The sequence below is a fragment of the Rana temporaria genome, chromosome 3 (genome assembly GCF_905171775.1).
Source record: "Rana temporaria chromosome 3, aRanTem1.1, whole genome shotgun sequence".
NCBI classification, from domain to species: Eukaryota; Metazoa; Chordata; class Amphibia; order Anura; family Ranidae; genus Rana; species Rana temporaria.
The window spans coordinates 378422187-378564173 of NC_053491.1; the positions used below are offsets into that span (position 1 = coordinate 378422187).

The 141987-nt window shown below is 44.8% G+C and overlaps 3 protein-coding genes across 4 annotated transcripts in view; 1 reads left to right on the forward strand and 2 right to left on the reverse strand.

The window, feature by feature from the left end:
* The window catches only part of LOC120932849, a 4215-nt gene extending 2822 nt beyond the window's left edge, over positions 1-1393 (forward strand). Inside the window, exons 6-7 of the mRNA XM_040345635.1 lie at positions 43-176; positions 826-1393. Coding sequence (XP_040201569.1) covers positions 43-176; positions 826-1034 — 343 coding nt within the window. The 3' untranslated portion in view covers positions 1035-1393. The remainder of the gene's footprint in view (positions 1-42; positions 177-825) is intronic.
* Positions 1394-8863: 7470 nt separating this feature from the next.
* On the reverse strand, positions 8864-11331 carry LOC120930508 (putative nuclease HARBI1). The gene is made up of 2 exons (XM_040341685.1): positions 10072-11331; positions 8864-9063 (listed from the first exon to the last, which is right to left on the reverse strand). The coding sequence occupies exons 1-2, from the start codon at positions 10772-10774 to the stop codon at positions 8864-8866; spliced, it is 903 nt and encodes a 300-aa protein (XP_040197619.1). The 5' UTR covers positions 10775-11331.
* A 9066-nt stretch (positions 11332-20397) lies between these two features.
* Positions 20398-87831, reverse strand: LOC120932850 (aldo-keto reductase family 1 member C1-like). Of its 2 annotated transcripts, XM_040345637.1 has the most exons (9): positions 87743-87831; positions 83091-83173; positions 80625-80692; positions 34836-35003; positions 28097-28213; positions 23307-23384; positions 22646-22768; positions 21929-22038; positions 20398-20599 (listed from the first exon to the last, which is right to left on the reverse strand). In XM_040345637.1, the coding sequence occupies exons 2-9, from the start codon at positions 83104-83106 to the stop codon at positions 20413-20415; spliced, it is 867 nt and encodes a 288-aa protein (XP_040201571.1). In that variant the 5' UTR covers positions 83107-83173; positions 87743-87831; the 3' UTR covers positions 20398-20412. The 2 variants fall into 2 exon arrangements, with proteins under 2 accessions (XP_040201571.1, XP_040201570.1); XM_040345636.1 differs by lacking the exons at positions 80625-80692; positions 83091-83173; positions 87743-87831 and adding an exon at positions 48019-48225.
* Between the last annotated feature and the right edge of the window lie 54156 nt (positions 87832-141987).

Consider the following 141987-nt stretch of genomic DNA (forward strand, 5'->3'; position numbering starts at 1 on the left):
TAATGATCTTTGTTGTAACATCTATTTATCTTATAATTCAAGAAAAGCAACAGGGGGTGGCCCTGAGAAGAAAACAGTTTACCACCAGTATGAAGAGTTACTGCGTCCATACATAGATCTAGATTCCATTGTTGGCATCAAGGCTGGTTTTGATACCTCGAGGCACCATGAAAACGGTGAGAAATCCAAACATTTAACATGTTCTCATATACTTCCATCTTGTATCTTCAAGATAACCAACTGGTGCACAATTGTGTGTGTTTAAATGTTTTTAAAATGGTTTAAATCTTTCTCAAAGTAATATTTTTAATAAAAAATGTTGATCGCCAGTAGCTATCCGGTTAACCATTTTGTTTTAAATTTATTTGGAAGAGGGTGCTGACAAAAGGCAGTTAGTGTCAGAAGCAGAAATTGAAAGTGACCACTCTTTGAATGCACAGCCGTCTGTCTACTTCCAGGTGGAGGATGATCCACCAAGCAACCCTGAGGAATCAATCACCCTTTTCCTAGAAGAATCTAGTCATGAAAATGCTAGTAATGTAAATGCTTCTGAAGTAATGCCAAACCCAACTGTGACCAACCATATAACTTTAGATACACCCATCCTGGGTACTCCTGATGTGGTTGCTACTGAACCCCCAGAGTTAAGCAGACCTAGAGACAGGAGAACAATTTGTAGGACACGAAACATGGATAGGGAACAGTACCATTTTGATAGAGAACAGAGTGATAGATTTCATAGTGAACAACAAAATTTTAGAGAACAGCTCATGCAGAGATTGGATAACCTAAATAGTAACATATGCAAATCTAATATTCTCCTAGAGCAACATAATGCAGCTCAACACACCTATCGCCAGCAGAAGCTCTCCTTTATGGCCAAACTAACTGAACTCTTAGAAGCACATCTGCCATCTCCTGGTGAGCAATCTCATAATGCTCGGAATCTAACCAGCAGCAACCACAGCAGTTTTGTATGTGAAAGTATTATCGAAAATGATGCTAATGATAATTTTACTATTCAGGATATGTAAATGTTATAAGAAGTACAATTTTTTTTTTTTAATACATTTCACATAATTCACAACTGAGTTTGAATTTAAAGAGCTTGCAAACATTTGTTCTTTAAATTTTTACTCAGCACGCAACATTGTGAAGTCATATATTGCCCAAAGTTGACTGCTATATTGATGCTTTCTCCAGTTAAATATCTCATTTGACCATGTCGTTGCAGATCTGTACCAAATATGTGTAATCAACATGACGTTTGTATTTGAGTTTTAGATGTTTCAATGGCCATCATTGATCAAGCTGGTTGGATGACCAATGAAACGTCTTTAGACAGTTATGTAGCTTTGATTTTATTTTCAATAGATATACAATTAATGTTATATGGGAATTTTTCTATGACATTATTGCCAAGGTTGAGAATTATGTGAAATCTATTTTTATCTTTCAAGCATGTTCTAGTATTCATTACTGTTACCATTACGGTTTTCCGAATTGTTGGTATATACACGTTGAAATGCAAGTGCAACAATATTGTCAAATATTTGTTTTAACATGTATATTTTTTGTTCGAAAGCAGAACCATTTTTTTGTTGTAAGGCAAAAAAGTGGTAGGATTGTTGAAAAGTAGAAGTGAACTATCAATAATACTAGAGTTGAAGTTACAGAGTAGAGATATAATTCATCAGCACTACATAAAAGCATCAATCATATTCGTTCAATAGGAGAATACATCACATTAACATCACGTCTACGCATTTGAAACAGACAGAGTTGTCCCTTTGTCACAGCAGAAAATCTGGAAAATGTGACAGGTTTTTCATGCTTTTCTTCCGTCAGGAAGGCACACTATTGGTTCTAAAAAAATTTTTTTATATATTTTATCCACGTGGATGTAAATTATTGATATTTTCACTCAAGTGCTTGGATTTGTATCTGTACTCTGTGACTAAACTGCGCCGTCCATTGTTGTTGTCACAGCAAGGACCATGTTTCTCTGTGTGGTTTTCAAAAGTAATGTGTATTTTCTCCTATGAAGAATAAAGCAAAGTAGCTGATAATTGCAATCTTGATATCACCTGTGTTTCTGTAAAGTTTACCACAAAATATACATATTTTAGTTGCTGACGTCGTCTTCTTCGCCAGTAGTTTAATTCATATTAAAAAAACAAACATCCAAATGGTTCCATACTCCATCTTGCCCAACCATATATTTTTGATGTTGTGTTGGCTGTAATTTGATTTTCTGTTACTTTTGAAACCACATGTTATTGGTATGGAATGTAGGTATCATTTCCTGACTAATGAGGTTAAAAATGTTTCTGCAAGTTGTAGACGACCGCTTTTCCATCTTTCAAATGCCCTGCCTGGAGTAGTTAACATTTTAACTAACGTGCATTGTTTCTCAGTAATGAAATGAGTGATGGTAACTGCGGTGTGGGGTGGAGAGGAGAAATTAAAATATATATAACATTTGGGGTAATGGTAGATGACTATAGGCAACCAAAGGTAGAGTTAAGTGATCAGTGATGAAGGTGATGATATACAAAACAATAAATCACACCAAAAATATAATATTATGATTCAATTATTGTGTTATTTATTGGTTTGCATATCAACGGCTTCTTTACAGGTCACTTACTCTCCTTACCTTAGGTTGGCTATAGCCATCTGCCATTACGCCAATTGGTGGTATTTATTTTAGTTTTATTTCATTTCTCCCCTCTCCCACACAGCGCAGTTAACAGCACTCATTTCATTCACCATCTTTCTGGCAAGGACAGGTTTCAGGCAACTGCAGCATTTCAACTGTCTTTGGCACACAGTTCGGTCTTCTATTTTATTGCTTCTCACTAATGTCAAAAAAATGTTGGTACTTATTAGCAGATGAACAGAATTTTTGCGTGTATAACCCACACTTACACTTGTTGCAATAAAGAATTCAAACACACTTTTGTTTTGTAGAAGACTTTTAAGTGAAACTTTTATTTTATATGTTTGAAACTGTTAATGTTGAATGTTTTACAAGATAAAAAATAAATGCAAAAGAAGTAAAACAAAGTAAAAATACAAAAACAAAATAAAGATTAATTTTTTGGCAATTTTTGTACTCCTGTCTTAATTTTATGTTATTTCTCCAAAGTTTTTATAGTTGGGTTAACCTGAAATGAGAAAAAAAACATCATTGGTTAAGATTTGACATTGATAAACAAGATCAGCCCAAATAATTCATTTTACAGCATGTCTGTCTCTTCAACTTAATAATGCAAGTTTGTGATCATTTCTGATGATGTTTGGAAAATTAAAAACATGTTACGGTGGTTTATTACCTGAGAAATAGTTTGTAATCAGTTTACTTCTTGCTGCGTTTCCCCTGTGATCATTTTCCACTGGAATTGTGGGCATGTCATCCTCCACTGTGGTGTCTAGTTCCTCTTGTAGTCCTCCATGCCTTGCAATGTTATGGAGAATGCTGCATGCTAGGAACATATCAGCTACAGTAGGTGTTTGTGATATTGTGCTTTTAGCACGACAGCGTCGCGCTGATACTCGGCGACAGGGTGCCGAGATCTCGCCGACATCTCACACTCACTGGAATAGTGACAGCACATCCCAGCAAGCCCGTCATAGAAGCGACGGGAGATCCGACTTGGATTCCCGCCAATTCTACACGTGTGCGGCGTTTGTTATGAATCCTGAGGGGGAAGTCCCCGCCGGATTTTAAATAAAAATCCGGCATGGGTCCCCCCCTCAGGAGCATACCGGGCCCTTAGGTCTGTTATGGGTTGTAAGGAGAGCCCCCCTACGCCGAAAAAAACGGCGTAGGGGGTCCCCCTACAATCCATACCAGACCCGTATCCAAAGAACGCTACCCGGCCAGCCAGGAAGGGAGTGGGGACGAGCGAGCGCCCCCCCCCCTCCTGAGCCGTACCAGGCTGCATGCCCTCAACATGGGGGGGTTGGGTGCTCTGGGGCAGGGGGGCGCACTGTGGCCCCCCCACCTCAGAGCACCCTGTCCCCATGTTGATGAGGACAGGGCCCCTTCCCGACAACCCTGGCCGTTGGTTGTCGGGGTATGCGGGCGGGAGGCTTATCGGAATCTGGGAGCCCCCTTTAATAAGGGGGCCCCCAGATACCGGCCCCCCACCCTAAGTGAATGAGTATGGGGTACATCGTACCCCTACCCATTCACCTGCAAGAAAAGTGGTAAAAACACAAATAAACCACACAGTGTATTAAAATATTTTATTAGTCTGCTCCGGAGGCCGCCCCCTGTCTTCTTTATTAGCTCTTTTACCAGGGGGGGCTTCTTCTTTGACGTCTTCGGGTGGGTGGGGGCCGCCGTCTGGTTCTCTTCCACCGCCGGGGGGGGTGGCTTTTAAAAAAGCCCCCACCCCCCCGGCGGGTTTCCTCCGGCGTCTTCGGCGGGGCTCTTCTTCTTCCGCTATCCCGACGGGTCTTCTCAACTCTCCGGGGTTCTCCTTCTGTCTTCGCCGCTCTCCGTTGTTGACTCGGCGCACCCCGGTTCTTCGTATCGCTGTCCGGTCCCTTCTTCCGTGTTGTACGTCTTCTTCCGTGCTGTGAGTTCTTCTTCCGCGCTGTGACGTCATGTTCTTCACTTCTCTTCTTCTCCCGATGTTGACTCGCCGGTCCTCCTCGCTGAAATGACGGATGCGCGCCTTGCATCGGACCTATATAGGCCTCACAGTCCCATCATGCTCTGTACCTACCCATGTGATACCTACCACATGGGTATCACATGGGTAGGTACAGAGCATGATGGGACTGTGAGGCCTATATAGGTCCGATGCAAGGCGCGCATCCGTCATTTCAGCGAGGAGGACCGGCGAGTCAACATCGGGAGAAGAAGAGAAGTGAAGAACATGACGTCACAGCGCGGAAGAAGACGTACAGCACGGAAGAAGGGACCGGACTGCGAGACGAAGAACCGGGGTGCGACGAGTCAACAGCGGAGAGCGGCGAGACCCCCCGGATAGCGGAGAAGACCCGTCGGGATAGCGGAAGAAGAAGAGCCCCGCCGAAGACGCCGGAGGAAACCCGCCGGGGGGGTGGGGGCTTTTTTAAAAGCCACCCCCCCCCGGCGGTGGAAGAGAACCAGACGGCGGCCCCCACCCACCCGAAGACGTCAAAGAAGAAGCCCCCCCTGGTAAAAGAGCTAATAAAGAAGACAGGGGGCGGCCTCCGGAGCAGACTAATAAAATATTTTAATACCCTGTGTGGTTTATTTGTGTTTTTACCACTTTTCTTGCAGGTGAATGGGTAGGGGTACGATGTACCCCATACTCATTCACTTAGGGTGGGGGGCCGGTATCTGGGGGCCCCCTTATTAAAGGGGGCTCCCAGATTCCGATAAGCCTCCCGCCCGCATACCCCGACAACCAACGGCCAGGGTTGTCGGGAAGGGGCCCTGTCCTCATCAACATGGGGACAGGGTGCTCTGAGGTGGGGGGGCCGCAGTGCGCCCCCCTGCCCCAGAGCACCCAACCCCCCCATGTTGAGGGCATGCAGCCTGGTACGGCTCAGGAGGGGGGGGGGGCGCTCGCTCGTCCCCACTCCCTTCCTGGCTGGTGTCAGGGAAGGTTCCCCCTGCTGGTGTTACTGCTATGTTATCCTTGGGCTGCAGTACTGGCGTCCACCAGCGGGGCGTTCTTAGCAGTGTGGAGCACACAGCCCTTCCTGCGTTCAGGTGTGACCTGAATGCAATCAGCACGCCTCTATAAATACCCGGCGTGTGTAATCACTCCTCGCCCTGGTATCGTCATACCTCCTGGACCTGAGCTTGTATTTGACCCTGATTTCTGGACCTGATCCCTGGACCTGATCCTTGATCCCTGCCTGGACTTGTCCTCCCTGTGTCCTGATTCCTGTCCCCATCCTTACCCATCTACTGACCTCCCATGTGTATGACCTTGGCTTGGCTCGTTTATGAATACGGTATTCCCCTTTATTTGTACATACTGTTTTGTCGTTTTATTGTGCACTGGTGGTTCACACATTTGTAAATAAACACCTTTATTTCACTACTCACCTTGTTTGGTTCCTCTGTGCGGTCACATAGTCTGATCTACCAGCATTCCTGACAGTATACCAGGGCCTTCCCTTGATCAGACGTGATTGCTTTGAGGAATCATACTGGTGTAGTGTGTGGCTCTAAAGATGGATTTCAATGAAATCATTTACTATTCTCTGCTGGCAGAGGAGGATGAGGAGTATTGTCGCCAGGTTTTTGAGGGATGGACAAGTGACCAGCTGATGGAAGCCATCCGATCAGCCCATTCCATGGTGGATCAGGGTTATATGTCTTATGATGATGTTCAGGCATTAATCCGTTTGTGTGTAAAGCCAGCCCTGTCATTTATTCCTGATGGCAGTGACGATTTCTCTCCCCCCTTCAGTCATGACCAAGTTGAATCCTTGATATGGTTATTAGAGGATGATCCAGTTTCTTTTGATGAACATTATTCCTCTTGTTCCCAGCAGAAGTTGTCTGAGTGCATTAGTTCAGTGCAGTCTCTGATTAGACAAGGTGTGTGTGAATCTGCTTTTGTTCAGCCTGTGCTGCAGGCCTGGTCAGATCTCCTGATTCCAGCAAATCCACCTGTTTCCAGCCCTGCCATTAACCACTCACCTTCCCAAAGATCCATCTGTCCATCACCAATGGCAACCCCAGTTGAAGCTCAGTATACACTGCTTCCCACCAGATACCAATATCCAGTCTCTGCTCCCTGTACCTATCCTGCATACAACCCACCTGTCTCTTCTCAGCCGCCTACTAACCCACAAAAACTTCCTCCAGCTACTGTTCCCTCTACTCTGCCATATCCCAATCCTCCTTTCCAGTCCGCTGCACCCCTTACCTACAGAGCTTCTGTGGCTAAGCCCAAGAAAAAACGAAAGTTTTTCCCAACCAAGATGATCCTGCCAGTAACCCAACCTGTCTCCACACCAACCAACCTGCTCCAGTCTGCTTGCATGCCAGCTGAACCTGATTCTGCCAAACCTCTACCTGCTATGCGGCCAGTTTGCCAGCCTGATCCTGTATGCCAGCCTGAAGTTCCTGTGCCAGTTTGCCAACCTGAAGTTGCTGTGCCAGTTTGCCAGCCTGAAGTTGCTGTGCCAGTTTGCCAGCCTAAAGTTGCTGTGCCAGTTTGCCAGCCTGAAGTTGCTGTGCCAGTTTGCCAGCCTGAAGTTGCTGTGCCAGTTTGCCAGCCTGAAGTTGCTGTGCCAGTTTGCCAGCCTGAAGTTGCTGTGCCAGTTTGCCAGCCTGAAGTTGCTGTGCCAGTTTGCCAGCCTGAAGTTGCTGTTTCAGTGCCATCTGCCCTGCCTGTTTCAGTGCCATCTGCCCTGCCTGTTTCAGTGCCATCCGCTGCCCAGTCTGAGGTGTCCCTGCCCGCTGCCCAGCTCGACGTCCCGGAGCCTGCTGCCCAGCTCGACGTCCCGGAGCCTGCTGCCCAGCTCGACGTCCCGGAGCCTGCTGCCCAGCTCGACGTCCCGGAGCCTGCTGCCCAGCTCGACGACCCGGAGCCTGCTGCCCAGCTCGACGACCCGGAGCTTGCTGCCCAGCTTGACGACCCGGATTTTGCTGTCCAGCTCGACGTCCCGGAGCCTGCTGCCCAGCTCGACGTCCCGGAGCCTGCTGCCCAGCTCGACGTCCCGGAGCCTGCTGCCCAGCTCGACGACCCGGAGCCTGCTGCCCAGCTCGACGACCCGGAGTCTGCTGCCCAGCTTGATTTGCCCCTATCTGCATCCCAGCTTGATGTACTTTTTGCCCAACTTAAGATTTCTGTACCCGCTGCCCAGCTTGAGCTGCACTTTGCCCTGTTAAAAGTCATGGACTTTCATCCGGCCCAACCTGATGTGACTTTATCTGCTGCCCAGCTTGACACCACGGACTTTCCCCAGCAACATCTAATTGGAGCGTCCGGAGGCCGCTCCTTTGGGGGGGGGTACTGTCAGGGAAGGTTCCCCCTGCTGGTGTTACTGCTATGTTATCCTTGGGCTGCAGTACTGGCGTCCACCAGCGGGGCGTTCTTAGCAGTGTGGAGCACACAGCCCTTCCTGCGTTCAGGTGTGACCTGAATGCAATCAGCACGCCTCTATAAATACCCGGCGTGTGTAATCACTCCTCGCCCTGGTATCGTCATACCTCCTGGACCTGAGCTTGTATTTGACCCTGATTTCTGGACCTGATCCCTGGACCTGATCCTTGATCCCTGCCTGGACTTGTCCTCCCTGTGTCCTGATTCCTGTCCCCATCCTTACCCATCTACTGACCTCCCATGTGTATGACCTTGGCTTGGCTCATTTATGAATACGGTATTCCCCTTTATTTGTACATACTGTTTTGTCGTTTTATTGTGCACTGGTGGTTCACACATTTGTAAATAAACACCTTTATTTCACTACTCACCTTGTTTGGTTCCTCTGTGCGGTCACACAGTCTGATCTACCAGCATTCTTGACAGCTGGCCGGGTAGCGTGCTTTGGATACGGGTCTGGTATGGATCGTAGGGGGACCCCCTACGCCGTTTTTTTCGGCGTAGGGGGGCTCTCCTTACAACCCATAACAGGCCTAAGGGCCCGGTATGCTCCTGAGGGGGGGACCCATGCCGGATTTTTATTTAAAATCCGGCGGGGACTTCCCCCTCAGGATTCATAACAAACGCCGCACACGTGTAGAATTGGCGGGAATCCAAGTCGGATCTCCCGTCGCTTCTATGACGGCTCTGTCTCCATCGCGGCAAGCCAGCTCGGCGCTGGCTCCCGCGATGGGGCTCGTAGGTGCTCAATCTCGCCGAGAAAGAGAGCGAGATTGACACAAAATCGGGTTCACCTACTGTACCTTACTGGGGGAATACTGAAGGAATCCACCAGACAAGGACATGCAACGGAAACGGCTCTTTAGGACACCAAAGCATCTTTCGATAACCACTCGTGTTTTGGTATGAGCAACATTGTAAGCTGCTTCTGCAGGAGAGGATGGCCTGTTGATAGGTGTTAAGAGCCATGGTAGACAGGGGTAACCAGCATCTCCTATAAATTTTAAAACAATATAAGTTTATTTGTAAGTATAGAAGAAATCATGCTAAATCACATGATGTAGTGGCCAATTGTGTGGTCATTTTAGAAAATTTTCCAATGTTAGTCACATATGGATAACATACGTCTAATAAAGCACATTTTAAAATTATTTGGCGGGCAAGGTTCTGGACTTGTACTTTTGATTGAGCATTAATGGTACTTAACTCACAACACAACAGCATACCACAGTTGTGGGCCATGCTTACTGTAGTGCATGTGAATGTTATTAAAACAAAGCATGCTGGAGGAAAAGTCTGCCTGTCATAGATATTTCAATACTATAGTGCAGACCTCATATGGGACTATAACGGAGGACCAGAGGGACATGTCTCTTTCATGTACAATACATATGCACAATGGGGGGGGGGGGGTATTGTTGTGCTTGGTAGTGCTGCTTGATGTTATGCATATTGGGGGATTAACGTATGGGATAGTGTTGAACTCCCAGATTTAAATATTAACTATACATTCAAGTAAATCAACTACTGACACAATTGTTGCATCTTATGCTGCAATCATTTACATATAGGTACTGTACTTAATTCTGGTGGGTGGCTTCTTTGGCACACCTTGGTCATGTGTGTTTTGATAAGTAGTTCCTAGCTCTCTCATGTGATGTCTTAATATGATAGTGTAATACATCACTTAAGCAAGCTTGAAGTAGTGACTACTTTTCAGTGCACACGGAACATGTGGAACAACAATACACCTCACATGAGAAAGGAAAGATTTGTGGACCTTGAACCAGGTGATAGCTAACTAAAAAGTACTTGAAAGTATTTTGGACATTTAAATTCTGAGTTTATTATTACATGTTTTTGAAATACTGATTAATGTAAAGCTGTTGAGCTGTCATGTTACTGATATAGCACTAATGTCAGTCTAGTATGGAATAAAAAAATAAAAAACGCATTTATAACTGGAAAACACACCATAAAATAAACAGTGGAGCACACTTACCCAGCAGCCATCCATTATTTTCTAAGTCCTTGTCCAGAGTATCATATATTCCCGATTGGCGCAATATATGGGCATCATGACAGGATCCTGGAAAGCCGGTGACAACATCACGGATTATGAGGTTTGAATCACAGATCACCTGGATGTTGAGTGAATGGTAAGCCTTACGGTTTCGGTAGATGTGCTCCTGTTCTGATGGGGGACATAATGGCACATGGGTGCAGTCTATTGCCCCAATGACATTGGGCATTCCTGCTAGGTCAAAAAAACCACGTTTAATTTGATCCCGCTCTTCACGTGACTTGCCCATGTGTATGTATTTTGGAGCAAGTTGTCGCAGTGCTTGCAGGACCTCCACCAAGCAGCGGGAAAAACTGGGTTGTGAGATGCCAACAATCTCACCACTGACATGTTGGTATGAGGCCTTTCCTAAAAAATGAAGTACTGCCAAAAAACGCACAAGACCTGGTACTGCATTACTTCTCCGCGTGCGTGTTTCTAGGGCCAAGTGTATTTCATCATACAGGGAATGTATCATGGGAGAGGATAATCTGAATTTGGCTATCACCTGGGTTTCAGTAAATTGATCCAAAAAGGTACGTGAACGGAATACACGTTTCTCTATCTGAACAACATTCTGACGTGTCCTTCTTCGCCTCTGGATCAGTTTCAGTTCAAATAGAGCACATCCAAATGGTTCCATCTTGCACAAAACTCCTAACAAAATTTACTACAAGCCTGAACCGCCAAAAAATTCCTCTCAACAAATGAAATATCGCCTGGGAAATGTCATAACGCCACCCTCAGGGAGGTGCTTATTTAACAATTGCTTAGCGATCGTTAACTGTCTAAAAAACCTTTGTGAATTGCACTTCTGTACATATTTAACGATTTGAGTCGTTAAAACAACGATCAATACGTTCAATAACGACTCAAAACTAAAAATATCGGTTCCGTGTAGTGAAACGTTATTTGATGATTTTTACAAGCGTTAAGTCGTTTAGTGAATTGGACTTGCTTCAATAACGTGTGAAATCGTTTACATAACGACCGGTATCGGCAAAAAAAGCTTTGTGAATTGACCCCATTGTGTCATCATTGTCTCGCACTGGAAAGACAGATGCATCCAACCAACGTCAGAAGAGGGCTCCAGGCATTGTGGTGTCAGGATGGAAAACTCAATGCTTTGTTACTCATCATCATCATAGGGGCAGTTAGGAGATTCCTTCCAGCTAAATGATAAGAGATACATTAATCAATGATGTGCTCGTCTGCAAAATATTATCAAATCTCTCAAAAAAATAAAAGGGTGAACTGCTTTGCATTATTATTCAGGTATACAGCAAGGCAGCAACACCAGAAACTGATATTTTATTTTGGTGGAAGAATCGCCCATCAACTTCTTATAACACTAAAAATTTTAAATGAACTCCGGGGGGAAGTTGGTTTACATGTAATCAATACCAGAACAAAGTCACTCAGGGCCCAGAGCAAAATTGGCAAATTTTGCCATTCACACACTTCACCCAGTTTATTATGATTGCCATGCTCTGTATGCAGTGTTATATGTCACATGCCCCTTACTTCTCTATGTTAAATAGTAATGGTAGCTCTGAGCACTGTATAATCAGGCATGCCTTATTGTCTTTAGCAGCTAGGCTCCCAATCCCAATTGCCACCACGCTTGCCTAAGAATTACTGCACAAATCTGGATCTGCCAATTGGTTTTCATGTGGAACCAGAACTGTACAGTGATGTTGTAGAAAAGGGGAATTGGTATGATTGTGAAAGACTTTACACCCCTGGGCACTCCAAAGGGAACAATAATGTAGCATGCATAGGACCACACTACACTAACCTTCCATATGTTATTTATACACAAACTATAGACAGAAAGCTAAAGTTTCTTCTGAGCCTAAATTAAAGCAGTACTTCAATAACATTGTTTGGGACTACAGGCCCTTTGGTTAACACTTTGGTTATACCTATGCAATCACAATATAGCCTAGAGGATGCAGGGGTCAAGAGTGTATAATGTACAGAATGCAATGGTCAGGCATATGTAATATGCAGCCCAGTGTATGGGGTGCTGGTCTCAGGAATATGTATTGTACACTCCACTCTAAAGCCTCGTACACACGGGCCAGAATCTCGTCAGGAAAAAAAAGTTGTTTTTCCTGACGAGATTCTTGGCAAGAATCTCTTGTCACCTGAGTGTACAGACACTCCTTTCAAAAGAACTGCGGTTCTTTTGGAAGGCAAGAATGCGGTGACGTCATTGCGTATGACGAGCAAGTGCTCGTCAAATTCGACGACGTTGCCGCCATCTTGCTGCATTCTACCTATGCCTAGGAAGCTACTGCGCATGTGTCAAAGTCATTTTGAGCATGCGCGGGTTTCCACAGCGACAGGTAAGTATACACACTCTCGGGTTTCTTGACAGGAAAACACTGCCGAGAATCACGACGAGAAAATACAGAGCAGGTTATCTATTTTTCTCGTCGAGATTTTAGGCAGTTTTCTTGATGAGAAACCTGAAAGCCTTGTACACACGCATGGTATACTCAACAAGAAAGCTCTGCCAGCAGTTTTCTTGCTGGCTTTAAACATTGCTCAGAGCAGCCATTACTATTTAAAATAGAGCAGTAAGGGGCATGTGACTAATAACACAGCACACAGAGCATGACAATCAGGAGTATTTAATGTGTACAGTACTATATAAAAAAAAAGTCCTTTGTGTGATCCAAATATGAATAAACAAAAAAGTAATACTCAAAAATTCAAAACTAGCTGCAAAACCTAAAAGTTTTCACAATACACATAAAAGCAAAAATGTAATAAGTAAGTGATTTTGCGCAGTAATATATTATCACAGCCAACGGTATATGTGACAAAAATAATGTAAATAAAATATATTCCCAAATAATTTCTAATCCATGTGGTTCTCGATCTTAAAGAAAGACGCAAATATCCTAACAAAGATCGTAGGGCGGAATCTTATGAGTGCTGAAGGATCTTATATAATTTGATGCTGGCTATTTACGTTTTTAAGGTGAGAGTTCTGTGAGCACATACTAAGCCATGTGCTCAAGACCACATGGATTAGAAATTATTTGGGACTATATTTTATTTACATTATTTTTGTCACATATACTGTTGGCTGTGATAATATATTACTGTGCAAAATCATATACTTATTCAATTAATGCGTACAGTACACTACAACATCCTAACTGCTGCATTATATACTCTTACCCACTGATCTCTGTATGCGGTGCTGTCCCTCCCTACAAATTATAAATCTTCCCCAGTAAAAATGATTTCCCCTTAAGAAAGCAACACCCATCATTCACCTCTGCACCACCTGTCCATAGCTTACCTCTTCAACCCTCACCTCTGAACCTCCCATCTGCAGCCCACCTTTGCACCTCCCATCCACAGATCACCTCTGCATCCAACTGTCCATAACTAACCTATGCATCCCCTGTCCAAACCCAACCTCTGCACCCCTTCCTAAAACTCAAATCTGAACCTGTTAAAAAGCTCATCTGTGCACCCCACCATCCAAAGCTCACCTCTGCAACCCACCTCCCACAACTCACCTCTGCATAACCTTCCAAGCTCACATTTGCACCCTCATCCAAAGCTCAGCTCTACACCCCTGTCCAAAGCTCAGCTCTTCACCCCTGTCCAAATCTTAGCTCTTCACCCCTGTCCAAATCTTAGCTCTGCACCCCTGTCCAAAGCTCAGCTCTGCACCCCTGTCCAAAGCTCAGCTCTGCATCCCTGTCCAAAGCTCAGCTCTGCATCCCTGTCCAAAGCTCAGCTCTGCATCCCTGTCCAAAGCTCAGCTCTGCACCCCTGTCCAAAGCTCAGCTCTGCACCCCTGTCCAAAGCTCAGCTCTGCACCCCTGTCCAAAGCTCAGCTCTGCACCCCTGTCCAAAGCTCAGCTCTGCACCCATAGCCAAAGCTTAGCTCTGCACCCATATCCAAAGCTCAGCTCTGCACCCATATCCAAAGCTCAGCTCTAAACCCATATACAAAGCTTGCCTCTAAACCCATATATAAAGCTCACCTCTGCACACCACTTTCCACAGCTCACATTTGCATCCCCATCCACAACTCACCTCTACACCTCTTGTCCACAACTCACCAGTGCACCTCATCTCTGCATCCCTGGCCATAGCTAACCCCTATTCACAGATGACATCTACACCCCTGGGCCACAGCTTACCATGATCCACAGCTCACCTCTGCACCCCTCTTCCACAGATTATCTCTGCAACCCCCAACCCCCACTTCATCAACAGCTAAGCTCTGCAGCCTTCACAGTTCCTTACATCTGTACTTCTCATGCACATCTCACTTTTACACCCTCAGTTCTGGCCTCTGCATCTCCCCAAGTCTTCACCACTGCACACACCCTAGTATCTCCCTCAGCTGTGGCCTCTTTTTTCCCCATACAGTATACTGAATGCACAGTCATTTGTGGCTCTGCTCTCCAACTTGGCCAGCAGTGACACTGTCGGAATCAAGACACCAGGCAAGAGATGAGGATCGGGATAGATGCAGTTTGCCATAAAGAGCCAACCTCCCGCCTATTAAAAGACTGTGCCTGGTATACTCAGTACTCAGCCGGATCCTGGGAGCCAGCATCCCACTCAATCTATCCCTACTTTCAAATCTTGCATAAAGAAATTTGTATTAAAAACACACTGGAACGGTGTGAACTGTAAGCAAAAACTGATTTGGAACGTATGCAGAGTGCATTTTTGTGGTGTGAACTGGCCCTAAAAATGCATGCACAGTGTTTTACATGTATTCCAATGACTCTAGTTCTCGCCAGTGCAGTCAGTTCCAGTCAGTTGCTGGCCAGTTTTCAGTGCAGAAACTGACTGGAACTGCATTGGTGTGAACTAGAGCCATTGGAATACATGGAAAACACTGTAAATGCAGAAAAAAAGCACAAGGAATGCATCTGGTGTGAACTGGCCCTCTGACTTATTCTGCTCAGCGCACATGTGAAACACCACCACCAGAAGGCGGTCCCTGTGTGATCTCCGAGGATGGCGCATTCCCATCCCACTCACTCAAACTTAATTACAGTATTAGAAGAAAGCAAGGAGGAAGGCTGCATCTCAGGGATGTTCCTGCATTTCTCCTGAGAGCTGGCAGCACCTGAAACTGCTGAGAGAGGAGGTGGGGGGGGGGGGGGGGGAGATTAGTCTCACTAATGTGCATATCATCAAAGACAGTTAGCAACTATGGGTGATTAGGGTGATCAGGCATACCTAACTGATGTGGAGAAAACAGACGTTCTCTCAAATCTTAATAAATTAAGATCTTTAACCACTTGATCACTGGGCACGTAAACCCACTTAATAACCAGACCAATTTTCAGCTTTCGGTGCTCTCATTATTTGAATGACAATTACTCAGTCATACAACATTGTACCCAAATTAAATTTTCGTCCTTTTTTCACACAAATAGAGCTTTCTTTTGGTGGTATTTAATCACCGTTGGGTTTTTTATTTTTTGCGCTATACGAGAAAAAAGACTGAAAATTCTGTAAAAAAAATGAATTTTTCTTTGTTTCTGTTATAAAATTTAGCAAATTTAGTATGTTTTCTTCATTCTTTTGCATAAATGTGAAAGATGAAGTTACGCCGAGTAAATAGATACCCAACATGTTACCCTTCAAAATTGCACACGCTTGTGGAATGGCGACAAACTTCGCTACATAAAAATCCCCATAGGCGACGTTGCAGAGTATTGTGGGGTATTGCAGAGTATTGTGGGGTATTGCAGAGTATTGTGGGGTATTTCAGAGTATGGGGGTATTTCAGAGTATGGGGGTATTTCAGAGTATGGGGGTATTGCAGAGTATTGCACAGGGAGGGATGGATGGCTGGATCTGTGACTGCATTTGTCACAGATCCAGCCCGCAGCAGCTGCTGCTGCTTCCGCTCTCCCCCCTCTCCTCTCTCACACTGTACTGTTCGGTACAGAGAGGGGAGGGAGGAACCGGCGTCATCACATGACGCCGGTTTGTTTACTAGTGATCGCTCCGTCATTGGACAGAGTGATCACGTGGTAAACCGCCGCTATCAGCGGCGATTTACCGTGCTCCATGATCCGCCGGGTCTGGAGGACCCGGCGATCACGGACATTCCCATGTGCGCGCCCCAGAGGGCGCGCGATTCTGGGAGGACGTCCATGGATGTCCTCCCAGAGTTAAGCAACCGCCTTGTAGACGTATTTCGTCTATAGGGTGGTTGTTAACTGGTTAAAGAGAAGTATGGACGTTTTATTTAATTTTAGTGTAGCGAGATATCACCTTTTTTATGTGATATAAAAAACTACCATCTGCTGATCAAGAAGGATCTCAGCTCCCTCCTGTGGCCGAATTGTGTTATAACCACCTGCTGCTTCCTTTTTGTCCTGATACCGCAGGGAATGTTGGGAAATTGAGAACAGGAAGAAAGGGGACTCCATTTGCCCTGGCTTGTTATAGACTACATTAACCAAAGAGCAACTGTACAATCCCAGAATGCTTTGGTCCCTGCACAGCCTGCTGGGAGAGGTAATTTAAGGGAGAGGACGTGTTTGGCGAGCTCTCTCTGGACCGCCTCTTTAAATCAGGATGACACCTGTGCGAGGTGTCTTCCCGGAAGCCTAGGCTGGAATTGCGGCCTATCTACGCCCGGGCGGAGCGCCATTGAGAAGGAGAGACAGAACCTCTGACGGAGTGATCGGACGGGACTCCAGTACCCCTGCGACTTGTCTGAGAACCGGAGGCTGTCATCTTGAAGGACTGCGATCGGAAATCGTAGACAAAGTGATTCTGTAGGACAAGGCCTGAACTGGTTGGGTGAGACGGGCACCTGCCCAAGCGTACTGACTGCCTTGCAGGAGGGTGGATTGTTTGTATTCATCACTGTGATTTGACTGTTCAGGAAATTTCCACCAGTTTACTATTCCCCTTTTGGATTACAAATAGTTTTTTTTTTCTTTGCGCGCCAACGCATGCCAACGCATACGTGCACGAACTGTTAAAATGATTTATATTGAGGTTTGGCCTGGCCCGCCAAACCACGTTAGTTAGCTATATCATTCAAAGACTACCTACTTAGTTGTTGCAGACTGTTGATATTCATTTTCATACTCGTTGATCGAGTAATTGGTTCTATTACACTGTGTAGTATTGTTAATAGTGAGAGCTGGGTGAGGCTTGGCAAGGAGGTGCTTCAATGTGGAAGCCTTATTGAGGGAATCCCCTTGCTGCGTGCTTACACAGGTCTGCATAGCCATTATAAATTAACATGTATTTATTTGTCATTCCTGTTTCTGACTCTTGCAGGGCTCTGCAAGCTGTCTTTTACCATTTTACCTTTGTTTCTTTTGCTTTATCCTTTCAAGTAAAGAGTTACATTGGTTAAGCTGAAAATTGTGTACAGTCTCTCTATCATCCTGTGGGATCCATTCAACTCAAGGTTACCCTTAATTTACATAATTTACTGTGGTGTGACAGGATATTGTGCCCTCTTACAATCTATTGGGGTCCACAATTCCCACTATACCAGTTGTGCCAAGGGAGGGTTCTGAGCAGATTTCAGGGGTTGATGACCAGAGCGTAGACCCAAAACAAACCAGCAGCTCCATCGGGGGTAGTGCTACATTAGAATCATACATCGGTCCGATGCTGCATCTGTCTCTCGGCGCCTCTAAGACTGAGAACCAAGTAATCTATCACCACCAATCGCTTGGTTCTCACCGTTCCCTGAGCAGAGAGCTGGTGACTGACAGTCAATGGCTCTCTGCTCTGCCCCTCCTTGCTCACTGGAGTGCTGGGCTGTGGAGAGGGTGGGAGCGGCTGGCTCAGGCTCTCAGCGGTTCGCTGAGAGGCTGAGTCGGGTGCTGGTCCAGGCATGTAAGCGGATCCAGACTTTGACGCAATCTTGCCTGAGCCTGGATCGGTTCTGTGACATCAGTTGCTAGCGGACTTCAGCCCTCTGTCAGCTGAAAATGTTTCACAGGAATGCAGAATGAACTGCACTCCTTTGATCCACAGGAGAAGTACAGCCAAACAAGCTTCGGCTGTAATTCTTCTTTAATACAACATATATTCTGGTCTGGGTGGGGGACAGGACTAGGCTTTTTTGGCAATTTGGTTTGCAAATATTTTTTTTTTTTTCTATGGAATCTATAGGTAAAAATCTTTTTTTTTTGTTTCACCGCTGTTGCAGACTATGTGCAAGCATCATGTTATACAAGGGCAGCTTTGATGGTCACTGCAAAAGATTCACCATATAATCTATGTTGACAGTCTTTAAGATGCATCTCTTAAGGCCCGAACACACGATCAGATTTTCCGATGGGAATTGTGTGATGGCAGGCTGTTGTCGGGGAATCCGACTGTTTATATGCTTCATCGGACAATTGTTGTTGGATTTTCCGCCAACAAATGTTGGATAGAATGCTTTAAAATTTTCCGCCAACAAATGTGTGTTGTCGGATTATCCGATCGTGTGTACACAAGTCCTTCGGACAAAACCCCAAAGTACAAACACGCATGCTCAGAAGCAATGCTAACCATAACATAACATTAGCAGGAATTGCCCAAAGGGTGGCGCTAAAGATCTGAAAAAACACGTTGTTTCGTATTTGTTGCCCGACAATTATTTGCTGTTTTTATGCAAGACAAGTTCATGGCCAACGCATTGCTTCTCAGCATGCGTGTTTGTACTTTGGAGTTTTGTCCGAAGGACTTGTGTACACAGGATCGGATAATCTGACAACACACATTTGTTGTCAGAAAATTTAAAAGCATGCTATTCAACATTAGCTGGAGGAAAATCCAACAACAATTGTCTGATCATACAGCATACAAACGGTCAGATTTTCCGACAACAGCCTGCCATCACACAATTTCTGTCGGATAATCCGATCGTGTGTACAGGCCTTTACACTTCCTCACTCTGCTAAACATGTGATTTTGTTGCTCTGCTTCCCTGTTGCAGAGAGTACCCAACTGGGTGTTTGTTGGAGAAAAATTACCAAAAGACTTACAAAAGAGAAGATTTACTAAAACTGGTGCACACAGAATCTGGTGCAGCTGTGCATAGTAGCCAATCTTCAGCTTGTTCAATGAGGCTGGGTTCACACTTGTCCGACAACGGTCCGACATTGGGAGCTCATGTAGCATGACGTGTGAAAATCAAGGCTGGGTTCACACTACTACACTACTTTCATCCTACTTTGCTCTGCTACATTGGTCCTACATTTATCCTACATTGGTCCTACATCCATCCTACTTTCATGAACAGGATACTACTTTGGTCCGACTTCAATGATATTCAATGGGCCTGAAGTAGGATCAATGTAGGACCAAAAGTAGTACAGGGAGCATTTTCAAAGTCGGACCGACTTGTGTAGGACGCTACAAGACGCTCTCATAGGGAAACATTGAACACAGAGCAAAGTAGGATGAAAGTAGTGTAGTAGTGTGAACCCAGCCTAAGGCTGGGTTCACACTACTACACTACTTTCATCCTACTTTGCTCTGCTACATTGGTCCTACATTTATCCTACATTGGTCCTACATCCATCCTACTTTCATGAACAGGATACTACTTTGGTCCGACTTCAATGATATTCAATGGGCCTGAAGTAGGATCAATGTAGGACCAAAAGTAGTACAGGGAGCATTTTCAAAGTCGGACCGACTTGTGTAGGACCAGTTAAGACGGCTCTCATAGGGAAACATTGATTTTCACACGTCATGCTACATGAGGCTCCCAATGTAGGACCGTTTGTAGGACAAGTGTGAACCCAGCCTCAGGCTGGGTTCACACTACTATACTACTTTCATCCTACTTTGCTCTGCTACATTGGTCCTACATTTATCCTACATTGGTCCTACATCCATCCTACTTTCATGAACAGGATACTACTTTGGTCCGACTTCAATGATATTCAATGGGCTGAAGTAGGATCAATGTAGGACCAAAAGTAGTACAGGGAGCATTTTCAAAGTTGGACCGACTTGTGTAGGACGCTACAAGACGCTCTCATAGGGAAACATTGAACACAGAGCAAAGTAGGATGAAAGTAGTGTAGTAGTGTGAACCCAGCCTCAAACCTAGAAGGGGATTGGTTACAATGCACAGCTGCACCAGATTCTGTGTGCACCAGTTTTAGTAAATCTCCCCTATAGAGTATTACAAACATGAGAGAGCTTCCAAACTTTCCATGCTTTATCTAAAACAAAATACAACCTTTTTTCCGGAGCTGATCTTTAACCAGGAATTTCTTATAGACTGTCACATTTTAAGATGGTTCATATCTGTGTTTGAATCACCTGGATGTTTTGTTTGATTCTCTCTGCAGTGAAGCTCTTTGCGAGGACAACAATCCCTCTCTGCAGTAGATAACGCATCGCCACCTGCGCTGCAGACCATCCAACCTTCTTCGCCACTTCATTGAGAACAGGATCTTCCAGCACTTGGGGTGAGTTTTGATCTATCCTTTTAGACAAAAGATAAGAAGCTGATTTTTTTTCTATTGTTAAAGTAGATTGCAAACTCTAAAGCTGGCCATACACAGCTTTTTATTTTTTCATTTATCCATACAAGGTGGATGAAGGGAATTCCACTCTTAGGGTTAAACCAAAATGTAAATTCAGAAAAATGATATTTGTGACAGAAAAACTAGGGCTGTGGAAATTAACTATTAATTCCTCGATTAATCTTAAATTATTTTTATCGATCCAAATTTTTTGGATCAATCAAAATCCTTTTGATTGGAACTCACCTCTCCGCCGGCTTCCGGGCCTTTAGGGAGTTCTGTCGGAGATCCGTGATGTCACGAACACCAGCAGGGCTTGCCGTGTCCATCTAAAGGGCTCCTTTGCTGTGCCTTCATATCTGCAAGCCGGTGGGACCTCACTATCTGTCACACGCAAGGGCTATTACACTTCCCTCTATCACTTCCCTCTATCAACCTGGGATACAGCCATCCACTGGGAGTTGGGATGGTTCCCTACACGGGACATCTACATGCCGACGGACTGATGTTAACCTCTCCTCATCTGGATTCAGCAGTGGTATCGGTGTACACATTTTTATACCAGTATCATACCGCTTGGTATTATGCGCACCATTTTTACAGTTTATGTAGCTACATCAATTTTATCTCCAGTGCAATATTTATTTTGTTACCTACTTGAAGACTATAAAAGTTGTAATGCTATTCCCATCGAGGGATGCCTTTGTGTGTTTTTTGTATCCTACTATCCATTTTTCCCGTGGTTGGTAGCTGCACTGGGAATCAGCCTGCAAGGAGATCAGCTAAAAGTAGTTGGATCTGTATGTGCGTTATAATTAATCAAAATCAGTCGATTAATCGATTAAAAAAAAAAAAACGATTAATCGAACACATAATTTGTAATCAGTAACAGCCCTAAGAAAAACATTTCCCATACCTCCAACAGTTAAGTAAAATTAGTGAAGGAAGGAGTTATTGAGGGCTAATTATGTAAAGTGTTAATAAAGTTTTAATCAGGAAACACATATTTAAAAAAAATAAAAAAAAACATTTTCTTTTTAGCATTTAGTTTTTATGTGAAAGTGAAAGATCCATATGTGTTTACATTTTAGCAAATACTCTTGGAAAAGCTGTTTTTGCTGAATAAAGCTGAATTGGTTGCTTAGAGCAGCTATGACTCGCAGAACAGCGCCTTTGTTGTCAAACAGCAAGTACCAGCAGCTGCATGAGTGGACGTGGACAGAGGATAAAAGGATTTGGGGGTGTATGAGATGTGCCCTAGGTACCTAACTAGTTACATTTGCACTTACCAGCCCTCAGCTCTACTTGAGCCCAGGACGCTGTACCCAACCAGCACAATGTCTTTGGATTTACAGAATTCCAGCAGTTTGCTCCGATTAAAGAATATGTGGCACTCCACCTGCAGAGAGAAACATTGTACTGGTTAGGGAGAATGCCACATTAAAAACATATTTTAGTAAACAAGAAAAAAAATTGACTGTCAGTCACTGGCTCCCTGCTCTGCCCCCTTGCGCTCACTGGAGCGCTGAGCTGTGAAGGGGTGGGAGCGGCTGGATCAGGCTCTCAGTGGCTCACTGAGAGTCTGAGACGGGTGCCGGTTCAGGCATGTGGGTGGATCCTGACCATATGGTCGTGATCTTTCCCGAGCTTCGACCAGCTGTGTGACAGGTGCTTAAGCCCAGTGTCTGGGGAAAATGGGTCACATGAGTGCAGAATGAACTGCACTCCTGTGATCTATAGGAGAAGTACAGCTAAAGGAGCTTTTTTATGAAAGGGTTGCTTTAGAACTGAGCAAGCCACCTAGATGGGGAAACATCTTCAACATTATAGAACAGGTCCAGTTAAATTGAGCCACTATTTGCTATACCCTGACCTAGATAAATGAGAACCTTAACCGACATTAGTAAGAATAAATTCTAGAGCTGATATAAAAACAATGTTTCCCTTATTTTCTATACAATAGATTTGTTCCCTAAAGTCTCTCCCCATTTAATCACTGTAGTTACCTGGTTACAGACAGGTTTATACTTCAGTCCCGGTGCACTGAGGATCAGCTCCAGTTGTTTGCGAGTAAAGTTAGACACTCCGATTGATCTGACCAGTCCGGCATCTTTACAAGCCTCCAAAGCCTGGAAATCACCAGTTACATAGTTAAAAAAAAAAATATTCATGTATATAAGTGTGATTTAATTTTTTGAACAAGAAAAAAATCCTTCCTGCCATCTTAAAGCAATCAAATACTTGCATAATCACATAATACAAAATCATTCCTTATAAATATTAGAAATCATTTAGTTTGTGTGTATTTAGAAACAGATACAACCCTCTTTTTGAACAGTCTACTGTGTCAGCACAGCCAGTATCTGTGGAGCAGTATTCCATTTTTTTACAGGTCTTAAAGTGCAATAAGAGATCCCTTTCTGCCCGTTGAAGTTAAAGCCAAATCCAGCTAAATGTATCCATTGTGTGACAAGAAGACAATATAGATCACAATTGGGAAACGGGCAGAGTAGTGTCACCCCACACAGGAAGTGCCCAATTAGAGACCTTCATTGCAGGACCTCCAGGTATTATTTTAATGAATACTGAAGATTTAAAAATATTGACAGCAAAGCTTATATGAGAATTCACTGAGCCCAGAATCAATGACCAAATTTCCCAGCTTACCTTCCAGGTATCCCGGATATCAGTGTTGTGAAAAATAAATTTTCCATTTTCGTCCTTGGGATATGGATCATCTCCAGGCTGGGAAGAAAGAGGGAGAAGAATTCTGGTTTATGGAGAATCAGTCCTCAGAGATACACCAACTGTCTAAGTGGGCATTTAAAAAAAGCATTGTTAATGACCGAACCATCTGCAACCTAAGCCAATTTTATCTTAGTGTAATCATAATATCGAATGAAAAATATGATTATAAGAAAAAGCTGTCTTTTTGAGACAAGAAATACAAAAATAAAATTACAAAATAAAGTTCAAATTTAGTGAGCTTAGAACACTCAGGCCCTGTACACACGTCCGAGAAACTCGACGGGCAAAACACATAGTTTTGCTCGTCGAGTTCCTTGTGAAGCTGCCGAGGATCTCGGCGAGCCAACTTTTCCCATTGACGAACGAGGAAATAGAGAACATGTTCTCTTTTTGGCCCGACGAGATCCTCATCGGTTTCCTTGACGAAAAGTGTACACACGACCGGTTTTCTCGGCAGAATACGTCTCCCATCGAGTTTCTGGCTGAATTCTGCAGAGAAAACCGGTCGTGTGTACTAAGGCTCGGTTCACACATATGTGAATTGGTTGCGGCTCATAACATTTTAAAATACATTTATTTTAATGAGGCTGGTTCACATATGTGCGATGCATTCGCACTGCGCATTGCCCATAAAATGTGTACGTTTTCTAGGCATTGTGGTGCGAATTGTTTGCACATTATCTTCTAAGATTTGCAGATGTGTTCCGTTCTGAACAGGAAGTCTCTCCCTGCTCATTCCACTCCCCCCCCCCCCTCCCCTAGGTCAGCTAATCCGCAGCTACAACGCAGACGAACCGCTGAACAAGTCTTTGCAGAGAAAACAGAGCTGGAATTCGCACCGCACAAGTGTGAACTGTGCAATGCATGGATGGTCTTTGCATTACTGAATAAACCTGTCTGTTTGATGTTAGCTGTAAGCAAGAAACACATACAGGAAAGATAAAAACACTTAACTTCAAGAGAGAACATTTTCCAAGGATGAGGGCTGCTCTCCAGGACTTAGAATGGGGGGGAATATAGGCATCGATAAACACAGAACAGAAATGGGAATTCTTCAAAAAGACTGTTTGTGAACTCACTGCAAAGTATATTCCCATGGGCAATAAGTTTAAAAGGCTAAAAAAATGTGGCTCACAGTCAAAGTTAAAAAAGCTATACAAAATAAGAAAAGAGCGTTTTAAAAATATAAAAATGAAGGAACACTAGTGTCATTTAAATGTTACAAAGAATATAACAGAATATGTAAAAAGGTAATCAAGGATGCAAAAATTCAAAACGAATGAAAGATTGCAAAAGATAGGACCACTCTTCAAATATATTATTAGTAAAAAGGTCAGGTCTGAGCATGTAGGCCCTTTAAACCCCTTTCACACTGAGGGCGTATTGCAGGCGCTATAGCGTTAAAAATAGTGCCTGCAATCCGTCCTCAAACAGCTGCTCCATTGTCTCCAGTGTGAAAGCCAGAGGGCTTTCACACTGGAGCGTTGCGTTAGCAGGACGGTAAAAAAAGTCCTGCTAGCTGCATCTTTGGAGCGGTGAAGGAGCAGTGTGTTTACCGCTCCTGCCCATTGAAATCAATGGGACAACGTGGCTATACCGCCCGCAATGCGCTGCTGCAGCAGCGCATTGCTGGTGGGTTTAACCCTTTCTCGGGGGTTAAAACCGCCCCGCTAGTGGCCGAAATGCGCCACAAATCCACCCATAGCGTCTGTGGACAAAATAATCTAGAGTGGGTGACTGGGGACAAAGAGAAGGCTAACTTATTAAATACTTTCTTTAGCTCTGTGTATACAAATGAGCATGGGGGAGTTTGTGTCCATAATGGGGGTGGTATTGACACTGCCCCAAATGATCCACAATGGCTCAAAAGTGATATGGTCCAGAAATATTTAGACAGAATAAAGGTGGATAAAGCACCAGGACCAGATGGCATCCACCCACAGATCCTAAAAGAATCGAGATCTGTAATTTCAAAGCCATTGGGCCAGATTCAGATAGAGATACGACGGCGTATCTCCTGGTACGCGTCGTATCTCTGAGTTCCGTCGGTCGGATCTATGCGCCTGATTCATAGAATCAGGTTCCACATAGATCTCCCTAAGATCCGACAGGTGTAAGTGACTTACAACGTCGGATCTTAGGCTGCAATCTCACGCTGGCCGCTAGGTGGCGCTTCCGTTTGTATACGCGAGGAATATGCAAATGAGGAGTTAGGCCGATTCAGAAACGAACGACCGCCCGGCGCTTTTTTTTTACGTCATTTGCGTTCGGCTTTTTCCGGCGTATAGTTACCCCTGCTATATGCGGCGTATCCTATGTTAAGTATGGCCGTCGTTCCCGGGTCGAATTTTGAATTTTTTACGTCGTTTGCGTAAGTTGTTCGCAAATACAGATGGACGTAATTTACGTTCACGTCGAAACCAATGACGTCCTAGCGACGTCATTTGGAGCAATGTACGCTGGAAAATTTAGCGGACGGCGCATGCGCCGTTTGTTCGGCACGGGGACGCGCCTGATTTAAATTTTACACGCCCCCTAGCCGCGGAATTTGAATTCCGCCGGGGAATTTACGATACGCCGCCGCAACTTTACAGGCAAGTGCTTTCTGAATTAAGCACTTGCCTCAAAAACTTGCGGCGGCGTAACGTAAATCAGATAGGTTACGCGGATCTAAAGATCCGCTGACCTATCTGAATATGGCCCACTGTATCAAATTTTTAGGGACTCATTCATGACGAGAATAGTACCACTGGATTGGCGCAGGGCAAACGTGGTGCCTATATTTAAAAAGGGAACAGAGTCTTTACCAAGTAACTATAGACCTATTAGTTTAACTTCTATAGTTGGGAAGATACTGGAGAGATTAATAAAAGATCACATAGTTTGTGCTGGAAAAAAAACATTTTAAGCAACAGACAGCATGGATTCATGAAAGACAGAAGTTGTCAGATAAACCTGATTTCTTTTTATGAAGAGGTAAGTAAAACCTTGGACAGAGGCGTGGCTGTGGACGTGGTATACTTGGATTTTGCAAAAGCATTCGATACAGTTCCGCACACACGGCTCATGTGTAAGGTAAGGTCTACAGGATTGGAAATATCAGTTTGTAAATGGATAGAAAACTGGCTAAAAGACAGAATTCAGAGAGTCGTGGTTAATGATTCTTACTTTGAATGGTCCAAGGTTATCAGTGGTGTACCCCAAGGTTCAGTGCTGGGACCCTTACGTTTTAATATCTTTATGAATGATATTGGGCCTGGGATCAAAAGTAACATTTCTGTCTTTGCAGATGACACCAAGCTATGCATTGGAATAACTTCCTTACAGGATGTCTCCAATTTACAAGCCGAATCAAATGCTCTGTCTAATTGGGCGACTAAGTGGCAAATGAGGTTTAGTGTTGATAAATGTAAAGTTATGCACTTGGGGGCTAAGAATATGCATGCATCATACATACTAGGGGGAGTACAACTGGGGGGATCCGTAGTGGAGAAGGATCTGGGGGTTTTGGTAGATCATAAGCTCAATAATGGCATGCAATGCCAAGCTGCGGTTTCCAAAGCGAGCAAAGTCCTTTCTTGTATTAAGAGAGGTATGGACTCCAGAGACAGAGATATAATTTTGCCCCTGTACAAATCATTAGTAAGACCTCATCTGGAATATGTAGTTCAGTTTTGGGCTCCAGTTCTCAAAAAGGATATCGGAGAACTGGAGAAAGTGCAGAGAAGGGCAACCAAACTGAAAAGAGGCATGGAGGAGCTCAGCTATGAGGAAAGATTAGAGGAACTGAATTTATTCTCTCTTAAGAAAAGGAGATTAAGGGGGGATATGATCAACATGTATAAATATATAAGGGGTTCATATAGTGAACTTGGTGTTGTTATTCACTTTACGGTCAACTCAGAGGACACAAGGGCACTCTTTACATCTAGAGAAAAAGAGATTTCATCTACGAATACGGAAAGGTTTCTTCACAGTGAGAGCTGTGAAAATGTGGAACAGACTCCCTCCAGAGGTGGTTCTGGCCAGCTCAGTAGATTGCTTTAAAAAAGGCCTGGATACTTTCCTAAATGTACATAATATAACTGGGTACTAACATTTGTAGGTAAAGATGATCCAGGGAAAATTTGATTACCTCTCGGGGGATCAGGAAGGATTTTTTTCCCCTGCTGTAACAAATTGGATCATGCTTTGCTGTTTTTTTTTGCCTTCCTCTGGATCAACTGTGGGTATAGGATTGGGTATAGGGGATTGTACGATATTTTTTTTTTTTTTTTTTTTTATGGCTGAACTAGATGGACTTGTGTCTTTTTTCAACCTAACTAACTATGTTTCAATCATTAAAAAAACTCTAGATGAGTGACAAAGTACTTTGAACCATTAAGCTGTGTGTGTAATAAAGTTTGTAAACAATAGTCAATTTGATTAGCCTAGTGAACAAACAGTATGAAAATAAGGGTAACGTCCCAGCAGCTGGCTGGTTTTTGTAAATATGAAATAATCATGTTCAATATTTCATAATTATCTAAACAACATGGAAAATTATTATTTGTCGTTTTTTTATTTAGTCTTCAGTCTCATTAAGAAATATATTTTGAATATAAGAGAAAATCAAGTCAGAACAAAGAAAATGAATTTGTAATTGGTCACCTTGTTTTAAATGTAATCACTGTCATACAAGCCTGTATAGGGATGATGTGTGAACCTACCTTAAATTCCACAGGTGTGTGGATTATGAAAAGATCCATGTAATCTAGTCCGAGATCCTTTAGAGATTTCTCCAGAGCCGGACGGACCCTTTCTGGGGCATGATTATTATTCCACAGCTTGAAATTAAAAGTGAACAAAAATAATTTGGTCAACAAAAGTGATATGAGGTAGTATAAAAGACCCGTAACAAATACTATCCCCTGCAGAAGCAGCAGTCTCTCTGCAGAGGCAATACACATACCTGCTAAGTCCCGGCTAGAGCTCTCCAACCAAGGGGAGCATGAGCTTTGTTAATTGCAGAGTGACAGTGTAGATCAGGCTCAGCAGGATGTGGGTGCTTTCTAAAGAGAACCAACAGTAAGACTGCACATCTTCTATTTTGATACACCTATGAAGCACCTTAAGGCCCATATACACGATCAGGCTTTACGACAACAACGGTCCGACGGACAAATGTGTTACGTTGGATCATCCGATCGTGTGTACACAAGTCCATCGGACTAAGATCCAGAGTACAAACACGCATGCTCAGAACCAATGCTAAACATCAGAAAATAGCAGAAGTTTCCCAAAGGGTGGTGGTAAAAAGCAGAAAAACCACGTGATTTGGTGAATGTTGGCTGAAAATGTTCTGCCATGTGATATATATGTTCACGGCCAACGCCCCTTCGGACAAAAATCTACGGAAAAGTCAGATGGAAGTCCGATTGTGTGTATGTAAGAAGCCTTTAGCTAATTTAAATTTGATTTAAGCTATAAAAATCTAATTGTGGGTTCCTATGGAAAGATGGTGCTCCATACAATCACACAGTCAAACACATATACAGCTAAGGCCAGCTGTAGTTCTGCAGTCCCTGTTTCCTTTATTATGCATTCTCTATCCAGTCTGCATCCACTGGTTGTATCTACTTAGTTTTAGGCAGAGCTTTTTTTCTCAGAAAATAGGTGCAGGAACTCAACCACGACCCGTTCAGATTTCACAAACAGTAGAAGGGTCTTAAAGGGGCATTAAATACCAGAATTGCATTACATACAGAGTGCAGAGTTTGGGTTGTTACAAAGCTGTCACTTGTAAACACAGAAACCAGACTTCTGTGTTTACAAGTGATTGTGGTGAGCAGGCACCAAAGGGTCTGAGCCAGAGGTGGTGGAACTGAGTTCCCCCTGAAAAAAAGCCCTGGTTTTAGGTCTTTGATGCTTTTACATGTGCCCTTAGCATGATTTTCCAAATTTCAGTTTGAAGATGGAGGACCCTGCAGTTGTTTTCAAAAGGTTTCCTAGATTGTTCCCACCCCAGTAATGATAAGTAGAGATGAGCGAACAAGTCTGGTTTGCTGGGTGTTTGAAGAACCAGGCAGAAAGTTTGTGAACCTCAAACATAGCGCCTAACACTATATGGGAAGTCTAAAGGAGCTGAATCTTGTTATTTGTTCTTATTTTGGCATTTTACAAGGCAAATGTAGTGCTAACCCTAAGGAGCATCTGTTCTTTTTAACTGGTTCTTCCCCAAACAGTGTAGAGGCTACCAATCACACGGGTAACTGTCCATTCACTCTGCCTCTATTAAACAGTCTAGGGGATGTATTTTAAAGATATATTGATTGCAGAACTTTAACAGGTCAGAGGTAAGGGGCACGGGATACTCCAAAATGCTTAATTCACATGCCATTCACATCTGTGCGTTTCCTTGCATTTCAGAAATTAGCTGCACCAAAAATCCCAGTAAAAATGCACCAAGCTCCACACTAAAAATATGTTCTAAAACTTCTTTGGGGCGATTGCTGTGTGTGGGGAAACCCATTCAGGTGGATGGGCTGCTCTATGTGTGATGAGTGAAAATTCTCAAAAACGCCTTCCCCCCTCGCTAAAAAACAAAAAAGGCATGTGGGAATGAGAGTTCCTGCTATGCAAAGATATGAACGTGGCTTAACAGCTGAGTGTTTCTGTTCCCCTCCTATGTACTTGCATAAAGATGACCATACACTATCTAATTGTTTATTGTGTATTTAGTGAGAAGAGTAATCACTGATTGCATTTCTTTTAAAAAAACATACAGCTGGGAATGGGTGAGTAGGTAGGAGGGTAAATGATGCAGAGTGTGTGCTAATGAGGCCAGCCTTCCTGTGTCATGACCGAAAGCCTGACCAGGAAGTAAGGCAGAAGTAATGGATACATTTGGAAACATGGATGAGGACAAGTGAATTAAATGACTGTAGATTTAATGGAAAGCTTTGTTTTTTTACGAAAAAAAGTACATTAATGCTATATTGTTACATATGGGAGAAAAAGGTAAACAAAGGTGAACTTATCGTTTAAAGCAGGGGTGTCCAAACTTTTTTAAAGAGGGCCAGATTTGATGAAGTGAACATGCGTGAGGGCCTGTAATTCTTAGGAATAACTCACTTAAATCTGACCAAACAAGAGTCTAGTAGACATCTCGGGTATGATAAAGTTTAAAAAACAAAATCATAAATTATAATATAATAAATAACTATAAATAATTATAATAAATAATAATATAATAATAATAAAAATTATTCAATAATGTAATCAATTTAAAAACACTAAAATTTGCTCAGTTGCAGAATTGTCGCTGTCATTACTTTCAGTGTTTGATGACGAATTTCCCCACAAATTGCTATTGCTCAATTCTGCAAGTGATTCTAATTTAATATTGCTTTTTTTTAGCTGGTCTAAAAGCACTTTTGACATAAAGGGACACCTTTTGGTTGCTATGGACAATCTCCAGTTTCCAGGCAGAAAGAACAGTTTTTAATTTGATAAAACTGCATGCAGGACACTGGACAAACCACTAGGGACAAAGGGGGTGTGTAATTATTTTATACAGTACTGTAATCTGTAAGATTACAGTATACTGTATTTTAAAGCGGAGCTCCACCCTAAAGTGGAACTCACACTGATCGGAACCCGCCCCCCCTCCAGTGTCACATTTGACACCTTTCAGGGGGAGGGGGGTGCAGATACCTGTCAAAAGACAGGTATTTGCACTCACTTCCGGCCACACGTCTCGGGCAAACGACGGGTTGTTCCAGACTTCCTGTCTGTCCCCCGTTGTGTGCTGGGAACACTCGGCTCCCAGCACACAGCATGTGAGCCAATCGGCGGGCGCAGCGCGACTCGCGCAAGCGCCGTAGGGAACTGGGTAGTGAAGCCGGAGTGCTTCACTTCCTGGTTCCCTCACTGAGGATGGCGGGGAGAGCAGCAGAGAGACGAGCGATCGCTCGTCCTCTGCTGCGGACGGCGCTGGACTCCAGGACAGGTAAGTGTCCTAATATTAAAAGTCAGCAGCTGCAGTATTTGTAGCTGCTGGCTTTTAATATTTTTTTTTACTGGCACATCCGCTTTAACTTTTTTGAATTTGGCACCGATCTCCGCCCCCGTGCGTCGTAACATCGCAGGGAACGGAGCTCGGCGGCACTCGGCACTGTGAATCGAGCGAGGAGGACACCGCTCGATCACACAACGGGGAGACCTCGCAGGATCCAGGGACAAGGTAAGTAATTCCCTGCCTGTATCCTGCAATGCAATCCCGAGTCTGGCTCGGGGGTTACCGCTATTGGTGCTGAAATTCCACCCCGAACCAGACTCGGGATTACCGCTCAGCAGGTTAACACGCACAGGCATATATCACGCACCTTCACTTTGAGAGGGAAGTTTCATTTTAAATAGAGAACTGTTAAGCAAAATAACGGTCGGTGCCCATCAATGCGACCTAATCAGTGCCTATCTGCAGCCTCAACATTGCCATGAATGCATCCTTACCATTGCAATCAATGCAGCCTCACATGTGCCATGAATGCAGCCTTGCCATCAGTGCAGCCTGATCGATGCCCATCTGCAGCCTCGGAGGGGACAGGGAGGGGGGGGGGAGACAAGCGCCAACAGATTACATACAGGAGAATCTCCTGTTTACTTGGTGGCCTCTTTAATACAAAGTCCCGCCTCCAATGATAGAACAGTCATCCAATGGCAGCACAGGATGCTTCCTATTACAGACACCACCAAGTAAACAGGAGATTCTCCTCTAAGTAATTTGACAGCGCTTGTCCTGCCCCCTCTGAGGCAGTGCCGATAAATACGATATATATCTTTTGTGGCCCTGGGGACCACAAAAGATTTATATATCCAAATCACCAGGGGGACCGTATTAAAATACTTTGGACATGCCTGCTTTAAAGTCTCATAGCTGGGAACTATAAGGTATTATTCAGAACACAGCCCACTGTCTCACTGCTGAGAACCATGAGATTTCATCTCTCCAGCAGCCATACAGGCAGCAATACATCCCAAATGAGATGCTAACCCCTCCATACTTCAACATAAAAAATAAATAAAATAAAAATAAAAAATAAAAGTTAAATTCAAAGACAAAAAAGTTTGCCTTTACCTATTCTTTAAATAATAAACTATTTGATGTTAATGACTGACTGAGCAATTTTAAAGATACAGAATCCACAGTAACATGAGCCCAAGAACGTGTCTGGGCAGAAGGCATTCAGTTAACATCTTAACTTCACTGACAACAAGCGCCCCACTATGGTGGGGCCACAATTGTGGCAAAACCGCACCGCGATTTCAACTCACTATTCTCAACACACAGGTTCCTGTAGAATCTGTAGGCTGGAACCGTATCTAGTCAAAGCAAGAGAATGTTACCAGCACACCAAGGATCTCTGCCACAATCCCAAAATGCCCAGGTGTGAATGGGGCCTAAGTTGGGAGCTTTTATTTAAAAAGGGCAGAGTAGCTAAGCACTTCCATACCTGACACATACCTGACACATACCTGATACAGGGAGAACAGAATCTTTTAATTTGGCTTAAAGGGCAACATTCAAAAATACACAAATCCATTAAACAGAGTACTTGGGGTTGGGGGAGATCTTAAAGCTGCATGTGAAGTTATGAAGCAATAAAATGTAACCCCTACGTGACTGGTTTGTTTACCGAAAGCAGGTGGTTATCTGTCCTTTACTGCAGCTAACTGGAGATCCATGCTTTCTTCTGCTTGTAACCAAACCAGCAAGAGATCTGTCATTTAGTGGTGGTAGTACTACTAAGGTTAAATGATACATCCCTGGCCAGGGATCCCAGGTGACGTCATTGACCAAGTATGGCCGGGCTGGAATCTGTTATTTGTGACATGAGTAGCATTTGTGATGTAACATCATCGGGTGGCAGGTCATCCTGATTGATGAAGATCTACATTGCTTGATGACGTGATTGACGTTTGATTTATTGTCAGGAAACATTCTTTTTTTTCCTTTTGTTCTTTTTTGTTTTGTTTTATTGATACACGGTACATTAGCAAATTTTAGCAAATGCAATCTAGTTAAGGCTGAGATCTTGATTAGCCCTCGTTCACACTAAACACGGCTTTGAAATCAGATGAACTCGCACGATTTCAAAGCTGCATTTCAGTTTGACTTCAGGGGCGACTTGAAAGACATCTGTGCGGGTTCATGCACAGATGTCTATTGAAATCGCCCCCGAATTTGCCAAAAGTACTGTAGGAACTACTTTTGGAAATCAGTGCGGTGCCGCAATGTTGGCATCGCACCAATTGGGATGCTCCTATTGCTGGCAATAGGCTCAAATTTGACATACGATTTGACCTATCAAGTCACATGTCAAATCATGCCGATGTGAATGGGGGCTAAAGCTGCTAGCTAATCATGTATTCCCTGGGATTAACTGCAACATTTTAAATAAAGCACACAGGCCCAGCTACACAGAATTTATTTAATCAGCATCATCAATAATCAGGAACAATAGCCATATTGTATTGTAACTGAGTGTGATTAATTGCCAAATATACTAGAATAAAGCATTAGGGTTTACATGCACTTAAAAAGCACAGTCTACAACATGAAGTCACATGAACACCAGGAGAGAAGAACTGCATTCTGGGACATTTTATTGATTAATTGATTAATTGACTTTAATGTATTTATATATTTTTGTTAAGCAAGTCGAGCATGCAAAGACTAATTACAAAGAAAAAAAAAGAGAAAATAATGCAGGTCACATAAATCACAGATGATAAAAACCACAAGGAGGTTTTAATTATGTATCTTTTTAAATTAAATTACATTTTTGGCTTTGTTTTTGTGCCACAAAGATAGACATGCAGGATTATTGTATTTCTGTAATTGTATTTCTTTACAGTCAGGCCCCGTACAGACGACCGAACATGTCTGCTGAAACTGGTCCGCGGACCAGTTTCAGCAGACATGTTCGGTCGTGTGTAGGCCCGAGCGGGCAGGATTCCAGCAAACATTTGCCCGCCGGGCCTTTTCCCAGCGGGCAAATATTTCCGGACTTGTTTTAAAACAGCCCGCTGGAATCCTGTCCCCTCAGACATGTTCGGTCGTCTGTACGGACCTACCGTACATGTCCGAGCGCCCGCCATCCCTCGCATGCCTCGAATGACTTCGACGCATGCGTGGAAGCATTTAACTGGCAGGGCCGCCCACGTCGCCGTGTCATCGTCGCGGCGACGGCGCGGACACGCCCCGCGTATTGTTTACGCGCGGATTTCTGTATGATGGTGAGTACAGCCACCATACAGAAATCCCCGGGCATACATGTACGGTGAAAACGGTTTCATCGTACATGTATGCTCGTCTGTACGCGGCCTTAATTGGAGAATATGGGTTTAACAGTCAGTTCAAATTGGTGGCTAAAATGAAATCATACACTTTTATAGAACCTTTACCTTTCCGGTGTAGAAAATGTCCTCTCTCTTCACCGTTCCATCAGCAATCTTTGCATTGATAGCCAGCCCAACTTCCACCTCGTTGCCATAGATGAAAGCACAGTCAATATGACGATAGCCAACATTGATGGCCACCTTTGTAGCCTCCCCTGCCTGTTCTTTAGTGTACTGCAAAAAAAAGGCAACAAAATAAAAAAACAATGATAAATTATGAAGAAATTGTGTTTCAAAAGCTGAAGATGCCATAATGCCTCTAGAGACCCTCATACAATAATTAACTAAAGTATTTGCAGGCTTCAGCTTCTGTCCTCCACCTGTAGAGAACTTCTCAGATGTGTTTCGGCCTTTTCAAGGCTTAATCTTAGAGTCTTAATTAAGCCCCCAACGCCAAACACATCTGAGGAGTGCTCTACAGGTAGAGAACAGGAGCTGAAGCCATCTTTTACCTATCTCATTCATATTTATGCAACAGGGAGTCGGTGTCTGTGTGCAGACGGCCACCATTTTGTTGAAGTCTACTGGAGCCTGGTGAGCCAATTCTGTCTGTCTTGCACCAATTTTGGGGAGACATTCGAGCAGTACTATTTTCATTGTTTTGAGCTACAATTTTAAAGCATGTTAGTTTAGGTAGTGCGTTGTTACACTCGCCATGCTTTGTGGTATGTTGCATAAAAAAATCAGGGGTCCACGATTGAGGGCTATAGCTTCCTGGGTTACCCTTCCGGCCTATAATCGCTGGACTAAAATAGATAAAATTTGGCTAGCCCCCATCCACCCAAACAACTTACTGTGGAACACTAATGCTGATGTCCCCTCCACCGCCCTACTACATACTAGACATACTGAAATATTTAGTTTCGGAATTTTGTTTTCGTCTGAAAAATACATTTATTTAGTTACTCCCGAAAATCATTTTTATTTATTTTGTTTTTCGTTGGAAATTGCTTTTGTCCGAAAATCCAAACAAATTAAGGTTGAATCTGTCATTGAAGGCTTATGGTGTCTGTCAAATGTTCAAAGAAGATTAGACGGAGCAGCGAAACTGTCCGACGCTGCAATCATACATCGAATGTTCCGCCTACAAGCTATAGTAGAATTCTAATGTTGTATGACTAGTAAAAATTATATTTATTTATTATTACTATTCAACCAACATTAGAATTTTTCTATAGCCTATGGGCCGAGCATTTGACCGGAAATGTATGATAGCAGCGTCGTACAGTTGAGCTGCTCCATCGAATCTTCTTAGAACTATCAACAGACACCATAAGCCTTCAATGACAGATTCGACGTTTGTATGTTTTTCAATGCTTTGTCGAATCTTCGTCGTTCATGTTGAATTGTCACGTTAGTTCTAGCTATTTTACTGCTCCTCCTCTTTGGTTACAATCAGCCAATAACATTCATCATCATCATTATTTCGAATCTTTTTTCTCTATGTAGAATAATCTTGGACTAATAGATTTAAGGTTAGGCACATTCTACCAACGAATACGAAAATAAAGCATTTGTTTATGTCGGATCTTTCGGTTTTCGTATTCTGTGTGTTTCATTTTCGTTTGTTAAAACGAAAATACCTGAAATTCTAACAAAAATGCATTTGGGCGAAAACAAATGCACACGTCTACTACATACTATGAACCTTTTTACGCACTATTTGGAGACAACTAAATCGCAACACCCCCCTACAATCTGAGGCCTCTTTGGTAACAGCTTTTCTTTACAGCCCTAAACTACCTGACAGCTTAACCTCCCAGATGATTTCCCCCTGGCTGCAGAGAAATCTCTTTCATTATGGACATCTGGTGAACCCAGTTTCTAGGATTTTGTTGCCCTTCGACAAACTCAGGAATAAACACGAACTCCCCCGCATCACCCTTTTTGGTTACCTCCAAATCAGACACTACGCTCTTACCATCACCCCTACCCTCCAATTCTCAAAGCCATCCCTATTTGAATGCTTAATCTTATTAGGACCTACACAGAAAGGGCTTACTTCGGACATATTTAAGCTTTTAATTTCCTATGATATTGTCGCCCGGGGGAAACATAGCTATATGTGTAAATGGAAGGAACACCTTGGAGAGGAGCTAACCCTTGAACAATGGGCCACCATATGGTCTTGGGCAGCCAAGAGTTCTATGTGTACTCTTTACAAAGAGAACACATACAAGGTACTCTTCCACTGGTACCTGACTCTGGCACGCCTGCATGCTATTTTTCCATCGGCCTCGGATCGCTGCTGGAGATGTCTCCAGGACCGGGGCACGCTACTTCATGTTTACTGGAGCTGCCCATTCCTCCAGTCCCATTGGCATTCGGTCCAGGGGCTGCTTCACCGGCTGTTCGAGGTAGATATCCCTCTCTCCCCTACGTTCTTTTTACTGGGCCTCCCCCCTTCTAAACTTTCCACACTAGCTAAAAAGTTGGCCACACAAATTTTAACAGCAGCCAGATGTCTAGTAGCCCTTTACTGGAAACAACAAAATCCTCCGTCTCTATCTGATCTTTATTCCAGAATTAAGGATGTGGAAGTCATGCAGTCCATGAAGGCTAGGCTGGCAGACCGGGTGGACCGACATACAGCAACGTGGGAACCATGGCATCAACGAATAGACCCCCCATGATCTCATGAGACACCCCCCCCCCCCTGTTCTATACAACACGGTTGCTTGAAGCCCACAAGGGACGTGCCCTTCTGTTTGGGACTTTCTTATACCCTTTCCTTGCTCTTCCTCTCTCCTCTTTCTCCCCCTCACTTGTCCTCTCTTTCTCCTTCTTTTTATTACTTTTCTTTTGCTCTTCTCTTTTTTTGTTTTATTTGAATTATTTTTTTATTTTTTCTGGAATAGCAGGCCACACAAATGTAAATCACAGACCCTATTGATGGTCTGTTTTGTGAGAGAAGCCTGCGCTGTAATTACTTCAGCGCTACATCTGTATGATACGAAGTGCTGTTCCTAGTTGATCTATGTCTGTGGTTTGTGTGTTAATTTTGTAATACGTAGGCCTCCATGCCCATTTCAGAGCTGCTGGTGACTACTAATTCCCTTTTATTTCTTTATTCTCTTTTGTTTATGTTTCAAACCACTGTATGATGTAGTTGCAATCTAATAAACATTGTCAATTATAAAAAAAGAAAAAAAAAAAACAATCAGGGGTCACATACATCTTTTTAATCATTGAGGTGTGTTGGCGCCACATTTTAAATGAATGGTATGGCTTGGTGCCCAACTGAGCATTCAGTTTAAGTCAACTAAATACATTCTTGGTGCACTAAAACAAAAGATCTGCAAAGTCTTTCAGTATTTTTTTTTTTTTTAGAAGGCAGCTCTAGCCTGAATAGAAAAGCATGTCCCCTGCAAGCATGCAGCAGAGTAGAGCCCTTCCTACTCTGATGAGTCTGACCTATAGCTCTGCATTGAGCCGAGAGTGTAAAACAAAATGTGTTTACAGTTGCAATGTGTCCCCGCTGTGTGTGCGAGCTCCTCCGCTGTGTCTCCTCGCTCGATTCACAGTGCCGCCGAGCTCCGTTCCCTGCGACGTTACGACGCATGGGGACGGAGTTTGGCGCCAAATTCAAAAAGTCAAATACCACAATACACATACAGTATACTGTAATCTTACAGATTACAGTACTGTATGAAATAAATACACACCCCCTTTGTCCCTAGTGGTCTGCCCAGTGTTCTGCATGTAGTTGTATATAATAAAAACTGTTCTTTCTGCCTGGAAACTGGAGATTGTCCATAGCAACCAAAAAGTGTCCCTTTATGTCAAAAGTGGCTTTAGACCAGCTAGAAAACAGCAAAAATAAATTAGAATCACTTGCAGAATTGACTGATATCGATTTGTGGGGAAATTCATCATCAAACAATAAAAATAATGACAGCGACAATTCTGCAACTGAGCAAGTGAGTTATTCCTAAGAATTGTAAGTCTACAATATATATATATGCCAAATTTCCATGCAAAAAATTGTACCGCTTTTGGTACAAAATTCCAGACATAATCATACTGCCAGGGAGGTTAATAACTGGTTCAACCTCCTTTGGCAGCAATAACTTCAACCAAACGTTTCCTGTAGTTGCAGATCAGACGTGCACAATGGTCAGGTGTAATTCTTGACCATTCCTCTTTACAGAACTGTTTAATTTCAGCAATATTCTTGGGATGCCTGGTGTGAATCGCTTTCTTGAGGTCATGCCACAGCATCTCAATCAGGTTGAGGTCAGGACTCTGACTGGGCCACTCCAGAAGGCGTATTTTCTTCTGTTTAAGCCATTCTGTTGTGGATTTTCTTCTATGCTTTGGGTCGTTGTCCTGTTGCAACACCCATCTTCTGTTGAGTTTCAGCTGGTGGACAGATGGCCTTAAGTTCTCCTGCAAAATGTCTTGATAAACTTGGGAATTAATTTTCCTTCGATGATAGCAATCCGTCCAGGCCCTGGCGCAGCAAAGCAGCCCCAAACCATGATGCCCCCACCACCATACTTCACAGTTGGGATGAGGTTTTTAATGTTGGTGTGCTGTGCCTTTTTTTCTCCACACATAGTGTTATGTGTTTCTTCCAAACAACTAAACTTTGGTTTCATCTGTCCACAGAATATTGTGCCAGTACTGCTGTGGAACATCCAGGTGCTCTTGTGCAAACTGTAAACATGCAGCAATGTTTTTTTTTTGGACAGCAGTGGCTTCCACTGTGGTATCCTCCCATGAAATCCATTCTTGTTTAGTGTTTTACGTATCGTAGATTCGCTAACAGGGATGTTGGCATATGCCAGAGACTTTTGTAAGTCTTTAGCTGACACTCTAGGATTCTTCTTCACCTCATTGAGCAGTCTGCTCCTAGGGAGAGTAACATCAGTGCTGAACTTTTTCCATTTATAGACAATTTGTCTTACCGTGGACTGATGAACAGCAAGGCTTTTGGAGATACTTTTATAACCCTTTCCAACTTTATGCAAGTCAACAATTCTTAATCGTAGGTCTTCTGAGAGCTCTTTTGTGCGAGGCATCATTCACATCAGGCAATGCTTCTTGTGAAAAGCAAACCCAGAACTGGTGTGTGTTTTTTATAGGGCAGGGCAGCTGTAACCAACACCTCCAATCTCATCTTATTGATTGGACTCCAGTTGGCTGACACCTCACTCCAATTAGCTCTTGGAGATGTCATTAGTCTAGGGATTGACATACTTTTTCCACCTGCACTGTGAATGTGTGTTCAATAAAAACATGGTAACATTTAATTCTGTGTGTGTTATTAGTTTAAGCAGACTGTTATTGTCTATTGTTGTGACTTAAAAGAAGATCAGGTCACATTGTATGACCAATTTGTGCAGAAATCCATATCATTCCAAAAGGGTTCACATACTTTTTATTGCAACTGTATGTATATAAGAGTGTTTTCACACTTGCAGCGCCCAGGCATCGGCAGTAATACGCCGCTATTTTTAGCGACGCTTTACCGTAATTTTTGCATCACTTTTTGGGCGCTAGCGGGGGGCTTTTAACCCCCGCTAACGACCGAAAAAAGGATTAAAAGCGCATGCAAAGATTGATTTCAATGGGCAGGGGCGCTTTAGGAGCGGTGTATTCACCGCTCCTAAAGCGCTGCAAAGAATCTGATTGCAGGACTTTTTTTGACGTCCTGCAAGCGCAGCGCCCTAGTGTGAAAACCCTTGGGCTTTCACACTAGAATTGTAGGGGAGGCTTTTTTTCAGGCACTTTACAGGTGCTATTTTTATTGATAAATCGCCTGAAAAAACGCCTCCAATGTGAAAGGGGTCTAAGATTTACCCACAATCCCATGTTTTTCTCACACAGTTAAGAGGGAGAAACTGATTCTGTTGAAAAGGTAAATCATATATTGATATGCTATATGTTATAACATAAAAAAAATAATGTTTTATCTATTTAACTGTGAAATTACTGGTTGAGTACAGATTTTGAAAATATAGTACATTACCTTAAAAACAACATATACCGTATTTATCTTCCTATACCGCGCCCCGGCGTATAGCGCGCACCCCCAACCTAGAAGAAAAATTCCTGGAAAAAATAAATACTTACAGTTTGGATGCCCCTCGTCGGTGTCTTGCCCGGCGTCCATCGCGTCCATCGGCTGCCTTATCCGGTCCGGCGTTCTTCTGCGGCAATCGTGGTGTCCTCCCCGCTGTGTTCTTCAGCCGATCCCCGCTTCCTGCGCTGTGTTTGAAACACTCCGCCGACATATACCGAGCGCAGTACACTCAGGTATACTCGGGCAGGCTCGGCTCCTCTCGCGTAAAGGACGTACAGGATGCACAGGACGTGACCACGAGAGGAGCCGAGCCTGCCCGTGTATTCCCGAGTGTACTGCGCTCGGTATATGTTGGCGCAGTGGTTCAAACACGGCGCGGGAAGCGGGTATCGGCGTATATCACGCACCCACGATTTTAATGGCAAAAAAGTGCGCGTATACGCCGATAAATACGGTAATAATTATTTGTATATTACTTACTTATGGTAATTAACCCCTTGCCATCCAGGCCAATTCCGATACGTCTCTCCTACGTGTAAAAATAGGATTTGTCATTATACTTACCTGTAAAATCTTTTATTTTTCATACATCATGGGACACAGAGTCAGGCTAATAGTTATTACCTGCTGGGACATCCCAGAGCAATAGCCTTGAGGGGAGGGAGACAACCTGCCAAACAATAGCCATCAGAACTTATACAGCAGCCGGCAGTACACTGCGCCCTAAAGCGAATCCTAGGCTGCTCGAACATCCACTTGATAACATTTTGTGAACATATGCACTGAAGACCAGGTAGTAGCCTTACAAATCTGAGCCACAGATACCGCATGGCGAAAAGCCCAGGAGGTTCCTACACCCCTGGTAGAATGAGCGCTCAGCCTAAAGGGAGGAGCTTTATGCTTCAGACCGTAGGCATGAATGACCAATTGACAGACCCAATTGTCAAAGGAAGCCTTGGAAGCTGCCTGCCCCTTCTTGGGTCCCTTTGGTAAAACAAAAGGAGTCTGATCCTCGATCCAAACTGTAAGTACAGTGATGAAAATAAGTATTTGAACACCCTGCTATTTTGCAAGTTCTCCCACTTGGAAATCATGGAGGGGCCTGAAATTGTTATCGTAGGTGCATGTCCACTGTGAGAGACATAATAAAAAAAAAAAAATCCAGAAATCACAATGTATGATTTTTTTAACTATTTATTTGTATGATACAACTGCAAATAAGTATTTGAACACCTGAGGAAATCAATGTTAATATTTGGTACAGTAGCCTTTGTTTGCAATTACAGAGGTCAAACGTTTCTTGTAGTTTTTCACCAGGTTTGCACACACTGGAGGAGGGATTTTGGCCCACTCCTCCACACAGATCTTCTCTAGATCAGTCCAAGTGGGAGAACTTGCAAAATAGCAGGGTGTTCAAATACTTATTTTCCTCACTGTATTTATTTTTTCCAGGAATTTTTCTTCTAGGTTGGGATCTAGACAAATAAATCTTGACTGCCTAGACAACGTGCAAAGAATGCAGTCGTCTCTCTTCGCCGAATGAGACTGAGAGAAAAAAGGTGGAAAAATAATGTCCTGATTTAATTGAAAGTCCGACACCGCTTTTGGCAAAAATTATGGAACAGGTCGTAACACAACTGTCGTGGTGAAGGATCGAGTATGGTTCCCTGCATGAAAGGGCCGCCAACTCCGACACCCTTCTAGCCGAGGTGATAGCCTTTAGGAAGGCTAGCTTGTGTGACAGCAAGTCTAATGAAATTTCCCTAATAGGTTCAAATGGTTGCTTCTGTAACACAGACAGCACCAAATTCAAGTCCCAATGACATATAGGTGCACTATCGGGGGGAAGCAAGTGAGCTGCCCCCTGAATAAAGGCTCAGATCAGTGAATGGGAGGCTAAAGGCCTTGGCAAGAATACTGATATCGCCAAAACTTGACCTCTGATTGTACTCAAAGCCAATTTGATTTCCACAGCTAACTGTAGAAAAGAGAATTCTCCCAATCACATATTTCCGAGGATGCCATTTTCTGGCTTCACACCAAGCAATATAAGTCTTCCAAACCTTATGATAAATATTCCTAGTGACAGCTTTTCTAGCATTCACTAGGGTAGACACCACTGGTCCTGAGATGCCACGGTCCTTTACCACAATGGCTATCCCCAATGTTGGCAAGTTTCCTGGAACACCTCTGGGTGTAGGGACCACGTACTGCCAGTAATTCGAGGACGTTGATGGGCAGGATCTGTTCTGTCCCTGACCATTTCCTCAGAGCTGTGAGCCCTTCTAGGGTTGCTCCCTAGCCTGAGAGACTGGCATCTGTAGTCAGTACTCTCCAAGTTACCGGGAGAAGGGATTTTCATTTTCGCAGGTTCTGATCCTGCAACCACCAGTTTAGGCTCAAGCGTGCCTGAGGAGATAAGTACATTGGATAAACCAGGGCTTTTCCTCTTCTGTTCCAAGTCAACAAGATGTCTTGTTGTAAAGGCCTGGAATGGAACTGGGCATAGGGCACTGCCTCGAAGGCAGATACCATCCTCCCTAGAAGACTCACACAGAGCCTAATGGAGGGTTGTCTGGTGCCCCTTATCTGACACACCTGAACCTTCAGGGCACAGATCCTTACAGATGGCAAGAATACTCTTGCTTGGACCGTTTCTAGGATCAGACCTAGATACTTTAGACCTTGAGCTGGTTTCAATGCTGACTTTTCGGTATTTATGATTCAGCTTTTCAAATACTGCAGTGTGTATATCATGCTCTGTTCTAGAGCCTGTTCCAGAGTGATCTCTGAGCAGGAGGTCGTCCAGATATCCGAGCACCTCGCTTGGGCCCTTTAACAACCCAGTACTGATGCTAGGACCTTTGTGAACACCCGGGGAGCTGTAGAAAGCCCGAAGGGTAGAGCCACAAACTGAAAATTACATTCCTCTACTCTTCCTCTACTAAGCCATGAATAAGCACTGATTTTGTGCGAAACGTCGGCTGTCCCCTGTTTCTGTTGCTGTAATCTGGTAATGCTTTTGCTGTTCATAAAAAGACAACCTGTACAGTTTTTGGAGTGCGGCCATCCATCCTTCATTCAACCTTTATACATTCCTCTACTGTTTTTTTAAAACGTAGGATCCTCTGATGAGGCTGAAAGATAGGTACGTGTAAATACGTGTCTTTTATATCGATGGAGGCTAGAAAGTCTCCCGGACAGACTCCATCTCTCCACTCTTAGGTCAAAAATTGGCCTTGTGCCCCCATTTGGTTTCTGAACCGTAAACAGGTTTGAGTAAAACCCTGTGCCCCTTTCGTATGCAGGAACCTCTACAATCACTCCTTGATGCACTAGATGATGTAGTGACTGAAGCAATAAGTTTATTTTTGGAGGATCCGAGGGAATGCTGCATCTTAAAAACCTCTCAGGGGGAACCCCTGCAACTCCAGCTTGTAATCGTGAGATATAATTGAGGTTACCCACTCGTCCTGAATTATTGTTCTCCAAATGTCCACAAAGTGCAGCAGCCTTCCCCCCACCGATGAAGTGGGGGCATCCCCTCGAAAGGAGGGCTTGGTGCTGGGTTTAGGAGAATTTTGGAGCCAGAGCTTTTTCTAGCCCTGGCCTTGCTAAGGACGTCTGGTGCTTTTCTTCACAGGAAGTAGAGAACTCTTCCCTCCGAAAATCTTTTGGATATATTTGTCCAAGTGATCACCAAATAAACATTCCCCCTGAAAAGGGAAACCTGACAATAACTTTTCACAAGGAAGCTCAGCTGACCAGTTCTTAAGCCATAAAAGTCTGTGCATATGTACAGACAAGCAAGCCAAATGAGAAACCTGCTGTATTGAATCCTTTTTAAGGTGTCAACAGCAAAAGGCAACGCTCGAGAAATATTTGTCTTACTTTCAGACAGATCATCCTCCTGGTTAGGCATATCAGGCCATTTGACCTAATCCTTTACAGACTGGCAAATACCAATTGCTGCAACAGCTGGCTGAATAGCTGAACTGGCCAAAAAAAGGAAGCCCTTATTAATAACTCCAATTTCTTGTCAACAGGGTCTTTCAAGCCCTGTGCGTTATCAACCGGATAAGTTAACCATTTCAGCCCTGGACCATTTAGCTTCAAAATGACCAGGCCACTTTATGCGATTCAGCACTGTGTCGCTTTACTGACAATTTCGCGGTCGTGCGACGTGGCTCCCAAACAAAATTGATGTCCTTTTTTCCCACAAATAGAGCTTTCTTTTAGTTCAGGGGATACAACACTAGGAATGTGGCTAGGTTCATCAGGAACTACTGATGACATAGGTGTGCCCTACCCTGTAGTGTTAGTCCCACTCATCTTTTTTGAAGACATTTAATAGCCACAAAAAGAGGGTACTTGGGTGTAGTATTAAAACACCTCAGAAGGGAGACCCTTTAATAGGGCTCACCAACCCCCTATGCAACAATCCTGCTGAGCACCTTTAGCCTGCCAAGCAACACTTGGTGACTCACGTGACCCGGGAAAGGAGAAATTAACCACTGCAAGTGCCTGTTCAGCGTCTGCTCTGTGTCCCACAGCTGCCTTCTGGAAGCACTGCATGCTTGGCATATACAGCTTAAATAAGCTGTCTGTGCAACGGAACGTTCTGTGCATGTGTGCGCATGTACGTACGTGATCCCAAAACGGGCGTGGCTGTATTCACGTATGACACAAATCGTCGTACGCCCAGATAAAGGCTACATTGCATGTGCGGCGAAGCCGCGTGCGGCTTGGCCACCAAACGAGCAAACTGGTAAGTCCAGTGCCGCTTTTGGCGAATGCACATGCATCATGCCCGCCAAACAAACAACTGCTGTGCACACACGTGCACTATGTTAAACCAAGGTGAAATGACACACCGTCGTGCGTCATCATACAGGTAAAAAATAGCCAGACACAAGCAAAAAAGGTACACTTTGCAAACACCCACAGTTAGCCCAAAACTTCTCCGTATTGGTCACCGCACACAGGTGTCCAGCCTTTAGCCAGCTTGACTGATTGTTACAATCACTGGGACACCCCACAATAATAAAAGGGTTTCACTTACCCCTCCAGGCGCAGGGTCACTTAGAAACTAAGGGCCCAATCTTCACCCCGGGTTCCCGTCTCTTGAGGACCTTCAAAGAATGGGTACCCTTTTCATGTTTAGGGTCCACTCCCTTGGACCTGTACAGCACCCTGCAGGAATGCCTTAGCGCTGTAGTGTTCAGGATTCCACTTTGCAGGGTCCAGCGCACGGAGGCCATATTATAGGCAAAACCTTGCAGGATCTTGAGTCTGCTTTGCGAGGCTCGGGTATCATTTATCTAAGCATATAGAGCCTGTGTCAAATGGATCCGATCAGTCAACCCCTTGATTCATTTTGAAACCGTTTGTGGGACTAGAGACCTGGAGCTCAGAGAACTCAAACAAACCATGCCATTCACCTTGCAGACATTGGTAAAAAGTGCTTCCTGTATGGGAGGGGTTATATAGGGGATCACTTCTTGTCGAAAGATCTTTAGTCTACCACTGTCCATTCACCTGGAGATGGAGTATAACCCAGCGGGTAATGAATGACTCTGTCCCATAATGAATGAAAAAAAAATGTATTGCTAGAAAATTACTCAGAACCCCAAACAGTTTCATGAATAATAATAAAAAAACACTAACGTTAGCCCGATTTTTTTGTATAATGTGAAAGATGATGTTACGCCGAGTAAATAGATACATAACATGTCACGCTTTAAAATTACGCACACTTGTGGAATGGCGCAAAATTTCAGTACTTATAAATCTCCATAGAGTCACGCGGCACGTCCTCACTGGTTCTTGCTGTCTCCTGGGACCAGTGTGTTTCCCAGAAGACAGTGGGGGGGGGCGTGACTCCCATGGCAGTCTGTGCCCGTAAGTGGGTGCAAATACCTGTATTATACAGGTATCTGCACCCCCCTCCCCCCTGAAAGGTGCCAAGTAACGTCATGTCACAACTGACTTTAAAAGAGAAGAGAGGCACCTATGGTTACATTTAATGAAGGTACAACATTTAGCAACATATTGCTACACTTAAAGGCACCTCTCATCTTTTTTATACTCTGTGTAGTTCCTGCTCGATTTTGCTTCTAATCCCCTTGTGGAGGCTTACATTTGTGGATGGACATTGTATGGTTATGGTTACACAACCTGTCACATTGCTATAATCTTTTTATATGGAGCATAAACTGAAGGACCTAGGAATAAATGGTTGTGGAACGAATCATTTGAGTTTCCATTATTTCTTATGGGGAAATTTGCTTTGATATACAAGTGCTTTGGATTACAAGCATGTTTCTGGAACGAATTATGCTTCCAATCCAAGGTTTTACTGTATTCTTTCATAGAAACATTGCACTAAAGACAATTTCCGTGTTTTACACACTATTGCCAGAGGGGGCTGAGACTGTTATTAGGGTTGAGAGGCAGAGTAACAGACTGAACTAACTAAAGCAGCTCCTTCAGGGGTATCACTACACATGCAACTGGTAAAACTCTAGTTCAACCCCCTGTTTTTACAACCCTCCTGGCCACTGTGTAAACGCAGCCAAAGGCCTCGTACACACGGCCGAGGAACTCGACGTGCCAAACACATCGAGTTCCTCGGCCAGTTCAGCACTGAAGCCGCCAAGGAGCTCGGCGGGACGAGAGCTCCCATAGAACAACGAGGAAATAGAGAACATGTTCTCTATTTCCTCGTCGAGCTCCTCGTCGGCTTCCTCGGCCGAAAGTGTACACACGGCCAGTTTCCTCGGCAGAATTCAGCCAGAAACTCGGTCGGAAGCTGAATTCTGCCGAGGAAACTGGTCGTGTGTACGGGGCCTTAGGCCTCATGCACACTGGACGTTTTTACAGCAGTTGTTTTTGGCTGTAGACGTCGCTCACCAGCGTTTTTTAACGTTTTTGATCCATTGAAAAAAAATAATAATAATAAAAAAAAATGTCTTCTTATAAAAAAACGCTAAAAAACGATATTGCAAAAACGTTGAAAAAAGTTGAAAAACTCACTTAAAAGCTACTGGCGGTTTTATAACGTTATTTTAACGTCCAGTGTGCATGAAGTCTTACTGTTATGTTTTATTTTTAATACATTTGGTTTCATAAGAAAAAAAATTATTTAAGTCTGCATCCTACCTGTTCGGGGGCAGCGGTACCGAACCCGATCACTGGCATCTTGTGCCCATCGTTCAGAACCACATAGGAGTCTGCTTTTAGGGCCATTGTCTGCGTCTGCTTCCTATCTTGCACACTGACTTCTTTGCTACTTATGTATGTGACTGTATTCCATCTCTAACCCCTCCTCCTGGTCGGCCTGTAATCTGCACATGCTATGGAGAGTTTAACCACTTGTTGGCAATCACCTCATTTGCAGCACATCAGTTTCAACTTGTTGAAAATAAGTGGAATGCCAGCACGGGGTTAAACATTTAAAATTTTCTTTGTAGTTTAGCCCTTATAGTGCAGATTGATAGATCTCGCCAGAAGTCAATTCCAAACAATGTAGCATCACACCTGTCACATCCAGAGGGGACAAAGTGTTTTGCAGTGTCACAATGACTTTACCTGTTTTGGTGATTCTTCCAGTAACACACTTCCTGTTCTATGGAGGAAAATGCTCACTCACTACACTGTATCTACAGTATTTTGAAAAAGTATTCACACCCCTTGAAATTTTCCACAGGAATTGCCTGGTTGTGATGCACTGTGAAACTCTTCCATTGAGGTAACAACGCCATCTTGTGGTATACACGTTTATTACAGCATAAAACCATTACCCAGCTTACAGGGCACTGACAGTATCTTATTAAATCTAGTTGTCTGGACACCATAACATTTCACTATACAAATGGACCATAATACCTCGGTTTTGTGAAGATTAAAGGAACAGGACTGTCAATGTCAATATGAATTTCTGACAACTTTATAGTGTTTTTTTTTTTCTCTTATATGTTTTTTTTTTTTTTTTAATATTTTGTGCTATTATTTCTTTCTAAACTGGATTATTTATTCATATGCCCTGACCACCTGACTGCACTAGGAAACTGTCCGCTGATATCAAAGTCAGGCTACCGACTGGATACAGTTCTCAGTGGCTGTCATATACACCGTCGGATTATACTATGATTATCCCTGTAATGGGAATTCACTGAGGTATTCTTACACACCGTCCGAAGTCTGTCGACGAAAGAAGCAGATTTGACTCTCTATACATTAATAGGATATCTGAATGGTATGAAACTTATGGCATTCCCATAAAGATGGTCTTTTCCTTTACTTATGTACTCTAAGCTGGGTTTAGGCTGTTCGCAAGATTAACTTCTGCTGACTGATAATTGTGGTAAGAGAGTTCTACCTAAGGGAGCTGGTATAGGAGTACACTGCAGATTTCGCAATACATTGATATTTGAATACTGTTGTCAGATATTTATTTTAACACTTCATATATATGAAGGGGAAACAAAGTAAAAAAAACAAAAATAGAATCATCAAAGAGTCTCTTTATGATATAGACTCCCCTCCTTCTACAAGCCCTCAGACATCTGTTGGAGATACTGAGTTCGACGGACAAGTCTCGTCACTTCTACTTCCCACCTCATCACCTCCTTCTCTGGGTTCAGCAAAGCTTCTAAATTTATATCCTTCTACAATTGGGGGAGCTCTCACAACTACAATGACTGACCACATGATTCCTATTGAGTCCGTCTCTCAGGATCCTAAACAGGTAACTGCAAATACTGAACATGTTCCGGAAGCTTCTTTCAATGTTGCTGAACTGTATAACAAAATATCTGAAATGATGGAAAGGGGTTTAGCTCTTACTGCCGAGAAAATCACTAACGATATCAGGGCTGACTTTCATTGTCTTGGCAACAGGATTGATTCTATAGAACATAAGTTAGATGCTAAAGTTTCGAAAACTGAACAACATGATAGCCATATGCATTTCTTGCAAGATCAACTGGAGGCTGCTCAGGATAAGATTGATGATTTAGAAAACAGGTCAAGAAGGGAGAATTTTAGGGTCAGGGGTCTTCCTGAATCCATTGTGGATGTCCACTCAGCAATACAGGACATTATACAAATCCTTCTACCATCTATACCTACTCCAAAAATGGAATTAGACAGGGCTCATAGATCATTGGGTCCACTAAGAAGAGATGGTTTACCCAGAGATGTGGTGGTCAAGCCTCATTATTTCTCCACCAAGGAGGACGTTATGAAAAGATCTAGACAACAGGAGAATCTCCAATACCATGGTGCTACAATACAAATATTTTCTGACATTTCTCCATACACCATCCAGAGAAGAAGAGCGATGAAACCGTTATTGTCGGCCCTCATGGACAATGACATCAAATACAAATGGGCCTTTCCCTTCGCCTTAAAGTTCAATCACAATGGCAGACACCATGTGATACATAATCTCCGCGGGGTGAAAAACTTCTAATTGATCTAAAAATTATCTCTCTTAAACCAGCTATGGACACTACTTCACCTCAACTACCATCAGGCAAGAGGACCACACCTACTAGTCCAAATCTGAATCCTTGCAACAAGGTCAAATACAGAAAAGTTGGAAAAGACTCCATCACCTGAATATTGAATAGTCTTACCCAGGAAGTATCTCTCAGGATTTCTTTTATGTCACACAGTGTCCGAGATGATTTTTTTTTATTTTTTTAGGAGAGAGGGAAAAGGGAGAAGGGAAATATTTTTTTTTTTTTCCCCTCTTATTTTTACTATTTAATACGGAGGAGGTTACTTCTTCATTTCTGAAATATATAATATAATACATATATAGTATGGTTTTCCCCCTTTCTTTTTTTACCCCTCTCTCCTTATTTATTTTTTATTTTTTATGGTCCCTATTAATTGAATGCCATTGTTCTTGAAAAAGTTTTTATGATGTAAAGTTTAATCTGTCGACGACTGACGACGGTGAGGTATTGGACCTCAACTTACCTCTTGGAGCGACACTTTGTCGACCCAATGGGTAAGAATATAGTCCATTTAAGGGACTATGCTAATGTTTTTAGTTTGAATGAGGGAAGGAGACTCTTTCTCTTCCCCCATTCTGGGTCACGATTTGACCTTGCACGATTTAGTGACTTGTTGTGCAGTATGTTTTTTTATTCTTGTCTTTTTGCCTCTTCTTTCTGTTTCCCTTTTTTCCTTCTCGCCCTCTTCTTCTCTTTAGCCTGCCTGCCATTGCTCGTAATAACGGTGTTACAGATGATATCCTTGCGGTCCTGCCTAACCATAGTAGTAGATAAGACTTATGGCTGGATCAAATGATGTATCTAAACCCCTTAGTGTTGTCACTCACAACACTCAGGGGTTGAATTCTCCTATTAAGAGACGCAAAGCTCTTCAAGTTTACAAATCTCTTCATGTAGATGTGGTTTTCCTTCAAGAAACCCACTTCCCTAAACGATACAACCCCACTTTTATGCATGCTCACTATCCATTATTTTTTCTAGCTAAAGCGGAAAACAAAACTAAAGGTGTGGCCGTTTTGTTCTCTAGATACTGTAATTTTAACTTGATCAAGGAATATGGAGACCCGGAAGGTAGGTTTATCTTGATAAAAGGTACTCTTGACGAAAAAATGTACACATTTTGTTTCTTATTATGCTCCGAACAGAGGTCAAAAGCGGTTTTTCACTCAGATGCTTGATACCCTCCGTCCATTTATGGAGGGAATTATTGTTATGGGAGGAGACTCTAACCTGGCTTTCGACATTGGATTGGACAAATCCAAATCTAAAGCCGATAAGGTCATCAGACCGACTAAAATTAGTTTACAAGTAGCACGTATTTTACATCAAAACAGACTGACTGATATCTGGAGGGAATTAAACCCAAGAACTAAAGACTATACTCACTATTCTAACCCCCACCAGTCTTGCTCTCGTATAGATCATATATTGATATCAAACCATCACGTCCCGGCAGCCATTAAATCTAATATAGTTGATGTTTCCTGGTCGGATCACTCAATGGTTCTTTTGTCACTAAGGAGAGAGGATACTTCTCCTAAAGTATCTCATTGGACACTTAATAGATCTATTTTGAAAAATCCTGTCCTAATAAAGGATATTGAGCAATCCCTTCTAGAATATTTTGAACACAATGATACAGATGATATATCCCCTGAAACTTTGTGGGCTGCTCACAAGGCTTCTATCAGGGGCAAAATAATACAATTGGCCGCTAACCTCAAAAAACAGAAGAACCTAGAAATAAAAAGACTGGAAATCAACTATTTAGACCTGTGTAGAAAACATAAAACTGATCCTCATAACTTTCCTACTCAGGCACTTGATGCGGCCAGATCTGCTCTGAACCTGGTACTTACGACTAAGGCGGGGGAAGATATAAAATGGACTGGAGCTAATTTCTATAAATTTAAAGATAAAATAGGTCCAATGCTAGCACATAAATTGTCACCTAGATTTCAATCAAGAACTCTCCCTAAAATAAAGATGATTGACGGTTCATTCTCCCTAAACCCTAGGAGAATAATGGAGGCCTTCCATGACTTTTATTCTAAGCTTTATACCTCTACTGAGGATTCTTCTTCAGAGAGGATAGATGATTTTCTTAGCAATCTGAATCTTCCTAAATTGTCTGAAATACATACAGAGGTGATGGAGGCTCCCATTTCAATTGAGGAAGTATCGACAGTGATTAAACACCTAAAATTAGATAAAGCCCCGGGACCTGATGGATTTTCGAGTTCATATTACAAAACATTTTCAAGCATTTTAACACCCTATTTGGTGAGATTTTTCAACCACATGACCGAGGGAGATCCTATAGAAAGACAACTCAATTTGGCTTATATATCGGTGATCCCTAAGCCGGAAAAGGATCATAGCCTGGTGGAGAACTATAGACCGATATCTCTTATCAATAACGATCTTAAGATACTTACTAAAATAATGGCCAATAGGTTATCTTCTTTCATTGGTCATTATGTTAGTAAAGATCAAGTTGGCTTCATTACTGGGAGGCAAGGTCCGGATCAGGTTAGGAGAGCTATTGATCTGATTTCTATACTGAACTCAGGATGGTCTGGTGATACTGGTCAGAAGGGTATGCTTCTTTCCATAGATCTTCAGAAAGCATTTGACTCAGTGTCTTGGCCTTTTATGTTCAAGGTGATGAACCATTGGGGGTTTGGCGCTAAATTTCTGGGTATCCTGTCTGCACTTTACTATTCCCCTGAAGCTAAAGTACCCTTTCAAGGTATTTTTTCAGAATCTATCGAGATCCGTAGAGGTACAAGGCAGGGATGCCCTTTATCTCCCCTGATATTTGCAATTGTGATTGAATCCCTGGCTATAGCTATTCGTGAAAATGCAAATATCAGGGGTGTTCGATGTGCCAAAATGGAACATAAGTGCGCCTTATTTGCAGACAACCTTTTACTTTTTTTGACTGCACCAGAAACATCCCTGCCCGAAGTATACTCTCTTTTGGACGAATTTTCTCTGGTTTCAGGTCTTGCTGTAAACATAGCCAAATCCAGGGCCCTCAATGTTTCACTTACTGAGTCCACTGTTTCTCTACTGAAAGAACGTTATAGATTCAAATGGGACGCCTCTTATATTAAATACCTAGGCATTAATTTGACCCCCAATATTCAGAATTTATATCTAGCCAACTATCCCCCTATGTATAGAAAACTTGAGAAGGATCTGAAAGACTGGGGTACTCAGAATATAGGTTGGATTGGTAGAATTAATTCGGTCAAGATGACTCTTCTCCCTAGGCTTTTGTATCTCTTTCGATCATTACCTATACCGATAATCAAAAGTCAACTAAAATCCTTTCAAGGCAAAATTACCAAGTTTATATGGAACAACAAGGGTCCACGCCTTCCATCTCGCACTCTCTATAACTTATCTGAACAAGGCGGTCTAGGTGTGCCTAATTTGATATGGTACTACCAATCAGCGAGATTAGCGCAATTATCAGAAATTTTTCTTAAAAATGAACGTCCTGATTGGATATACATCGAAGAACAGGCGATTCCGAATCTAACGATAGAGGATTTAATGTGGAGTCATACCAAGAAAAGGCCTTCTATATTATCTCCGGATCTATCTCAAACTTTAGTTTTATGGGATTCACTTAAAAACAATCCCTCTCTAATCTCTAAAGGTAGGCCTTTATCGAATATTTTCATAGACCCATTCTTTACTTCCAAAATTGATAAAGATTCCTTTAAATGGTGGCATGATAAGGGGTTGTATCGTATAGGACGCTTCTTTTCTCGTTCAGGTCCCCTCCCCGAGCAACATTTTATTGACAAGCTAGACCTTCCTGTTTCAGAAAAACTAAGATTTTCTCAACTACATGACTACGCTCAAAGCCTATGGGATAACGACTCGATATCTGGACTTTTGACACCCTATGAAAGTAAATGTGATCAGGGTTTGTCCAGGAAGGGGAATATTTCAATTATATATAATTCACTTGCTACTAATGACACCAAATTGCCGCATATGCTGGCATGGGAAAAGGAACTTAATAACGAATGGGATTTGTCGGACTGGTATAAGAATTATACCAGATCCATTAAAGGTTATGTGAATGTCTCTCTTATAGAAGCGAACATAAAAATTTATACTAGATGGTATTTAGTTCCCGTCAAACTGACCTCTATGTATCCGACAACTTCTCCCCTATGTTTCAGAGGCTGCCATGGATTGGGGTCTATGATACATATTTGGTGGGAATGTCCCAAAATTCGGGGGTTACTGGAATAAGGTGTTCAATATAATCAGACGAGTCACAGGCTGTAACCTGCATCAATCTCCTACTATTGCTTTACTTAAAGCGGATGTGCCACGGGAAAAATATATTAAAAGCCAGCAGCTACAAATACTGCAGCTGCTGACTTTTAATATAAGGACACTTACCTGTCCTGGAGTCCAGCGGTGATCGCAGCAGATGACGAGCCGATCGCTCGTCACCCTGCTGCTCCCCCCTCCATCCTCGGTGAGGGAACCAGGAAGTGAAGCGCTCCGGCTTCACTGCCCGGTTCCCTACGGCGCATGCGCGAGTCGCGCTGCGCCCGCCGATTGGCTCCCGCTGTGTGCTGGGAGCCGAGTGTTCCCAGCATACAACGGGGGGACGGACGGGAAGGAAGGAAAAAACCCGTCCTTTGCCCGTATCGTAGGGCCGGAAGTGGGTTCAGACACCTGTCTGTAGACAGGTATCTGCACCCCCCTCCCCCCTGAAAGGTGTCAAATGTGACACCGGAGGGGGGGAGGGTTCCGATCAGCGGGACTCCACTTTAGAGTGGAGATCCGCTTTAACGGAATGTTACCTCTAACTTCTAAGGTTACCAGAAAACTCATCTTATATATTATGACGGGTGCCAGGATTACACTCGCAGCTGCATGGAAAAAGACTAATGTTTCCATCCTATATATGAAAAGAAAGGTCACATGGATTATGGAACAAGAGAAAAGGGTCTGCTCCATGTTGGATAAGTCTACTCTTTTCTATGAAATCTGGGAACCTTGGTTGGAATACATGGGGATAACTTATACTCCGTGAAGGTTTTGATGACATCAGTGTCTTTTGGACGATGCTGGTAGATGGCAGGCAGGCTAATTTTCTATCTCTCCTGATTTTCTTCTGGCTTTCTTTTTTCACTTCCTCTCTTGTCTTTTGTCATTCTTTCTTTTTTTCTTCTGATTCTTCTTAGGTTTTATCTCATTATTTTATCTCTGGGGATAGAATCCTTAAGATTTTTGGTCCTCAGTTTGTTTTATTTTGAAAAGATAAGTTTATGTTTAAGTAATTGAAGGATTCTACCAAACCTTTGAAATAATTAGATTTGATGGGGATTCCGAAAATTTGTTTTCGGTTATCGGAGAGTTCCAGTAATAGTTATTGGAGGGAGGGAGGGAGGATTGGAGGTTTTGCTCAACCTCTTGGACACAGAAAGTTCCCGTTAGGGGTGTCGGAGAGGTTGATGCACTCCGGATATCTTATCCTTTAATTATTCTAAGTAATTTAATCTGGTACACTCAATTAGTTTTATCCCTTATATAACTTATTGTGTGATACCGCTAGACCTAAGAATTCCTTGATATATGAAAATATTCTGTTTCTCTTTCAAGTTTAAAGTATTACTTTGAAATAGTCTTTTAATTTAGCTTATGTGAACTGCCTTACTTTCACCACATGGTGTAGAGCAGCCGTCACTAAATGGCGGCCCGCGGTCTGAGTCCGGCCCGGGTGGTGCTTCTGCCCGGACCGCCATTATCATTTTAAATTTCAGCGTTGGTTTGATGGGGCCGCGGGTTTCCCCAGCAACCAGTGACGCTGAGAGCGGAGAAGACAAGCAGTCACGGGCCGCGAGGTAGGGGCGTGACGTCACGTGCGTGCCCCGCCCCCTGCTGCATGCGGGTCCACTCCTGGCTCTCCTTGCGAGATTGGGGCGTGACGTCACGTGCGCGCCCCGCCCCCCTGCTGCTCGCATTTCCCGGGCTCTCCTTATCGCGCAGCATGCAAGGTATGTGACAAGTTAATTAGTTGTCACGAATGGGCAGATTTGTTTGTAATTGTGCTGTCATTAATGGTCACTCTGATGGGCACCTTTTTTTTATGTTAAGGGGCACTCTGATGGACGAATTTTATTTTAAGGGGCATGCTGATGGGTATATTTTTAATGTGCACACTGATGAGCATATTTTGTTAAGGGGCACACTGATGGACACATTTTGTTGTGCCCATCAGAGTGCCCCTTAACATAAAATATACCCATCAGCGTACCCCTTAAAATAAAATGTGCCCATCAGAGTGCCCATTAACAAAACATGTTCCCATCAGCATTTCCCTTAACATAAAATAAGGGTCACGCTGATGGGCACCTTTTATGTTAATGGGCACTCTGATGGGCACATTTTATTTTAAGGGGTATGCTGATGGGTATATTTTATGTTAAGGGGCACTCTGATGGGCACAACAAAATGTGTCCATCAGTGTGCCCCTTAACAAAATATGCTCATCAGTGTGCACATTAAAAATATACCCATCAGCATGCCCCTTAAAATAAAATGTGCCCCTCAGAGTACCCCTTAACATAAAAGGTGCCCATCAGCGTGACCCTTATTTTATGTTAAGGGGCATGCTGATGGGAACATTTATTGTTAAGGAGCACTCTGATGGGCATATTTTATTTTAAGAGCAACACTGATGGGCCCTTTTTGTATTAAGGAGCACTCTGATGGGCAGATTTTATGTTAAGGGGCACATTTTCTTGTGCCCATCAGAGTGCCCCTTCATATAAAATGTGCCCATCAGGATGTCCCTTAACATAAAACTTGTCCATTAGAGTGTCCCTTAACATAAAATGTGCCCATCAGTATGACCCTTATTTTATGTTAAGGGGCACGCTGATGGGCACATTTTATGTTAAGGGGGACTCTGATGGGGACAGCTGATGTAAGGAGGCACTCTGATGGGAATGCCTGATGTAAATGAGCGCTGTGATGGGGACCCCTAATGTAAAGGGGTGCTGTGATGGGGACCTCTGATTTAAAGGAGTGCTGTGATATGGACACCTGATGTAAAGGAGCTCTGTGATGGGGACCCCTGATGTAAAGGGGCACTGTGATGGGGACCCCTGATTTAAAGGAGTGCTGTGATAGGAACACCTAATGTAAAGGGGCACTGTGATGGGGACACCTGATGTAAAGGGGCACTGTGATGGGGACACCTGATGTAAAGGGGTGCTGTGATGGGGACACCTGATGTAAAGAGGTGCTGTGATGGGGACACCTGATGTAAAGGGGTGCTGTGATGGGGACACCCGATGTAAAGGGATGCTGTGATGGGGACACCTGGTGTAAAGGGGCACTGTGATGGAGACACCTGATGTAAAGGGGCACTGTGATGGGAACACCTGGTGTAAAGAGGTGCTGTGATGGGGACCCCTGATGTAAAGGGGCACTGTGATGGGGTCCCCTGATTTAAAGGAGTGCTGTGATAGGGACACCTGATGTAAAGAGGTGCTGTGATGGGGACACCTGATGTAAAGGGGCACTGTGATATGGACACCTGATGTAAAGGAGCTCTGTGATGGGGACCCCTGATGTAAAGGGGCACTGTGATGGGGACACCTAATGTAAAGGGGCACTGTGATGGGGACACCTAATGTAAAGGGGCACTGTGATGGGGACACCTGATGTAAAGGGGTGCTGTGATGGGGACACCTGATGTAAAGGGGTGCTGTGATGGGGACACCTGGTGTAAAGGGGCACTGTGATGGGGACACCTGGTGTAAAGGGGCACTGTGATGGGGACCCCTGATGTAAAGGGGCACTGTGATGGGGTCCCCTGATTTAAAGGGATGCTGTGATGGGGACACCTGATGTAAAGAGGTGCTGTGATGGGGACCCCTGATTTAAAGGAGTGCTGTGATGGGGACCCCTGATTTAAAGGAGTGCTGTGATAGGGACACCTGATGTAAAGAGGTGCTGTGATGGGGACCCCTGATGTAAAGGGGCACTGTGATGGGGTCCCCTGATTTAAAGGGATGCTGTGATGGGGACCCCTGATTTAAAGGAGTGCTGTGATGGGGACACCTGATGTAAAGGGGTGCTGTGATGGGGACACCTGATGTAAAGGGGTGCTGTGATGGGGACACCTGATGTAAAGGGGCGCTGTGATGGGGGCACCTGATATAAAGGGGCGCTGTGATGGGGAAAAATGGGGACTTGAGATTCGGACCTCGGCCCAAAGAAAATTTTAGTGACCGGACCTCCTTGAATTTTAATTCAAGACCCCTGGTGTAGAGCATATAGGATGGATAGATATAAGTGGCAGTTAATAAGACAGGAATGATTATTATGAATTGAAATGTATTTAAATTATTATATTTCTGCGTGCTATTGACTTATTTCTTGCTAATTTAATACAAATGTATGTATTTATTTTATTGAAAATAAACTTAAATTTGAATGAAAAAAAAAGAAATTTTCCACAGTTTGTCATGTTACAACCAAAAAGTAAATGTAGTTTATTAGGATTGTATGTGATAGACCAATACAAAGTGGCACATAATTGTGAAGTGGAAGGAAAATGATAAATGGTTTTCAAAATGTTTTACAAATGAAAATGTGAAAAGTGTGGCGTGCATTTGTATTCAGCCCCCCTGAGTCAATACTTTGTAGAACCACCTTTTACTGCAATTACAGATGCAAGTCTTTTTGGGTATGTCTCTAAGAGATTTGCACATCTAGAGAGTGACATTTTTGCCCATTCTTCTTTGCTAAATAGCTCAAGCTCTGTCAGATTAGATGGAGAGTGTCTGTGATCAGCAATTTCCAAGACTTGCCACTGATTCTCAATTGGATTTAGATCTGGACTGGGCCATTCTAACACATGAATATGCTTTGATCTAAACCATTCCATTGTAGCTTTGGCTGTATGTTTAGAGTTGTTGTCCTGCTGGAAGGTGAACCTATTTGTCTCCATCCATCTTCCCATCAACTCTGATCAGCTTCCCTGTCTCTGCTGAAAAAAAGCTTTCCCACAACATGATGCTGCCACCACCATGTTTCACAGTGGGGATGGTGTGTTTAGGGTGATGGGAAGTGTAGTTTTCCGCCACACATGGTGTTTTGCTGTGTGTGTAACAGCGCACACCAAAACATCCGTTACACGGTTGAAATGTTTTCTAATGCAGTTGAAATGTTTGTTAATGAGGTTGAAATGTTTATTAATGCAGTTGAAATTTCTCTAATGTGGTTGAAATGTTTATTAACCACTTCCCGCCTGCCAGCCGTCATATGACATTATTGAATTTGTGCAGGTATATCTGAATAATGCCTGCAGCAACAGGCATCATTCAGATATCGTCTTTTTCAGCAGGCAAATTCCCTACACCATAAGAATGATCATAGTGGTTCTACCGCTTGATCATTCTTACGGGCAGTGAGAGGGAATGTCCCACCCCCCTCCGGTGCTTCTACCGACTCACTGCTGCCATTGATGAGTCGGAGACAGGAACCTGCTGGCCTCGGAAGTTTATCATAGAAATTTCCGGCAGACCAGATGGTCGCCGGATTCCCTATGATCGTTCAGAGGCCAGGTACAATGTTATGACGCCTCTGCATTTAAACAAATGGTGCTGCCTCGGCTGGGAAGCCAAGATAATTTTTATTTTTGATTTCAGGCTTCCCAGCCTAAAGGTGAGATGTGGGGGTCTTATTGGCTCCATATCTCACTGTAAAGAGGACCGATCATGCCATATTCCTATTATAAGGGATGTTTTTTAAAGTGTCAAACTAAAATAGGAAAAGTAAAATTAACAATAAAAAACAAAAACAAATTTAAAGCGCTCCTGTCCCTGTGTGCTCACACGCAGAAGCAAACGCATAAGTAAATCCCGCCCACATATGAAATTGGTGTTCAAACCACACATGTGGGGTATCACCGAGAACGTTAGAGCAACAGCAATAATTCTAGCCTTAGACCTCTTCTATAACTCAAATCACGTAACCAGTAAAAAAAAATCAAGCGTGGACTATGGGGATTTTTAAGTGCCGAAGTTTGGCGCTTTTCGATGAGCGTGTGCAATTTTGATGCATGGCATGTTAGGTATCTACTTACTCGTTGTAACATCATCTTTCACATTATGCAAAAAAATTGGGCTAACTTTACTGTTTTTTTTAGAGCATAAAAATGTTTATTAATGCAGTTGAAGTGTTTTCTAGTGCGGTTGAAATGTTTATTAATGCAGTTAAAGTGGTTGTAAACCCACTTTTTTGACTTTTGCCTACAGGTAAGCCTATAATAAGGCTTACCTGTAGGTATAAAGAATATCTCCTAAACCTGTACGGTTTATTAGATATTCCCCTCGCAATGCGCCGCTGATTGCAGCAGCGCATGCGCAGGGGGGATCCTCGGCTGAAGGGCCGGCCCCGCCGACCCATGCCGGAAAGGAAATCTCCCGCACGCATTGCCGCACCAGCCAATCACAGCGCTGTGGTGGTATCGCCACCTACAGGCAACAGTGGGAAAATCCTTTCAGGCACAGCCACAGCCAGAACAGAGGCTGATTTAGCAATAATCATTAAAGTCTGAGCCAACTATCGGCCCAGACACCCACTAAATTTAGCATAGCGCCTGATCAATGGGAGCAGGACGGTACATACTCCCCCTGCTGCAAAAAGACACTGTTGTTAAAATAAGTTCTACTTTAAGCTAACTAGGTAGTAACGACAATAAAAACTAAAACACGTGCTTACTTTGTACCAGCTTTCCTCTATATACAAACTGCTGAATGCCCCTACGAAAGACTTTGTACCTCCATATATTCACAAATGGGAATCAGATCTACAGGTGTTATTCACGAAAGCCCAGATTAACATATTCATTTGATTAGCCCAGAAATCTTCAATTGCAAACCACTTCCAAGGAATTTGTTACAAGTTAATGTCAATGTGGTGCAAGTTTTGTTGGAGATATCACAAAAAAGCCAGGCACGCTCCTGCATATTTTCTGGCAGTGCCCACTGCTGCACCAGTTCTGGTAGGAGTTAAGAATGTATTTCTCCGGGGGCGGAGCCAACGGCCGACATGTAAGCAGCGCTGGTCCGGAGCTCCGTGCAAGGCAGAGTGATCCTGCATACATCCTGGGCGTCAGAGCCGTCGCTTCTCATCGACACCGGTAGCCGCAGACTCCTGGACCTGTGCTGATCACCCGGCGATGGTTAAATACGGCCGGACGCCGGTGGAGTCCCCCGGGAAACGTATCTCCCAGCTTGCCTGGGGATCCCAAGATGGCGGCGGCCACGAGGCGGAGGAACAAGGCCCCAGCTTTGCACAGCCTGATGGCGATGACTGGCCTCCTCTGTCGGATAGCCAGGTAAGCCAGCTGCCCCCCAGAACTAAGGGGCAGAAGAAGGGCTCACACCGAGCCGTATTGCAGCCGCAGGCGGAGGGGGATGAGGTTCCTGACACAGGCGGGGGGGAGCCCTCCCTGAAGCAGATCATGGAGGCCATCTGTAACTGCCAGGCCACGCTGACCGAACATATAGATGGCATTAAGACAGAAATGTCATTCCTTAAACAGGACATGCAGACTATCAGGGAACGGGCGGGTGACGCTGAACAGAGGATAAGTGACCTGGAAGATGTGGTCCGTCCCTTAGAAAACAAACTCCATGATGTCCACTCTGAAGTGGGGGCTCATACTGACAAGCTATGGGACATGGAAGACCGCCAAAGGAGGAATAACATACGCCTGGTGGGCTTCCCTGAAAAGGTGGAGGGCAAGCAGCCTGAAGACTTCCTTGAACTGTGGCTTAAAGATTCCTTCCCAGATACTACATTTTCCCGTTTGTTTGCTATAGAGAGGGCACACCGTATACCATCAAACCCCCCCCCCCCGGGATCTCATCCACGCCCGATGATTGCACGTATCCTACATTTCAGGGACCGTGAAAATATCCTCCGTGCAGCTCGCACGCTGGGTGATCTACAATTTAATGGGAACAGAATCTCCATCTATCCTGATTTTTCTGCAGCTACGCAGAAACAGAGAGCATGCTTCCTGCATGTTAAGAAGAGGCTGAGGGATGCACATATGGCTTACAGTATGATGTATCCAGCAAAGCTTAGAGTGGTCGATGAGGGTAAAGTCTTCTTCTTCACTTCTCCTACAGAGGCTTCCAGATGGCTGGATACTAAGGGGCGCCCTAGCCAAAGAAATGGCCACTGAAAGACTGTCGTTTGCCTGACCCTTATTATGGGCCCTTACTAGTTACCTCTTAGCCCTGCAGCACTTGAACTTCTGCGGATCTGTTCCGCTCTGCAATCTGCTCTGACGCTAAATTTTTCCTGGGCTATGCCTTGCCCGGTCCTGCCGGTCCTGCCGGTAATTTGACTGAATCGGTTCCTGTTCTTTTTTTTGCCCCTTTTTCTTTTTTTTCTTTCCCCTTTGTTGGAATAACGACTCTGTGCCTTTGGCACTGACATTGTGAACTACGTGCTCCTTAGGGGGTGTTGGTGGAAAGAGGGTGGAGGCCTTATAACCCCCTGGAGTAATTTTGTTTTTGTGGTTATGGGATACAGGCACGTGGCATGTTGGGGCTGTGTGCGGGGTGGGGGGTGGGGAACTGTGCATTTTCTGTTGGTTAGTGCCGTGTGCTGCTGTCTCTCTCTTTCTCGATCCCCACAGGTTGCAAGTACTGGTTCTCCTTTGATGGACCAGGGAGTTCCTCAACACATATCACTGATATGTCTGCTCATTGAATGGCGGGTAAGATAATTATACTGTCCTGGAATGTACGGGGTTTGAACTCGAAGATAAAGCGCTCCCTTGTATTTGACTTTTTAAAAAGGTATAAACCCCATATTATGATGCTACAGGAGACGCATCTCCAAGGCTCTAAGGTTCTAGCGTTGAAAAAGGCTAATATTATGAGGGTTATACACGCTGAGTACTCCACCTATTCTAGGGGGGTGGCCATTTTAATCACTAAGAAGGCAGCTGCGCATGTGTTGCAAGTTAAAACTGATCCGAAGGGAAGATATGCTATCCTAGTATGTCAAATATTTGGGGTGTGTGTGACATTGGTATGTGTGTATATCCCCCCTCCTTTCTCTTTCCAGGTCCTGGAAGAGGTCCTTAGTGCTGCAGTGCAGGTGGCACAGGGTCCGCTGCTCCTGCTAGGTGATTTTAATGTGGTGTCGGATGCGTCACTCGACAGGCATGGGGGTGCGGCTGGCCCGCGCCCTACTCTTTCCTCCTGGTTGGACAGCTATGCCCTCAGGGATGTATGGCGCTGTCGTAACCCTGGGGTCAGGGCATATTCAGGGCATATTCATGCCACTCGGACACTCTCCAGGATAGACATGTTACTGTCCTCGGTTGATGCTCTCCCCATCGTTTCTGAGGTTAGATACCTCCCCAGAGCTCTTTCTGATCACTCCCCCATGGAGGTCACATTGACTTTAGATGTGCCCAGCGGGAGAAGGATGTGGCGTATGAAGACGCAATGGTTAGAGGAGGAGTACGTGACGATAAAATGCAAACTAGCCATGGAGCAATATTGGACTGAGAATGCTTTGGGCACCTCGGTGTCCACTCAATGGGATGCTTTTAAAGCCACTTTGAGGGGAGTGTTTACCAGGGAGACACGGGAATTTGCAAAGGCACTAAACTCAGATGTTCAGCTAGCCGAGCAAGCTGCCGTGGCTGCTGAGCATCTTTACATACAGACCCCATCCCAGACTGCCTACAGCTCATGGCAGGACCTGACGAGAAAATATAAACTGCTGCTGACTGACCAGACTATGAAACTACAGTTACGACAGGCCAGGTCTATTTTTGAGTTTGGTGACAAAAGCGGCAGACTTTTAGCCTTCCTGGCAAAACCCCTGTATACACCTACTTCGGTTCTGCAGATTAAGAGCCCTGATGGTGATTTAGTGAGTGACTCCCAAAGCGTTCTTGACACATTCCTGCACTTTTACGATACTCTGTATCAATCCCAGTCCTGCTGTTCGGATCAGGAACTTGCTTCCTATCTGGAGGGTATGACTCTACCATCCCTGATGGAGGGGGACAGGACTACTCTTGACCAGCCCATCACGTCTGAGGAAATAACTGCTGCAATTGCTTCTTTTAAACAGGGAAAATCGCCCGGTTTGGACGGCTTCCCGGCGGAGTGGTACAGGCTGCATAAAGAGAGCTTGACTCCCCGTCTTCAGAAGGTGTTTATCACTGCAGAAAAGGAAGGTATACTACCGGAATCCATGCGAGAGGCTTTGATTGTAGTGATTCCAAAGCCCGGTAAGGATCCTCTGGAATGCGAGTCATACAGACCGATCTCGTTGATCAACACTGATGTCAAGATATTGGCCAAAATTCTGGCAGGTAGGTTGCAATCGGTGATACTTAAGCTAATTCATTCGGATCAAACCGGGTTCATACCGGGGAGATGCACTCAGATGAACTTGAGGAGGCTACATGTCAATCTGCAAATGTCTCATGCTAATTGTGGTAGGAGGGTGGTGGCCTCACTCGACACAAAAAAAGCATTCGACTCTGTCGAATGGAACTACCTCTTTGCCTTACTTTTGAAGCTGGGCCTTGGGCCTCGTTTCGTGGGCTGGGTTAGGTTGCTTTATAGGGAGCCGAAAGCAAGTGTTAGGGTCAATGGACTTATCTCGCAATCGTTTAACATTGGCAGGGGAACGAGACAGGGTTGCCCCCTGTCACCACTTTTGTTTGCCTTGGCCATAGAACCCCTGGCGGTTAAGCTTAGAAATCAGGCTGACATCAAAGGACTGTTGGTTGGGGACTTGGAGGAACGCGTATCATTATATGCTGATGACATGCTCCTGTACCCGGGGGACCCGGATGGGTCTCTGACGGCTGCCTTCTCCTTGATACAGGAATTCGGGGACTTCTCCGGATTCCGGATCAATTGGTCCAAATCGACGCTTTTCCCTCTAGATCCACAGCCGACCCTGACCACCCCCCTTCAGTACCCGCTTAGGGTGACAACCCGTTTTAAATATCTAGGAATAAATATAGAGCTACCTGTGGATAGATTCTCCGAGACAAATTTATGGCCGGTAATTAGAGACTTCAGGGACAGGATACAGAAGTGGAAGGACCTTCCGCTCACGCTGTTGGGGAGGGCCAACCTGTTTAAAATGATATACCTCCCAAAGTTTTTGTACATACTCTCTAATGCCCCCCTGTACATCCCCAGGAAGACCTTTAGATACATTGACTCCCTGCTGTCTTCCTTTTTATGGGGAAATGGAGCTGTTCGGGTGGCGCTGGCTGTGTTGCAGCTACCAGTAGGGAGGGGAGGTCTGGCCATCCCCGACCTCCGCCTGTACTACTTGGCGTCGCAGCTAGTTCAGGCACACTGGCGTATGTTTCCTCAGCTGAACAACGCCGCGGTTGCGGTGGAGGCAGCTGCGGTGACCTCCTATGAGACACTGTTAAATTTTTTCTATAGGGGGGAAGCTCCGACGGAGGGTGGAATGGCGGTCCTCCGACCAGCCAGGAGGGTGCTTGAGATCTGTATGAAGCATGTCCAGGATAGTCCCCTACACTTGTCTCCTAATGCCCCTCTGTGGTTCAACCCCAGATTGGCGAACCTTCGCCTGCTGGAGGATGGGCATAGATGGGCCAAATTTGGCCTAGTATATCTCCATCAAATCTTCGATCGGGGGGAATTTAAGACATTCACACATATAAGGGGAGAGCTGGGTGTGCCTGCAACTTGGCTGTTTCATTACACCAGACTGAGGCACGCTGTTCGCGCTCAGTTTGGCATGGGAACCGTCGTCTTGGGAAACACTAGGCTGGAGTCCTTGCTACTGAAACCTGAACACACTAAACTGATCTCTACTTATTATGCGGTGCTAATGGGAAGGACACAGCCAAGGGAGGAAAAAGCGAAACTTAGGTGGACGGCTATAATTCCTGAACTGACTGATTCCCACTGGGAGGAGGTACTATTATCCTATCTCCCTACGGTGATTTCCGCTAGGGACAAACTAATACAACTGAGGTACCTGCACCAAATGTACTATACACCACACAGATTATATAGAATGGGCAGAAGAGAGGACCCTGTTTGTCATAAGTGTCTGGTGGCAGAAGGCACCTTTATTCATATGGTGTGGGAGTGCGACAAGATCCGCCCGTTATGGTCGCAGGTTACACAGTTTATTGCAGATACTTTCGATCTCCCAAATATATGTAGTCCACTTTTGTGCCTTTTAGGCATTATAGAAGATGAAGTTATGAGTAATAATATGCGAATATTTTTGAGGTTGCTCTTTTACTATGTCAGAAAACTGATAGTCCTAAACTGGGTGAAGAGGGAAGGTCTCACTCTATCTGCGTGGAAGGGGCTGGTAAACACAAATGTCACGATGTATAAAATGACTTATGAAGCAAGAGGGAGTAAGAAAAAATTCTGTGGTGTATGGGGGAGATGGGTGGACTCCAAGGATACCAATCCTGATGAGACGTAAAGGCCGGCTGGCTTTGACTGAACCGTATAACAATCATTGAATACTTGTTGTTGAGAGAACTGTGGGGATTGGAGGGACGGCAGCGCACGGCACATAAATGGGGTTTTATATTTTTTCTATGCTGGGATATTTTGGTATTTTTTTTTTTTCTTCCCTCTCTGCATTTTAGTTTCTTTACTCTGTGTTCTATTTTATGATGGCTACGCCACACTATGTCACTTCTCCATGATATGGACTAATGTACTACTTGACGGGTATTAGACAGAAATGTGAAGCTTAGTTGTAGTTACAAGTTTGGAAAATATAAAAACTGCTATATGCACTTTAGGAAGACCCATGTTGGGATCTTCTTCTGTTATTTGGGTACGAAGAGACGTGCACTTGTGATATTCCTTATCCTCCGCGTTCCAAGAATGCGTGCTATTATTCTTATACTTTGAATACCTTGTGAATTTCCTGTCCTCCTCACTAAGAAAATGTACCATTGTTTTTGTACCTTGAATGCACTGTCGTTTCCTGAGAATGTGTTTTATGGCTAATAAAAACCTTTTAAAAAAAAAAAAGAATGTATTTCTCCAACTGATGTCTGTGGACCTCGGTTCGGACCCCTTGGGATACCTGCTACACATTTATGCAGTGCCTTTACACCAAAGCACTCACTGACCATACATATGTTGAATACAGCTCAGATGTCCCTGCCAATGTTAAAAACTGGTTTGCTAGATTAAAGAAATCAGGAACCTGGGAAGTTTAATAGCTACATTGTATAATACAGAGGATACATTTAAGGACACATGCATGCCATGGTTAGTCTATACCTGCTCTTTCCAATACATTGACTCAGACTCCAGAACATAGGCCCATGTTCTGGAACGTTCGGGACTTACTCTTGAATATTACCACTCAATTTCGTGATGATCTCATGTGGGGTGGAGTAAGAGAGCAGAGGACTTCCTCTCCCTCTCAACACCAACCTTTTCTCCCTGGCCTCCCTTTTCTGTTGCACGCCCCCTCACTTTTTTTCCCTCCAACTTTTCACCCTTTCCCATGTTATAACAGCCTTTCTGATCCCAACTGGTGTTGTACTCTCCAAGTTCCCCTTCCCTCCCATTTTCATTGTCTATACCAAGGGACTGTACTTAACTATATGTTAAAAATGTATACCCTGGCCTAAGCAGCATACTTACCCATTGTAGCTCCAAGATCGAACGAGAAATGATCCACAAATGTTACACCCCTTCTGCTTTATTTTCTTGGAAACCTGAAGTGAGTCAAGAGTTCGATTCGATACCCCCCTGATCAGACTTTACCATAATGAATAAACTTCTTTTGTCTTTTCAGACAATATCTATATTTGTATGAACTGGTATGCTCTTGTACTACTGCAAAGTCATGATGTAACCTTTACTCCAGTCCCTGAATATATTGTAAGTGTGCAAGGTAATAAATAAAGAAAGAAATTAAAAATTATTCTTAAAAAAAAAAAAAGAAAAGAAAAATCCACAACGATACACAAAAAACTCCCAGTAATGGTGGATCCATTGTATGTACCATACCTTAAAAAGTGATGTGTCACCATTATGTTATCTTACACAAATACTAATCCAGTGTGTAGGGCTTTTAACATGAATAGGAAAGGGTGTGGAATATATAACATATCATTGATTTACAGACCCAACAAGCATGCTCAAAGGTCAAACCTTACACACTTTATTGATTACTCTGAGATGTTAACCCCTTCCCAGTACCGTGACAGTGTATAGTATTATCACTAACCACTGTATTGGCATCACTAGTGATGTCAGTGTCAGATTGTCCACCACACCAGTTCCACCATGAGTCTCTAATCACAGCCATTACAGTAAATTCCAGTACATATACAACATGGTTTGTAGACACTCTAGCTTTCACACAAATCCATAAATATACACTTATTGGGATTTTTTTTTTTTTACAAAAGACATGTAGCAGAATAAGTTTTGGCCTAAATTTATGAAGAAAATTTATTCTTTTTTTATTTTTTTTATGTATAGGTTTTATAGCTGAAAATAAAAAAAATTCTTGATCATACATCACGGGACACAGAGCCTTAATTACTTAATGGGTTATGTAGTCATCACAGGTGATTGGCCACTGGCAAACCCAATTAAAATTGAGTTCCTCCCCTATATAACCCCTCCCAAATGGAGAGTACCTCAGTTTTTTTTGCCAGTGCTAAGGTGGTTGGTCATGTTCAACATGTGCTAAGAAGAAAAATGCTCTTTTGATGGTCTGGCTGCAGAGACCCAGGAGCTATAACCGGATCCATTCCTCGGGCTGATATCAAAGGCCTAAAATGGTTGGTACCCGGGCCTCGTCTAAGAAGAAACAAGGTTTGCCTGTAATGTCTCTCTGCGGAGGTCTGGGCTCTGGGATCCAGACTTCGGTGTACGAATACGTATGTGGCACGAAAAGTTTCTGGCAGAGTCTTCTACAGGTCCAGGTATGAGGTTTTCTCTAATTAAACCCTTGGTAAACCTGAAGGTTAGCACAACTTTCCCACCGTGATGGGTGAAAGCTGGAACTACTTTTAGTAAATTCAAAATTTTCACTTATTTTTCAGTTATATAATAAAAAATAAAACAAAAAACAGTGGTGATCAAGTACTATGGGTGTTGAATAGAATCGCAGCATCGATGCATTTTCTGTACCACCGTGTCACAAATTTGTAGGGGGTTTCCTGATATTTGCTGCATTTCGTCCCACAAAATATATTTAGATTAAGGTTTAGAAAGGGGTAATGTACATAAAAGAATATAATATTTTATTCTTTCTACTTTTATGTACTCACAAAAACATAAGAGCACGATTACACTAGAATGCTGTGCGGCAAACCCACCTTGAGTGCACTGCCCTTGTGATCTGTAGTGGGTGTCAGTGCAGAAATGCAGTGCATTACATTGTACCATGTATGTGCATTTGGTGTGGTGTGTTTTCAGCCCATTTAAATGGTCTGAAATTGCACTGCACAGAACTGCATGTCAATCATGCAGGAACATGCAGCATCATCCTGTGCGTCACATGCAGTTCCTATTGTGAATGGAAGCTTATACACCTGCCATATAGTGGTGAATGGCAGTTCCTCCTATTGTGATTGGCTTTCTAATCAACTGTGTAGTAGCTTCCATTGCACAAATGATCATGTCACATGTTGTGGTACAACACAGTGGAAGAAGGGTAACATGCACGTTATTGTGCGATACCATTCTCGTTAACACACACACATTAACATACCACAATGGACCGCATGTGAATCCGCCCTTAATCTCATTATATCTCATTATATAACAGTAATCACACATATGTACACCTCTTTCATGGCAACCTGTTTGCTAAAGCAATGTGTATTATAAACTTAAAAACAGACAATAGATAATCATCCAGGCAGCGCTAATTTTCTTAACACACTTCAAAACTACAGCGTGTGCCAAAAATGCAATGTCAATATTTAATGCAGAGATGTGATCCCATCCAAATTAGTCCGATACAGTGTTCAGTAATGCAGTTTCCTCATACTTTCCTTGTGTTTCTTTGGGGGTATAGAAAGAAACCCCCTAAGGATTAAACTCTTAACAGACTGTGCTGATAATATGCACAGAATGCCGGTGTTCTAACGATAGGTTCCCCTATCGGATAGGATCCGGCCTGGACTGCGTAGGCGCAGCGCATGCGCAAGCTGATGCTTTTCCCAAAGGGATGGGCAGTGCTTTTCTCAAAGGGGCGGATGGCAGCAGACGTGTAGTTTATTGAAAAAAACATCCCCCAAAAAAACACTGCTCAATATGACATCCGCCCCTTTGAGAAAAGCACTGCCCATCATAAAGCAGTGGCCATCATGCGGCCTCTTATAACCATATCCGCCCCTTTGAAAAAAGTATCCGCCCCTTGCTGTATAGAGCGAGCGGAGAGCGGCGTGTATAACCAGCCCCGAGCAATGGGAGAGAGTGCCGTGTTCAGTGCGCATGCTCCGTTTACAGCTGAAGAACAGCTGTTCAGGTTCTGAGATTTCTGTGGCCTCTGACTGTGCAAGCGCTGTGCCTGTGCAGTCGTGGCTGGACCCTATCCGATAGGGGAACCATCTCGACAAAACACTGGATCAAACTGTCGAGATGTCAGTCTTCTTCCTGATGAGCTGAACAGCTGATTCACACACTCTGCAGTCTCCAGGTGGTACGATAATCCACTAATCAGCTCATTCATATGTAGGAAAGAAGAAGAGCTCCATAGCGTAAAATAGTTAAAACTATGTTTATTGTTCCCCCCTCTTACAAGACATACACTTACAATATATACTTCAAAGAACTGGCATATGACAAAAATCTCTCTGGTCAACAGTCTCTCCTGCTCGCTCCAACGTCCACCCTCATGAGGGAACGATATCTCCAGCTGACCAATTCACATCAATCCTAACAATCGCATAGCATTAATCTGACGCGTTTCATCGTCATACGACATCATCTGAGGGTGTGGCTACATGGTACGAAATTCGTATATATATATGCTAATCAGTAAGCAATCTGTTAACCCGTTCTGAGCCTCCAGTGTCATTATGTTAACATAGTAGTCACCTAGCATTATGTGCCTACACCAGATACTAGCAAGGATTAACACTTACTATGCACATCAAAGTTATATTTAAACGTCACCGAGCAGTTAGTCATATAGCAATTAAATGTTGGATATTACCCAATGTGTATTTAACTTCTACAAACTCGTTGATATTAATCCTATGAGTTATACCAAATCACATAAGCCATCTATCCCATAGATGTTCCGATGCCGATATTTCGGCCGATTGGGCATTAAGCATGTTACCAATTCATAGAGCAGACAATATCCAGTAATAAATGGTTATCACGGGTATAATCTTATAATAATCCAGCATCTACTATCCGATCCCAGCTCGTACAGGCACAGATTGCTATTAGATTTTACATTATCACAATACGATCTCCGGCATATATCAAACTAAACAGTATATTTAATGCTGATCTAATTAAAATCATGTATACAATACAAATCCCATAAAATATTCTCATCTGAATAAAATCTAATCACACAGCTTTAAAATTAGTTAGTAAATAACCGTGATCAGTTTAATATTAAAAATTATTATTAAGAAAAACTCTCATGTAATAAAAGAATGATTATTATTGAATATAATTAATTGGAAGTAAGTCCTCCAAAAATTAAAGAAAAAATACTAAAGACTAACAGTGGACTAGCTGGATACATATCTTGTATTATGACGCCTATGGCTTCCCCTAAATAATAAACAGTAGTAAAATGTATTAAATGATTAAAGGAATATATGGATATAATATTATATTATCTTAGATTCCAAAATTGGATTCCAAAATTCAATATTAGATTAAATTGCCCAACATTAATATCAACTCAAGGTAAAATCAATTTCCCAATCTCATCATGGACTTATATTAAAAATGAATTCACGCTTGAGCATGTTAGTAATCACTTATAAAACTATTCACGTCAAGTTCAATGTTCATGCCATTGGGCATTACTGTGTTCATCGAAAAAATCCATTTTGTTTCATGTTTTGATATTTCACGGACCATATTGGACCCCCTCCAGTTGTGATAAATCCTATCAAGACCCCAAAATTTAAGCTGCGATGGGTCCTGGTTATGGAATTTTTTGAAATGTAAGGATACACTATGATATTTGAAGCCGATTTCAATATTATAAATGTGTTCAGAAATACGTTTTTTAAAAGTTCTTTTAGTGCGTCCAACGTACATTAAATTACATGGTCACTGTAATACATACACTACATGTGTAGTGTTGCATGTAATAAATTCTGAAATAATAAATGTTCTGTTACCTGCAGACAAAAATTCTGTCAGACCTCTAATATGACAATTTACCTTCGAGCAGGCCTTACATCTTCTACATGAGAAGAAACCAGCCTGATCCCAAAACATACTTGGCCTATTGGGTGGATCCAAAACTTTTTTTACAATCCTATCCCCAAAATTAGGGGCTTTTCTGTAAATAAATGAGGGATTTTCCTGTAAAGGAATGTTTCAATACTATGTCCATGCATAGTATATGCCAATGTTTCTTAAATATACACTCAACCTCCTTATACTGTGCGTGAAAATTAGAGATAAAGCCCCATTCCTGCCTGATATTATTTACAGGTTCTTTATCTCTTAAACATGCTGCGCAGGGAATCTCCGCTACCTCTTGTATAATTTTATCAAGTTGACACTCTTTATAGCCCTTCTGCACAAACTTGTCCTTAATTATAATAGATTGTATCTGAAAGTCAATATCTGAAGTACAATTTCTTCTAACTCGCATGATTTGTCCTTTTGGGATATTCCTTAGCCAATGAGGGTGGTGACTACTCATCACGGGCAAATAACTGCTTCTGTCGGTTGGTTTGAAATATACTGTGGTAGATAGTGAATCCCCCGTTCTCAGTACGGTCACATCAAGATAGTGAAACTTTTCCCGACTAAATTCATATTCCAGTTTAATATTATTGTTATTTAAATTAAGTTCCAAATTCGTACAGAGAGCTTTCGCTTCCTTACCAGATAAAAAACAGGTCGTCAATAAACCTTTTGTAGAGGAGTCTCTTTTTTGGGCAAATAGACACTTTCCACTCTCCCATAAAAAGGTTTGCCAGACTGGGGGAAAACCTTGCCCCCCTCGCAACACCCTTTCTCTCGGAAAATAACTGATGATCATACCAAAAATAATTATGAGAAAGGCAAAAATCCAATACCTGTCTCAAAAAATAGCCTTCACAAGTCTTGACAAGTCTTGACATATAGGTTATGTTCCTATTCATAGGAGAGGACTAGGCAGAACATGTTAGATATTTAAATACATGTTACTTTAACACTTTACCTGCCTAGTCCTCTCCTATGAGCAGGAACATAACCCATATGTCAAGACTTGTGAAGTCTGTGTCCGTCCATGGACGATAAGAGAAATACCTTCTGTTCAAATGGCATATCATCATATTATAAACTATTGACTTTTGTTTTTTACAAAATGCTGTGATTCCATTTTTTTTTAAATAGTTTTTATTGATTTTAAATGGGGGGGGGGGGATAAAAAGAAAAGGACAATGTAACAATACAGGTGAAAATTACAACATATATAAGAGAAACTATGGGCCAGATTCAGAGAGAATTACGTTACGCTGCGGCGGCGTAACGTATCCCATTTACGTTACACCGCCGCAGGTTTACAGCATAAGTGCCTGATTCACAAAGCTCTTACCTGTAAACTTGCGGCGGTGTAACGTAAATCTGCTCGGTGCAAGCCCGCCTAATTCAAATGGGGCGGGTACCATTTAAATTAGGCGCGTTCCCGCGCCAAACGTTCTGCGCATGCTCCGTTAGGAAATTTCCCGACGTGCTTTGCGCAAAATTACGGCGCCCCAACGTTTTTTTTGAACGGCGACGTGCGTTATGGCGTTTCGTATTCCCGGACGTCTTACGCAAAAAAAAAAAATTGAAATTCGACGCGGGAACGACGGCCATACTTTAACATGGCTGTTCTAAAGATAAGACATGTTAAAGCAGGCCTAACTTTGCGACGGGAAAAAACGACTAGCGACGACGTAAGAGATTGCAACGAACGCGCGTATCTTTGTGGATCGCCGTAAGTAGTCATTTGCATATTCTACGCCGACCGCAATGGAATCGCCACCTAGCGGCCGGCCTAGAATTGCATCCTAAGATCCGACGGTGTAAGTCAATTACACCTGTCGGATCTTAGGGTTATCTATGCGTAACTAATTCTATGAATCAGCCGCATAGTTAGGACGGGCGGATCACAGAGATACGACGGCGTATCAGGAGATACGCTGTCGTATCTCTTTTGTGAATCTGGCCCAATGTTCCTAAGGCTGGCCATACACACATCTTTTTTTTTGATCTGCTGGTGGGCTGAAAAAGCAAACAAACAGATTCCACCAATCACACAAGCGAGGTGGATGGAGGCATTCTCACTGCTGCCAGGATACAATAGCACAGGGGGAGAGAGAATTTCTCTATCCACCTCACTTGTTATACTCTAACCAGTGCTGCAGTCGATAGGCTGCAGAGAAAAATCAAATGAAAGTTTTCTAACAGTCCCATTCAGGAGAGTCGATCATTGGACCAACGTCTGTTGAGTGGGAATGGCCATAGATAAATCTAAATTCATCCGGTCCTTGCTGAATCGGCCGACTTTTGATCCATATATGGCCAAGTTTAGGATAACATAGGTAGCTGTGTACAATTGCTTGTCTTGCATGCCTGAGGACAACAAACATATATGGCTATTGATAAGAAGCTCCATAGAAGTATTTTTCTGGTGGTAGTGTATGGGTGCTCAAGCTGTGAAAGAATGTAATATGGAAAAAGGGAATCATGAGGCAGGCAGGGAGTGGATCTGAGCTAGGGTGCTCACGTGTCCCGGATTTCCCGGGACAGTCCCGCATTTTGCGGGATCCCGGGCACCTTCATTCCAGGACAATACAGTGTCCCGGAATGAAACTGACACAGCCACCAGATGAGCCGACAATGGAAACTGTCTGTTTCCCAGCCCAGGGTGTTCACCCCGCCAAATGCCCTGCAATGCACTGCGCCCAACCAGGGTGCAGTAAAAGCTGGTTGTTAAGGAGCAGGGCTGGGAAGCCGGCATTCTTAACAACTGATGCGTCATCAGCTGTCAATAGGCTTCCCCGCTGAGAGCTGAATAGAAAAAAAAATCTGCCAATAAAAAAAAAAAAACGGGGTCCATTCCAGACCCTTTGGGGGCTTCCAGATTCTGATAATTCCCCTACCTGCATGCCAACACAACCACCAGTCAGGGTTGGATGGGGTCAAGTTGCTTTGGGGTGGGGGGGGGGCAGAGCCTGAGGGGTCTGGTATGGACTAGGGGGAGGGGGTAATATGTTTTTTGTGCTTTTTTTTTTCAATAGCCGGATGCATGCTGTAACAGGAGTGACTTTTGGGCACAGATTGAGCCAGGAGATGGGGTACACATGTTGGATTGTTTTGGCGTGGACAGTGATTTACAGTATATCCCTTAATGCCTGCAAAGTATATTCTATGACTCATTTCTATGCTTAGCCCTGACTAGTGACATGCTAATTGAGTCAGGGCTTCTGGAAGACATTCCATTGTCCTTGTGTAAAGGCGTTAACCCAGGTCTGCTCCCAGAACTCTAATTATGCATGCTAAATACGGTTTATGTGTGATAACACTGTCTACAGCCTGTTGATGCTCATTACATTTGAAACCAGAAGCACAGAGCTGTGTCTCGTGTCTGGGGGGAATTCTTATGGATCGGGTCCTGTTGGTTGGAGTGTCGATAAGCTGTCTTGGATGGGATGGAAGGTCGTAAACGGTGGTGACCGTTACAGTGGTGGCTAGCAGCGGGATAATTCCATTGCTTAAAGGACAGCTACAAGGACTACTGGAAAACCGGGGCAGACCGGCCAGCAACCATAAGAAGATGGACGTGATCACAGAACTTGTCCAAATGGATGGAGCGGAAAGACCCAACTTAACGGAAAGGCCCAGCATAACGGACAGGACCCCGGAGGAGGCAAGCTTTGATCGGGCTGTCAAACTAAGACTGGCACACTATGGTCCTAACCCTCCACTGGAGATCAGAAGTCACTGCAGCACCAACTGAAAGGAGAAAGATACATTTTTCTGCTTTTAAGAACTTCATTGAAACTGAAGGGGAGATTGATGGGTACCTTGCTGATTTTGAACGGCAATGTGCCCTACACCGGGTGCCCACAGAGGAATGGGTTACCATTTTGTCTGGGAAATTGTCCGGCCGGGCCAGTGAAGCGTTCAGGGCCATCCCAGACAAGGATATTATGAACTATGGACTGGTAAAAGAAGCACTTTTGGCCAGGTATGCCGTCACACCGGAGGCATACCGGAGGCGGTTCCGAGAGACAAGCAAGCAGACTGGAGACTCATATACCGAGTGGGCATGCCGCCTACACCGCACAGCATCCCACTGGGTCGATGGATGCCAAGCAGAATCCGTGGGAAGAGGTGCTGCAGGTGTTCCTGCTGGAGCACTTCTTTGACAAACTGTCCCGGGAAGTCAGAGAGTGGGTCCGGGACAGAAACCCTTTCTCCTTGTCTGAAGCAGCTCGCCTGGCGGACGAATACACAGACGCCTGCAAACTGGACAACTCTGTGGTCAAGACCACAGCTCGGGTGGATTATCGATCAGCGGCACCCCCACCGGCTATTGCCTACAAACCCCAGTCGGACCGTCCTACAACACCACCTCCAGCGGCCACTTATCCTCAGAAGCCTAGGTTCAACTCCCAGGACTACTCACAGTCCATCAGGTGTTTTGGGTGTAAACAGCTAGGACACAGAAAGCTAGACTGTCCATTGAATCCACACAGGCAGTCACAGTCATGGAGACAGCCAGAAAGGGGGAACCCCCGCACATCCATGCCTGCGGCCCACTGCGTTGAGGAGGAAGAACATTGGGGCGTTCTGCACGAGGCAGATCCGATACAAGCAGCTAACCAGGACAACAGGCAGCAACACAGGCAGACTGTCTGGGTCAATGGAAAGGTAGCCAATGGACTACGCGATTCTGGGGCCACGATGACCCTGCTACAGAAGAAACTCATCCCAGAGAGCCAGCACACCGGAGACACCGTAGCCGTAAGAGTAGCGGGAGGCACCGTCTTCCGGCTACCCGTTGCCCGGGTTCACCTGGATTGGGGGGTTGGATCGGGACATGTGAATGTGGGGGTGATGAAGGATTTGCCAGCAGATGTACTACTGGGGAATGATTTGGCCCCCCTTGTTTCTGCGTATGCCCCCATGTGTCCCGCTGAAGCCCACACAGTGACTACCTGTGCCCCAACCCGCGTTGCTGGAACCAACTCGCTTGCTGCTGAGACCCGGGTAAGACTACCTTCCCCGACATGTACTGTAGATCCGGCACAATATCACAGTCTAAAATGGGAATGTGACAAGTTGGCCAGTGAGAAATCAGAGATGCAACGACACTATGTCATGTATTATGAGATGTCCCGTGGCTTGAACATTGAAATGCACAAACAGGCCAAAATTGTCAAAAGATTAAATGGGATTTGCATCCAGATGGTGCCTTATCTGTCCCAAGAGAATCAGCAACAGATTTTGGGAGCCATTGAGAGAGCAAAGCAAGTGACTGAATTCCATTATTCACCTTCACCATCAGCTACCAACCTGGTAAGCCAAATGGCAATACTGATGGTTTATCCTGGCAAACAGACGTCATCCCGGCCTCCTAGTTCCGGACATCCCCAAGTTGACCCGAAAAGGATCAAGCCGGGTCTGCCGGAGTGTTCCACAAGGGGGGAGCCATGTAACAGGAGTGACTTTTGGGCACAGATTGAGCCAGGAGATGGGGTACATATGTTGGATTGTTTTGGCGTGGACAGTGATTTACAGTATATCCCTTAATGCCTGCAAAGAATATTCTATGACTAATTTCTATGCTTAGCCCTGACTAGTGACATGCTAATTGAGTCAGGGCTCCTGGAAGACATTCCATTGTCCTTGTGTAAAGGTGTTAACCCAGGTCTGCTCCCAGAACTCTAATTATGCATGCTAAATACGGTTTATGTGTGATAACACTGTCTACAGCCTGTTGATGCTCAGAGGTGTGAATAGGTGTCAAGCTGTATGCGGAGACGAAACGTCTGCCTAGGGAACTCAGTGGGTGAAGGTGTTTTGTTGTTATTAATTAAGGAATGTTTAGTAATTAGCCTTAGTGTGTGATTAGGGGGGTGGAGATCTCATTGTTGCTTTAATGCCTTGTACTGTATAAAAAGCTGAGAAGAAACCATTAAAGTATCATTACATTTGAAACCAGAAGCACAGAGCTGTGTCTCGTGTCTGGGGGGAATTCTTATGGATCGGGTCCTGTTGGTTGGAGTGTCGATAAGATGTCTTGGATGGGATGGAAGGTCGTAAACGGTGGTGACCGTTACACATGCAATTGCAACCGTGAGTCGATTTAAATGTGATTTGACTTGTGTTTTTTTTTTTCTTTAGAAATTTCATTTTTGCTGCAGCATGTTCTATACATGGTACACATGCACCACTTTATAGGCAGACTAAGGGTGGTCACGCTAATCTGAGCATGATGAACACGAGGATTGTAGTTTTCTGTGTGGGATAATTTAGGAGTTAATGGTGGAAGAAAAGGTGGGGATTTAGGTGCGCCGGGGAATGTGTGGGGAATGGGGGACAGACAAGAGTAGGATAAAGCAGAATATCCAGAAAGGTCTCACATGGAGCTTCTTTAGGGCTTGGGGTAATATGCTTATTGGTCCAGTAGATAAGAATAAACATTGGCATTTGTAAAAATGGGTGAAGAACTTCAGGCCTAGATTTTCTACTCATGTGGGAGGAGCGGAGGTTGACATGGAGCTCATAATTTGTGTATAGTTCCTTTGAAGAACCACCTTGTCCATGTTTTATTGTACAGTGCCATGTTATCATTGCTGATGTGTATCAGTTGCTCATTTTTGCCGCACGATCTATCAGTCTTTCACATCTGGCATGTTAGTGCAGCTGATCTCCTACAACCTCTTTTAGGCATTTCCTGACTACATGCACCAGCACTGGCTGAATGCCATTACTCTGGACTGACTTCATGTTGGTGGCAACAGTGGACCACGACTGCCCAATGTGTGTCAGCACAGTTGCTCATTGTCTCTCCACCAGCGGAGCATGTGACAAGATTAAAATGCAGGATAATTAGGGTGCATTTGTCACCCCATAAGAGGAAGTGTCTGAACAAGGACCTTTGCGACAGAATGACCAGGTATTTTATTAAAAGCTGTGAATTTATTTTTTGTTTTTAATAAGTTAAAGATTATATGAGGTTTTCGTGACTGGGTTTACATTTACTTTAAATTATGTGCTGAGTGAAACATGGAGCCTGATATTCTTGACCGTCTAGTGGATGTGTATATGCCTAGCTATCATAGCAGTCCTCCTGTTTCAGTAGCTTCTGGCTGGGTTCACACTTGTCCACATTGCTGTGCAGATCACATGCGATATTTGTGTGATGGAAATTCAGCCATACAAACTGTATAGTGCAAATCGCATTGCATTCACACCAAAATCGTGCAGGACCCTTTTTTAAGTTTGCACTGGAACCGGAACGCATGGGTGTTCACTATGCTATCCAATTCCTGCACCATTTGACAGTTCACACTGGGATCTGCGAACCGATCCGTGTCATTACCTTCACATTGACACCCACAGCAGTTTGTAGATGTCAGTGTGAACCGCCGGCGAGTGAAATGTGAACCTGCACTGGAGAGTGACATGTGAACCTGCACTGGAATTGCGCTGGTTCCTGCATCGCATACGTGTGAAGCGGGACTCCGGGTCACTAATCTAGAAAAAACTATGAAGATCAGTAGCTCTTGTGCACTCAGCTATGCTGAGCTGCTTACTTGTTGTGGGACAGATGCACCAGATACAATGTTTAGTTGCTGACATATATACCCTTTTCCATGCAAAAAACTATCCAGCGTACCTATCTACATACATACTCATTACTAAGTTTTGGTACTAGTTATTCTTAATTTCTAAAACCGGTCACACAAAACAGGGAATGGCTACAAATATAAAAGCATACGGTGTGTGTAGCAGTCCATCCATGATTAATATTCATCATGAAAAGGATATTTTGGATGGTCCTCCCACCTACAAGAACAAAACACAATCATACTGTTAACTAGTTGTTTATTTCATAATTTTCTATTAAATTTGTATCTAATGAATGAAAACCTTAACTGTGAATATTTTGGTCTGTTAAATATTCCATGAAAGCATTTTGTTATATCTGTTTAATAAAAGGGTAAAAAATACCTATTGAGCATGCAAGAAATCTTATGACCTGTTAACTTCCAGTGCTCTCTGCCTCTGCTGACTGTTATCAGTTACATTGTTCTGAGTCCTCCCTGAGGACAAACAGAATTCCCCACCCCTGTGTTATAGAGAGGAAGGTGTTCTGCAGTCCTGTCCTAGGGTGACAATGCAGCTCATCCATTGAAAATATACAGTGAGTAAGAGGTTTCACCCTGAGACGGGAGGTGTTACTGCCATGATCATAAGAGGAAAATAAATGTAGCGCCCCCTTACTTTCAGTATGGGCACTACGCTAAAGTTAGTGGGGAATGGGAGAGTTACCTTGCTCCCATTCACTATTTGTTCAAATTCTGGGACCTCTGTCATTCCAGAAATGTCCACTGGGTCAGTCTGTGGTCCAGGGATGCAATATCATCCCTGGCCGGCAGTTGGCGCCAGAGGGGTTCTGGCAGAGTAAGTTTCTCCTGCAGCCAATCAGAGGAGCTTTTTCCCTCGCGGGGCGTGCTGCAGAGGAGTATATCTGTGACAGGTGTCATGTGTTCTAAAATCTTCGCGGGGTCCCGGTTCCAGGTGCGGCATCCACCTTCAGGGTGCGCACATCCATGGACCCCGCCGGCGTGGCCCACCTGGCCATAATTGCAGACTACTTAGGACCTCACCCGGAGGTACCATGGGACCCCAGCGACTTCCCACTGAAAGGATCCCAGGCTGTGTGCTGTTCGATTGGGGAGTCGGTTTGAGGGGGACCCGAAGGCAGGTCGTCCAACAGAGCCTGAACAAACCAATTGGGGATCCGGTGACCAGAGTACTGACAGGTATGTTTGCTGTCATCTGGTGACCAATGCAGAAATGTACTGGGAGGATTCGCTCCATCTACCTATCTAGCTCAGTTATTGTAATTGGCCTGTGGCAGAGGCTCGAGCCGGGCCTCGTACACACGACCGAACATGTCCGCTGAAACTGGTCTATGGGACAGTTTTCCAGCGGACATTTGTCCAGCCGACCGTTTTCCAGCGGACAAAAATTTCTTAGCATGCTAAGAAACATGTCCGCTGAAAACCTGTCCGTCGGACATGTTCGGTCGTCTGTACGACTCACCGGACATGTCCGCTCGGCCGAAAGCCCTCGCATGCGTCAAAGTGATTCGACGCATGCGTGGAAGCATTGACCTTCCAGGGTCGCGCACGTCGCCGCGTCATCAGCGCGGCCACATCACCCTGTATCCTGTCCGCGCGGATTTCTGTTTGATGGTGTGTACAACCATCAGACAGAAATCTCTGAGCAGACATGTCTGATGAAAACGGTCCGGCGGACCGTTTTCATCGGACTGTCCGCTCGTCTGTACGGGGCCTGAGAGTGCCAGGCCTGTAAACAAGGGACTTTACTCACTCAGTTGGAGTGGCGACGAGTTACAAATTGGTACTATGCAGAGCAGTACTGACTGCTCTATCTAATATCCAGGCCTGATACTGCAAGGTTCTTCTTCTCTATCTATTCATGAACTTTGTCCTTCCCAATTGATGTTGATGTTGGCCGTGTTGGCCTGGAAAATAAAGCATTGGAAAAACCCTTTATTCATTGTCTGGACCTTCGCTCACTGTTTGTCTCTATAATTGCACCCTTAGACAACGCCAGGGTAACTTAAATTGGCCGATCCCAAATCAAACAGCGTATCCTTCGGGGGTTAGCGCTACACATGGGGGCTCGTCCGGGATTCGGCCGTTACCATTGGCAACCATAAAGTGAGATTATTTACTAAATAGCGAAGAGTGTCCGGTGTTGTGTACTTTGAACTGTCCGGCAACGAGGGGGTTAACCTCACATCACTAAGCTTGGGCGTACGTGCGGCCTAGCATGCGCCTGCAACGTGTCCGGGAAAGTTCTTTCAAGTGGGCGGAGCCACCCTCCCCTGCGTGCAACGTGCAAAGAGTTTCGCGCCAAACGAGGGGAGGAACGCCCACTAGCACGCCAAAATGGACAGAACCACCATTTTCTTCTAAAGAGACGGATCACTGCCGGAAAGATGTCCGGAATTTCGAAAGGCCTCTACTGCTATGAGACGCCCCATGACCACCCCGGGGGTCCTTTCTGCTGCTGCTATGCCACCTGAAAAACTCCTGCCCCATCCTTCTCAATGTGAAAGCCCGAGGGCTTTCACACTGAGGCGATGCGCTGGCAGAAAAGAAAAAAATCTCCCAAAACATGACAATACAATCAGTGGTGTTATACTCACATAGGCATGTTATCATAACGCATATTTTTATTCAGGGCGTAAAGAGAATTCATGTCCTTCTCCTCCAGTTGGAAGTCAAATACCTGCAGGAGAAAATAATTGTTATAAATGTGTGGTCGTTTACTTGCTCTTTCTTACTGAATAAGGGCGGATCAGCCAGTTCTTGTATACACAAAGTTTGTACTGAAATGTATGCAAACCCGGACAATGAACTTCCTTTATTTGTTCCTCTTGGGTCTGTTAAATACACAGCTGAACGCATTTTGATATATCTGTGCTAGAAGTGTAAAAAAATACCAGTTGATGGCAGAAATGTTGTGAGCTGATAACTTCCTAGTCTCTGTTAGCACTGAACCCGGCTATCTCTGATGATTACAAAGTGCCTATCTCCTATGTTATAGAGTTGCAGAGAGGAGGAGGTGTTCTATAGTCCTGCCCTAGAGTGACAAAACGTATTCTCCATAGATACAGTGCAATGATCACCAGCTGAAAAAAAAGAAAAAACAATTTCACCCACTATACCCAATGACTTGTAAGATGTAATATACAATATGTTGTTCTATGCTTTTGATACACTTAAAGCGGAGGTTCACCCTAAAAAAATGATATACCATCCCATCCAGCATACTTGCGTCAGCTACAGTATGCTGTATTATTTTATTTTTTTCGCTAAAGGTGATTGACTTGCGGCTAAAGCGCGTCACGCTTTCCGAAAATAGCCGGACTAGGACTCGGCTCTTCACGGCGCCTGCGCACAGACTAGGAGCTGACTGAGTCCTAGGTCGGCTATTTTCGGAAAGCGTGACGCGCCTTAGCCGCACGTCAATCATCTACGCGCCTTCATAGGAACGCCTATTCCCCGCGGGAAGAAGAAAAGAAAATGAACGATTAAACGGTAAGTACAGCGAAAAAAAAACCAGCATACTGTAGCTGACGCAAGTATGCTGGATGGGATGGTATATCATTTTTTTAGGGTGAACCTCCGCTTTAAGTGATTGTAAAGTCTTGGTTATACTTACATGCTCTCTTCTCCTTTTCAGGTCTCCTGGCCCCTCCCTCCTGATGAGTGTCCCCACAGTAAGCAACTTGCTATGGGAGCACCCGAGCTGAGTCACAGCTCCCCATGTCCATTCAGACATGGAGCCCCGCCCTCTTTCTCTCCTGATTGTCTGACTGACTGACAGCAGCGGGAGCCATTGGTGCCACGCTGCTGTCTCAGCCAATTAGGAGGGGAGTCCCGGGCAGCCGAGACAAGCCTTCAACATCACTGGATAGAGATGGGACTCAGGTAAGTATTGGGGAGGCTGAGGGTGACTGCTGCACACAGAAGGCTTTTTATCTTAATGCAAACAATGCAGTACTATAAAAAAAAAAATTCTGACTTTGCAATCCCTTTAATCAGAAATTATGACATTGTTTCTTTTTTTCCAGTGAGTCATATTTTGAATATTATATATATTTATATATATTTTTTTAAACATAATAAATGTTTATTGAAATATTACATCAATATATATGTGAATCACAACCAAAGCTAAGAGTAAGAGGTTGATTTACCAAAGGCAAATAGACTGGGCACTTTGCAAAGCGCAGTTGCACATTGCAAGAGCAGTTGCTCCAGAGTTTAGTAAATGAGCAGAACCTCTGCTGGCTTCCATCATCCAATCACGTGCAAGCAAAAAAAATTTTTTTCCTTGCATGTGATTTTGTATTCTTTGCAAAGTGATGCTTTACCTCATTTACTAAGATCTGGAGCAACTGCACTTTACAAAGTGCACAGTCTATTGGGGTTTAGTAAATCCACCCCTAAAGCAGGCCATACACGGTCGAATTTCAAACAAATTTTGTTTTTTTGGTGATCCGATGACGCCACCGTTGATTTTCAAAATTCGGCCAACCAAGCCTTCAATTTCACCTCAAATTTTTTCGTGGCCGAGAATCTTCTTTTCTTTCCAGGAGTTTTCTTTAATTTCACATGTGCATTCCTTTTTCTATTACATTTCTCGCACAATTCTCCCATCATTGAAAATCACAATAGGCGCATATTGATTGGTTTGCGCAAAAGTTAAAGCGTCTACAAAATAGGGCATTTTATTCTTGGAACCAGGCAGCCAGGGCCGCCATCAGAAATTATGGGGCCCCTTACACAGCTTCAGGCATGGGCCCTCCCCTCCAGGAGCAGAGAACCGGGGGGGGGGGGGGTGCTGCCGCCTGAAATTGAGAAGCGGGGCTGCCACGAATTAAGAAGCGGGGGGTGCCCTTTACAAAAAAAAGAAGAAATAAAGAAAAATATATATAAAAAAAAAGGGGGGTAGCCCTCTGGGTCCTTTAATAAAAAGGGGAGTTGCCATCTGGAGCCCTGGGGACCTCTGGGCCCTTTATTAAAAAAAATTAAATAAATATATATATATATATATATATATATATATATATATATATATATGTGTGTGTATATACGGTATATATATATATATGTATATATATATATATATATATATATATATATATATATATATATATACACATATATATATACATACACACAAATTATTTTATTTTTTTATAAAAAGAAATTACGAAAAAAGGGGGGTTGCCATCCGGGACCTCTGGTCCCTTTAATAAATAAAAAAAAAAGAAACCTCTTAGCCCTTTAAAAAAAAAAAAAAATTAAAAAATATATATAAAAAATAAAATAAACATTTATAAAAAATAAAAAAAGAGGGTTGCCATCCAGGGCCCTGGGGACCTCTGGGCCCTTTAATAATAATAAAAAAAAATATATATATATATATATATATATATATATATATATATATATATATATATATATATATATATATATAAACAAAAATAAAAAAAATAAACATTTATAAAAAAATAATAAAAAAAGAGTCCCGCGATCGGTCCCCGGAGCTGAAGAACGGGGAGAGCTTTGTGTAAACACAGCTTCACCGTTCTTCACTGTGGCGGCGTCATCGTGACGTCACACATTGATGACATCACACCTACAGTTGTAAACACACTTCAGGTCACACATAACCCCATCAGCGCCCCCTTTGGTTAACTCCCAAACTGCAATTGTCATTTTCACAGAAAACAATGCATTTTAAATGCATTTTTTGCTGTGAAAATGACAATGGTCCCAAAAATGTGTCAAAATTGTTCGAAGTGTCCGCCATAATGTCGCAGTCACGAAAAAAATCGCTGATCGCCGCCATTAGTAGTTTTATTTTATAAAAATGCAATAAAACTATCCCCTATTTTGTATACGCTATAAATTTTGCGCAAACCAACCGATAAACGCTTCTTGAGATTTTTACCAAAAATAGGTAGAAGAATACGTATCGGCCTAAACTGAGGAAGCCGAAAGAAGCAGAACGTCGGTGCGGCTCTATACCGCGCCTGCGCACCGACGTTCGGCTACTTTCGGAAAATCGTGACGCGATGTATGCAACCGTCGGAAGCCTGTCGGAAGCCTGTCAATCAAATAGGAATGCCCAGTCCCGCAGCCCATACCCGGAAGCGGCGGAGAAGATCTCTCTCTAAAACGGTAAGTACAGCTTCGATTAAAAAAAAAACACCCAATTCCCCTTGACAAAATGAGCCTCAATCTAATGTTAAAAATTAAGGGCCAGATTCACAAAAGAGATACGACGGCGTATCTCCTGATACGCCGTCGTATCTCTGTGATCCGCCCGTCCTAACTATGCAAATGATTCATAGATGCGGATGATTCATGATTCTTGCATCTTACACTGCCGGATCTTAGGATGCAATTCTAGGCCGGCCGCTAGGTGGCGAGGCCATTGCGGTCGGCGTAGAATATGCAAATGACTAGTTACGGCGATTCACGAACGTCCGCGCTGCCCGTCGATCTAAATTTACGTTGTTTCCGTCGAGATACGCGTCGTAAAATTAGGGCTACCTCCTAGGTGTCCTAAGCAATGTTAAGTATGGCCATCGTTCCCGCGTCGAAATTTAAAATAACACGTCGTTTGCGTAAGTCGTCCGTGAATGGCGCTGTACGCCATTTACGTTAACGTCTAAACAAATGACGTCTGTGCGACGTCATTTAGCGCAATGCACGTCGGGTAATTTACCCGATGGAGCATGCGCAGTACGTTCGGCGCGGGAACGTGCCTAATTTAAATGGTGCCCGCCCCATTTGAATTAGGCGGGCATGCGCCGGGCGCATTTACGTTACACCGCCGCAAGTTTACAGGTAAGAGCTTTGTGAATCAGGCACTTACGCTGTAAACCTGAGGAGGTGTAACGTAAATCAGATATGTTACGCTGCCGCGGAGCAACGTAAATGTACCTGAATCTGGCCCTAAGTTTTTGGGTGAACCTCCACTTTAAGGTTGAGAGCAATACTGAAGCTGACTGCAAGATACTATGTAGTATGCACAGCACCCTGCCAGCACCCATGATCTGCCTGCATAGCATAGAGATGAATAGAATCTCAGTGAAACATCACTGGGTGTAAAAGAAGGTATGACATGAAAACAGAATGATTTTATTTAAAAATGTCATTAGCATGTTAAAGAGGATGGGAATACCAGGGAAGGCAAAATATAAGCTGATTAAACTTTAGCTTTATCCATTCCCTATTTTTATCCAAAACTTAAAAAAAGTTGTGGCATAGTTTGTACCTGCAGGTTCGCTTTGATTCTGTGTTCAGTGAAGCTTTTTGCAAGAACGACAATCCCTCTCTGCAGGAGATAACGAAGCGCCACCTGAGCCGGGGTCCGTCCGATCCTCTTTGCTATACCATTTAGGACTGGGTCCTCAAGAAGTACAGGGCAACCTACACCAATCCTGTATGGAAGCAAACAGACAAAGCTTATTCCAAATAATGAAATAGGCCCACCACCGAGCACATCAGGCAATAATAGAATTAGAATGTTGCACCATTAGCACACAAAGCATTGTTAGGGTCCTTTCACACTAGCGGACCGTTCGTCCGCTCATTACAAGTCCGTTAACGGACTTGTAATGAATCCCTATGGGAACGCGTCCGTTAGCGGATGGAGCATTCGCTAGCGTCCGCGTCAGTCGGGATCCGCTTTTCCGAACGGAAGAAACCCTATTTTTCTTAAGTTTGGCGGAGCGGAACTGATGCAGACGGACAGACGTCTGCATCAGGTTCCCCATAGGGCAGAGCGAAGCAGAGACAGGGCGGTCCCTGCACTGTGTGCGGGGACCGCCCTATCCGCCGACAGCTGAGCGGGGACCCCCGCTGAGCTGACGGAGACACACGGAGCGGACCCGGAAACGGTCCGCTCCGTGTGAAAGAGCCCTTATTCTCCAATTTGACTGACAGACAGAGGTGCTGAATGTGCAGCAAGGATGTCGGTTTATTCTTTACAGAGAAAAGGTCAACGACAGAGAGAGAGACCTAATCAGTGGCAGCTGTTCCATATGGGGCACTGCCCCCCTAATCCATGTGCCCGGCCCCTAATCTACAATGCCTTGAAAAAGTATTCATACCTCTTGAAATTTTCCACATTTTGTCATGCTACATCCAAACACGTAAATTAATTTAATTGGAATCTTATGTGATAGACCAACACAAAGTGGCACATAATTGTGAAGTGGAAGGAAAATGATAAATGATTTTCCAAAATGTTTACAAATAAATATGTGAAAAGTGTGGTGTGTATTTTTATTCAGCCCACAATAGTCAATACTTTGTGGAACCACCTTTTGCTGCAATTACAGCTGCAAGTCTTTTTGGGTATGTCTCTATCAGCTTTGCACATCTAGGGAGTGACATTTTTGCCTATTCTTTGCAAAATAGCTCATGCTCTGTCAGATTGGATGGAGAGTGTCTGAACAGCACTTTCAAGCCTTGCCACCAATTCTCAATTGGATTTAGGTCTAGACTTTGACTGGGCCATTCTAACACACGGATAAGCTTTTATCTAAACCATTATATTGTAGCTCTGGCTGTATGTTTAGGGTTGTTGTCCTGCTGGAAGGTGAACCTCCACCCCAGTCTCAAGTCTTTTGCAGACTCTAACAGGTTTTTTTCTAAGATTGCCCTTTATTTGGCTCCATCCATCCTCCCATCAACTGTGGCCAGATTCCCTGTCCCTGCTTAAGAAATTCCACCACCATGTTTCACAATGAGGTTGGTGTTTCAGGGTGATGTACAGTGTTTTGTTTCCCACCCCACATAGCGTTTTACTTTTAGGCCAAAAAGGTAAATTTTGGTCTTGTCATGGACCTTGGAATGCTGAAGTGTATCTCCTTGAAATCTGTTACACAGTGGGGGGTCTTCTGCCCTGTCTTAAGGCTAACGCCCCCCTCCAGATGGCTCCATGGTCTGGAGGAAAAGCATTGTTCTGTGTCTGGCTGTTTGTGTACTTTGATAGCCCCTGTGACTTCTGTCTCGTTACACATTTCAGTCCTCCTATTCAAGCTAATCGGACCAATCCCTGCTGACCCTGTTTCAAGTCCTCATTTGCATGGCTAAGAGGACCTAATTGAGAACTACAATGTACTTTACAATTGACCAATAGGAAAGTAGTTGTTGGGGGCAGGGGGTTCAAACTGCTGTATAAAAGTGTGTGTGCATCCAATAAAAGAGTCGTCTGTTTGAACTTACATACAGCCTGCCTGGTGTTTATTCTGAGCTAACAAAAATGGATTTCGAACAGCACATAGCTGTAGTTCGAATCCCGGAGCATTAGATGGCCAAACCATCAGATGTTGCGATCTGCAATCTGATCCAATAGTAGCAGAGGAGTGTCGGGAGAGTGGAATCGAGCGAGTAAGGGTCTCGTTACAGGTCTCATCTGACCAGAGCAATTTCTTCCATGTGTTTGCTGTGTCCCCCACATAGCTTTTCGAAAACTGCAAATGAGACTTCTTATGAATTTCTTTCAACAATGGCATTATTCTTGCCACTCTTCCATAAAGGCCAGAAGATTAATGCCGCGTGCACACGATCGGACTGACTGACTTTTTCCATCAGAAATTCCGACCGTGTGTATGCCCCATCGGAGAAATTCCATCGAAAATTCCGATGAATTCCATCAGAGTTTAAATATAAAACATGTTTTACTTTACTCCGATGGAATTCAGTCGAAATTCCGATGTGCATTTGGCCGGGCAAAAGCCTGATCGTGTGTATGCGAGCTGTGGATCTCTGCAGCTCCTCCAGAGCTACCATGGGCCTCTTGGATGTTTCTCTGATGCTCTCCTTGCCCAGCCTGTCAATTTAGGTGGACGGCAATGTCTTGGTAGTTGTGCCATACTCTTTCCATTTTTGGATAATGTATTGAACAGTGCTCTGTGAGATGTTCAAAATTTGGGATATTTTTTTATAACCTAACCTTGCTTTAAACTTCTCCACAACTTTATCCCTGACCTGTCTGATGTGTTCCTTGGCCTTCATGGTGCTGTTTGTTCACGAAGGTTCTCTAACAAACCTCTGAAGGCTTTAACAGAACAGCTGTCAGCTGTATTTATGAGACTAAATTGCACACAGGTGAACTATATTTACAGGTGAATTATATTTACGACGTCTGAAGGCAATTGGTTTCACTAGATTTTAGTTGGATTTAGACCCCATACACACTATTAGATTTTCTGCAGATTTTTGTCTTCAGTTTTACCAAAACCATATAATACAAGGTCAAACCTTAAAGCGGGGGTTCACCCTTAGAGGGCACTTTTCCCCCTTAGATTCCTGCTCGTTATTACTAGGGGAATCGGCTATTTATTTTAAAATATGTGCAGTACTTACCCGTTTACGAGATGCATCCTCTCCGTCGCTTCCGGGTATGGGCTTCGGGAATGGGCGTTCCTTCTTGATTGACAGGTTTCCGAGAGGCTTCCGACGGTCGCATCCATCGCGTCACGATTTTCCGAAAGAAGCCGAACGTCGGTGCGCAGGCGCAGTATAGAGCCGCACCGACGTTCGGCTTCTTTCGGCTACGAGTGACGCGATGGATGCGACCGTCGGAAGCCTCTCGGAAGACTGTCAATCAAGAAGGAACGCCCGCTCCCGAAGACCATACCCGGAAGCGACGGAAGAAGATGCAGCTCGAAAACGGGTAAGTACTGCACATATTTTAATATAAATAGCCGATTCCCCTAGACCGAACGAGCAGGAAGCTAAGGGGAGATTTTTTTTTTTTTTTTAAATGGGTGAACTCCCGCTTTAAGAGTTTAAATTTGTATGCAATCAGGCAGGCCCTTGCACTACATGTTTTTTGTAAATCTGAAGACAAATATCTGCAGAAAATCTAATAGTATGTATGGGGCTTAAAGGGGACCGAACACAAATGCACCCCACACTTTTCAAATATTTATTTGTAAAAAAATGTAAAAAACATTTCTCACTTTCCTTCCACTGCAAAATTATGTGCCACTTTGTGTTGGTCTATCACCTAAAATCAATTTACGTTTTTGGTTGTAACATGACACAATGTATAAAAGTTCAAGGGGTATGAATACTTTTTCAAGGCACTGTACATGTAGGGCGCCGAATGCCTGGATTCCAATGTTGTTTTTCCAAAGCACATGATTAGAGCTGGATGTTCTACTTGGCTTCAAAAAGGGGGGGCACGGTGTGTAACAATAGCAAATTAATATTCGCTATTGTCTATCTGATTCTCCTCTCTGCCAATCAGGAAACGGGTCCTGAGACACAATTGACCTAGAGGGAAAGAAATCGTATTGGAAGCTTCAGAGGAGGAGGAGATGCAGGGGAGGCCACCTTGAAGCCCCTGAGAAGGAGGATACGCAGAAAGGATCAGAAGCTGCCCGCAACCCAGATGGGGTAAGTCCAGGGCTGGTGGGTAGGCGAACAGATGGACGGACGGACAGATGGGGTATCGACCGACCGGAGGTGGTTGGCAGGTGGATTGTATGTCACGCACCCCCCCACCCCCACCCCCAAATTGCAAACCAGCTGCCACTGGACCCAATGTATTTTATTTTTATTTGAACCGACTTCCCAGCTTGTTGTAAGATCTCCGAGTCTGACATGACTTTAGGAACCCATCCACCATACTGTGTATGAGAAAATCTTGAAAGGATGTACAGTATATTGCTCATCTCCCCAACAAACCAGTTCTCAAGGACCAATAAAGTCGTTTGGTACACCAATATAATTAGATGTAGTGGTCAGATTTTCTTCAAACTACATCCAAACACTTCTCCGATGGTATTATTTTTCCATCAAATGGCTAACACCCAGTGGAATTTTTTTTTATAAAAATGATAGGATGATCATGCAATACAGTTTAATAAAATGAATTCCTAAAACTATCAGTATGTAATATGTGCTTACATAAAAAAATGCCCAGACTGGCACCAGCTCGATCAGCCTGTACAATTTATGCTGACATTCAAAGATCCCGCTACAGGGAACTGGTCACCCCACCATCACCCACTGGAGCCCAGGGTACGTTCCACCAAGACCGGATGTGACCTCACTGGTTATCCTTGGCAACAGACAGCAACTTGACCTCTATGCATTTTACTGATTAGGCATCATCAGGAAGTCTGGTTGCTGCCATTTTTCTGGGTACAATTGTTCTATTGGTGGACTAATACTAATACAAAAATATCTGACCACTACATCTAATCATATTGGTGTAACAAAAGGCTTTATTGGTCCCCGAGACCTTGTGGCTCTGGTGAGTGCATCTACACCGTCACACATGGTGGAGCACTGGTTTGTTGGGGAGAGAAGCAATATACATCCTTAAAAGATTTTCTCATACACAGTATGGTGGATGGGTTCTAAGGATTGATTGAATGTCACATTGGACTTTTTTTGAGAACTGTATGCATTTAGCATACGATACACATTTATTCGTGTGCATTGTTTGTGGTACACTTTCAAAGTGCAGTCTTATATGATTTGTTTTTCTGTTCTGTACACAAATTACATTTTTGATTGTAATGGTCACATGTTACTACTAGTGTTGAGATTTTGAGCAAGGTTTGAATGAGGGGTTTAATACAACTATAGAATACATGGTGCACCTGAGAATAGCCCCTTACTTTAATTTTTGTCCTATATATTTTGGTGCGATTCACACTTAAAAGGGCAGCTGTCACATACAGTATATGCACAGAGTCACATATGGTTGGCGCCCTTTACAATAAGACTTTAGTTATGTGTTATGCTGTGTTCTAGAAACCATGGCTTTGCCCATTCTGTTTTCTACGGCATGGACAAAATGACAAACTGATAATTAAATAATAATGAAGTAAATAATGGTCATATGAGTAGTCAGTTAGCAGAAAACTACAGACGGAAGGGGAGGTGAGAAGACCAGTCACTCTGCACAAGGAGAGAGAGCAGCAGTGATCAGTCTTTATTACAGGAAGCTCCTACACAGAGGGAAAGTTTCACACTGGATTACTGCACAGATCTGGAAGAAATACACAAAGCACACCCAAGTTTCAAAGAATACACATGGTTCTTGTATTAGACAACATTTGGTGATCCTTGTTTTTTGTTTTTTTTAAAAGCAGACGCTTGCTATTCAGACTGTATATGTAAGTACAGCTGAGATTTAAATAGTACATAACAGGGTTCTTCTTTAAAGTGATATTAAAGGTTATAATAAAAAAATAAAATAAAAACAACAAACATGTCATACTCTCCACTCCACTGTGCAGATAGTTTTGAACAGAGTGGTTTCGAACACCATCTTCTGGGGTCCCCGAGCAGCACTCGCGGCTCCCCCCCCCCGCATAAAATAACCCCCTAGGAGAAGCGTTCTTCCGGGGGGTTAATTTGCGGGTCCAGCATTTGGCATCCATAGCCACCGAATGCAGGACTCGGCCCCAGCGCCCACGTCATTGGATTTGACCGACAGCAGCAGGAGCCAATGGCTGCGCTGCTATCAATCTATCCAATCACGAGCCGAGAACCCCAGGCAGAGAGATGGCGTGTCCTCAACGTGAGACATTCCAGGGCTGAGGTAAGTAAAACAGGGGGGTTGGGGGGTCGGTGACTGACAGAAGTTATTTCACCTCTATGCATAGGATGCATTAAGGTGAAAAAACAGGAGGGTTTACAATCCCTTTAACATTCAACAGAAACGTTTGTATTTACCCGAATGCCACATCCCGGCTGGAGCCCAGGGCACTATACGCAACCAGCACAATTTCATTCTCCTTGCAGAACCTCAGCAGTTTCTCTTGGTTCAGGTACACATGGCACTCTACCTGCACAGACAAAAAAAATCTATTAAATTCAACTTTATGTACTGTATAATCAGGTAACTCAAGCCACAGCATGCCGATTCTCATGTTTGTAGCTGCATACACTACAAGTATGTCATATCAATATTTCCCTATATTCTAAGAGCCAGAACTGAGATGGTGGTAGCAGGATCAGTCCACCAACAAACAATGTTTCAGTTATAGGTGGATGGGATGAGTCAGTCTCTGGCTTCTCATGTTTTTTATACGCCAAGAGCGAGATCTCCCCATTAAAGTGCAAACCGTTTCTGTCCTCCTGAGAGCTTTTGGTGTTCCTGCCCACTTTTGTTCCAGTTCCTCCTTTTACTTTCTCCATAATATGAAATATATACAAATTATTAAGGGATGGTGAGAACCAAAAATAATGGACACACAGTAGGTGTACAGACCTCTTGCGCCCACCCCACCCCCCCCCCCCCGCGCTAACATGGCACCCGGCGCCGCAGCTGGCCGGCTGGAGCGCGGCACCGGCACTTGCTTCTTTTGCCTGTGGAGGGGAGCAACAGGTGCATGCACCATGACTGCCGATGTCTTTACCGGGTGCAGGAAAAAGAGCAGGGTAACTAGCAGAGGCGGAGCCTGATGCTCCGCCTTTCCTCCTCTGCACGGCCTCTGCATCATCTTCTCCCTGGAGCGGTGTCTGACGTCACGTGACGTGAGGAGAAGAGACAAACCAGGAGAAAAAGAAGGGGAACCCGCAGGAAGCTGCAGGGATTAACTCTTCAGCCTAGCAGGTACTCTTGAAGATGATGATTGTAACAGAACCCCAAATAGGACAGGGGTTAAATCCGTTAACGATATTCCATTCCACCCAAGACAGCTTATCGACACTCCACAATCAGGCAAATGAACACGACCCATAAGAATTCCCCCCAGACACGAGACACACAGCTCTGTTCTGGTTTCAAATGAAAGACAACTTTAATGGTTCACTCTCAGCTTTTAAGCAGTTACAGCATGTTACAGTACCCAAAGGAACAAAACTACACCCCACCCATACATCACACGATGAGCTTCAATCACATTCTTTTAGATAATTACATAGAGGAGTTAATTATCCCCCAGACGTTACGTCTCCGACAATAAGTCATTCACCTGCACAATACACATTGCACAGACGTCTGACCTTTAGAGTCACAACACATCTATCATCAATAGCACACTATGAAAGGTCTTTCAGAAGCCTGACTCAATTAACAACTCACTAGCCAGGGCTAATCATTGAAAGGAGTCATTATTGACCGGTAGGGTCAGAATATTCTTTACAGACATTAAAGAATATATTGTAGATTACTGTCCATGTTAAAACAATCCAACATATGTCCCTTTATTTCCTGGCTCAATCTGTGCCCAAAAGTGACTCCTGTTACAATGATGATGAGCATGTGCATGTGTGCCAGGCAAGCAGCCTGTCAAAGTGCTAAATATTATATAAATATGCATAGCAGCCATAGATATTGTAAATAAAGTGTAATACAGTGATTTATGCAACAGCAGGTACTAAGTACTGTAGTACCTGCTGTGTCTGTTGCACAATCACTTTATTACACAGCATTTATGATATGTATGGCTGCTATGCATATTTATACAACCCATATTTATCACTATATTTGATTGGCTGTTTGCTTCTGTTTCTGCTTGGCACATACGCATAATCGCATATGATGATGACGACTTAAAGTCATCATCATGTGTGCCAAAAAGACACAGCCAATGAGATATAGTGATAAATATGGGTTATATAAATATGCATAGCAGCCATAGATATCATAAATGCAGTGTAATACAGTGATTGTGCAACAAGCTCATTAAACAGTCCACATTCAGTGAAAGTTCATGTAGTGCAAACTTTGCACTACATGAACTTTCACTGAATGTGGACTATTTAATGAGCAGGGGCAGACTGACCCATCGGGCCTGGGGCCATTAGTGGGCCCCATAAGAGGCTCTGCAAGACTGCAATGCATACATTCTAGCATGAGCAGCGTCTGTAATGAGACCTCTCATGGCGCACTGCTCCCCGCCGGCTCCTCCTTCCCTCCCATCCACCCCAGGTGCTTGCACTGTACATTACATCACCTGGGATGGTCGAGAAGAGGGGAGGGGAGCAGTGCGCAGTGAGAATTCTTATTACAGGCATCAGATGAGGCTGTGTACTTTTTATTTTTTACAGGAGTCTAGAGACACCATGGGGGGGGGGGGGCAGCCAGTACAGATGTAGGGGGGCCTGGGCCCCAACAGGACCACAGAAGGCCCCATGATATTTTCCTGGTCCCCCCACAGTGTCCCCATCCCCACACAGTGTCCTCTCCACCCCCGGCATCCCCCTGTTTCCCCTGTTCTCACTGCATCCCTCTCTGTCCTCCTCATCACACTGTGTCCCTCTGTCTGCCCCAAGCATCCCTCTCTGTCCTCATCACACTGCATCCCTCTCTGTCTGTCCCCAGTGTCGCTCCCTGTCCCTGGCATTCCTCTCTGTACTCATCGCACTGCATCCCTCTCTGTCCTCATCACACTGTGTCTCTCTGTCTGTCCCCAGCGCCCATCTCTGTCCCCTGCATCCCTCTCTGTCTGTCCCCAGCGTCCCGATCTGTCCTTGTCATACTGCGTCCCTCTCTGTCCCCAGCGTCCCTCCCTGTCCTCATCACACTGTGTCCCTCTGTCTGTCCCCAGCGCCCATCTCTGTCCCCTGCATCCCTCTCTGTCTGTCCCCAGCATCCCGATCTGACCTTGTCATACTGCGTCCCTCTCTGTCCCCAGCGTCCCTCCCTGTCTTCATCACACTGTGTCCCTCTGTCTGGCCCCAGCGTCCCTCTCTGTCCTTGTCACACTGTGTCCCTCTGTCTGTCCCCAGCATCCCTCTCTGTCCTTGTCACACTGTGTCCCTCTCTCTGTCCCCAGCGTCCCTCTCTGTCCTTGTCACACTGTGTCCCTCTCTGTCCCCACGTCCCTCTATGTCCTCATCACACTGTGTCCATCTGTCTGTCCCCAGTGTCCATCTCTGTCCCCTGCATCCCTCTCTGTCTGTCCCCAGCATCCCTCTCTGTCCCCGGCGTCCCTCCCTGTCCTCACCACACTGCGTCCCTCTCTGTCTGTCCCCAGTGTCCCTCCCTGTACCTTGATTGTGTTACTGTGTGCACTAATGTATTTTGACGAGTGTGAAAGTGCCAGTATGTTTTCATCATCAGTGATTTTTGTATCAGTGTGTGCCTGCAGCCCATTGTTAGCTGTTTTTTTGTTAAGGTTATCCGAAAGATGGTTTTAGAATGTTTTGACAGGGGTGCAGTTTCAGTGCTTGCCATAGGCGCCATTTTGACTAGATCCGCCTCTGGTATTACCTGATTGCAGACGGGCTTGTATTTTAATCCTGGCTTTTTGAGGATCAGCTCCAGCTGCCGACGATTGAAGTTGGACACTCCAATAGATTTGACTAGACCAGCATCTTTACACTGCTCCATAGCCTGAAAAATATTTGTAGGAAATTAAAATATCTGCTTGTACAGCGATTCCCAGCAGCCTGCATCCCCCACCCCCAAATCCCCTCCTCTAAGGAAGGCAGGAACAAAATGAAGAAAAAGTTACATTTTTTATGAATTTTGAGGCTTGATGCTGTCACCCTTAGGCCCCTTTCACACTGGGGCGGGAGGTGCGTTGGCGGTAAAGTGCTCCTTCACCGCTCCAAAGATGCGGTTAGCAGGGCTTTTTTTCACCTCCTGCTAGCGCACCGCTCCAGTGTGAAAGTCCTCAGGCTTTCACACTGGAGAAACAGCAGCCGCCGTTTCAGGTCGGTTTGCAGGCGCTATTTTTAGCGCAATAGCGCCTGCAAACTGCTACAGTGTGAAAGGGGTCTTATTCTAGTCATGGCTTACAGGTGCCTTTTCGTAATGACAACCCCAATTATGTCTTGGTCACACATGTGCCATTGTTTTTTTATCTTCTAATGCAGACAGAGGTTTACTTTAGGCATATCATTCTCACCTCCCAAGTCTCTCGGATGTCTGTGTTGCTGTACAGATACTTTCCATCTTTATCCACTGGCAAAAGATCTTCACTCGGCTTGAAAAAAAGAATATAGATAATAATAAAATAAGAAGTTCTCTGACACTTTCTGTTTGGTGAGCAAAGTAAATGTCCACCATGGATGGGTTTTTTAAGCTGAAGTTTAATGAAATGTCACCTTTTTATGTTCATGTAGCGATACCCCCGTAGGGACTGCTGGTAACAGCTGGATCTTCCCTAACTGTATAGAGGCTACCAGCCACCCATATGCCAGTCAATCACTCCAGCTATAATTAATCAGTCTTCTTTGGAGATGTATTGCGTAAAGAACTTTAACAGAAGAGGGGATCATGGCATGGGATACTCCAAAACGCTCAGCACTTGATAATTAGAGGAAAATCTTCTCCTTGAGCAATAAGGGCCTCACAACTGAAGACCATGGGGCGCGTTTTTAGCCATCTAGTTACCTTGCCCTGATGCACAACTGCTGGTACCCAGTGCAGTTCCTAGAACAATGCACAGTCACAAATCAGTTTTGGGTCTTTACTCACAAGTCCCCAGGACAGCTGTCACCTTCTAGCTTCCTTTGGATATAGTCCAGTGAGTGAGATGGTACCTCTCCAGATCAGATCCCTTGTGGTGAGGTTCTACAATCGGCTTCTAGCAAAGTGCATTGAGGTCTTCATCTATGACACTGCTGAGGCCTTTAGGGCATCTGCACAGTCCATCGGATGCCAGAGGGCACCAGCCTCTCTAGCTCTGGAACCCACCTTGGAAAAAAGAAACCCCTGCTCTCTAGTATTTATCACCTTTACAGCCCCCTTCTGGGCACTACTTTTCAGGGATTGGCTGGAAACTGATAAATATTCAGACTGGAGGCAAGAGAAAGCAACCAAACTCCCAGCCTGTGAAACCCTGAACAGACCAGGCCAAAACAACTGCTGCTTTTTTGATTACAGAAGAACAACTAAATGTACCTAGCATCCTATGCAAGGAGGGTGCTACATCTATTACACATCCTTTTAAGAGCCCTCTGCCCCAATGCAAGCCCCAGTGCCCTTGGTAGTAATTATGTAAATATCAAAATGCCTTGATGGATGATGTCAGTCTGGAGGAGTGGGAATTCCTAGACTAAGGTGACCAGATTTTTCAAATGAAATCCTTGGACATATTCTTTTTTACTAGTAATGGCGGCAATCAGCGACTCTCTGCTCGTTGCCGCCCGCCTCACAGCCTGTCAAGTCTTACTCTCCGGACCTGGCTACTACTGGGTGGAGAGTGGAGGAAGATTACCCTGCCAGGGAAGGCAAGGATATAAGCAGGCAGGCGGCTGTCCGGGACTTGAGCCAAGGCAGAAGAACATGTGAGCGGAGCAAAATGGGCATGCACCCGAAACTGAAGAAATATTCCCTCCGCTCCAACCAACACATGATCATCAGGAAGGGGCACAGATAATGGAAAAAAATACACCCCCCCCCCCCTAAGCTAGTATGAGCACTGACTGTCTTTGAAATTGCCCTAGCTCCTGTTCAAATTCTAACCAGGGACAAAACCGGGGACAGACTTGTTACGGGGACGGTTTCCTCAATCAGGGGACTATCCCCTGAAAACGGGGATGTCTGGTCACCCTATCCTAGACAGACTGTATTTGCATGCAGACCTCCCTAGGTAGCGGCCAGATATGATGCTGAGCATTCCTGCTTGAGCCTAGGTTCACACTGCTGCGAATTCAAAATCGCGGTAAAATGTGCAATTTTAGCGCGATTTTGCCGCGATTTTGGCCGCAATTTAATGTAAATCGCGGCCCGAAATCGCAAAAAGTAGTACAGGAACTACTTTTTGAAATCGCAGATGTGGCGTCGCACTGATTAGAACAGTGCCATTGCCGACAATTGCCGCCGATTTGAGATGCGATTTGACATGTCAAATCGCATCTCAAATCGTTCCAAATCGTACCCAGTGTGAACCAGGGCTGAAAGAACTAAAATCCAATGAATGAAAGGGGTGGGCCAAAGACAGACAATGCTAAGGGCCCACCAGCCAGGAAATGAGTGAGGCTCTGTGTCCGATTTGCTGCAGCTTCTAATGCACAGTGGCTCACAGTGTGCAGCAAAGTCAGAGTACCAATTGCAATTTCAGAACAGGGGAGGAGGCTGTGCAAGACTGAAGGGAAGGCTGGAGTTCTGTTTTAAACTAACAATGCCCCATCCTAGGAAATCTGCTTACCTGCAATTCTACAGGCATGTGAATGAGAAAGAGATCCAAGTATTTCATATTAAGAGCTTCCAGGGATCTTTGCAGACCTTTCTGAACCAAGTTAGGCCTGTGGAAAGTGCTCCAGAGCTTTAAAAAAAGAAAACAAGAAAAAAAAAACATTATTTGGATATTTACAACAAACTTGAGAGGTCAGAAGGTATCAGAAGTTCATATTTTTGGGGAGACAAATTGCTATGAGATTTAGCAGCACCAAGATGACCAAGGGACAGGATGAGGGAATTGCGGGGTGATTTTTCTTTTTCAGCCAGTGCTGTATAAACACTGGGGGAAATCCAATAAAGTTGTTGTGCCATTTTTGCTCAATTTTTGTGCATAATTCAAAATAAAATACCAATAGTATTGTTATTATGTAAGTGGAGCTAATTAGGACCAGCTTTCTTTTAGTATAGAGAGAGTAATTTTGCAAAAGTGTCTCACATGCATTCTAAGACCCCTTTCACACTGGTGTCGCTTTGCAGGCGCTATAACGCAAAAAAAAAAGCACCTGCAAAGTGGCCTGAAACAGCTGCTGCGGTCTCTCCAGTGTGTTAGCCCAGAGGGCTTTTACACTGGAGCGGTGTGCTAGCAGGACGGTAAAAAAAAAGTCCTGCTAGCAGCATCTTTGGAGCTGTGAAGGAGCAGTGTGTATACCGCTCCTCCACTGCTCCCGCCCATTGAAATTAATGGGGCACCACGGCTATACCGCTGGCAAAGAGCCTCTGCAGAGGCGCTTTGCGGTGGTTTTAACCCTTTCTTGGTCGCTAGCGGGGGGTAAAAGCGCCCCGCTAGAGGCCAAATAGCGTAGCGAAATTGATGGTAAAGAGCCGCTAAAAATAGCGGCGCTTTACCTCCGACGCACCCACTGCCCCAGTGTGAAAGGGGCCTAAAAGCAATGCGCCAACTTCAAGTACAAGTTCCAGACAGATACATGAATTTGGCTCATACTGAGTCTGCGCCACTTTTAGAACGCATGAAAGACACTTTCCCAAAATCTGTCTGCGCCAGGCTTTATGAATTCCAGGGCCTGCATCCCCTCCTCTAAGGAAGGCAGGAACAAAATGAGGAAAAAGTTACCTTTTTCATTAATTTTGAGGCATGATGCTGTCACCCTTAGGCCCCTTTCACACTGGGGCAGGAGGTGTGGTGGCGGTAAAGTGCTGCTATGTTTAGCGGCGCTTTACCGCTAATTTCGCAGCGCTATTCGGCTGCTAGCGGCCGAGAAAGGCTTAAAACTATTGCGATCACAATTGTTCTTTTTTGCAGTTTATATCACAGTAAAAATGCACAGTCATTTGTTCGTCTTTGTAGGGTGAGCGCTTGTAGACAAACAAATATTGTAAAAAAAAAAAAAAAAAGACTACTGACTCAGGGGGCCCTTCATAGTTTCTTTCACAGGGGTGCCTTGAAGGTTCTAGTTACTGGCTCCTGCTACAACCTCCCCCTAAAAAGAACCTACCTTCCCAGTAAGGAACAAGTCCTCTCTCCTTATGGTTCCATCTGCGATCTTCTTGTGGATGGCCCGACCAACTTCAGCCTCATTGCCATACAGATATGCCCCATCAATATGGCGGTACCCGACTTTAATGGCTAGTTCTGTGGCCTCTTCTGCTTTGCTCTTCGGTTCCTGAAAAAAGCCAATGTGATTTATATATAAATATATATATATATATATATATATATATATATATATATATATATATATATATATATATATATATATATATAAATATCTCTGGAATTCATAGAAAAATATTCATTCATTGACACAGTTGGCTCCAGTCCATTCTCAAACCAATCATTTATCAATTATTTTTGTTTTCAACATTTTTCTCAACATCATTTGTTATGTCAATTTACTACTGTCATATCGTTTAGTTTTTAAATGATGTAGAGGTACATTTCAACTCATCTTTTTTTGACCATAGGTCACTGAAATGTAGATGCCTAGACTAAAATAAGCAGCTAAAATGTTTTGTTGTTTCACTAGTAAAGTGTATATTACCCTATATTTGTTCACATAAAGTATGTGTATTTTTAAATCTAACATTTTCCTGTACTTCTGCCATCTGGTTAACTGGTTGGTCCTTTCAGTCACCTTTCTTCCTTCCAAAAGCTGGTCTGTGCTTGAGTGGTCAGTTTGCATTCTTTGGCTGTCCATTTAATGGTACAGGACTCTGTGCAGACACATAGCTTGCCCCTGTATTTAGCAGTTTGTTCATCCAGATCAATCACTGGCAGCCTCTGTTGCACACTCCCTCCCAATCACAACCTACCTCTTGAATACGCCCCCTGCTCAAGCACAGCCCGCATCATGCCTCAGGCTGAACTGAGTGTCTGTGCAGTGACCTGTAACTCCTCCTAATCAAGAAGAAGCATAGTCACATGGCAAACCCTTTTTTTCATTCTTTAATTTTTATTTTTTATTATTCAATTCTTAATACAATGTGTTATCCTCCAAAGCCCACAGCAGTACAAAAGCATACCGCTTAACTTTTTAAGATGGGATTGAGGGACCCCCACGAGCAAAAGTATGTAGACACAGGACAACCCCTGCCACACCCTCTTAAAGGAGAATAATAAAAAAAAACACAAAGTGCTTTTTGACCACTACTATTACTTTGGAATAGTTCCACCATGACACCACTCAAACCTCCTGCATGCACAACTTAACTTGGTTAACTTTTTCTATACCCACTGCTAGCCGCTAGGTCCCTAGGGTCTTCACCACGTGGATGTGGTTCTGGTTGCTGGGGCACCAACCACTCGGGAGGGAAGCAGCAAACTGCTTCCCTCGCTGTGCATAAGACACGCAACCCTTGCCGACACTGCTCTCCTGTCTGGCTATCGTATAATTCCTTAATGCTTGTTGCCCATAGCAACAGTATGTCCTCCACTTCATCCCATGTTGGCATAACAGGCCCTGTTCCCTTCCATATGCCATTATCACCATGTACCATTTGTAGTAATTTCAGACCAGATATAAAAGGGGTTAATAGAACTTTACTAAACATTCTCAACAGTACAGTCCAACAGGGCAATAACAATCTTTCCCTAACTAAACATAGGCTGCCACAATTCAGAAGTTCCATGTTAAGAGTCCATAGTGCGGAAGAGTAGGTGGGGCAGTCATATCACTCTCTACAGCTTATCCAATCAGAGAATGCTTTGCATTCATTCAGAAAATGCAAAGCATTCTCTGAATGACGTGAATGCCGAGTGGCCAACCTCCTATGTTCAGAATGCTGCAGGGCAGCCATGTGGCATAGGAACTGGAAGATCACGGTAGTAGCATAGCTCCCAACTGTCCCTGATTTTGAGGGACTGTCCCTGATTTGGAGCAATGTCCCTCTGTCCCTGATTCCTCCTCATTTGTCCCTCATTTTGGTCTGATCTATATAGATGTATATAAAATGCACTTTATATCTATCAAAAAGTGTTTTCCAGCGCTAAACCTTTCATCTGATTTCTAAATTGCTGCATTTGTAAATTCCAAAGACCAATATAAAGGAATAGTAGTTGTAAAAAAAAAGCACTTGTGGGGTTACCCAATCTTGTTTATTTTTACAATTCTCCTTTAAGGGGGCGTGACAATGGGGCGTGTCCTATGCCTGCATACTTTTGCTTGTAGGTGTCCCTCATTCCCATCTCATGAAGTTGGGAGGTATGTAGTAGTAGTGTCTACTATTTCAAGCTTCCCTAGGCATTGACCAGGATATGCATAGTTACATTGGTCCAAGCTGACCAGACAGCTTAAGATGGGAGAGTGTTACAGCCAGCCTCTCCTGCACGGCTTGGTGCCCTGCTCGCTCTGCTCCGCTGAAGCAATATAGCCTTGAGGCGATTCAGTTCGCATTTGTAGCGCTATACAAGTTTTTCACTCACTCAGTACAGAGTGTAGCAGTGGGCCCGGTGTCACCTCTCTGGCGGGTGTCACCCCATAGCAACGCCACTGCAAATAATATACACATATATGGTACCACTGCGATCGTCGGTAAATGGAGAATTTGTTTTGGGTTGTTAGTTTGGGACTCTGAGGATTCAGTATTTTCAATAATTGTAGCAAAATGCTCTACACCACATCTGGTATGACTGAGCCCTGCACAGACATTACATGCTACACCCTTGTTGAAGGCTAATTTATTGTATAATGAACCTCGAAAAGCCAAAAATTGTCTCCCTTACCGTTTCAGGAGCGTACGTCCCAAATCCAATTACTGGGATTCTGTTCCCATCGTTCAGGCTGGCGTGTAAACTCACAGACATGTCAGCGCCTCTGTTAGCTCCCAAGCCTCAGATTCCTTTACGCTTCTGCAAAATATGAAATTTGACCCCAGAGCGAGGATGACAAACAAATACAGCCGCCTCTTTCATACAGAGCAGACAAAGTTGTGTTTTCAGAGATAAACTCCTAATGTGCTGAGCCAGCTTTTTGCTTCTGCAGCCTCGGATGATTACTACTTGCTTTCTAGAGCTTCTATTTTTCACGCAAGGGGCCTCAATATACAGGATTATAATCAGAATATTTCTGTATTTTTTATTAATAAAAATGTGCTCACGGATAGTATACTATGGGGCAGATCCACGAAGCGCGGCGCTTCTCTCCGTCCGGCGTAGTGTATCTCAGATACACTACGCCGCCGTAACTTACTTTTTTTTTGTATCCTCAAAGATTTCCCGCCGTAAGTTACGGCGGTGTAGTGTAACTTAGGCGGCGTAAGGGCGCGCAATTCAAATGTATGTGATGAGGGCATGTTTTATGTTAATACGTCGTGACCCAACGTAAATTACGTTTTTTTTTAACGGCACATGCGCCGTCCGTGGGGGTATCCCAGTGCGCACGCTCGAAATTAAACCGGAACAAGCCAATGCTTACGACGGTGACGTCATTCTACGCAAAGCCCTATTCGCAAACGACGTAACATTTTCAAAATTCGACGCGGGAACGACGGCCATACTTAACATAGGATACGCCTCATATAGCAGGGGTAACTATACAGCGGAAAAAGCCGAACGCAAACAACGTAAACAAAATGCGCCGACCGGATGTACGTTCGTGGATCGCCGTATCTAGCTAATTTGCATACTCAACGCGGAATTCGATGGAAACGCCACCTAGCGGCCAGCTAGGTGGCGTTTCTAAGACCTACTAAGACGTACGCCTGTCGGATCGAGCCCAGATTCCGTCGTATCTTGTTTTGTGGATACAAAACAGAGATACGACGCAGGAACTTTGAAATTACGCGGCGTGTCCATAGATATGCCGGCGTAATTCGTTTGAGGATCTGGCCCTATGTGTTCTCTTTGATGTGTACACATCCTGTGTCTCTCGTTAAAAACAACAAGATAATCAGATGATGTAATGTGTGCCAAATCCACAACGATACACAGAAAACTCCCAGTAATGGTGGAACCATTGTATGTACTATACCTTATGTAGCACTACCCCCGCAGGAGCCGCTGGTTGATTTGGGATCGGCATATTAAGTTACCTTGATATGGACTGAGGGTGCAAATAGAACACAAATCAATGAGCGAAGGTCCAGACAGTGAATAAAAGGGTTTTCCAAGGCTTTATTTTCTAAGCCAACATGGCCAACATCAACATCAATTGGGAAGAACAAGGTTGATGAAAGAGATAGAGAAAACCTTGCAGTTTCAGGCCTGGATATTAATGGAGCAGTTCTGCTCTGTGTAGAACTAATTTGTAACTCGTCGCCACTCCTTCCAGAGTGGGTGAAGTGCCCCCGGACAGACCCCTCTCACAAGCCTGGCAGCCTGAGTGTCTCTTAGGATTTGCTGGGAGGAACAGGCCTCTCTCACAGACCTGGCCCTAAGACCTCTGCCACAGGCCAATTACTTTAAGTAAGCTAAGTGAATGGACGGGGCGAATCCTCCCAGTGAAATATGTCACCGGATGACAGCAAAGCGTACCTGTCAGCATTCAGGTCACCAGATCCCCGATTGGTTTGTCCAAACCCTGTTGGATCGCCTGCCTCCGGACTCTCCTCAAGCCGGCTCCCCAATCGTATGGCACCCAGCCTGGGATCCTCTCAATAGATCTGGGAACCCAGTGAGTCACCGGGGTCCCCTTTTTTCCTCCGGATGAGGTTCTTTGTAGCCTGCAACTTTGGCCAGGTGGGCCATGCTGGCGGGGTCCATGGATGCGCGCACCCTATAGGTGGATGCCGCACCTTGAACCGGGACCCCGCGAAGATTTTAGAACACATGACACCTGTCACAGATATACTCTCCCCCAGCATGCCCCGCGAGGGAAAACTCCTCTAATTGGCTGCTGGGGGAATACTTGCTCTGCCAGAACCCCTCTGGCGCCAACTGCAGGCCAGGGATGGTATCGCATTCCTGGAGCACAGACTGACCCAGTGGACATTTCTGGAATGACAGAGGTCCCAATTTTAAACAAATTATGAATGGGTGCAAAGTAACTCTCCCATTCCCCACTAACTTTAGCGTAGTGCCCATACTGAAAGTAAGGGGGCGCTACACTTAAAAAGTGATGTGTCACCATTATGTAATGCCTATCTTACACAAATACTAATCCTGTGTGTAGGGCTTTAAACATGAATAGGAAAGGGTATGTGTAGCACTACCCCTGAAGGAGCTGCTGGTTTGTTTTTGGGTGGCACGTTACCTCGTGGCTCCTCCGCCATCCTAGGGGTGTACAGTGCATACTGTATAGCAGTAACGGAATGTCCACGACAGGTGTCTTTTTCTGTGCTCTTTATTGGTATAAGGGGGAAATGCGGGGTGGGGGAATCTGCGCTAGGTGGAAAAGGCTAATAAAACAATTAAGGGTGGGTCCTGAGAGGGACGTCCTGCAGCTGAACACTAATACTTGGATATAGGAAGTAAAGGAACGTGTAGGAAAAAACAGTGCAGCGCTGGACAAAAACAAACTATGTGCATAGAACTGTATAAATAAATAAACATTATAACAATTTAGATAACAAGACCATAAAAAATATATAAAACGAAAATTCAGTAATTCGGTATAACCCTGTACCGCAATTAGCCACTGAATTAATATATAATATGCCACAAGAAGTGAGCTTGGTAACGCAGACGTAAGGAGACTCAGTCAGTTAGTCAGTCAGTCAGTGTCAGTGGTGGAGTAGGGCGCTCCGGACCTTCCGCCACGAGCCTGCTCTCACCCAGACCTGGCAGTCAGAAGCTAGGCAGGCTCTGCATACCTTGTGCTGCACGAGGTAAACCGCAGCTCTCAGGAACCAGGAACCAGCTCCTCTCTCCCCGTGGACTCCCTCTTCTCCGCAGGTAAGACCCTGTCTCTCAGGGCCTGCCATCCTGGGGAACCATTGACGGCCGTCCTTTTCAGGACAGCCGTCACACAAGCCCCTCACTGCGGCTCTCTGCCCCGCTTTCTCGCGGCATCGCCGCCCGTACGGCCACCCACGATTGTGGTGGCCCCCAGACACCCCCCCTGGGTGAATTTTCGGCGTATTTTGGCGTCTTTTACACGCCCGCGCCAGCCTAGTCCTTTTCGCGGCCGCCGCGCCTTAGGAAAGTCCGCGGCTTCAGCCGCGGCCTACCGGCGCGCCGACCATACACCCTGCACATGCCACCAAACAGTGCAGATTTCTTAGGACTATTTCCCCCGCATCCCTAGAGGTCCCCACCATCCCCCGATCAGCAACCAGATCGGCAAAATCAGCTTTTTACCCAGCTGACAGCCCCCCAAGCCTGGGTCCTGTGTTCTGTCTGGCGGCCATCTTGGTACACCCCAGCAACAGTGACACCCCGCATCCCCCCCTTTTCCCCTCCACAATCTAACAGTGTTTGATCCAGGGATTGATCCGATCGCCTTTCAGGGATCAGGAAGGAATTTTTTTCCCTGCCACAGCACATTGGCCAGCACGGCCAGGTTTTTTTTGCCTTCCTCTGGACCAAAAGCCGAGAGTAAGGATTCAGCGAATCTTCTCTCCATTTTCACGCAACACCTGCACCCCCCTCCCCGGTGACTGGCAACAATGGTTAAAATGCGATACTCTGCAGAAACTATTTGGGGTCTGAGACAATTCGCAACAGTATTACCAGCCGTCACCAAAAAGGCCTTAAAAATAGATCAACTTTTGAGATTCGATCGACGATCGACCATCAAAAATTTCAACCATTCAACACAGCTCAAGCACATATCATGTGCTTTGATTAACACAAGATCGGCAGTAAAACACCGATCAGAAATCCACGATTTCTTACTACACAACGATCTAGACTGCCTCTTTATTACAGAAAGTTGGCTTTCAGACGACTGCAACACCATTCTCGGAGAATTGGTGCCAGAAAATTATCGCATCTTAACGGAAAACAGAATAGGGCAAAGAGGAGGAGGCCTTGCGGTGATTCATAAGTCTCATATTGCAATCACTAAGCCGGTCCTTCAAAATCCTCTTCCGTTTATGGAAACCCTTACTCTTCAACTTCAAACTAACTCCCAGGAGACTGTGCACATTCTCCTCTGCTACAGGCCACCTGGACCCAAATCGCAGTTTCTACCATCATTAACGGAGTTCACATCCACTTACTCCCTTAACAGCAAACATCTTTTGCTGCTCGGGTATTTCAATCTGTGGGCCAACTCCTCACAGGATCCCATTGCGGATGCCTTCATCGACCACCTGGAAGGGTTAGGACTACAGCAACTTATATGCGGACCCACGCATGCTTCAGGTCACACACTCGACCTAATTTTCAGACAAAATCTGAAAATAAACATTTTGGGAAATGAACCTTTGCCATGGACAGACCACCATGCAATTAGTTTCACAATTTCCAAAATTCCACCAGTTATAAAAGCACCCAAGCCGGTGACAATACACTGGGCTAGATCTCAGAAGAAGCTCCACTCGGAACTCTTCAAATCTACCCTGGGAAACCGAATTGTGGCTATTCATCCTCAGTTAGCAGCCTCAGATTCACTGGATGCCATAAATGCAGCTCTGCTACAGTCAGCCGACTTAGTAGCACCAAAATGCAAAGTCCGCATCCAGGAAAAAAGTCCAGCTGGTTCAATAACCAGCTGTCGCTACTGAAGCAAGAGCGCAGAAGGGCGGAAGCCGCCTGGAAAAGAAGCCCTTCAGAAGATCGCCTCACCATCTACAAGGCAATAACAACACGATATCACAAAGAAATCTTCAAAGCCAAAAAACATCATTTTTCCATGGTGATTAACAGCGCCATGAACCGCCCCCGAGAACTCTTCAGGATGGTCACCCAGACCATGAATCCGGGATGTCTTGAAGTCCCCACTTCAGACACCCAAGAGTTCTGTAATGAACTATCGGATTTCTTCATCAACAAAATTGAAAGAATCCGGGTAAGTATTCTGCAAAACAATACTCCCCTCAGCCCCCCCTTCAATCACCTACAAAACACCGACAGAAACCTTCTACAATCAACAAAGTTCATTCTGGAACCAATCTCCGTCAATACCACCAAAAATATCATTGGTGCGTTGCGGAACAGCACAGCACCCAATGACATCATTCCCACCAAGCTACTGAAGGAATGTGCCGACATCCTGGCGCCTCCCATCACACAGCTTATAAATCAGTCATTTAAGGAAGGCATAGTGCCATCCCTGCTGAAAGAGGGCACAATCCAGCCCATCTTGAAAAAACCTAATTTGGATCCCAAGGACCCAACTCACCGCCGTCCCATAACAGGCCTAAATGTTCTCTCCAAGATAATGGAGAAAGTAGTGGTACAACAGCTGCAACAGCATCTGGATACCCACAACCTACTTGATCCATTTCAATCCGGTTTCCGTCCCGGACACGGGACGGAAACGGCCTTACTTAAAATATGGGACGATGCGCTCGAGGCCGCAGACGAAGGAGAATCCTGTCTCCTGGTTCTGCTGGACCTAAGCGCAGCCTTCGACACAGTAGACCACAAATTGTTACTGAGGCGACTGGCAGAAGTAGCCAGAGTCGCAGAAGGTGATTTACCATGGTTTTCCTCTTTTCTTGGAAACCGATCACAAACAGTGAAACTGGGATCTTTCACGTCGGAAAAACGCACGGTGCCATGCGGGGTCCCCCAAGGATCCCCCCTATCACCGGTGCTGTTCAACATCTATCTTCGTCCTCTTTTTGATATTATCAGTAGCCAAGAACTACTCTATCACTCTTATGCAGACGACACGCAACTGTATTTTCGTATCTGCAACAAAAAGGATCATCATCTCAGATTAGAGAAATGTCTCTCTTCAATAGAAAACTGGATGACTAAGAGTTATCTTAAACTCAACAGCTCTAAAACAGAACTTTTTATGTTTCACGCCAGTCGGAAGAGTCAACTGGCAACAAACTGGATACCACCGCCCATTCTGGGACAAATCATCTCCCCTAGCTCCAAAGTCAAAAGTCTAGGAGCCACTTTTGACACCTTCATGACAATGGACGCACAAATAGGGTCAGTAGTCAGCGGATCGCACCATTTGATGCGCCTACTACGCAGACTTATTCCATTTATCCCCAAAGAAGACGTAGCAGTCGTAGTGGGAACAATTGTGAATTCCAGACTGGACTATGCAAATGCCCTTTACCTCGGGCTCCCTAAGTACCAAATCGCTCGTCTACAAGTCGTACAGAATACGGCCGCAAGACTTGTGACTGGGAAAAAATCATGGGAATCAATCTCACCTTCACTGAGATCCCTTCACTGGTTGCCAGTGAAAGACAGAATTGCATTCAAAGCACTCTGCCTGACACATAAGTGCATCCATGGGAAGGCTCTGCAATATCTTTGCGACAAGATCGAACCTCACAATTCCAACCGCATTCTGCGATCCACCGACCAAAATCTGGTCAAGGTTCCAAAAACCAAATACAAGTCCAAAGGAGAAAGAAGGTTTGCTTTTCAAGGTCCTAGGCTATGGAATGCTTTACCAACCAGCATTCGGTTGGAGGAAAACCACCTGTCTTTCAGAAAGCAGATCAAAACTCTGCTCTTCTGATGTCTTGAGACACGAACAACTAGCGCCCAGAGGCGATTCAGTTCGCATGTGCCGCGCTATATAAGTTTTTCATTCATTCATTCATTCATTCATTCATTCATTCAAACATAGTAGCAAAATGTGTGACTGGATCATAAAACGAATGAACACAATTATGATAACTCAATAGACCGGATAGATCCTATCACAATTCTCCACTGAGTTAATGTGTGCTTATACCAGAAAAATTATATATATAAATATGTGTACTAATAAAAAATAATATATAATAAATCAAATATACAGTGAATAAATGACTGATACAGTGCATATGGTGCAATTATAGATAGAGTCCATAGAAGGAACTAAGGGTTATTAGCCCCCTCCAATAAGGGTGACAAAAGAAGTGATAATCCAATATTAATATTAAGGTCCGTAGGTGGAGATAGAAGAGAAGCGATCCTCAGAAGACCCCACACCAGACAAATTGAAGGCTTACCAGAGAGCCTGCGACCCCACCTTTTCAGGAGGGGTCAAAACAAGCGTGATGGGAGACAGTTTCCCTTGGGAAGGTAGAAGCAGATCAGCGTCCTTCTAGGATCAAATGTCAGGATTCCCTCCTCCACAGCTCCTCGTATAAATCAGCGATGATCCCAGATAGCAATCACATAAGTATGTGCTCAGAGACTGATTGAAGTACACCCACCACACCGCCCATAGACAAGGACAGGAGGCGGCCAGACAACTCTGAACGTACTCTGCGCCGGCGCGCCACGATTCTACACAGCCTGACGCAGTCTAGCTTCCGAAGCCCTTTTTCCCGCCCACGGCTGCGAAGTATCCAATCGCAGCTTCGAATCAAATCCTCTTTATTACCCAGCCGGGTAAAAACATTAAAACTTGTGATGAAGAGTAGAGGTGGAGCAGAAGGAGAAATAGCAGACTCAGGCATAACAACAGGGAAACAGTCCTGCTCCCAACAATACTTTGTATTCTTCGCCACTCTAGCCAGAGTGGGTATAGCGTACCTGGATAGGCCTTTCTCACTGACCTGGCAGCCAGGGTATCGCTCGAACTTGAAGGAAAAGTCTTTGCCACAGACCCTCCTGAAATGGACTCAGGGAAAAGCTTCTGCCACAAGCCCTCTCTGTGATTGTGATTACCGAGATGATCCTCCTTGAAAGAATTGCACCTGGATCTCCTTCAGATAGTTTTCAGGTACCGACTGACAGGTCACCAGTAGAGTTGAGCGGACACCTGGATGTTCGGGTTTGGACCCGAACCCGGACTTTGAAAAAAAAGTTCGGGTTCGGGACCGAACCCGAACCCGGACTTTGACCCGAACCCGAACCCCATTGAAGTCAATGGGGACCCGGACTTTTGACTACAAAAATGTCTCTAAAAAACTAAGGGAAAGGGCTGGAGGGCTGCAAATGGCAGCAAAATGTCGGGAAGAGCATGGCAAGTACTCTGGAAATAAATGTGGATAGGGAAATAACTTAAAATAACATAAAAACATTTAAAATAAAAAATATAATGATTTTTTACCTTTGAGGACGAGGTCCATACAGTTTTGTTCAAAATTATTGAACCCCCCAATGCTGTAAAGGGTTTTAGGGAATTTAGTGTACATTTGTAATTGTATTCAGAATGAAATCCTACAAGGACTTCATAAAGAACCATATGCAACTAATATGACATCAATTGGTTTTGTAATACAGTAGTAAATGCAAAATTCAAGGCAATGGGCACTGTTGAAACGCTACCTGGTCGTGGCAGAAAGAAGATGCTGACTTCGACTGCTGTGCACTACCTGAAGCGTATAGTGGAGAAAAGTCCCTGTGTGACTGCTGAGGAACTGAGAAAATATTTGTCAGATGTGGGTACTGAAGTTTCTGCTCAGACAATACGGCGCACACTGCGTAATGAAGGCCTCCATGCCAGAACTCCCAGGCGCACCCCATTGCTGTCTCCAAAGAATAAGAGTCGACTGCAGTATGCCGAAAGTCATGTGGGCAAACCACACACGTTTTGAGATTGTGTTCTGTGGACTGATGAAACAAAATTACAACTGTTTGGACCCATGGATCAACGCTATGTTTGGAGGAGGAAGAACAAGGCCTATGATGAAAAGAACACCTTGCCTACTGTGAAGCATGGCGGGGGGTCAATCATGCTTTAGGGCTGTTTTGCTTCTGCAGGTACAGGGAAGCTTCAGCGTGTGCAAGGTACCATGAATTCTCTTCAGTACCAGGAGATATTGGATGACAATGTGATGCAGTCCGTCACAAACCTGAGGCTTGGGAGACGTTGGACCTTTCAACAGGACAATGATCCCAAGCATACCTCCAACTCCACTAGAGCATGGTTGCAGATTAAAGGCTGGAACATTTTGGAGTGGCCATCGCAGTCACCAGACTTAAATCCGATTGAGAACCTCTGGTGGGACTTCAAGAAAGCAGTTGCAGTGCGCAAGCCTAAGAATGTGACTGAAGGTGGAAGCGGCGGTGGAGGAGGAGGAGGAGGAGGAGGTAGCCAACACAGCAGGTTTTGGTTTTTAATTGATTTATTTTTTAAATTAGGGTAAACCCCAAAATAGTGAGACAGATCTAGGGTTGCTACCTCATCCCTTTAAACCTGAACACAGGTTCTGGGGCTAATTTAATGTCGATAAGGCACCAAGTGAGTTTAATTAGCAGCACCTTAATCAGCCAGAGAACCTGTGTAATTAATATGTTTTTGCTTTGAAAGGGATGAGATGGCAACCCTAGAAAGCTCAGAAAAAAACAATGGCTGGGTAAGGCCGGCCCGGTGTCTATTCTGCACAAGGTACGGACAACTCCTCTGGGATCCATGCCTGGTTCATTTTAATGAACGTGAGCTTGTCCACATTGGCTCTGGACAGGCGGCTGCGCTTGTCTGTGATAACGCCCCCTGCCGTGCTAAATACACATTCAGACAGTAAAGGGCAAGCTCAGGCCATGTGCCCAATTTGGAGACCCATAAGTTTAAGGGGGCATAGCCGTCATTCAGTACGTGTAGGGGTGTGCTCACATACTGCTCCTCCGTGTTGCTGAAATGCTGCCTCCTGCTAAAACGTTCCATATCAGCTGGTGGTGCTGTTTGTTGTGGCGTGCTGACAAAGCTTTTCCACATTTCGGCCATGCTAACCCTGCCTTCTGAGGTGCTGGCGGTGCCCCTGCTGCGTTGGCGACCTCTTCCTCCTCCTCTGCCTTTGCCTTCTGCTTCCACTGTGCCCCCGCTGCCAGGTGAGAATTGCACCAGCAGCGCATCTAACAGCATGCGCTTGTACTTGCACATCTTGCGTTCACGTTTCAGTGAGGGGATTAAGGACGGTACATTGTCCTTGTAATGGGGATCCAGCAGCGTGGCCACCCAGTAATCAGCACCTGTCATAATGTGCGAAACACACCGGTCGTTGCGGAGACACTGCAGTATGTAATTGCTCATGTGTGCCAGGCTGCCCAGAGGCAATGAAAAGCTGTCCTCTGTGGGAGGTGTATCATCTGTGTCCTCTGTATCCCCCCAGCCACGCACCAGTAATGGCCATGAGCTGGTCTGGATGCCATCCTGCTGTGAACATGGCTCCTCCTCATCCTCCATCGCGTCATCCGCCAGAACTGTTCCCTTGCTAGACAATTGTGTACCTGGCCTTTGTTGGTGCACGAACCCACCCTCGGAGCCACTTGTGAATGACTGCCCTGAAAGCCTTGCAAATGATCCCGATTCCTCCTCCTCCTCCTGTGCCACATCCTGTTCCATCATCGCCCGTAGCGTTTTTTCAAGGAGGCATAGAACTGGGATAGTCACGCAGAGAGCGGTGTCATTGGCACTGGCCATGTTGGTGGAGTACTCAAAACAGCGCAACAAGGCACACAGGTCTCGCATGGAGGCCCAGTTATTGGTGGTAAAGTGGTTCTGTTCCGCAGAGCGACTCACGCGTGCGTGCTGCAGCTGGAACTCCACTATCGCCTGCTGCTGCTCGCACAGTCTGGCCAGCATGTGCAAGGTGGAGTTCCACCTTGTGGGCACATCACATATGAGGCGGTGAGCGGGAAGGCCGAAGTTAAGCTGCAGCGCTGCCAGGCGAGCAGCAGCAGGGTGAGAACGCCGAAAGTGCGCACAGACAGCCCGCACTATCTGCAGCAGCTGTTGCATATCGGGGTAAGTTCTCAGGAAACTCTGCACCACCAAATTCAGCACATGCGCCAGGCAAGGGATGTGCGTCAAACCGGCTAGGTCCAGAGCTGCTATGAGATTTTGCCCGTTATCGCACACCACCAGGCCCGGCTTGAGGCTCACTGACGCCAACCACTCATCGGTCTGTTGTTCCATGTCCCTCCACAACTCCTGCGCGGTGTGTGGTTTTTCCCCCAAACAGGAAAGTTTTAAAACTGCCTGCTGGTGTTTACCCATGGCTGTGCTGAAGTTGGTGGTGAATTTGTTACGCTGACTGGATGAGGAGGCGGTAGAGGATGAGGAAGCGGAGTAGAAGGAGTTAGGAACAGGAGGCAAACTGAAGCGCCCTGCAATCCTCGGTGGTGGAAGGACATGCGCCAAACTGCTATCCGCCTCAGGCCCAGCCGCCACTGCATTTACCCAGTGCGCTGTTAGGGAGATATAACGTCCCTGACCGTGCTTACTGGTCCACGTATCCGTAGTTAGGTGGACCTTGGCACAGATGGCGTTGCGCAGTGCACACCTGATTTTGTCCTCCACTTGCTTGTGCAGGGAAGGGATGGCCCGCCTGGAAAAGTAGTGGCGGCTGGGCACGACGTACTGTGGGACAGCCAATGCCATCAGGCTTTTAAAACTCTCCGTCTCCACCAGACGGAATGACAGCATTTCAAAGGCCAGTAATTTTGAAATGCTGACATTCAGGGCAAGGGATCGCGGGTGGGTAGAGGGGTACTTCCTCTTACGCTCCAGTGTTTGGGAGATGGAGAGCTGAATGCTTCCATGGGTCATTGTGGAGATGTTTGGTGACCCAGGTGGTAGTGTTGCTTGCCGGTCCTCTAATTGAGGGGTGGCAGGTGGCACTGTCACTACGGAGGTGGATGAAGAGGCAGAGAGGCCCGAGACTGATGCAGAAGAGGAAGCAGGAGGAGCCAGAGACCTTTCTTGGTTTTTGAGGTGTCTACTCCACTGCAGCTCGTGCTTTGCACTTAGATGCCTGGTCATTAGACTTGGGCAGAGTGATTCATTTTAGTGAGTCGAATCATTTGGATCAGTTCAGTGAAATGATTCGAATCACTGAATCGACTCACGACTCATTTGTTAAAAGCTAAGATTAAGGATCATAACTGCAGTGCTGATACACTCAGTCAGTACAGTATGCATATTAGATGTTAAGTTACCTTATTTTGCTGCAATAACTATTCTATAAACTCTGCAATACAGCAAAAAAAAAACAAAAAAACACAACAGATACCTTGAATTATGCAAAAATATTAACATAACCAAAAATACAAATTATAGCTTGTTCTGGCACACCAAAAACATGAAAAAATTAAGTTTAAATGGATCCTGACCTGATGATTAAAAAAAATTGCAGGGTTTCCCACATGATCGCACCAATGTGAACCGAGCCTCATTCATAGACTTCCCACAGCAGCTTATGCATTTGACCTGATGAGTCACTTATAGATTCATGAGTTATTCTGCTCTCCTGGCTCACACACAGCTCATGAATAGTGTTGCTCACGAATATTCGTATTGCGAATATTCGGCGCGAATATAGGTAGCATATTCGAGTAATCGCGCTATATTTCGAATTTCGCAGTGAATATTCGCAATTCCGAATATTCGATTTTTTCCAATTTTATTTTAAGAACAGATCACATCCTAGATATCTCCATCGACGTCTAAAAGCATTGTTGGTCTGATTAGAGACCTTGGGCCGAGTAGCTGAGGCGTTCATTGCAATGCGATTATTCGGCAATCGCAATATCGCGCGATTATTTTCTTCGCCCCTATCTTCCGCATCAGAGCGATTTTTACAGTTTCATTTTTAAAACAGATCACATCCTAGATATCTCCATCGACGTCTAAAAGCATTGCTGGTATGATTAGAGACCTTGGGCCGAGTAGCTGAAGCGATCATTGTATTTTGCCGAAAAATGGCAATGCGATTATTCGGCAATCGCAATATCGCGCGATTATTTTCTTCGCCCCTATCTCCCGCATCAGAGCGATTTTTACAGTTTCATTTTTAAAACAGATCACATCCTAGTGATCTCCATAGACGTCTAAAAGCATTGCTGGTATGATTAGAGACCTTGGGGCGAGTAGCTGAAGCGATCATTTTATATTGCCGAATATTCGCAATGTGAATATTCGGCAATAGGAATATTGCGCGATAATTTTCTCCGCCCTTCTTTTGCATCAGAGCCAATCAGAGTTCTCCTACCACAGTTGTCATAGGTTTGCAACCAATAGGAACCTGCCTGCACGGACATTATATAAGGTCACTCCCAGCACCATTTCATTGCAGATTCAGAAGGTGGCTAGAGAGTGTGGAGACTGTTTCTGTGTTCCTGTGTCTGTGTTCCTGATTGATCTAGCATCATCAGCATTGTGCTTCATTGCTACTTAGTGATTTCAGTGCATATTTTCCAGTTTATCAACTGCTTTTTTCAAAGCAATAGACCCAAGAGCTTTTTTCAAAGCTAAGTTTTGTGCTGTGTTGTTCAGCTTGTGTTACTGTTTGATCTTGCAGCTTCGCTTTTCAGTGATATTTGCTAGTAATTTCAGTGCACATTTTCCTGAGCTTTTCTAAAAGAGCTTTTCTAAAAGCTAAGTTTTGTGTTGTTCAGTTTAGTTAGATTTCTGTGTAGTAAGTGTACATACTGTTAGTGTACATTTATTTCAGCTAGCTTAGTTTAGTGTGTGTTTAGTGTCTGTGTTTTGTGTTAAAAAAATTTTTTTTTTATTAGTTAGTGTTTGTTTAGTGCATTTTTTTTTATTTTTTGTAGTCCTTGTCTTTGGTGTACTAGGTTTATTATAGTTTATTATAGTAGCTGTCTGTGTACGTCTTTGTCTGCGTGCCTGTCTTTTAAAAAAACACAAAAAAACTTTTTCCTCACATTTCCCCCCCCCAATAAAGTTTACCCCCTCCCCCCCACACACATTTACAATTATGAGCGGCATCCGTGGCCGTGGCAGCAGGGGTAGGGGAGTTACTCCCAGTGCTGGGTCGCTGCCAGCACGGGGTACCTCTCGTGCCCCTACTAGTGGTAGAGGATCGGGTGGAAGGGGACTCCGCCTCATGCGGGATTTTTTTCCATCGGGCAGCCGCCCGATATTGCCATCTCAGGCTCAAGTAGTGGTGGACTACATGGGGCACAGCAGTGCCACTGAGTCGTCGGTCCCGACTCCCAGTAGTACCACCATTACACCGGTGCCTGTAGTACCCCCCCCCCCAGCCCCCAAGAGTCCAGCATCTTACTGTTCGACAGCGACAGTGAGAGGGATCTCTTGGGGGAGGCCGTGCATCAGGCAGACCTCCAGCTCTGTCCTGATGGTCAGGACCTTTTTGAAGGGATGGATGAGGAGGATGGGATACCTGCTGGCAGTATCCCAGAGACATCCCTTCAAACTGGTGCTGCTGTTTTGGTGCAGGAAACAGCAGCACCTAGTCAGACCCAGGCGTGGATGAGGGGACAGCGGAGCCAGGCTAGAGGCTCCATGACAGTTCGTTCCCTCAGACCACAACATCTCAGCCCTTGGTCTGACATCTCTGGGGGCGAAGAGGGTGACCCATCATGGTTGCCACCTGACTCGTCGGCTCACTGCGTCAGTGACGACGGGGAAGGTAGGCACCCTGGGGAAACGGTGCGCCAGGTCACCACCAGGGAGACCATCGTCAGGGTCTCCACTGGTGATGGCAGCAGGAGGTGTCAGCAGCAGCAGCAGCAGCAGCAGCAGGCAGCTCCACCTGTGCGCACCGAGTCCCAGCAGGTGCAAGTCAGCGTCACCCCATCTGACAGGAGGGCGGCGCTGAAGTCACCTGTCTGGAACTACTTCACCCTGGTGGCAGACAACCCTACCGTGGCCGTCTGCCGGATCTGTAAAGTGAGGGTGAAGAGAGGGAAGTGTTTGGCTCGGGTGGGTACCACAGCCCTGAACCAGCACCTGAGGATCAACCACTGGCGGGTGTATGACGAGATGAAGCATGGTGGTGGTAGCAGCGACACCACCACAAGTGAGCAGGGTACAGCAGCCCCTGCCACAGCTTCATCTCTTCCCAGCAGGTCATGCCCCCCGCTCCCTCTAGTAGAGGTACTGGTACCGGCAGCCAGACCTCTACTTTGACAGCACCCTCCGCGTCTGTGTCCCGCACTGCCGTCCGGCGCCAGGCGTCGATTTCAGACGCCTTTGAACGCACCACTCCCTTCCCCCCTGGAGACCGACGTGTGCGTTCCCTCAATGGGCTCCTGGCAAGGGTTATTGCCCAACATCTGCTGCCCTTCAACATAGTTGACAGCAACCCCTTCAGGCAGATGTTGGAGCAGGCCCAACCCCAATGGCGTGTCCCCAGCCGCCATTTCTTTGCCAGGACTGGTGTCCCTGCCCTACACCAGCACATTGTGCAGAATGTAACCCTGTCGCTGGATCACGCTGTCAGCGACAGGATTCATCTGACAATGGATGGCTGGACCAGCAGGCATGGGCAGGGGCGCTACATCAGCTTCACGGCCCATTGGGTTTCCCTCCGAGGCGCCGGGGAGGGATCGGCGGCAACAGATCTTGTGGTGCCGCCCCGGGGTGTCCAGGGGAGAACTGCTGGTCTCCCTCAAGCCACTGTCTCCGCAGCTGCTGAGCCTCCCAGCAAGCGCCCCCGTAGCTACTCAAGTGTGGGGCAAGTGCGCTGTCAGGCCGTGCTCCAGCTTGTTAGTTTAGGGGACCGGAGACACACTGGACAAGAAGTGCTGAAAGCACTTGAGGCTCAGGTCCAGAAGTGGCTGACACCCCGAAGGCTCCAGGCAGGTATGGTTGTCTGCGATAACGGCAGCAACCTAATTTCCGCCCTCAATGCTGGCAGTCTGACCCACGTGCCCTGTCTGGCACATGTCCTCAACCTGGTGGTGCAGAAGTTCCTGCGCACTTATCCCGGGTTGAGTGACATTGTGCCAAAGGTGCGCAGAATTGCCAGCCACTTCAGGCGCTCCCCAACCGCTACCGCGTCCCTGTCCGAGTTGCAGCGGGTCAACAGGCTGCCCCTTCACAGGCTGATTGTGGACAGTGTGACGTGGTGGAACTCCACCCTCCACATGCTGAAGAGGTTGTGGGAGCAGCGAAGGGCGGTGAAGGAGTACCTGCTGGACTTAGGCACTGAGAGGACTTCACTACAACTCCCTTTCATCACCTGTGCGGAGTGGGGGCAGATACACCAGGTCTGCCAAGTGTTGTCCTCCTTCGAGCAGGCGACCAAGATGGTCAGCAGTGAGCATGTCGGCCTCAATAACGTGCTGCCAATAGTGTTCATGCTGGAGAGGACACTAGATCGCCTGCTCGAAGCTGGGGAGAGTGCCTTGGTGGAGCAGGAGGAGGCAGCAATGCTCCACCGAGACCAGGGCCAGGACGAGGAGGAGGAGGATGATGATGATGAGGAGGTGGTTGCTGGTGTCGTCCCGGAGTCAGGGCCTGGTCAGGAAGGAGAGCCGGTGTTGGGGGCACCGATAGTCCGGGGGTTGGGCATCTCTGAGCGTGACCAGCAGCGCCTCAGGGATGAAGAGTCGGACCTCATTGACCTGGGCAGCAGTGAGGAGTCACAGCAGGCTGTGCTCTTCCCCATGGCTGCCCACATGCTGAGATGCCTCAGGAGGGACCCCCGGGTTAGGACCATCAAGGCGAGGGATGATTTTTGGATGGCCACCCTTTTGGATCCCAGGTGCAAGGGGAAACTGGAGCAGTTCATCCCAGCCAGCCGGAGGCAGCGCCGGATGGAGGAACTGCAGGCAGGCATTGTCAGCCGGTTGGAGCAGGCAACTCCCCGGCCTCCAGTTGTCCCCCCTCATCTCACCCAGCAGGTGGCTGCACCCAGCAGCAGCCGAGCAGGGGACCTAATGGATGAGATGAGGATGTTCTTCCAATCGGAGCGACCCAGTACCAGCACCAGCAGCAGCAGTCACCACCAGTGGCTGGCCCACATGGTGGCAGACTACATGGCGTCCGTCGGTGCTTCTGACAGTATGAGCACCGACGACCACATGGAGTACTGGGTTGCCAGATTGGACACCTGCCGCGAGCTTGCTCAGTATGCGCTGGAGTTATTGTCTTGCCCCCCCTCCAGCGTACTATCTGAGCAGACATTCAGCACGGCAGGTGGGGTGGTCACGGACAAGAGGACCCGTCTGTCCACAGACTCCGTGGACAGACTCACATTCATAAAGATGAATGAGTCCTGGATCGGCGGTGACTTTCTGGCACCCGTCGTCGGTTCAGGGCGCTGAAGGGTCCCTTGTCATGCATTCCCTGATGGAGCCCCGGACCTGATGTATTTACAGTGCTGAATATAACTATTTGAACACCTGAGAAAATCAATGTTAATATTTGGTACAGTAGGCTTTGTTTGCAATTACAGCGGTCAAACCTTTCTTGTAGTTTTTCAACAGCTTTGCACACACTGGAGGAGGGATTTTGGCCCACTCCTCCACACAGATCTTCTCTACATCAGTCAGGTTTCTGGGCTCTCGCTGAGAAACACGGAGTTTGAGCTCCCTCCAAAGATTCTCTATTGGGTTTAGGTCTGGAGACTGGCTAGGCCACGCCAGAACCTTGATATGCTCCTTACAGATCCACTCCTTGGTTATCCTGGCTGTGTGCTTTGGGTCATTGTCATGTTGGAAGACCCAGCCTCGACCCATCTTCAAAGCTCTAACTCAGGGAAGGAGGTTGTTGCCCAAAATCTCGCAATACATGGCCCCGGTCATCCTCTCCTTAATACAGTGCAGTCACCCTGTCCCATGTGCAGGAAAACACCCCCAAAGCATGATGCTACCACCCCCATGCTTCACAGTAGGGATGGCGTTCTTGGCATGGTACTCATCATTATTCTTCCTCCGAACACGGTTAGTGGAATTATGACCAAAAAGTTATATTATGGTCTCATCTGACCACATGACTTTCTCCCATGACTCCTCTGGATCAGTCAAGACAACTATGTCAGAAGTAATTTCACACTCTATATACTACTATTACCACTGCTGTTCATCATGGCACCTCCTGCCCAAGTGATATGACTCTGTATCTACTACTACTACTACTGCTGCTGCTGCTGCTCAGTCAAGACACCTATGTCAGAAGTTATTTCCCACTCTATATACTCCTATTACCACTGCTGTTCATCATGGCACCTCCTGCCCAAGTGATATGACTCTGTATCTACTAATACTACTACTGCTGCTGCTGCTGCTCAGTCAAGACACCTATGTCAGAAGTTATTTCCCACTCTATATACTCCTATTACCACTGCTGTTCATCATGGCACCTCCTGCCCAAGTGATATGACTCTGTATCTACTAATACTACTACTGCTGCTGCTGCTGCTCAGTCAAGACACCTATGTCAAAAGTTATTTCCCACTCTATATACTCCTATTACCACTGCTGTTCATCATGGCACCTCCTGCCCAAGTGATATGACTCTGTTTCTACTAATACTACTACTGCTGCTGCTGCTGCTCAGTCAAGACACCTATGTCAGAAGTTATTTCCCACTCTATATACTCCTATTACCACTGCTGTTCATCATGGCACCTCCTGCCCAAGTGATATGACTCTGTTTCTACTAATACTACTACTGCTGCTGCTGCTGCTCAGTCAAGACACCTATGTCAGAAGTTATTTCCCACTCTATATACTCCTATTACCACTGCTGTTCATCATGGCACCTCCTGCCCAAGTGATATGACTCTGTATCTACTACTACTACTAATACTGCTGCTGTTCAGTCAAGACACCTATGTCAAAAGTTATTTCCCACTCTATATACTCCTATTACCACTGCTGTTCATCATGGCACCTCCTGCCCAAGTGATATGACTATGTATCTACTAATACTACTACTACTGCTGCTGCTGCTGCTCAGTCAAGACACCTATGTCAAAAGTTATTTCCCACTCTATATACTCCTATTACCACTGCTGTTCATCATGGCACCTCCTGCCCAAGTGATATGACTCTGTTTCTACTAATACTACTACTGCTGCTGCTGCTGCTCAGTCAAGACACCTATGTCAGAAGTTATTTCCCACTCTATATACTCCTATTACCACTGCTGTTCATCATGGCACCTCCTGCCCAAGTGATATGACTCTGTATCTACTACTACTACTACTGCTGCTGCTGCTGCTCAGTCAAGACACCTATGTCAAAAGTTATTTCCCACTCTATATACTCCTATTACCACTGCTGTTCATCATGGCACCTCCTGCCCAAGTGATATGACTCTGTATCTACTAATACTATTACTGCTGCTGCTGCTCAGTCAAGACACCTATGTCAAAAGTTATTTCCCACTCTATATACTCCTATTACCACTGCTGTTCATCATGGCACCTCCTGCCCAAGTGATATGACTCTGTATCTACTAATACTACTACTGCTGCTGCTGCTCAGTCAAGACACCTATGTCAAAAGTTATTTCCCACTCTATATACTCCTATTACCACTGCTGTTCATCATGGCACCTCCTGCCCAAGTGATATGACTCTGTTTCTACTAATACTACTACTACTGCTGCTGCTGCTGCTCAGTCAAAACACCTATGTCAGAAGTTATTTCCCACTCTATATACTCCTATTACCACTGCTGTTCATCATGGCACCTCCTGCCCAAGTGATATGACTCTGTATCTACTACTACTACTACTGCTGCTGCTGCTCAGTCAAGACACCTATGTCAAAAGTTATTTCCCACTCTATATACTCCTATTACCACTGCTGTTCATCATGGCACCTCCTGCCCAAGTGATATGACTCTGTATCTACTAATACTACTACTGCTGCTGCTGCTGCTCAGTCAAGACACCTATGTCAAAAGTTATTTCCCACTCTATATACTCCTATTACCACTGCTGTTCATCATGGCACCTCCTGCCCAAGTGATATGACTCTGTATCTACTAATACTACTACTGCTGCTGCTGCTCAGTCAAGACACCTATGTCAAAAGTTATTTCCCACTCTATATACTCCTATTACCACTGCTGTTCATCATGGCACCTCCTGCCCAAGTGATATGACTCTGTTTCTACTAATACTACTACTACTGCTGCTGCTGCTGCTCAGTCAAGACACCTATGTCAGAAGTTATTTCCCACTCTATATACTCCTATTACCACTGCTGTTCATCATGGCACCTCCTGCCCAAGTGATATGACTCTGTATCTACTACTACTACTAATACTGCTGCTGTTCAGTCAAGACACCTATGTCAAAAGTTATTTCCCACTCTATATACTCCTATTACCACTGCTGTTCATCATGGCACCTCCTGCCCAAGTGATATGACTCTGTATCTACTACTACTACTACTACTGCTGCTGCTGCTCAGTCAAGACACCTATGTCAAAAGTTATTTCCCACTCTATATACTCCTATTACCACTGCTGTTCGTCATGGCACCTCCTGCCCAAGTGATATGACTCTGTTTCTACTAATACTACTACTGCTGCTGCTGCTGCTCAGTCAAGACACCTATGTCAGAAGTTATTTCCCACTCTATATACTCCTATTACCACTGCTGTTCATCATGGCACCTCCTGCCCAAGTGATATGACTCTGTATCTACTACTACTACTACTGCTGCTGCTGCTCAGTCAAGACACCTATGTCAAAAGTTATTTCCCACTCTATATACTCCTATTACCACTGCTGTTCATCATGGCACCTCCTGCCCAAGTGATATGACTCTGTATCTACTAATACTACTACTGCTGCTGCTGCTCAGTCAAGACACCTATGTCAAAAGTTATTTCCCACTCTATATACTCCTATTACCACTGCTGTTCATCATGGCACCTCCTGCCCAAGTGATATGACTCTGTATCTACTAATACTACTACTGCTGCTGCTGCTCAGTCAAGACACCTATGTCAAAAGTTATTTCCCACTCTATATACTCCTATTACCACTGCTGTTCATCATGGCACCTCCTGCCCAAGTGATATGACTCTGTATCTACTAATACTACTACTGCTGCTGCTGCTCAGTCAAGACACCTATGTCAAAAGTTATTTCCCACTCTATATACTCCTATTACCACTGCTGTTCATCATGGCACCTCCTGCCCAAGTGATATGACTCTGTATCTACTAATACTACTACTGCTGCTGCTGCTCAGTCAAGACACCTATGTCAAAAGTTATTTCCCACTCTATATACTCCTATTACCACTGCTGTTCATCATGGCACCTCCTGCCCAAGTGATATGACTCTGTATCTACTAATACTACTACTGCTGCTGCTGCTCAGTCAAGACACCTATGTCAAAAGTTATTTCACACTCTATATACTCCTATTACCACTGCTGTTCATCATGGCACCTCCTGCCCAAGTGATATGACTCTGTATCTACTAATACTACTACTGCTGCTGCTGCTCAGTCAAGACACCTATGTCAAAAGTTATTTCCCACTCTATATACTCCTATTACCACTGCTGTTCATCATGGCACCTCCTGCCCAAGTGATATGACTCTGTTTCTACTAATACTACTACTGCTGCTGCTGCTGCTGCTTAGTCAAGACACCTATGTCAGAAGTTATTTCCCACTCTATATACTCCTATTACCACTGCTGTTCATCATGGCACCTCCTGCCCAAGTGATATGACTCTGTATCTACTACTACTACTAATACTGCTGCTGTTCAGTCAAGACACCTATGTCAAAAGTTATTTCCCACTCTATATACTCCTATTACCACTGCTGTTCATCATGGCACCTCCTGCCCAAGTGATATGACTCTGTATCTACTACTACTACTGCTGCTGCTGCTCAGTCAAGACACCTATGTCAAAAGTTATTTCCCACTCTATATACTCCTATTACCACTGCTGTTCACTGATACCACTGATAGTTAATTTATCCCTTAACTACCCCCATTTGTGAGGGTCGGGGTTTTTCTTTAAAGTCCCATGCAAATCAATGGGAAATGTATGTTCCCACATAACTTCTGTACGCCTAGAGATATTTCAATAATACCTGCTATACATATTACTTATATGCCAAATAAAAATATATAACAGTTAAATTAACCCTTACCAACACCCTTATATAAAAGATGGGTATATTTATATTACTATGATTTTCCTCCCCAAAAGGTTAAGATAGGAAGACCGGGCAACGCCGGGTATTCAGCTAGTAATAGTATAAAATGTTTTCGGTTATTATTAAGCTAGATGTGTTGATGTTGATGTTGATGTTGATGTGTTAGATGTGAAGTTAGATGTGTTTAAAAAACTAACAATCTCAATAAGAAATGAAACCTTTGCAAAATATAACATTTCTTATTAAAACAAAAAAAAATAAAAAAAAATTAAGACATGAACTTCTGAAGCTCTGCCACCTCATCAATGGTTTTCGCCAGTTGTTGCGCCAGCTGTTGATTTTGGCGGGTAAAAAAAAGAATCTGATGCTCATTTGAGAGTATTCTCTGCGTCATATTTTTCATGGCAGATTGTTTCCTCTTGAGCTTTTGTATAACTGTTAGGATATAAAAAAAAAACATTTGGATTTCAAAGACCGTTACGAAAGATTATTTTCAGCCCTAAAAATAATAAAGTCTGACTTAAGAGCCTCTATGAAAGAGGATCTGGCAGAGGCAATTCTCTTCCTTAGAACTCTACATTGCATTTATTTGCATTTGCTAAGCCTAGAACTACATTTCAAGATTAATATAAACCATTTCTAGGTTTTGCAGATTTTGTTTTTAGTTTCATTATAGATAAGCTTTCTTTTTGTTCTAAAACAACCAAATAATGTGGTCTGTATTTTTGAACTAGTAAAGATCCTGTTCCTGATGTTTATGCCTGCTGCTACTATCCAGTCACTTGATTGTTTTCATTGTGTTTGTCTTTTGCTTAAACTGTGCAATACAGTAGACTGTTGGCTTCCCAGCCAGTAGTCCTGTGGTAGGTTGCGTTTCTTTCCCTCAAGGAATGTATAAAATACATTCGCATATTAATACAGAGGAGTCGGAGTCAGGGAGTCGGAGTCTGAAGTACATAAAACTGAGGAGTCGGAGTCGGAACATTTATCTACCGACTCCACAGCCCTGCTTTAAATGCTGTCCATTTTTAGAGCTACATTTTATTGTTGAAATTTTATTAATCTCTGTGCACATATTTACCCTCCTGATTGATGGTAAAATTAACCGTCTCATCCTGCTCCTCTTCCTCGTCACCCACTACTCCACCAGAAGTTTTGGGGGGGGGGGGGCAGCTCCTCCTCTTGCTCCTCCACAGGAGCTGGGGATGGTGATGTGGATGGCCCTGGCTGCTCCTCCTCATCCCTCTCCTCCTCTTCCACATCCTCCTCCTGCTCCTCCTCTGCGGCCTGTCACCTTGTGCGCTTGGGGCGCACAGCTGGTAGAGAAGCTCCTATAAAACACAATGTTCATATATGTTAAAATGTTTTCTAATGACATATGCAAATTCTGTGTACTCTGCTGTATTGTATATGAATACAAATTAATTTATATAGACAGTTAACCAATGGGACAATGTTATATTAAAGGGTCTTGTGGGCACTACAGGGGACTGAGCGTGAGCTGGGCTGCCACCATGGTAAAATGAGCTGTTTTTGTCTCCTTTGTTTTGTTCAGACGATCTCATGTTAAAAAAAGGGCCTGATGGAGTACACGGGATTACTATAACAACCCCACGCCAAACACAGGAATTTAGTGGGAATCTATATATATAAAACTCAACGTGTGTGTGCATGTATGTATGTATGTTCCAGCATCACGTCCAAACGGCTAAAGATATTTACATGAAACTTGGCAACACAGGTTACTTATATGTCAGCCACAAACATAGGATAGGTGGTTTAACCCTTACCCACCCCCATTTGCCATGGTCGGGGTTTTTCTTTAAAGTCCCATTCAACTCTATGGGAAATACATGTTACTTCATAACAGCTGTAGATATTTCGATAACACTTGGTCACATGTTACCTATACGTCCACTTAAAGTATAGGATTGTTAATTTATCCCTTAACTACCCCCATTGGTGAGGGTCGGGGTTTTTGTTTAAAGTCCCATGCAAAGCAATGGGAAAAGTATGTTCCCACATAACTTCTGTGTTCCTGTCTGCTGTCCCATGTCTTTTTTCAACAGTACTATGAATACCTTGGCTGGTGGTGATATATGTTACCACAACATGGCGTCTTGGTTAACAACATCTGACCTTACATGAATTACATATGACCTTACATAGCTGTCACCAAAGGAGCTGCGGTGGCTCAACGCGATTGCCACTGCGCTGACAAGCGATTCACCTCTGCAGCTAGGGGTTCGGATCCCGCTCTCGGCTACATGTGAATTGAGTTTGGTGGTCTCAGCCCCGCCCCCGGTGGGTGTGCTATGCGTGGTAAGACAGCGCTTAGTACGCCCACCCCCCTCCAACAAAAACCACCACACTTACACACGCACTCGAAATTGGGTTAACATGCACGCACTCTGACCACGCGGTCTCTAAAAAGAGAGGCGAAGGACTAACGGGGCTGGTTGAGCGGGCAAATCCTCTCACTCCTTTATAGGGAGTCCCTCTGCCTCGTTGGGCTTCGAAGCGGAGCAGGTAGGACGGTCTGTGTGGGAGGACCCCCTCACACCTGCCATTGCCACCCGGGGCATGGAGAAAGGTGGCAGATTGCCTCTGGGGGAGGCCTCTTAACTCCTGCAGGCCGGCTCCTCTCTCTCTCGTTCACGCACAAAATACACTTTGGAAAAACAAAAACATAACTGTCACCAATAACTTACCTGGATGATATTTATCCCGAATACGTCTGACCTGGTCCATGTGGCGCCTCTTCAGGTCAGACCATTTCTTGACAATCGCCAGGCGATTGTGTTGGCCGCCTAAGTCGGTCATTAGGGCGCTGACCACGGCCTTTTTCTCAGGCTGCCTGCGGAGCTGATCATACCCCTTTTCTAGGAACCTCTGCAAGATGAAGAACAAAGTATATTGTAATACTTTTGTTTAAAGCCTTATGGATATATGACGTAAATGTATGGTATTCAACAAGTGGAAGCATTCTCGCCTTATTAATCAATGACAGGGGTAACATGACAGATTTTATATCCTGCCATTTCGGTCGCCACCTTTTTTGCATAAATATAGCAGGTAGACTTGGGCAGAGTGATTCATTTTAGTGAGTCGAATCATTTGGATCAGTTCAGTGAAATGATTCGAATCACTGAATCGACTCACGACTCATTTGTTAAAAGCTAAGATTAAGGATCATAACTGCAGTGCTGATACACTCAGTCAGTACAGTATGCATATTAGATGTTAAGTTACCTTATTTTGCTGCAATAACTATTCTATAAACTCTGCAATACAGCAAAAAAAAAACAAAAAAACACAACAGATACCTTGAATTATGCAAAAATATTAACATAACCAAAAATACAAATTATAGCTTGTTCTGGCACACCAAAAACATGAAAAAATTAAGTTTAAATGGATCCTGACCTGATGATTAAAAAAAATTGCAGGGTTTCCCACATGATCGCACCAATGTGAACCGAGCCTCATTCATAGACTTCCCACAGCAGCTTATGCATTTGACCTGATGAGTCACTTATAGATTCATGAGTTATTCTGCTCTCCTGGCTCACACACAGCTCATGAATAGTGTTGCTCACGAATATTCGTATTGCGAATATTCGGCGCGAATATAGGTAGCATATTCGAGTAATCGCGCTATATTTCGAATTTCGCAGTGAATATTCGCAATTCCGAATATTCGATTTTTTCCAATTTTATTTTAAGAACAGATCACATCCTAGATATCTCCATCGACGTCTAAAAGCATTGTTGGTCTGATTAGAGACCTTGGGCCGAGTAGCTGAGGCGTTCATTGCAATGCGATTATTCGGCAATCGCAATATCGCGCGATTATTTTCTTCGCCCCTATCTTCCGCATCAGAGCGATTTTTACAGTTTCATTTTTAAAACAGATCACATCCTAGATATCTCCATCGACGTCTAAAAGCATTGCTGGTATGATTAGAGACCTTGGGCCGAGTAGCTGAAGCGATCATTGTATTTTGCCGAAAAATGGCAATGCGATTATTCGGCAATCGCAATATCGCGCGATTATTTTCTTCGCCCCTATCTCCCGCATCAGAGCGATTTTTACAGTTTCATTTTTAAAACAGATCACATCCTAGTGATCTCCATAGACGTCTAAAAGCATTGCTGGTATGATTAGAGACCTTGGGGCGAGTAGCTGAAGCGATCATTTTATATTGCCGAATATTCGCAATGTGAATATTCGGCAATAGGAATATTGCGCGATAATTTTCTCCGCCCTTCTTTTGCATCAGAGCCAATCAGAGTTCTCCTACCACAGTTGTCATAGGTTTGCAACCAATAGGAACCTGCCTGCACGGACATTATATAAGGTCACTCCCAGCACCATTTCATTGCAGATTCAGAAGGTGGCTAGAGAGTGTGGAGACTGTTTCTGTGTTCCTGTGTCTGTGTTCCTGATTGATCTAGCATCATCAGCATTGTGCTTCATTGCTACTTAGTGATTTCAGTGCATATTTTCCAGTTTATCAACTGCTTTTTTCAAAGCAATAGACCCAAGAGCTTTTTTCAAAGCTAAGTTTTGTGCTGTGTTGTTCAGCTTGTGTTACTGTTTGATCTTGCAGCTTCGCTTTTCAGTGATATTTGCTAGTAATTTCAGTGCACATTTTCCTGAGCTTTTCTAAAAGAGCTTTTCTAAAAGCTAAGTTTTGTGTTGTTCAGTTTAGTTAGATTTCTGTGTAGTAAGTGTACATACTGTTAGTGTACATTTATTTCAGCTAGCTTAGTTTAGTGTGTGTTTAGTGTCTGTGTTTTGTGTTAAAAAAATTTTTTTTTTATTAGTTAGTGTTTGTTTAGTGCATTTTTTTTTATTTTTTGTAGTCCTTGTCTTTGGTGTACTAGGTTTATTATAGTTTATTATAGTAGCTGTCTGTGTACGTCTTTGTCTGCGTGCCTGTCTTTTAAAAAAACACAAAAAAACTTTTTCCTCACATTTCCCCCCCCCAATAAAGTTTACCCCCTCCCCCCCACACACATTTACAATTATGAGCGGCATCCGTGGCCGTGGCAGCAGGGGTAGGGGAGTTACTCCCAGTGCTGGGTCGCTGCCAGCACGGGGTACCTCTCGTGCCCCTACTAGTGGTAGAGGATCGGGTGGAAGGGGACTCCGCCTCATGCGGGATTTTTTTCCATCGGGCAGCCGCCCGATATTGCCATCTCAGGCTCAAGTAGTGGTGGACTACATGGGGCACAGCAGTGCCACTGAGTCGTCGGTCCCGACTCCCAGTAGTACCACCATTACACCGGTGCCTGTAGTACCCCCCCCCCAGCCCCCAAGAGTCCAGCATCTTACTGTTCGACAGCGACAGTGAGAGGGATCTCTTGGGGGAGGCCGTGCATCAGGCAGACCTCCAGCTCTGTCCTGATGGTCAGGACCTTTTTGAAGGGATGGATGAGGAGGATGGGATACCTGCTGGCAGTATCCCAGAGACATCCCTTCAAACTGGTGCTGCTGTTTTGGTGCAGGAAACAGCAGCACCTAGTCAGACCCAGGCGTGGATGAGGGGACAGCGGAGCCAGGCTAGAGGCTCCATGACAGTTCGTTCCCTCAGACCACAACATCTCAGCCCTTGGTCTGACATCTCTGGGGGCGAAGAGGGTGACCCATCATGGTTGCCACCTGACTCGTCGGCTCACTGCGTCAGTGACGACGGGGAAGGTAGGCACCCTGGGGAAACGGTGCGCCAGGTCACCACCAGGGAGACCATCGTCAGGGTCTCCACTGGTGATGGCAGCAGGAGGTGTCAGCAGCAGCAGCAGCAGCAGCAGCAGGCAGCTCCACCTGTGCGCACCGAGTCCCAGCAGGTGCAAGTCAGCGTCACCCCATCTGACAGGAGGGCGGCGCTGAAGTCACCTGTCTGGAACTACTTCACCCTGGTGGCAGACAACCCTACCGTGGCCGTCTGCCGGATCTGTAAAGTGAGGGTGAAGAGAGGGAAGTGTTTGGCTCGGGTGGGTACCACAGCCCTGAACCAGCACCTGAGGATCAACCACTGGCGGGTGTATGACGAGATGAAGCATGGTGGTGGTAGCAGCGACACCACCACAAGTGAGCAGGGTACAGCAGCCCCTGCCACAGCTTCATCTCTTCCCAGCAGGTCATGCCCCCCGCTCCCTCTAGTAGAGGTACTGGTACCGGCAGCCAGACCTCTACTTTGACAGCACCCTCCGCGTCTGTGTCCCGCACTGCCGTCCGGCGCCAGGCGTCGATTTCAGACGCCTTTGAACGCACCACTCCCTTCCCCCCTGGAGACCGACGTGTGCGTTCCCTCAATGGGCTCCTGGCAAGGGTTATTGCCCAACATCTGCTGCCCTTCAACATAGTTGACAGCAACCCCTTCAGGCAGATGTTGGAGCAGGCCCAACCCCAATGGCGTGTCCCCAGCCGCCATTTCTTTGCCAGGACTGGTGTCCCTGCCCTACACCAGCACATTGTGCAGAATGTAACCCTGTCGCTGGATCACGCTGTCAGCGACAGGATTCATCTGACAATGGATGGCTGGACCAGCAGGCATGGGCAGGGGCGCTACATCAGCTTCACGGCCCATTGGGTTTCCCTCCGAGGCGCCGGGGAGGGATCGGCGGCAACAGATCTTGTGGTGCCGCCCCGGGGTGTCCAGGGGAGAACTGCTGGTCTCCCTCAAGCCACTGTCTCCGCAGCTGCTGAGCCTCCCAGCAAGCGCCCCCGTAGCTACTCAAGTGTGGGGCAAGTGCGCTGTCAGGCCGTGCTCCAGCTTGTTAGTTTAGGGGACCGGAGACACACTGGACAAGAAGTGCTGAAAGCACTTGAGGCTCAGGTCCAGAAGTGGCTGACACCCCGAAGGCTCCAGGCAGGTATGGTTGTCTGCGATAACGGCAGCAACCTAATTTCCGCCCTCAATGCTGGCAGTCTGACCCACGTGCCCTGTCTGGCACATGTCCTCAACCTGGTGGTGCAGAAGTTCCTGCGCACTTATCCCGGGTTGAGTGACATTGTGCCAAAGGTGCGCAGAATTGCCAGCCACTTCAGGCGCTCCCCAACCGCTACCGCGTCCCTGTCCGAGTTGCAGCGGGTCAACAGGCTGCCCCTTCACAGGCTGATTGTGGACAGTGTGACGTGGTGGAACTCCACCCTCCACATGCTGAAGAGGTTGTGGGAGCAGCGAAGGGCGGTGAAGGAGTACCTGCTGGACTTAGGCACTGAGAGGACTTCACTACAACTCCCTTTCATCACCTGTGCGGAGTGGGGGCAGATACACCAGGTCTGCCAAGTGTTGTCCTCCTTCGAGCAGGCGACCAAGATGGTCAGCAGTGAGCATGTCGGCCTCAATAACGTGCTGCCAATAGTGTTCATGCTGGAGAGGACACTAGATCGCCTGCTCGAAGCTGGGGAGAGTGCCTTGGTGGAGCAGGAGGAGGCAGCAATGCTCCACCGAGACCAGGGCCAGGACGAGGAGGAGGAGGATGATGATGATGAGGAGGTGGTTGCTGGTGTCGTCCCGGAGTCAGGGCCTGGTCAGGAAGGAGAGCCGGTGTTGGGGGCACCGATAGTCCGGGGGTTGGGCATCTCTGAGCGTGACCAGCAGCGCCTCAGGGATGAAGAGTCGGACCTCATTGACCTGGGCAGCAGTGAGGAGTCACAGCAGGCTGTGCTCTTCCCCATGGCTGCCCACATGCTGAGATGCCTCAGGAGGGACCCCCGGGTTAGGACCATCAAGGCGAGGGATGATTTTTGGATGGCCACCCTTTTGGATCCCAGGTGCAAGGGGAAACTGGAGCAGTTCATCCCAGCCAGCCGGAGGCAGCGCCGGATGGAGGAACTGCAGGCAGGCATTGTCAGCCGGTTGGAGCAGGCAACTCCCCGGCCTCCAGTTGTCCCCCCTCATCTCACCCAGCAGGTGGCTGCACCCAGCAGCAGCCGAGCAGGGGACCTAATGGATGAGATGAGGATGTTCTTCCAATCGGAGCGACCCAGTACCAGCACCAGCAGCAGCAGTCACCACCAGTGGCTGGCCCACATGGTGGCAGACTACATGGCGTCCGTCGGTGCTTCTGACAGTATGAGCACCGACGACCACATGGAGTACTGGGTTGCCAGATTGGACACCTGCCGCGAGCTTGCTCAGTATGCGCTGGAGTTATTGTCTTGCCCCCCCTCCAGCGTACTATCTGAGCAGACATTCAGCACGGCAGGTGGGGTGGTCACGGACAAGAGGACCCGTCTGTCCACAGACTCCGTGGACAGACTCACATTCATAAAGATGAATGAGTCCTGGATCGGCGGTGACTTTCTGGCACCCGTCGTCGGTTCAGGGCGCTGAAGGGTCCCTTGTCATGCATTCCCTGATGGAGCCCCGGACCTGATGTATTTACAGTGCTGAATATAACTATTTGAACACCTGAGAAAATCAATGTTAATATTTGGTACAGTAGGCTTTGTTTGCAATTACAGCGGTCAAACCTTTCTTGTAGTTTTTCAACAGCTTTGCACACACTGGAGGAGGGATTTTGGCCCACTCCTCCACACAGATCTTCTCTACATCAGTCAGGTTTCTGGGCTCTCGCTGAGAAACACGGAGTTTGAGCTCCCTCCAAAGATTCTCTATTGGGTTTAGGTCTGGAGACTGGCTAGGCCACGCCAGAACCTTGATATGCTCCTTACAGATCCACTCCTTGGTTATCCTGGCTGTGTGCTTTGGGTCATTGTCATGTTGGAAGACCCAGCCTCGACCCATCTTCAAAGCTCTAACTCAGGGAAGGAGGTTGTTGCCCAAAATCTCGCAATACATGGCCCCGGTCATCCTCTCCTTAATACAGTGCAGTCACCCTGTCCCATGTGCAGGAAAACACCCCCAAAGCATGATGCTACCACCCCCATGCTTCACAGTAGGGATGGCGTTCTTGGCATGGTACTCATCATTATTCTTCCTCCGAACACGGTTAGTGGAATTATGACCAAAAAGTTATATTATGGTCTCATCTGACCACATGACTTTCTCCCATGACTCCTCTGGATCAGTCAAGACAACTATGTCAGAAGTAATTTCACACTCTATATACTACTATTACCACTGCTGTTCATCATGGCACCTCCTGCCCAAGTGATATGACTCTGTATCTACTACTACTACTACTGCTGCTGCTGCTGCTCAGTCAAGACACCTATGTCAGAAGTTATTTCCCACTCTATATACTCCTATTACCACTGCTGTTCATCATGGCACCTCCTGCCCAAGTGATATGACTCTGTATCTACTAATACTACTACTGCTGCTGCTGCTGCTCAGTCAAGACACCTATGTCAGAAGTTATTTCCCACTCTATATACTCCTATTACCACTGCTGTTCATCATGGCACCTCCTGCCCAAGTGATATGACTCTGTATCTACTAATACTACTACTGCTGCTGCTGCTGCTCAGTCAAGACACCTATGTCAAAAGTTATTTCCCACTCTATATACTCCTATTACCACTGCTGTTCATCATGGCACCTCCTGCCCAAGTGATATGACTCTGTTTCTACTAATACTACTACTGCTGCTGCTGCTGCTCAGTCAAGACACCTATGTCAGAAGTTATTTCCCACTCTATATACTCCTATTACCACTGCTGTTCATCATGGCACCTCCTGCCCAAGTGATATGACTCTGTTTCTACTAATACTACTACTGCTGCTGCTGCTGCTCAGTCAAGACACCTATGTCAGAAGTTATTTCCCACTCTATATACTCCTATTACCACTGCTGTTCATCATGGCACCTCCTGCCCAAGTGATATGACTCTGTATCTACTACTACTACTAATACTGCTGCTGTTCAGTCAAGACACCTATGTCAAAAGTTATTTCCCACTCTATATACTCCTATTACCACTGCTGTTCATCATGGCACCTCCTGCCCAAGTGATATGACTATGTATCTACTAATACTACTACTACTGCTGCTGCTGCTGCTCAGTCAAGACACCTATGTCAAAAGTTATTTCCCACTCTATATACTCCTATTACCACTGCTGTTCATCATGGCACCTCCTGCCCAAGTGATATGACTCTGTTTCTACTAATACTACTACTGCTGCTGCTGCTGCTCAGTCAAGACACCTATGTCAGAAGTTATTTCCCACTCTATATACTCCTATTACCACTGCTGTTCATCATGGCACCTCCTGCCCAAGTGATATGACTCTGTATCTACTACTACTACTACTGCTGCTGCTGCTGCTCAGTCAAGACACCTATGTCAAAAGTTATTTCCCACTCTATATACTCCTATTACCACTGCTGTTCATCATGGCACCTCCTGCCCAAGTGATATGACTCTGTATCTACTAATACTATTACTGCTGCTGCTGCTCAGTCAAGACACCTATGTCAAAAGTTATTTCCCACTCTATATACTCCTATTACCACTGCTGTTCATCATGGCACCTCCTGCCCAAGTGATATGACTCTGTATCTACTAATACTACTACTGCTGCTGCTGCTCAGTCAAGACACCTATGTCAAAAGTTATTTCCCACTCTATATACTCCTATTACCACTGCTGTTCATCATGGCACCTCCTGCCCAAGTGATATGACTCTGTTTCTACTAATACTACTACTACTGCTGCTGCTGCTGCTCAGTCAAAACACCTATGTCAGAAGTTATTTCCCACTCTATATACTCCTATTACCACTGCTGTTCATCATGGCACCTCCTGCCCAAGTGATATGACTCTGTATCTACTACTACTACTACTGCTGCTGCTGCTCAGTCAAGACACCTATGTCAAAAGTTATTTCCCACTCTATATACTCCTATTACCACTGCTGTTCATCATGGCACCTCCTGCCCAAGTGATATGACTCTGTATCTACTAATACTACTACTGCTGCTGCTGCTGCTCAGTCAAGACACCTATGTCAAAAGTTATTTCCCACTCTATATACTCCTATTACCACTGCTGTTCATCATGGCACCTCCTGCCCAAGTGATATGACTCTGTATCTACTAATACTACTACTGCTGCTGCTGCTCAGTCAAGACACCTATGTCAAAAGTTATTTCCCACTCTATATACTCCTATTACCACTGCTGTTCATCATGGCACCTCCTGCCCAAGTGATATGACTCTGTTTCTACTAATACTACTACTACTGCTGCTGCTGCTGCTCAGTCAAGACACCTATGTCAGAAGTTATTTCCCACTCTATATACTCCTATTACCACTGCTGTTCATCATGGCACCTCCTGCCCAAGTGATATGACTCTGTATCTACTACTACTACTAATACTGCTGCTGTTCAGTCAAGACACCTATGTCAAAAGTTATTTCCCACTCTATATACTCCTATTACCACTGCTGTTCATCATGGCACCTCCTGCCCAAGTGATATGACTCTGTATCTACTACTACTACTACTACTGCTGCTGCTGCTCAGTCAAGACACCTATGTCAAAAGTTATTTCCCACTCTATATACTCCTATTACCACTGCTGTTCGTCATGGCACCTCCTGCCCAAGTGATATGACTCTGTTTCTACTAATACTACTACTGCTGCTGCTGCTGCTCAGTCAAGACACCTATGTCAGAAGTTATTTCCCACTCTATATACTCCTATTACCACTGCTGTTCATCATGGCACCTCCTGCCCAAGTGATATGACTCTGTATCTACTACTACTACTACTGCTGCTGCTGCTCAGTCAAGACACCTATGTCAAAAGTTATTTCCCACTCTATATACTCCTATTACCACTGCTGTTCATCATGGCACCTCCTGCCCAAGTGATATGACTCTGTATCTACTAATACTACTACTGCTGCTGCTGCTCAGTCAAGACACCTATGTCAAAAGTTATTTCCCACTCTATATACTCCTATTACCACTGCTGTTCATCATGGCACCTCCTGCCCAAGTGATATGACTCTGTATCTACTAATACTACTACTGCTGCTGCTGCTCAGTCAAGACACCTATGTCAAAAGTTATTTCCCACTCTATATACTCCTATTACCACTGCTGTTCATCATGGCACCTCCTGCCCAAGTGATATGACTCTGTATCTACTAATACTACTACTGCTGCTGCTGCTCAGTCAAGACACCTATGTCAAAAGTTATTTCCCACTCTATATACTCCTATTACCACTGCTGTTCATCATGGCACCTCCTGCCCAAGTGATATGACTCTGTATCTACTCATACTACTACCGCTGCTGCTGCTCAGTCAAGACACCTATGTCAAAAGTTATTTCCCACTCTATATACTCCTATTACCACTGCTGTTCATCATGGCACCTCCTGCCCAAGTGATATGACTCTGTATCTACTAATACTACTACTGCTGCTGCTGCTCAGTCAAGACACCTATGTCAAAAGTTATTTCACACTCTATATACTCCTATTACCACTGCTGTTCATCATGGCACCTCCTGCCCAAGTGATATGACTCTGTATCTACTACTACTACTACTGCTGCTGCTGCTCAGTCAAGACACCTATGTCAAAAGTTATTTCCCACTCTATATACTCCTATTACCACTGCTGTTCATCATGGCACCTCCTGCCCAAGTGATATGACTCTGTTTCTACTAATACTACTACTGCTGCTGCTGCTGCTGCTTAGTCAAGACACCTATGTCAGAAGTTATTTCCCACTCTATATACTCCTATTACCACTGCTGTTCATCATGGCACCTCCTGCCCAAGTGATATGACTCTGTATCTACTACTACTACTAATACTGCTGCTGTTCAGTCAAGACACCTATGTCAAAAGTTATTTCCCACTCTATATACTCCTATTACCACTGCTGTTCATCATGGCACCTCCTGCCCAAGTGATATGACTCTGTATCTACTACTACTACTGCTGCTGCTGCTCAGTCAAGACACCTATGTCAAAAGTTATTTCCCACTCTATATACTCCTATTACCACTGCTGTTCACTGATACCACTGATAGTTAATTTATCCCTTAACTACCCCCATTTGTGAGGGTCGGGGTTTTTCTTTAAAGTCCCATGCAAATCAATGGGAAATGTATGTTCCCACATAACTTCTGTACGCCTAGAGATATTTCAATAATACCTGCTATACATATTACTTATATGCCAAATAAAAATATATAACAGTTAAATTAACCCTTACCAACACCCTTATATAAAAGATGGGTATATTTATATTACTATGATTTTCCTCCCCAAAAGGTTAAGATAGGAAGACCGGGCAACGCCGGGTATTCAGCTAGTAATAGTATAAAATGTTTTCGGTTATTATTAAGCTAGATGTGTTGATGTTGATGTTGATGTTGATGTGTTAGATGTGAAGTTAGATGTGTTTAAAAAACTAACAATCTCAATAAGAAATGAAACCTTTGCAAAATATAACATTTCTTATTAAAACAAAAAAAAATAAAAAAAAATTAAGACATGAACTTCTGAAGCTCTGCCACCTCATCAATGGTTTTCGCCAGTTGTTGCGCCAGCTGTTGATTTTGGCGGGTAAAAAAAAGAATCTGATGCTCATTTGAGAGTATTCTCTGCGTCATATTTTTCATGGCAGATTGTTTCCTCTTGAGCTTTTGTATAACTGTTAGGATATAAAAAAAAAACATTTGGATTTCAAAGACCGTTACGAAAGATTATTTTCAGCCCTAAAAATAATAAAGTCTGACTTAAGAGCCTCTATGAAAGAGGATCTGGCAGAGGCAATTCTCTTCCTTAGAACTCTACATTGCATTTATTTGCATTTGCTAAGCCTAGAACTACATTTCAAGATTAATATAAACCATTTCTAGGTTTTGCAGATTTTGTTTTTAGTTTCATTATAGATAAGCTTTCTTTTTGTTCTAAAACAACCAAATAATGTGGTCTGTATTTTTGAACTAGTAAAGATCCTGTTCCTGATGTTTATGCCTGCTGCTACTATCCAGTCACTTGATTGTTTTCATTGTGTTTGTCTTTTGCTTAAACTGTGCAATACAGTAGACTGTTGGCTTCCCAGCCAGTAGTCCTGTGGTAGGTTGCGTTTCTTTCCCTCAAGGAATGTATAAAATACATTCGCATATTAATACAGAGGAGTCGGAGTCAGGGAGTCGGAGTCTGAAGTACATAAAACTGAGGAGTCGGAGTCGGAACATTTATCTACCGACTCCACAGCCCTGCTTTAAATGCTGTCCATTTTTAGAGCTACATTTTATTGTTGAAATTTTATTAATCTCTGTGCACATATTTACCCTCCTGATTGATGGTAAAATTAACCGTCTCATCCTGCTCCTCTTCCTCGTCACCCACTACTCCACCAGAAGTTTTGGGGGGGGGGGTGCAGCTCCTCCTCTTGCTCCTCCACAGGAGCTGGGGATGGTGATGTGGATGGCCCTGGCTGCTCCTCCTCATCCCTCTCCTCCTCTTCCACATCCTCCTCCTGCTCCTCCTCTGCGGCCTGTCACCTTGTGCGCTTGGGGCGCACAGCTGGTAGAGAAGCTCCTATAAAACACAATGTTCATATATGTTAAAATGTTTTCTAATGACATATGCAAATTCTGTGTACTCTGCTGTATTGTATATGAATACAAATTAATTTATATAGACAGTTAACCAATGGGACAATGTTATATTAAAGGGTCTTGTGGGCACTACAGGGGACTGAGCGTGAGCTGGGCTGCCACCATGGTAAAATGAGCTGTTTTTGTCTCCTTTGTTTTGTTCAGACGATCTCATGTTAAAAAAAGGGCCTGATGGAGTACACGGGATTACTATAACAACCCCACGCCAAACACAGGAATTTAGTGGGAATCTATATATATAAAACTCAACGTGTGTGTGCATGTATGTATGTATGTTCCAGCATCACGTCCAAACGGCTAAAGATATTTACATGAAACTTGGCAACACAGGTTACTTATATGTCAGCCACAAACATAGGATAGGTGGTTTAACCCTTACCCACCCCCATTTGCCATGGTCGGGGTTTTTCTTTAAAGTCCCATTCAACTCTATGGGAAATACATGTTACTTCATAACAGCTGTAGATATTTCGATAACACTTGGTCACATGTTACCTATACGTCCACTTAAAGTATAGGATTGTTAATTTATCCCTTAACTACCCCCATTGGTGAGGGTCGGGGTTT

Bases quoted from the DNA above. Each gene is read 5' to 3' on its own strand.
- LOC120930508 (XM_040341685.1), bottom strand. From the start codon at position 10,774: ATGGAACCATTTGGATGTGCTCTATTTGAACTGAAACTGATCCAGAGG. The intron at 9,064-10,071 runs GTAAGTGTGCTC...TAAAATTTATAG, and splicing joins AAATAATGGATGGCTGCTGG to GAGATGCTGGTTACCCCTGT.
- LOC120932850 (XM_040345636.1), bottom strand. From the start codon at position 48,105: ATGGCCCTAAAAGCAGACTCCTATGTGGTTCTGAACGATGGGCACAAG. The intron at 23,385-28,096 runs GTAGGTTCACAC...CTTTCTTCCCAG, and splicing joins ACACACCTGTGGAATTTAAG to CCTGGAGATGATCCATATCC. The intron at 20,600-21,928 runs GTAAGTGCAAAT...TTTGTCTAAAAG, and splicing joins TCAAGTAGAGCTGAGGGCTG to GATAGATCAAAACTCACCCC.